Below are 144,179 nucleotides of genomic sequence, written 5' to 3'. Positions count from 1 at the left end.
TAGGCACAATTTCTTAGGGGCACTCTTCTGCTTCACCATGACCTCTCTTTTACTGAGGAACCCTTCAGAGAGGACCAACCACATCCTCTAGGCTACACCAGAGATCTATGCCTCCAAACCCTGCTCTGAGTAGGACATCATCTTGTCTGACCAGCAGTTGCCTAAACAACTTCATATCTTCTGCCTCTTCCTCTAAGTTTCATGCACTTTCTTATAGAGACATTGCAATTCCTGAGGTCCTTGTGTAGATCCCATGATGGATTGGGAGCTTGTCCCCATGTTCTTCCCATGTATCCTACACCAGGGTTGTTGTATACTCCACTGATTCAGTTGCTCTAGTAAGCCTTCTATCTGTCTTATAAAATCACCAGATGAGAAATAAGCACCAGTCTTCATGTTCACCTTTGGCCCTCTAATTCAGGGGAAGAAGCCCCAAGTTCTCCCTCTCCTCTGTCTTGGCAGATGTGTTAGGGTGGCTCTGCCAGCTCTACAACTTAATAAGCATTTAGTCAAGGATGAGATGCCTGCTGTCCCCTTCTTCCAATTCACAAGTTCCTCTTCAAACTTCTCTCCCTCTTCTCTTTTTGAGAGGAGAGCTAGCTGTCTATGAAAATGCATGCTCCCCTTTCACAGTGTGCATGTGTCTGTAAGAGACCATAACCCATTTAGGGACTATGTTTCCCAGCCCCACTGACATGCAGGCAGGACCATGCAACTTGATCTTATCAAATGGAATATGAATGGAGGTGATGTAACTCCTTCAGTCTCAGGCTTTTAAGAAGCTGGTGACTTCTCTCTACTCTCTCTTCCTCTTTCTGGCAGTTGGAAGCAGAGGACTTCGATCCCCTGGGATGGTCAAGATATAGCCTGCAAGGAGCTTTGGTTCATAACTGACTCCACAGAGGAAAGCCATCTTCTGACCAATAACACACACATGGATTTTACAGAAGAAATAAACCACTGTTGCATTAAGCCTATTCTGTTTTCTGCTCCAGTACCCAGAGGTGTCCTAACTAGTATACCTATCTCTATGAAAGAAGGCAAAGAGTTTTAAGGTGGTAGCTGGAGTTTACTAGGTCAGTTCTGGAGCTTAAGAGGCCAGACCTCTCTAAATGAGTTCTGGGGTACCTAGATAAAATTGTTGGGTATTTTCTTTAAAATATGGGTCATTCACTGGCCTTTATTTCATCAGATTTGAGCCTTAATATTATCATCATTACAATCATTATCATGACCTCACAGTTAAACTTTACATGCCAGAAACCATTTTTATCATGTTATATGTATTAACTCATTTAATCCTCATGACAATCACATTTTACAGATGAAGGCATTCCAAAACAAAGAAGTTTATGAAATCTGATAAAGATTATATCAGGAACAAGGGCAACCAGGATTCAAACCCAGACAGTCTTGTTCTAAAGCCCAAGTTTTTAATGACTAAAGCATACAGTCTGCAACTTCAAAGTACTCTCACAGGTTCCAGGACTTCGAGAACAGTCCTATTTAACATCTTCTATGCATATCTTTATGTGCTTACATAATTCACATTTCCCTAGACCACATGCAGTAAATATACACATAAAAGATGCAGTGGAGAAATAGACTTTCTCCATTTAATTCAGGAACCATGTACTTCCAAATGGCTGTTATTTTCCTTTCTGCTGTCCAGTTGCATCTGTTCTGACCACACCTTGAGTCTCTGCAATAGATATGAGGCTGGCCTTCCTTCTAGACCAATCATTACTGATATGAATAGGAAAATGGTCCTGCTCTTAACATTATTAAAACTTCCTTTTTAGAACACAAAACAGAAAGTTTTTACTTTCTTTATATTACGCACACACACACACACACACACACACACACACACACATGCACACACATACATTGTTCAGCATATTTATGTGAATTTTTGTTTTTCAGCTTCACTCCAAACTTGGCACAAGTGCTTGAAAATGGACAAAGGCTATGGAAGAGGTTGGATTTGAAGAAATCTAAGTGACATTTGCTAAATATTATACTCAAAATGATCCTACCTTTGCCCCCTTCCCCCATCCCTCACCCAAACATCTCTCAGAGTCTCTGCAAGAAGCTTGTGCATCACAGCCCTCCCTCCTGTCTCTTTGGGAACTTCCCAGTGGCAACATACACAGCCCTTATGCCTTCTACGTCCTCCCATGTCCCATATTTATTTTGAATCTCAGTAATTGGGATTCAGCCATGAACTCCAATATGTTAACTATTGCCTGTTCTGGGAAAGCTATTCAAGTTCTCCTAGAAATAGAATTCCCAGAAAAACACCCTCCCTAATCAGTCCATCTAAAAAATAAAGAATACTTTGATAACCTGAATTCAAAACAGCTACACAGCTAAAGTCCTTACTCTGGAACTATGTCTGTGATTTTAACCTGAAAGTACAGAAAATTCTGTGCTCTGTTCTTTCTTTTATTGTTATTTCATGCTTATCTTCCATGTATCGACATTCTCTTTCTAGTTTTCAATTTAATAGATTTATTACATTATACAGTCTAAAAATAATATGCTTTAACTATTCTTTTATTGGCAAATATTTAGAATTTTTTAACCAACTTCAGTTTATTTTCACAAAGGAAAAAAATTACCACCATAGTATCTTTGAAAAGATAAATTATTGAAAATAATCCTAGTTCTCTAGGGAAAAAATTACCTTTATGAAGTAATATTTTCCTACAGAATCTCAGAGTATCAGCTAGTGGCTTCCAGGCACTCTAGCCTCATCTATAAAACTATGTGTGGTAAATGAAAAGTTACCTATTTGTTAATAATAAATTTATGAGCAAGATTTTTAAAACTCTGTTTACTTAGGAATTCTGGACCCTCTGAAAAGGCCAATAATTGTGAAAATTGCTTAATAATCCAAATATTCCTAGAATATTCAGTGTATTATGATGTTTGATTATTAACCTTAACATTGGCAAAGAAGGCAATGATGGTTTTTGCAATTTATTGCTGTTACTACCTTCTCCCCCCACTCTGCTGTGGTTTTTATGTTGAGTAAATGTGGGGCCTGGATAAATGCAGTAGGAGAACTGGGATGAGAGGCCGCATGGAGTGCACAGGGGGTGGCCCCTGAGTCCAAAGCTGGAGTCTGAAGTCAAAGGTGACTGCGGAGAAGGGGGAGGAAGCTGAATCTTCTATGTATTGCATTCGGAGAACAAAGCTGTAAGGACCTAAAAGTTGTATCTGGAAAAGCAATGCTGAGAGCAAAGTCTCATGTGAAAGGCATGGGGAAAAATAGGAGAACATGTAATAGTGTCAGAATTCCAAAGAATGAAGAATTAGTCAGGACAGTAGATTCAAAACAGTATGTATAAGAAAGGACTTTAAGATGGGAGCTGCAACTGAAGAGGACCGTGGCCAGCCCTCTATTAACAAGTATAATTACAGACCTATGAGAACCTATTTACATAATAGTAACCTGCAGGTTATAGAAGATCTAAAAATGCTTCCAAATGATCAAAAATGAAATATTTCATCAAATATAAGATGCTATCTTGTGTAAGATGCATCCAAATGTTAGAGGATTAAAATGTGAAATAAGTTGCAGCTTAGAATCTATGATATATGCTAAAGTGAATTGTCTTCCATATAATTCATAAGGCTGAGTATTTTATTCCACCATGATTCTCTGAAAATGTGGAAATGTGTAGTAAATTCAACAGCTATTTACTCATTCCTCAGATTATTTAATAAATCTCTGGAGTGAAACACACTACACAATAATATCTAAAGATGGAGATTTAAAGGGTTACATAGACCATGTTTTCTCAGGATGAAATTATTCTATAGTCCCTAAAAATACCATCTACAGTGTTATCTTAGTTAGAATGGGCTAGACCACAGTGATTACAAATTGACTCTCAACTCTCACCAGTGTAACCCAATAAAGATTTCATTTTAGCTCAGCTCACAGTGCAGTCTGATGCCTGCCGGAAAGCTTTCCCTTACCTTGGAGCAACACCATTGGGGCCCTGAGCCTCCAGGGCTACTGCAGCAGGAAAGACACACAAAGAAAGACCAAAGCAGTTTGCACCCTTGGACCAAAACTATCCCTATAGGGATTGGTGAAGTATTTCATCTAGGCCAACTGCCAGGGTATGTGGGGCCTGTCGGGAATCAAAACGGATACTTCTAAACACTGTCTCTGTGACAGTAGTAGTTAATCCAAAGGCTTTGCTTGAGCAGAAATCCTCTAAACACCATGCACGTTTTCATCAAAAGCAAACGATCTATGAAGAAGTCACCTGACTCTGTGATTGACATCTGTGTTTCAATACTTGCCTTCCTCAATATATCTTTTCGAAAATCAGTATTCATAGCATCTTCTTCTAGCTTAATATTTCATAAATGACATGCATCTCCAAAAAATAGCAAATACAAATTAGTTAAAATTACATTAGGCATAAAAATTACTTTTAAAATTCTGTAGACATAGTATTTAGAACTTTATCATAACAACTATGCACAAACTCCCCTTTAGATCTCAAGTTTTAAAGATGTAAACATACAGCACACCAAGTCACAGTAGGCATGACAAAGCTGCTGCAGCCCACAGGCCCAGGGAGTGCCATTTGTGTGTGCTGGGAAGAGTGATATGGTGCAGGGCCATTTGAAAAGAGCAAGGCAAACTTACCTCTGGAGTTGTGGATATAGCAGCCCCGAGTGGGAACCTGGAAAAGTATTCATTTCCATCTTTATTGAAAAACATTATCTGCCATGAAACTGTAATTAACTCTCAAGAAGGGAGAGACTGTCAAGTATAATAAAATTAGAGGGGATTTTTGTCTGAAATATTCTGTTTCGAATGAGGTGAAAATGAACTCATAAAAGAATTTAGCTGCTGCCCTGAAAATGTGAGTAAGCATAGAAATAAATGAAAAAAGAAACACAGGCCCCAGTATTTTGGAACAAGGCCAGGAAAATCGAGATTTTAACAGCAGAGAACCATTAGAACTTTTGATGCTTCACCACAAGACGACCAGGAGGGGCGGAAGCTTCCGCACTCCTAAATTGCTTCAACTACTTTTTATTACTCTCTCTCTCAAGTCTGGTTATAAAATAGTGTTACTCGTTTTTAACAAATGTGCCAGAATTTATGCATCAAATGAATGTTGTTTCAGTTGGAATAGTCATCTTGAGAGGCTGTGGGTTAATTTGATTGATATTATCATTGTCCAAATATTTTTGAAAACTTCTCTTTTGGAACTACCCTCAAAGTCAGCATCACATTCTTTGGAATGGTGACAAATCAATGTCCTAAAAGGAAGAATCTGATTTGAAACCACCAAATGCTATTTTAAGTTAAGTTGATTGCCTAAGGGAAATTATTGAGCTGGTTAATATCACTTTATATTTTAGGATATATATATATATAAGAAGACAGTGAATATGATTTTACATAACCTGCACACAGTTATAAATGATGCTTTGCTAAAATGTTCTGAGCAAAGATACCTAGCATTAATGTTATAGGTAGTTATCAGTCAATGGAAATCTCTATGATGTCTACTATATTTACTTAAAATCCTTTTTCTTTTTTTTTTTTAATCACACTTTTCATTTTTCAGGTACAAATTCTCTGAGCATTCTAACCAGATAATACCAAATGATGTACCTATTGAACTTCCAACCATTTTTTCAAATTATGTCATTTTGTACTTCTACTATCTTATAAATAATCACATAACCAAATTAAACATCATCATAATCTAATATCCATTAACATTAAAAGCTATTTGGAAAACTACAATAATTGGTGTGATACTTTTTATTTTTATTTTTTATTTTTAATTCAGGATACTATGGGGGTTCAAACCTTTTGGTTACGTGTAATGCATTTGCCTCACCCAAGCCAGGGCTACAAGCGTGCCCTGCCCCCTACAGTACGCTCCACTTCCATCTGTTGTGAGTTTACGCCCCCACCCCTCACCTGACTAGCACCCATTGAATATTACTACCATGTAAGCACCTTAGTATTGCTCAGTTAGTACCAATTTGATGGTGAGTACTTATGGTGCATGTTTTTCCATCCTTGGGATACCTCACTTCAAAGGATGGGCTCAAGCTCTATCCAGGATAATATAAGAGGTGCTAGATCATCATTGTTTTTTATAGTTGAATAGTATTACATGGTATACATATAGCACATTTTATTAATCCACTCATGTATTGATGGGCACTTGGGTTGTTTCCACATCTTTGCAATTGTGAATTGTGCTGCTATAAACATTCAAGTACAGATGTCTTTATTACAGAATGTCTTTTTTTCCTTTGGATAGATGCCTAGTAGTGGGATTGCTGGATCAAATGGCATTTCTATTTTTAGTCTTTGAGGTATCTCCAAATTACTTTCCACAGGGGTTGTACTAATTTGCAGTCCCACCAGCAGTGTAAGTGTTCCAATCTCTCCACATCCACGCCAGCATTTGTTTTTCTGGGACTTTTTGATAAGGGCCATTCTAACTGGAGTTAGGTGATAGCTCATTGTAGTTTTGATTTGCATTTCACTAATGATTAGAGATGTTGAGCACTTAATTATATGTTTGCTGGCCATTAATCTGTCTTCTTTTGAAAAGTTTCTGTTCACGTCCTTTGCCCATTTATTGATGGGGTTGTTTGATTTTTTTCCTTGTTGATTTTCTTACGTTCTATATAGATTCTTGTTATCAGGCCTTTATCGGATGTGTGGAAAGCAAATATTTTCTTCCATTCTGTAGGTTGTCTATTCGCTCTAATGATAGTTTCCTTGGCTGTGCAGAAGCTTTTTAAAAGCACGAGATGAGAGGAATAGATTATGGGTACTTAATCAATGCCAGGCACTCAGCTAGACTGAAAGCAGAAGATAATAAGGGCAGAGGTCGGAGGGAGCCAAGCCAAGTGTGTAGCTAGATCTTCCATCTTCCTCTTACACCACAGCACAGTGGGCTCTCTTGAACCAGGCTGGGACAGACTTCCTCAGTTCCCTTCTTGTTGTCCCACAAACCACATAGTGACAGCAGCCTCCCACTGAGAAAATGATGAAAGAAGACCTGCTTTCCCACCACTGAGGTAGCTGAAACACAGGCTTGATGTCCCAGTCATAGCTGCTGGACACCAAGAGAAAAATCTCTGTGTATGGGGTGAGGAGGGGAAGGCATGGCGGGGTGGCTTCTGCAGCACCAAGAGGAATTCCCACTCCTTTCTTCCCCAGATTGTGATTTGAGGAAAACCAAGAGAATCCCAGAGTTCTGGCACACATAACTAACCCTCCCAGATAAAGCATATAAATCTCATTATTTTTAATAGATATATAATATTTCATATTGTGGTCACACTATGATTTACTCAACCATTGCCCTTTTAGTAGACATTCACTTTGTTTGTAGGTTTTTACCATCTTAAAAAGTCTTTAATAAACCCTGTCATACACTTGTGTTTATACACTGGTAATTTAATTTCTCTTGGGAAGATTTCTAAATTGGGATTGCTAAATAAAAGTGTATGATGTTTTAAATGGTAATAGCTATTGCCAGATTAATTTCTTAAAAGGTTTGAGCAATTCACACTCCAAGTAGCTATGCAGAAGGGCCTACTTTCCTAGTATTCAATGGTGCTACCTGTTTTTTTTTTAAGTTGCCCTTAGCTGATGGGTGCAAAATCCCATCTAATTTTTGTATATTTTCCCTGATTCACTAGTGAAGAAGAAAATGTTTGTTGCCAATTTTTTCTTTATTACAACTTGCTTTTATTAGTAGCCATTTTGTATATGAGAAATAGAACTTATTCTGATGGCATTTTGATTGCATATATTTTCCCCAATCCATTGTTTTGTATAGGGTGTGCATTTAAATACACACACACACACACACACACACACACACACACACACAGAGTCATGCACCAAATAATGATATTTTGGTCAACAATGGACCTCTTATACAATGGTGGTCCCATAAGATTATAATATTGTACTTTTTATTTTTTTAATATTTTCCATATTCTCCATTTTGCTCAAGTATTTCAAAATAAATTACAGCTATCATGACAATTCATTTCAGTATACATTTAAAGAAAAGAATACTTTTCTACATAACCACAGTACCATTTCCTACCTAACAGTTAACAGTAGTTCCCTATAGTCAGATTTTTCTAATTTTCCCCAAACTGTCTTTTATAGATGTTTTTATTTTTTTTAATTTCAGAATTTTATGAGGGTACACACATTTTGGTTACATGAATTACTTTTGTACAGTTTGAGTCAAAGTTATAAGTGCGTGCAGATAGTGTACACTGTAAGTACTTTTTCTGTATTGAAATATGTCTGTATACACAATGCCACTGTGTTACAATTGCATACAGTATTCAGTACAGTAGTATGCTGTACAGGTTTGTAACCTAGGAGCAATAGTCTGTACCATATAGCCTGCGCATACATAAAGTCATATACCACTTAGGCTTGTGTAAGTACACTCTATAACATTTGCACCATGAAATCGCCTAACAAGGAATTTCTCAGAATGCACCCCCATGTTAAGTGATTCATGATTGTATATATATATATTCATTCATTCTAATTCAGTTAAATATAACCATGTTTTCATTCTGTTCCCTATCTACCTTAAAGTCTCTCCTTTGACCAAAATTATACAAATATTCTTTTATATATTCTTTTCTTTTTCTTTTTATATTTAATTTTTACATTTTCTGTGTATTAAAATTTCATTTGAAGACAGATTCAAGGAGGAACCTTTAGAAGCTAATCAGCCTTTTAATTTCCCATAGTTTCTACCATCTCTTTAGGTCATTCCTTCCTCCCAGATCATTCCTTTCTCATCAAAATATTTCTCTTAAGTGTTTCCATTAATATATTTGGAAATAATAAACCACTTTTCTTTTAAAATAGTGAACACAAAATTTGTCTTGACTTTCCTCCAATTAATTAAAATAAATGTACTTCAAGCACTGTCTATCCTTATCTTCTGTTCATCAAGTGTTGGGAGAAACACTGGCTAAGACACAGACAGGGGTATATGTGACATGGAAGTGCCCACTTCCAAACTTGGTGGTTGGATGTTACTTCTCAGACTGAAGCTCTATGGGGTTTACAGAGTTAAGCTTTATATTAAGGGACCAATTTTTCATACACTAATTATCATTTAAAATTTGGTAGTGGGAAGGGAAGTGACAAAGAATGTTGTTGGGGGTGGAGCTTGTCTCATTTGTTTTTTGTGGGGAAAAGAAACCAAAATAAAAGCTAACTTTTGTTTCCTTCTCTTCCCCCTCCCACCCTCCCCCATTTGTATGTGGTTTAGAGGAAGGAAGTGTTCAAGAGAGAAATCAGCTTCCTAAAGTTTTTACAACCAAAAGACTTAGGGGATTGAATTTTTCTTTTGCTAAAATAACAACTGCAAACGGATATTTATATAAAGACTTAGGTCAAACCTAAGAACTTAAGAGTTTATTTTTAGATTTCTGCTTGGCCAAGGGGGAAATATGGTAAATGAACCTTATGTTCTTAAATGGGCATGCAGTTGAACTAAAAATATTTCAGAAATCTGATGGAAGACACTTAAGAACATTAGCTTCCATAGGTATTATTAGAAAGTCCTGAACAATGACAATATTAGTATTGGATTTTTCTTCCTTTTTGTTTTCTCAAACTTACTTTCAGTTTTAGCACTCATCGTCTCTCCATTTTTGAAGATACCAAAACAAAAAGAATAAAGATTAAGGAAACATAAAGAAATAGAAACTCCAGTAGCTTTAGCTGAGCAGATATTAGAGTTATGCTCCCCAGGGTGGAAGCCACCAGCGCCATGTGGCTATTGAGCACTTGAAATATGACTAGTCCAAATTGAAGTGTTCAGAAGCCTTAAGTACACACCAAATTTAAAAATGAAGTGTGTAAAAAAAGAATATAAAATGTCTCATTAAAAATTTTATATTGATTATATATTGAAATGGTGGTAGTTTAGATATTTTGGTTAAATAAAATGTATTGTTAAAATTAACTGCACCCATTTCTGTTTCCTTTTTTAAATGTGACTACAAGGAAATTTAAAATTGCATACGTGGCTGAGAAAATCTTTCTACTGTACAGCACTGTAGTAGAACACTGGAATTGTGAGCTGGGCTCTGAAGTAAACCCACCCGGGCTACCGATCTACCAACCAGGTGACCTTGGGCAAGTTATGTAGGCATTCTATGCTTCAAGTTACCTGTACACATAAAACTGTGAATGATAAAAATATTCCCTATCTCATAGGGCTGTATGAGCATTAAATGTGCAGAGCCCAGTGCAGTGCAAGAATTCACTAAAAGTTGATTCTGCTATTCTTACTTCAAAATCTAGAAGTGTCATTTTTCTGCAGGAGAGAATCTCTCAATAGGAACAAAAACATAAGTTAAAACTCAGAAATCTGCTGAAGTGGGATGCCTCCCCTACCCTTCTTCCCCATCCTATTGCAGACAATTATTGCATTGGAAAAGAAATCAAACTATTCTAAAATAAAATATTTTCAAAGATTTGTAGATTCCCTATTGGATATTTTTTATCCTCTATAGCTGGGCCCAGTTCTCTGAGGAAGCCAATGCAATTGGACAAAACTACAGTTGTTTCCTTTTTGTGGTATATCTCATAGAAAATAAACAACTGTGGTAACCGAATCTGACTTCTAAGAGCATATATCTGATACTCCTGATATCAATGGACCTAGCTTGAAAATAATAATAATTACAAGGCATATCTTGTAGATATTGTGGGTTCGTTCAGTCCCAGACCACAGCAATAAAGCAAGTCACACAAATCTTTTGGTTTCCCAAGTCACACAAATCTTTTGGTTTCCCAGTACCTATAAAAGTTACGTTTACACTACACTGTTATGTATATACACACAAATATATATATGTATACATAGACACACACATGTGTCTACAATAACATTACATCTAAAAAAAACAATGTACATACTTTAATTAAAAAATACTTTATTGCTAAAAATGCTAACAATCATCTGAGCCTTCAGCAAGTTGTAATCATTTTGCTGGTGGAGGGTCTTGCCTTGGCTACTGACTGATCAGGGTGGTGATTGCTCAAGGTTGAGGTGGCTGTGGCAATTTCTTAAAATGAGACAACAATGAAGTTTGCCATATTAACTGACTTTTCCTTTTCCAAAAGATTTCTCTGTAGCATGTCATGCTGTTTGATAACATTTTACCCACAGTAGAACTTTCAAAATTAGAGTCAATATTCTCAAACCCTATCACTGTTTTATTAAGTAGTTTATGTAATACTCTAAATCCTTTGTTGTCATTTCAACAATGTTCACAGGATCTTCACCATGAGTAGATTCCATCTCAAGAAACCAGTTTCTTTTTCTCCCCTATAAGAAGCAACTCTTCATCCATTCAAGTTTGATCATGAGATTGCAGCAATTCAGTCACATCTTCAGGCTCCACTTCTAATTCTAGTTCTCTATTTCCACCACATTTGCAGTTACTTCCTCCACTGAAGTCTTAAACCCTCAAAGGTCTCCATGAGGGCTGCAATCAACTTCTTCCAAACTCCTGTTAATGTTGACATTTTGACTTCCTCCCATGAATGACAAATGTTCTTAATGGTATCTAGAATAGGAAATCCTTTCCAAAAGATTTTCAATTTGCTTTGCCCAAATCCATCATAGGAATCACTATCTATGGTAGCTATAGCCTAGAAAATGTATTTCTTAAATAAAAATACTTTAAAGTCAAAATTACTCCTTGATCTATGGGCTGCAGAGTGGATGTTGAGTCAGCAGGCATGAAAACAACACTAATGCACATCTTCATCAGAGCTCTTAGGTGACTAGGTACATTGCCAATGAGCACTAACATTTTGAAAGTAATCTTTCTTTTCTGAGCAGTAGGTCTCAACAGTGGGCTTAAAATATTCAGTAAATCATGCTATAAACAGATTGCTGTCATCTGGACTTTGTTGTTCCATTTACAAAACACAGGCAAGTAGATTTAGCATAATGCTTAAGAACCCTGGGATTTTTGGAATAGTAAATAAGCATTGGCTTCAACTTCAAATCACCAGCTGCATTAGCCCTTAACAAGAGAGTCAGCCTATCTTTTGAAGCTTTGAAATCAGGCTCTAGCTATGAAAGTCCTAGATGGCATCTTCTTCCAATAGAAGGCTGTTTTGTATCCATTGAAAATATATGGTTTATTGTAACCACCCTCATCATTTATCTTAGTTAGATTTTTCTAGATAACTTGTTACAGCTTCTATATCAGCACTTACTGCTTCATCTTACACTTTTATGTTATGGGGATAGCTTCTTTCCTTAAACCTCATGAACCACCTCTGCTAGCTTCAAACTTTTCTTCTACAACTTCCTCACTTCCTTTTAGCCTTCATAAAATTAAAGAGAGGGCCAGGAGCGATGGCTCACACCTGTAATCCTAGCACTCTGGAAGGCCGAGGCGGGCAGATCATTTGAGCTCAGGAGTTCGAGACCAGCCTGAGCAAGAGCGAGACCCCCATCTCTACTAAACAAAATAGAAAGAAATTAGCTGGACACTAAAAATATATAGAAAAAATTAACCAGGCATGGTGGTGAATGCCTATAGTTCCAGCTACTCAGGAGGCTGAGGCAGTAGGATTGCTTGAGCCCAGGAGTTTGAGGTTACTGTGAGCTAGGCTGATGCCACGGCATTCTAGCCCAAGCAACAGAGTGAGACTCTGTCTCAAAAAAAAAAAAAAAATTAAAGAGAGTTAGGGCCTAGCTCTGGATTAGGCTTTGGCTTAAGGGATGCTGTGATGTGCTGTGATGTTGTGGCTGGTTTGATCTTCTATAGAGACCATTAAAACTTTCTCCATATCAGCAATAAGACTGACTTTCTTACCATTTTTGGGTTCACTGGAGTAGCACTTTTAATTTTGTTCAAGAACTTTTCCTTTGCCTTCACAACTTGGCTAACTGTTTGGCACAAGAGGTCTGATTTTCAGCGTATCTTGGTTTTGATATGCCTTTCTCACTAAGTTTAATCATTTCTAGCTTTTGATTTAAAGTGAGAGATGTGCAACTCTCCTTTCACTTGAACACTTCAAGGCCATTGTAGGGTTACTAATTGCCCTAATTTCAGTATTCTCATGTTTCAGGGATTAGGGAGGCCTGAGGATAGGGAGAGAGAGGAGGAAACTGCCTGTCAGTGGAGCAGTCAGAACACACACAACGTTAACCAAATGTGTTCACTGTCTTATAGGGGTGTGGTTCATGGCACCCCAAAATAATTACAATAATAACATCAAAGATCACTGATCACAGATATAATAATACAACAGATATAATAATAATGAAAAACTTTGGAATATTGTAAGAATTACCAAAATGTGTCAGAGACACAAAGTGAGCACACGCTGTTAGAAAAATGGCACCGATAGACTTGAACAACACAGAGTTGCCACAATCCTTCAATTTGTGAAAAGCACAGTATCTGCGAAGTGCAATAAAACAAAGTGCAATAAAACAAGATAGGCCTGTACTTCTGTTGAGCTTTTGCTACTTATTAAGCATTACTCCTGAGTGCATTTCATGTTTTGTCTCATTTAAATGCATGCAACAGTTCACTGAAATGGGTATTATTATTTCCTCCATTTTGTGATTAGACAGGATCTCTAAGAGGTTAAGTAGTTGTTGGAATTCACATAGTTGCTGGCAGCGCAGGGATTAGGTCTAACCCAGAACTGCCTAAGGACGTATATTGCTGGGGGGTCTTATTATTTCTCAGACAGCTGTCAATAGGTCTTCACAGCACAGATCACAGCCCTGTGAAGAGAAGGAAATGCTCTCAACCTGTAGCAAGGATATTACATAAGTGAAAAAGAAATAGTTATTAGGATAATTATATTGTTTCTGCTAGAGCATGACTTCAGATTATTTTCATGATTTCTTAAAATTCACTAGGTATGATGTTTTGAGGTAATTTTACAGCACATAATATGACACTGAGCCCTTAGTTTGTGCTGTTTAATGATTAGCGAATGAATAAGCATAGGCACGTATGTGCCACTAGCCTTTCCCAACCAGTGCTTGTCATCTGAACCACAGAACACAACAATGTTTTGAGTGTTATTTACTCAACTTTCCCAACTATCTACATAGCAAATACCATTCTAGATCCACTGGAGAGAAGTTGATTCATTGCAAGCAATGGATGCCTTAGGACAATAGGGCTTAATTCCTTCTTGGAATCTCATAGGGAAACACACTTAGATCCATCCATGGTTTTTGAGGGCTCCCTTGGCTCTTCAGTCAGGGTTGTCAAACTGCAGCCTGGGCCAAATCTGGCCACATCTTGTTTTTATGAGACCTCTGAGCTAAGAAAACTTTTTATATTTTTAAAGGTTTATTTAAAAATACAAAGAATATACAACAAACACTTTTAGGGCCTGCAATACCAAAAATATTTACTATATGATTATTTTCATAAAAAGTCCTCTGCTTTGGGTCATAGTAGCTATATGCCCAAGTGGAGCAAGGGTTAACTTACCTGTTTATACTTGAGAAACCCTTTAAGACTTGTGGTCCCTAAAGACTTCCCTACCAATTTATATTTAGATGTGATATTATTACCTGTTCTCATTTGTACGTTGGGCATCAAAGCAACAGCCTTGCCAGCCTCATCCCCCATGAAAGGCCCCTCTCCAGCAGCATGGCAAAGGAAGTGATGCCTCGGACTCAGTGACATGAGTTCCAATTTCACCTCTTACTAGCCTTTGCTTAGTAGGAGAGAAAGTTAGGTGTGTCAGAGTTAATTTCCTCAATCACCAGTCATTTCTACAGCAGACTCCTAGCAATAATGCTTCTTAGGACACACCATGTGTATTGGTTATCTATTGCTATATAACAAATGACCCCAAAATGTAGTGGTTTAAAAAACAACATTTATTATCTCACAATTTTGTGACTCAGGAATCCAGATGTGGCTTAGCTGGGCCCTCTAGCTCATGTCTCTCACAGGATAAAATCAAGGTGTCAGCTGAGTGTACAGTCATCTCAAGATTCAACTGGGATAAGATCTGATTGCACGCTCATTCACCACTTGCTGCCAGGACTCAGATCCTTGGCAGCTGTTGTCAGAGGCTGTCATCAGTTCCCTGCCATATGGGCTTTTCCATAGGGCAACTCACAATATGGCAGCTGGGTTCATCAAACTGAGCAAGCAGGAGAGAGCAAGAGAATGCCAGCAAGACAGAAGTCACAGTCTTTTGTACACTAATTTCAGAAGATATTATCTTATCATCTTTGCTATATTTTATTCAATTGACAAAAGTGACTAAGCCCAGCCCACACTCGAGGAGAGGAGAGTGCACAATGTCAAGACCAGGAGGTAGGGCACACCCAAAGCCACCTCGGAAGTCTGGCTACTACACCATGAGTGTCACATGGTAAGAAGTGCCTAGGATGGAAACAGATTGGCATGGGAAGACCAGAGAAAATGCAAAACCCATTTGGAGCATATAGGTGTCTCAAAGAGAGCATGTGCTGAACATCACAGCTCTGCAATAAAACTAAAATAAACACACCCCCTTATTCTGTGACTTACAAACTATATATTCCTGGATAAGTTACTTTATGTCTCTGAGTCTTTGTTCAACTGTAAAATGGAGATATAGAAACTACCTTGCAGACTAGCTGTAAAGATTAAATTAGATAACATATAGAAAGCACCCCACACAGCACTTGGCTTATGGTATAAGGTTAATAATAATAGTTATCATTGTTTTCTTCCTTACCTATATGCTAATGTATCAAGCTAACAGTCAATACTTTTAAAATCATATAGCTCTGTACATAAACAATGGCATCGAGAAATGACATTTCAGTGAAAACAACATTGCAATAAAAATAATAGCTTATATTAGTTTAGCACTTTGTACGTAAAAAGTGTTTTCACAAGCTTTATCTTACTTGATCTTTACAAGCTGTGTGAAGACAGTTTTGGGATTTTTCTAAGTTCATATCTGTAAAATGCAAAAACTAAGAAATGGAAAGGTTAAATGAATTACCCAAGATTGCACAATAAATCAGTTTATTAGGACTGGGATCTCTGAAAAGATATGGGAGGGGATCAAAGGTATCTGGCTGTGGTGAGACAAAAAACATGCTGAAACCAGGAGTACCAGTGAGGCAGGAGACCACATGGTCAGGAATCTAGAGAGTTCCACACCCAAAAGAACAGAGCATACCCATGAGTCCGCAGCCAGGAAGGCAAGTGGCAGTCGGAGCTCGGGGCAAACACATGACATGAAAAAAAATGCACTCAGAGAATAATCTTGTTGCAAATGCAGAACAAGGCAAGGGAGGGCCAGGCCAGGCTGATTTTCAAAATTTTGGTCAGGTAAATTTATTTCATTAAATTTATTGAGAACTATAAAAAGAAATCAGAAAAGCAGTCAGGAACCTATAAATCATGGGAGAATGTAGGAAGCAGGTAGAGGAAAGCAGGAGAAGGATTTAGAATGGCACTGACAATGTCATGGTCCACTAAGGACTTCAAATGAACTTTAAGTAAATACAGTGATAACATAACCACCTATACTATCTGTATAGTTTAATGGTGCACCCTCCCCACCTTCATTTGCTCCCCACTGTGCATACCAGAAATGAATCAGATAACAACCTGGGCACCTCGTGGGCATTCTATATAATACTCAAGACACATTTTTGACAGGAAATATCATAGCTCTACAAGTTGTGCTGTTTAGAAATAGCATTTTCATGGAATGGTTATCCACTAGTATTCATTTGGAAAACAAAATACTTCAAACCTATATGTCAAAAAAGAAACTTACTCCTTTCTCCAGGGCCTTGACCTCAACGACATGCCACCTTAGCAGAAAATTCTTACAATCCTTTACAAAATATGAAAAAAATAAAATAATTTATTCTCTGTAAGAGAAATATACTATAATCTGATTTAACGCCATGACCTAAGTTAAATGAGAAAAAAAATACCTAATTCTCTTAGGATAAAAAAACAATAAGAGAAATGAGTAGGACTCTATCTACCTTAAAGCCTTTGTGAAAATGAGATGGGATGTAAACAAACACACATTTTCAAGACACAATTGCTTTCCCCAAATCTAGGAAAAGGGAGAAACTTATAAATTACTCACCTCAATAATGAATAGCAAATGCATTACAGGTGGTGAGGGGTCCTAGAGGAGTCAAAAACAATGGGGACTTCTCAGCAGAGGGCACATTCACGTGGGGCTTTGAGAGACCAGCAAATGTGAAGGGAGGACCTGGAACATGGCAGGCAGCTCAATGGCTGGGGCACTACTATATGCAGAGGGACATTGTCTTCATCTGTCTGGGCTGCCATAACAAAATGCCGTAAACTGGGTAACCTATAAACATCAGAAACATATTTTTCTTGGTGCTGGAGTCTGGTAAGGTCAAGAAAAAGGCACTGGCAGATTTGGTGTTTGGTGAAGGCAAAGATGTTTGATTCATAGACGGCACTTTTTCTCTGTCCTCACATGGTGGAAAGGGCAAATGAGCTCTCTCAGGTCTCTTTTAAAAGGGCACTAATACCGTTCATGAGGCTCTGCTTTCATGACCTAATCACCTCATCTCTTAATAGCATCACCTTGGGGGTTAGGGTTTCAACATACAAATTGTGGGGAGCAGGGGTGCAAACATTCAGATCAGAACAGACATTGATAGAATGGTCTAGAGAAGCAAAGATGTTAGGCTCGAGGAGCTAATAAGTCGAGACTCTTTATTGATGGCAACCTAGTTCCATACAGACTAATTTTAAGTGGGGGAATGTCGAGATTAGTCTTGTATTTCAGAAAAGTCACTTGGAGTCAGAGAAAAAGATGGAATAATGAGGGAAAAGGATTTTAAGCAAAATAATTTATTCCCAGAGAAGTTTCTAAGAAAAGGCTGTACCTAATCAAAACGATCTAATTTTATGCATACTTTTCCACTGTATGCTTTGTACCTGGTTTCATTTTTAACCCATTGTTAGTGATTCCTGTTACAGACACATCTATTTTAGACTAGGAACTACTTTAATTAGAACCCAGGATTATGAGTCCTTTTCAGAATGCAAAGTATTATGATTAACTTCACTTATTCACTAACTTCCTAATGACATGCTGCACTGGGGTTTGACGGTCCCGGTATTCTTTTGTCATTTATAGTTGGGTTTGTGTTCTGTTTCAGAAATGCTAACTGAAAAATAGTATGTCTTTATGAAAATAATGAGCCATAGAAGAATTTTTTACCATTTGTTAGTGGCATCTGCCAGTCTGTTTGGCAGTGCATAACAATAAATACCCTCTTTCTTGCTTTGTGAAAATGACAAATTTAAATGTGACTCCACTTTAAAATGCATTTGGAAGGGAATAAGATACATATCATACATAACACAAGAATAATAAAGCATAAGAGAGTTCCACCTGACTCTTATTTATACAGTTTTTTGGACTTCTTTAGTAGCAAGAAAGAAAAGATAAGGAAATTACCAAATGACACACAATAGACAGCTGACACTCATAGAGTTGAATATGCAATTCTGTGGCATTAGGGAATGGGGTGGTTGTTTTTGTATGTGTGAAGGAAGAAATAGTGGCACAGTGTCTGGAAAACAAAAATACTGTCATGGACCCACAGTTTATGCCCCAGATGATCCTAAATGTTTTCTTCCATTTTTTTCCTCAATTTCTAGAACTAAATACCAATTATTGAGGACAGATGCTGTGCAGTAGTCATTGGTGCTGTTCATCAGTGTTTGGGATTTTCTCCCCAAGCACATGGTTAGGCTGTATGTTCCTGTTCCCTTTAAGTTAAAAGTACCCAAATGATTCACTTTGGTCAGTGACCTGTAAAAAAAAAGTGATGCGTGTCTTACCCGAGGAGAGGTTTTAGGACGTGGTGGCTCTCTTATCCCAGTGGCATCTGGGCATGTTCAGGATGGTGGCTCTCCCTCAGTTTGGGTGCCTGAGTGACCATCAGAGACCCCTTGATGACTTGGTGGACATGTAACATAAGCAAGAAATGAATCTGTATTTTTATGGCAGCAAAACCCTTATCTTGAATAATACAGAGATAGTTACCTAGACATGCATGCTACCACAGCAAATAAGCCTCAAATATATGGTGGTGGCTGAGGGCTGGGCAGTGGATGGCAAGCAAATACCACTAGAGACTGGAAAGATGGTGGTCTGTGTTATGTCGTAAGCACTTGGCAAAACCGCAGCCTGTGGTAACATGGAAGCCAGAAAATGAAACCCTAGAGAAAAAAATTGGAAAACAGTGTGAGTGATGTGTATTGATTATAATTGACTATACAGTCATGCATGATGTAACAATGCTTTAGTCAATAATGAACCACATACACAATGGTGGTTCCATAAGATTATAATACTGTACTTTTTCTATGTTTAGATGCACAAGTACTTACCATTGTGTTGCAATTGCCTACAGTATTCAGTACAGTAACATGCCGTGCAGATTTGCCGCTCGGAGCAATAGGCTGTGTAGTAAGCTAGACCATCTGGGTTTGTGGAATTACACTCTCTGATGTTCGCAGGAGTATAAAAAATGATGCATTTTCCAGAACGTATCCCATTCCATCTTTAAGTGATACATGACTGTATTTGATAGGGCACCACAGAAAGAGATGACTTCAGAAACAATCAAGTAGTGTGCAAACATCAGTAAAAGAAAATAGGAAGTGTCCAGAAATTTGGGAAGCTGCAGGATTAGTGAAGGCCACTTCATCTCTTCAACAAATTAAAAGATAAAACCAAAGACTTTGAGGCAAAGGCCAACTGAAATTCTGCCTGTTGACAAGGGTCATATCAAGGATGTTACGGGATGAATTGTGTACCCCTCAAAATTCATATCTTGAAGTTCTAACTGCCAGTAACTCAGAATGTAACCCTATTTGGGGATACAGCCTTTAAAGGGATAATTAAGTTAAAAATGAAGCTGTTAGGATCAGGGCCCTGATCCAAAACAAGTGTACTTATAAGGAGAGAGAAACACCAAATGTGAGAGTTAATTTTATGTGCCAACTTGAGTGGGTCACAAAGTGACCAGATTAAACATTGTTTCCGAGTGTGTCTGTGCCTGTGTGCATGTGCTTCCGGAGGAGTTTAGCAGTTGAATCAGTGAACTCAGTGAGGTTGATTGCCCTTACCTGCGTGGTTGGGTATCATTCAACTTGTTGAGCACCTGAGTAAAACAAAAGGCAGAGGAAGAAAGAATTCATCCTTTGTTTTTCCTGTCTCATAGCTTGAGCTGGGACATCTCATCTCATCTTCTGCCTGGAACTGGGATTTACATCATCACCTTCTCTGGTTCTTAGGCCTTCATACCTGGATTGAGTTATACTCCCAGCTTTCCTGGGTCTGCAGCCTGCACGTGGCAGATCATAGGACTTACCAGCCTCCATCATCACATGACCCAATGGCCCAAACAGATAGATAAATCAGTCTTTTATTGGTTCTGTTTCTCTGGAGAACTCTAATACACCAAGAATGTACACACAGAGAAAAGGCCATGTGAGGACATAGCAAGAAGGCAGCCATCTGCAAGCCAAGGAGAGATGCCACAGGAGAAACCAAACCTGCTGACACCTTGATCTTAGCCTTTCAGCCTCCAAAACTGTGAGAATATAAATTTCTGTTGTGTACACCACATAGTCTGAGAAATGTCGTTATGGCAGTCCTAACAAACTAATACAAAGAGTGTGACCATCACACCGCTGAATGCAATAAGGTATGTCAGAAAAATAAACAGTGAATGTTTTCAATTGGACCAGATATCACAGAGCCCAAAGTCCTTACAATTAAGTAAGGGAAAGAGAGATGCATAGGATCAAAGAAGCATAGAAATATGGCAAATTTAAGAAATATGTCAAAAAATGTCTTCGTGTGTCCACTGACACATCTAGCTGTTGAAAACAACTAGAGAAGAAGCTGCATTACTCAGTTTTGCAGAAAGCAAATGACATATACAAATCATTCAACTGAGGAAATTTAATAAAGAAGCAGTTTACAGAAGCATGTCAGAGTTAGGGTACACATTAGGGTTGATGAGATACTCAAGAACTAGCAACCACAAGAAACCTTTACCACCCCTAGACCTAAAGGACAAAAGGACAGCACTGTATGGTGGGATCCTGGTGAGGTCTGGAGCTACAGAAGAAAAACCATCAGACAGGAGCTGGGACCACACAGCAAAGCAGCCACTGCAAGGACTGTGGCAAGGCTGGGGAAGGAAGCTTTAGGACAGGGATTAATACTGGGACCTCTCTCTTAAATCCTGCCCTTCAATGTCCTACCTCTATCTCCCACACACCCAACCAACAAAAAATCCAGAGGAAAAGGAAGCCTGGGTAATGCAGTCCATAGAGGTCAACTCCTGGGGCACAGAATAAGGCAAAAAAGGTAATATATTTGATGGGCCAAACAGAGAATAACCAACACAGAAACTTTACACACTACATCTTTAAGAAAGATACACCGGCAAAGAAGAAATAAGCCTTGACTGACAAAGAGACTTACTTAAAATGACCCAGGGGACCCAATCTTCTGTGGCCCAAATTTAGAAAAGCTTCTCATCACTCACAATCAAGCAATGTTGCCCATCACCTAGGGACCATCACTCCTGCCCAGAAGGTTCTTATAGTTTCTATGGATCAGTGATTACCTCGTGTCTCCCTTTCTTTCCCTTTCTGAATGGGAGTGTTCCTTAAGTTATACCGTTCTTGCTTTACCCTTGTATATCGGGAGTATAGGAGCAGGTAACTTGTTTTTATAGTTCACGGATCTCTGGATCATGAGCAACCACGCTGGCCCTGCACGGTGCTGTGATTGAATAGCTCTTCAGTCTTTTCTACCTCGGGGAGGCAGTGGATGTACATATTGTGGGGGAAAAAAAGAGGACTGAATGTTTGTTGACCGGATAGATGGCTGATGGTAGTCATTGGTGCTGTTCTGGTTCTCCATGTATTTTCCCACCTAACTGAATATAAATGGTGACATGGTCTAACCAATAAAATGTGGACAGAAGTGACATGTGTCGCCTCTGGGTGGTGTGGCTTCTGGGTGGAAGCCTTAAGAGCTAGTATGTAATTCTTTGCACTCTCTCTTTTCCTTTGCTTTTGGCACAGCCACCTGAAAGTTCAAGATGGTAGCTCCTCCATCAGATGTGTCACTGAGGGCCTACATTAAGCAGAAGTGATGACTGTATATCATAAACGATACACTTCAATTGTTTTAAGGCACTGAGCTATTTGGCTGTTATTTGTTTTTACCCCATGCCACTGTAGCCAAACCTGACTGATGTGTTCTGACAGTGAACTAACAACTGTAGTTTACACTATGTTGTAGCAAGTTCTAAGGTGGAAACAATAACTTTAGAATCCTTAATAGTAATATCTATTGTCATTCTATAGGGCCAGCTATGTTGAGTGTGAGCCATATGTAATTTGATTATCACCGTCTCCTATCCTCCCCATGCCCAGTGAAAACCTTCCCTGTCCTATACATTCTTGGAGCTTCAGTTGGTGGTTGGCTATAATGTGAACTGAATGGAATCATAATGGCTAATAACAAGTGTTTATTTTCCTTTCACCAGTATTCAGAGACATCCTCCAAGGTTTCAGCACATTTTTCGGCCTCAAGGATGCTACAGTGAGAGCAGCCAAGAAGATATGATACCTGCTGTCATGACACCTCCCTTCTAGCAGGAGGAACAAACAGCAATGATGTGAGCAACTCGGCACTTTCATGGGGAAGGTGGAGGAGACTTCTCTGGAGAGGTAATATTAAAAGTAATAATTGCAAAGATGTGGAAACAACCCAAGTGCCCATCAATACATGAGTGGATTAATAAAATGTGGTATACGTGTACCATGGAATACTGCTCAACTACAAAAAGCAATGGTGATCTAACACCTCTTATATTATCCTGGATAGAGCTTGAGCCCATCCTTTGAAGTGAGGTGTTACAAGGATGGAAAAACAAGGACCACAGGTACTTGCCATTAAATTGATACTAACTGATCAACACTAAGGTGCTCACATGGTAGTAATATTCATTGAATGTTGGTCAGGTGAGGCGGGTGGTAAACCCACAACTAATGGAAGCTGAGTGTGCTGTAGGGGGAAAGTCATGCTTATAGCTCTGGTTTGGGAGAGGCAAATGCATTACATGTAACCAAAATGTTTCTACCCCCACAGTACCCTGAATTAAAAAAAAATAAAAATAAAAATAAATAAATAAATAAATAAAAAGGGGGCAAGTGTGGGAGGAGCTGGATCAAGCAGCAGCTCGGGGGAGAGGTCCTGATGATGGAGACAAGAGGGCAGGGTCGGGATGCTTTAAGGTGGATTTAACACATCTTAACGATAAAGTGCATGAAAGGAGGAGGGAATCAAGAATAACTATAAGATTTTGGCTTCAACAACTGGATAGAAGTTGGTGCCATTTAACTGAACTGGGCTAGATGTCAACTAAGGTGCTTTGATAACATTTGCGTTTAATTGTGGCCTTCAGTGCCTTAACTCAGGACCACAGGGGATTACAGGACTAGCAGAGGAAACACTTTTGAAATGTTGCAGGGAGAGTGCCTCCTTCCTTTATGAAAACAAAAAAGAAAAAGAAAGAAAAACAGATTTTCTCAGTTTGGCCACGAAAGGAGAACCTCCTCAGGGCATGAGGTGACCTGACCTTGAAGCTTTAATCTTTTCCCACTAGATTTATCTTCCCCTAGGTAAAATCTTATTCTTGACTCAAAGCATGAGAAGGGAGGGGAAATCCTGATTTCTTTATAATGCTCAGTCCAAACATGACCAGCTGACCCTTCCCTTGGTATCTTTGGAGCATCTCTTTGACACAGCGTGAACTCTGAAATGTAACTTTACTGAAGTAAATAGATGTAGGGCATAGCATGAAACTCAATTTTTCACTTTAACAAGATATAATTTTTCCTTAACTTGTTGTCCATCACAGTTCCCTTTTAAATTCCTTGTCTGTCCCAGGAGACAAGAATAGTAGAGTGGTGGGAGTCACTGTTGTCTTAGCACATCCACTATCCAAACACCCAAGACAAGACTTCTCCTCTCATCTAGTCTGGTGCCCAAATACTCACTTTTTCTTACACAAGACCTCCTCTTTCCTGGATGACTGATGCTGGGAGTGAACACTTCCCTATCCAGGGGACTGTGGTATCTGCCTCTTTAAGTTCAAAAGAACCACACACAAGCTATACACATGCATTTGCTAGGCCAGGAAGGGGTGGGGTCCTTTCCTTCCTGTCCTTCCTGTAGCCTTTTGGCATCTCAAATTAGTCTATGTCAAAGGCTTTCTCTTTATAGATACCTGGTGGTTAAGAGCTCAAACTCTGGAGAAACACTAGGTTCCCAAACCTTAGCCATCCTGCTTACTAGATGAGTGTACTTAAGCATCTACTTAAACTCTCTGAGCCTCAATTCTTCATATGAAGACCAGGGATAATAATAATACCAATCTCACAGGTTTGTGAGGATTAAATGAGGTAGCATATATAAAAAGCTTACCTCAGTGACTGGTATTCTCAATACACATTAGCAAAATATTTCTATTATTATTATAGAAATATCATCATCATCATCATCCCAGTTCTTATTGAAACCAAAGCACACTACAGTGTTTACAAATTTTTGATAGTATCAACCCAGAAATAGAATGCTTAATTTTAGTGCAAATTATGGGGAGCATACATGGAAGATCATCAATAAATTATTAAGTGTCTTTCTGTATTCTCTCTGTTAGTCTAACAATATATCTTTTTCTTATATACTATAAATAAAAATTAAATCCATGATTTCTAAAGCAATACCTTTTAAGTGTTTAAGGTGCCCACTTGATATTGAATCTATTATTTGTTGGTATAAATTTTTCCAAATGCTCAGCTAATGCTGTGCCTTCCAGCTTTATTATAATATAACTAAGAGTTGCCTTTTTCGTAGTTGCCACCATGTAATATCAAATGAGCACACTTCTGTTATAAGGTCACTATCGAGTAGTTGTTTGCAGATTTTTCTTAATAACAGTGCAGTTTTGTTCTAAACCTATATGATTCATGAACAAGTTTGAAAACAAAAAGACAGAAGATGAACCATAAACCCTAGTGCTAAGAGAGAGAACCAGGCTATTCAAACAGGTAGACCCCAGGCATCTCAGAATTATGGTCTTCTGGGTCCTAATCATTATTCTCAGCAGAAGGGAGAATTAAAAATAGTTAAATCTCTACAACGGATAAAGAGGCAGTTTACACAAGATCTTTCTTTTTGGGTCAAAAATAGACATATAAGTAAAAGCAAAGAAGCCATCAAAAAGTGAAGATCCACTTGAGCCAAAATAGCCACTTTTGAGTTCAGCTGTATTTGCAGTAAGGCCCACTGATGGACCCAGTCATTCTAAAATAGTCCTTTATTTTATTCATTTTTTTTCTCCTCAAAAGACAAAGAACAAAACAAAACCACAAAACAGAGGAGACGAGTTATATAATCTACACACTGGAAGCCTAACCATTTTTATTTCTTATTGCAATTTGAATTGGAAAGGAACACTAAGTCCTAGAACATGGTAATTCATCTCCTGTTTCTTTGTCTGCAGCTACAAGTAGGAGATAGTTCAGAGCCACTGCCAGTCGGAAAATACAACAAAGCCATATTAGCTTCGGATTTGTTTACTGGCAGATCACAGGCAACTTCCCTCGAAGCTCAGACATCCTGTTAGGTCTTAGAGGCTCCATCCAGGCATACCTAGAGTACTTCAGAAAAGAAAGGGCGTCCGAAAGGCCTCCTCTTTTTGTTCTGTGAATATGTCATAGTTGAATTCAGTTTTGAAAATATTCTCCACCCTTGTTTGTTTCTTAATGCAGTACCAAGATGTAATTTGTATGGAAGCCAAAACGAGAGACATGCTGAATATGTGAATACTGAGGAAGTGGTTTCCTTAGCAATAACAGGCATGTGAAAGTCAAAACTTCCTTTCCTTCTCATGTGACCTTTTTTCAAAGCAATTCAGATAGAGGACAATGGAATTGAATTCCAAGCACCCACAGTGTTCATGAATTGCTAAGCAATGATTCACCAAGTACCCAAATTACTCTAGACTGCTTGAGCATTTTATTAGTGAAATTGCTTTGTATTTAAAATTTCCTTCCTCACTTTGTACATCAGCTGTCCTCATTCCTACAGGCCACTTTTCTACCACTTTGAGAAAACAGAGATATATAGAGCAGTCCTAAATAGTGATTAGTATAAGGACTTTAGAATATAAGAATGTTAGTAGTGAAACATTGCACGCAATGGTCATAACTATTTCCTTCCTTTGGATACATTATATGCCAGATACTAGATAGAAAAGTTTGTTTGATGAAGTTTCTTATTTATTCAGAATAAATAATATAATTGAATTTGGGGGAACTTGTTCAGTTATATTTTAGAAACTGTGAAGTTTTCATTCATTCCAATTATCAATTTATCATGACCCACTCATCCTAAAAAAAGAAAAAAAAGTGCTACACTAGGCTTACAAATTACATGTTCCACTTAGTCCTCAAAGGTGGTAACTTATTTAACAATATACTGGCAAGCCAGGGCCTTAAAGTGCCATGCTCTTTTGCCTTTAATTAAATTACAATGTTCTTGAGGAACATAGACAAGACTGTCCTATGAACTCTCTCTTTTTAGTCTGTGAAAAGTGAATCTCAAAATCACTAACATTGCTTAACTTCCTACTGTCAAAATTCTATGAAGTGACTCTACAGTGAATGTTGCTAGACAGCTGTAGGACCCAGGTAGCTATGGGTCTGTGATCCTGATGTTTGTGCACCATAGGGTTGTATAGTGGCTCTCATATTGGGTTACTGTAAGTATTTCTAAAGTATATAAAGCAACTGGACAGAGTAGAAAGGAACTGTAGCAACCCGGCTGAGAGGTCATGGTGATGGAGAGAAGAGGGGAGGGTTAGGATGTTTTAAGATGGATTTAACACATCTTAATTATAAATTGCATGAAGGAATGACAGAATCAAAGATAACGCTAAGATTTTGGCTTCAGCAACTAGGTGGAGGTTGGTACCATTTAACTGATCTGGATTAGATGTCAGCTAAGGTGCTTGGATAATATTTGCATTTAATTGTGACCTTTAATGCCTTAACTCAGGACCATGAGTACTTGCAAAATTACAGAACTAGCAGGGGAAGTGAGTGTTGCACAGCAGCTACTCAAGAAACAATAGTTCTGTCCTCTACCTGTCTCTTCATTCTGACATTTTACAGTCAATTTACCCTAACCTGTTCTTAGTTTAATGGCTCCTCTGGACTCAGATGTGGTCCAACATAGAGCCTTCATAATCAAGTGGGGTCCAACCATTATCTTCCTTGATAGTAAATTAGAAGTAAATCCTAATAAAAGTATAAGGATCCCCGGTAAATTCTCTCTCTGAGTACTTTCTACGGTGCTTGTGAGATTACTTAACAAAGACAATCTGAGCTGCCCAAGCAAGCAGGGTAATTTTCCACACCCTCAGACAAAGAGTGGATATACAAAGTTTGCAATGTTCTCATTTGCCGGGCACATACTGCAGTCTGGTAGCAAGAGAAGTCAGGCTTTCGGGAGGTTATTTCTCAACCTGGACACATGCCCTACAGTGCGTGTGCACTACCTACCCTCAGTGAAAACTGGTTCTCATTTTCAGTGCCATCAATCCTATGAGCATCCCCCCTTTTTTCTAACCAAGGCTGGTTCTGGAAGGTGGGCAGAAGCCCACACTGCTGCTTCGACTAGTCCTGTTGCCCGCCACTACAGCCAGAGTCTCTGAGAAAGTACTTGACTGTCTTTTGGAGTAGAATAGTCAGGGTAAGACAATGGAAAATGTTACAGAGTGATTAGTTGCTTGCCAAAATATTTTTAGTGCTTATTTCTGGTTGACTCAGCTGGTCAGGGAAACGTGACTCCAGAAATTAGGCATGACCTTGTCTAAGTCCCTTATCTCTCTAGACATTGGAAACTTGGATTAAATCACAGGTTTTAGAACTATGCTCCATTGAGCTTTGGAGTTCTGCTATGTTAGGGGGCAGGGGCAGTTGATAAAAGAGACATCTAGCAGATGGGATTCTGGGCATCTGGACTCAGAGAAACTTTGCTTTTATCTATTTTTATATACTGATTTAATTTATTAAAAGTGTCCTGTGGCAAAAAAGAAAAATTAAAGACATAGGCTAGATGTTTTCAAATTTCCTTTGAACCTGATATTCTATCTAGAATTTTATAAATACAGATTTGTAGATTATAATTCATACAAGAATCAGCTGTTAAATACAAAAAAAACAACAAAAACATGAACCACACACAAACTCGGTTTCATGACGAAAGACTATTCTTTTAATCTTAGCCAGAGTTTTATAAATGTCTATCTTTGTCCAGAGGATATTGGGAAAGATATAATAGATAATTCAGGGTAAGTCTGTGGCAATTAGTAGAAGAAAACAACAAAAAAGGACAGCACAAGCATGAGGTTAACATGCTTATAAATCTATATGACTCTCCCTCTAACTTAGGAAGAAAAAGTTCCTAATACCAGCAATGCATGTTGGGCTAACACATTCTTACCTATTTTACTAATTTTATTTGACCTTTGAAAATGTTATAGGCACCACTGGGTGTTCAAAGTGAGGATCTTAAAAGGAAATAATTCTTTGTCCACATCATTGAGTAACATTAGGAAGAATCAGAGCCACAAAGGAATGGAGGCAATCCTCTTTGTAGCTGTGGAGTGGTTCTATCAGTAGCAGCTGGAGTCACTTTCTCTGGGCAGCATATTTTTAAGAGGTGAATTGTTTGATACCTGTTTCCCATTATTCAGTGTCTTCAGAAAAGGCTGGAAGTAAGGCATCCAGTCTTTCTGGCATGGTTTTACCCCTATTAAAAAGGCTATTATTGAACTGTTCAAATTGGGATGCTTTGATTGTTAGCACGTTCAGTAGGCTGTGATTACAGTAATTACAGACCTGTGAAGGTCAAATTGACAAAACTGAATATAAACTGAAACTGAATATAAACTGGGACAACTCACTGCACTAGTTCTTTATGCACTCTTGTTGTTGTTGTTGTTGTTGTTCTCCTGTTGTTGTTGTTGTTATTGCTGTAAGAAAGAGTTGCCAAGTGGTAAAACTGTAATAGAAAATAAAAATGAAAGTCATCAATTTCACAATTTGGCTTTGACTACTTAGAATCACCATTCAAGGAATGAAAGTGGATGTTCTATTGTACTTTCAGGTCCAGGTATATTTTTGACTCCATTACCTTCCTCCCTAGTCATGGTCTTGACTTTGTGGTACCATGTATCCAGGCATCTTTTAAAGCACATCATAAGTCTTCAGTGTTTTAGAGTTTTTTCCTTATTTTCCTTTTTGCAGGAATGTGACACTGAATACAAAATGGTCAGAAACATTTTTTTGTTTGTGCAATACTGTGAAATATTTAGCAGAAATAGCTCCCATGTAAAGGGAACCCACAAAATTATATAAAAATAAATGAACTGGTCTTCCTTTAATTGCCCAGCCAAAGACCAGAATAAAATTATTTCTCAGGTACACTAACTAGAAACTAGTCTTTATTTTCCTTTGTCCTTATTGATGGCTTCAAGCAATAGTTTAAGTAATAATTAAGTAAAAATAGAGTCTATTATCATGTATACCATGTGGAGGAGATGAGAAAGGTAGAAAATAAATAAATAAATGTAAATTAAATATAAATCCTTTCTATACAACAGATCATGCTGTTTGTGTAGTGCCAGGAAAAAGTTTAGGGTCAGGACAAAGGCTGTGTCTGAATGAAGCCAAAATAGAAAAGCCGGATGGAAATTAACCAATTCACAAAATCCAGATGTTTTATCTACTGAAAGCCTAACGTGAATTTTGGCTGTCTGAAATTTTCATGTTTCATCCAGACATCCAGACATTTAGATTCAGGTAGACATAGTCATAGTCTCACATGTGTAATTTTATTGTAATTTACCATATTGTTCAAAATCTCAAATGTTCTCTGGATTATAACAAGAATAAGAATAGGATGGTATAAGCTATTTTTCATGTTTCAGTAGAAATGACATTGTTAAAGGATAATGTTTTTAAAGGATAAAATGATGACTCTCATACAAATATAAAATGAACATGTGTCAGAGATTTTATAACCAGTACAAAGGAGAATCCCAATAACAGCAAGAAATTTTGAAGGGAAATTGCAAATGGAAGCAAAGTGGGTCTATTCACAGGGCAATAATCAATTATATTTTAGCAGATACAATTAATTTTTGTTTCTACAGATAAGAGTCATTTGCATTATTATCAGTTTTCTGCAACTTTCAGAGTTGTAAAAAAGCACAAAGACAATGGAAGGCAGAGATAACCCCTAAGAGTGCATTAAATAGGACACTTGCTAATCTTTTTTATTCCCATTTCAAAGTCTTTCATAATTTTTCATAAAAGACTTTGTTTACTAAACTAAAATCATTCATTTATACAAATATTTCTAAACTCTCATGATACTTTTACTTAATATCACATAATTTACCACTTGCTTGGACACTCTTAATTATATTATTGATTCTTGCATGTATCTTGCCTCTATGTTGCAACTCTTTGTTTTAATTATCTCCTATTCACTCGGTTGGTGAGGGAGGAATTCCACTATAGCATTAATCAGTGTAGCCAAACACAGAACACTCCACACTGGAAAGATAAGAGCAACAACAGTTTATTAGTCACACATACTTTTTTTTTTTTTTTTTTTGAGACAGAGTCTCACTTTGTTGCCCCAGCTAGAGTGAGTGCCGTGGCGTCAGCCTAGCTCACAGCAACTTCAAACTCCTGGGCTGAAGCGATCCTACTGCCTCAGCCTCCCGAGTAGCTGGGACTACAGGCATGCGCCACCATGCCTGGCTAGTTTTTTCTATACATATTTTTAGTTGTCCAGATAATTTTTATTTCTATTTTTAGTAGAGACAGGGTCTCGCTCAGGCTGGTCTCGAACTCCTGACTTCGAGCAATCCACCTGCCTCGGCCTCCCAGAGGGCTAGGATTACAGGCGTGAGCCACCTCGCCCGGCCTAGTCACACATACTTAAAGACTAGGGGGGAGGACTCCACACCACACAGGGCGACATGGGGTCTGCACTCTGGAGCAGAGTAAATGACCAGGACTGTGGAAGGCAGTATCAAGGGGATGGGGTGGCCTGATTCCCTTGAGAGTATATGAGTGGCTTGCTTGAACAATTCCATAGACTTTTAAGGAATTGAAACCTGATAGTCAGGTATAATCAGGAACTGCACCAGGTCTGTTTGATAAGGAGGGTTGTTTGGCTAGGGAGACCTTATGCGCAGGAGTAGAGTGGGGAGGGAAACTTATGCTTAGGCCATTTGAGATCCTCCAAATTTTACCAGCTGTCAAGGCAGCACATGATACGGAGCCTTAATTTTAGGCCTTGCGCCATATTTTTAGGGGCAGCAACTAAATTTATCTGTTGAATAAACACTTTGTTGAGTTTCTATTATGTGCCAGGTACTGTTCTAGGCTCTAGGTATGCAGCAATGGAAAAAAAAATTAAAAGATCTGTTCCCTACATTCTAGGGAAGAGTCAATAAACAAGAGAGACAAATACTTAGTATGAGAGATAGTGATAAGGGCAATGAAGAAATTTGAATCAGGGGATGGAAAAAGAAGTGTAGAATAATGAGGGTAGAATGCTGTGTTGAAATTTTAAATATGGTGCTGGGGAGTCCTTACTAAGAAGATGACATTTGAGATAGGACTTGAAGAATTGAACCATGAGGATACCTGGAGAAAGAGCTTGGATATGGGGAGAACAGGATTATAGCCCTGCAGCAGAAGAATGTCCTCATGTTCAAGGAAAGCAAGGGGTCCAGTATGGCTAGAATGTCATAAGCTAGAGAAAAAGCAGAAAGTGATAGGGGTTCCACTGAGATACATGGGTAGGAGCATGAATTGTGCAGGGCCTTCTAGCCTTTAATTTTTACTGAAAGGTATGGGAACTCATTGAAGGGATTGGGAAGGAAAAATGGCCCATCATTTGACTAATTTTCTCTTTTGTACCTCAGAGGCCCTATCAAAGTCCTGAGCATATAAAGGCTACTCAATATCATGTTTAGTTAATTATAAGGAGAGCAACTCCTTTGTTCACTGCTTTCTACAATTTTTTACCATTACCACAATTAGATGTACGTGTCTTCCTGCCCAAAATATTTGCTCACTGCAAAGCAATGGACACTCAGAAAATTCAGCTTATACATAGTTGAGTTTTTAAGCCAAAACCTATTTCTTCACTAATCAGACCTGGGTCTCTCTGACACAAAACATGGCAGAGGTAGTACAAACACTTATATACAATGGGGAATACATTCTTTCCCTGCCCATGTGAATTCTAGAATATCTTGCAGCCCTCAGCCCTCTACCACAGGACAAGGAACATTTGGACTTTAATATGTTAAACACATTTTGACTAGCTTTTATTCTTCATAAATTTTGTTTCCATAGCAGAAATATATTTCAAGCTGTATAGAATTTAGAAATTTATACCGAGATGGACTCTCAAAAATTTTCCTTCTATGAACAAGTTCACACATAAAAACAATAGATGCTATAAATTCTGAGATCAGTAACTTGACTATATATTGTGCAGTTTCGACAGACAAGATTCATAATTTAGTTCAGTCATGACTTTCCTGAGTAAATATAGATCTGCTACTCACATAATTACCCAGTCTTCCTTTCCCCCACTTGGTCATGGATTTGATGTTTTTGCTATTAGCATTTAGAAAGAGTGGTTCGTATACTACAATAAAGAGTGGGATATAGAAAGGGAAAACTGGAGAAATCATTTCATCTGCTGCAGGAATGCGTCATTGTGAACTCTGAAGCTCATTCTGTTTGATTTCAACAAGGTATCATCTCCAAATCTTATATTATTCGGAAATATGAAGTCACAAGGGGAAGTCCCAGTGATGTGGTAAGGGACACAAGTAGTCAAAGGCTCACACACATCCTTTGTTATACACTTCACTCCAGACACATCTGAAAATTCATCCCTCACACCTCTAACTTTGCCTAGAAAACACCACTTGTTATCAGGATTCAACTCAAACATGACCTACTCAAAGAGTTTCTTCCTCTCTCCTCTCCTCATCCCTCCCATAATCAACAATGCATTCATTGTAGTCCATATACATTTTTATTACTGATGCTATGTACTTCTAAGTCTGTTTCTCCTACTAGATGGGAAGCAATTTAAGGGCAGTGACCACAGTTTAATCATCTCTTTGTCCTAAACACATAGCACAATGCCTGAAACATGTAGGATGTAAGAAATATTGTTGATGGTCCAATATTGTCACACCCACTAGATCCAACATGATGCTAATGGAGAAGGAAGCCTAGTCCAGCTCTATGATTTGAGAAAGGTCATTCTTCTTTCTTAGTGGCAGCTCCATTACATAACAGAGCCACCACTAATGGCAGCAGAGTTTGGTGTATAAAAAAGAAGTGGCATCACTAGCCTTTAAATAATTCTCTGTTTCAGCATTATATTACAAGGTATTCATTTAATGGAGATATTCTCATCTTCTCTTCTGTACCACTATCGTTAAAAACCCATCACATGTAAGGGATGGGGTCCTTGAACTGGATCCAAAGATTTCCCAACTTTCTGAGGCTCTAAACATTAAGTTGAAATTTGTCGTTGGTGCAGACTCTTGCTTTGTGTAAGAGAGAGCCCATTTTGCTGGGCCTTTTTTAGTCATGTACATGTAATGAACTTACTTAGCCACTGTTCTCAGGGAAGTGCTGAGTGGAGAAACATTCAAATGCCCATACTTTTGAATGGGATTTTCACATACTGTATTCTGGTTTTTTGTTTGTTTGTTTGTTTGTTTTTTAAGTAATTGTTGACCTCTTGGAGGATAGTATGACACTGTTGGGACCATTATAATATCCAATAATGTTTTTTGCTTCCTCTTATGGTCCCAGATATAGGGGGTGGGGACTCTATGTTCTAGGAAGAGAGGACCTAAGAAAGGACCTATATAGCGTAGGGCTGCGCGCCACACTGTGGCAGCTGTCAGGGGCAAGAAGAAGGAGAGACCAAAGGGGTCCTTTGGAAGATAGGATACACTCTGACAGTGGTAGTTTAAAGTGGTTTTTCATTCTTTTTTTTTTTTTTTTTTTTTTGAGACAGAGTCTCGCTGTGTTGCCCAGGCTAGAGTGAGTGCCGTGGCGTCAGCCTAGCTCACAGCAACCTCAAACTCCTGGGCTCAAGCAATACTCCTGCCTCAGTCTCCCGAGTAACTGGGACTACAGGCATGCGCCACCATGCCCGGCTAATTTTTTCTATATATATTTTTTTAGTTGGCCAGATAATTTCTTTCTATTTTTAGTAGAGACGAGGTCTCGCTCTTGTTGAGGCTGGTCTCGAGCTCCTGACCTCGAGCGATCCACCCGCCTCGGCCTCCCAGAGTGCTAGGATTACAGGCGTGAGCCACCGCACCCGGCCGGTTTTTCCTTCTTTATTATAAATCCCCTCTCACACCTTAGATGCGTTCATGTAGTTTCTCAAACACAATAGCTTTGGTTTGGGCAATAGAAGGATAGTGGTGGAAGCCTGGAAGAGTATTGAGATGTTTGGTGGGGCATGGCCTTTGAGCTGTGGTCCCTGGTAAGAAGTGACAAACAGGAGCCCCAGGAGCTGATGCAGCATTTAGACAGTCCCTAGGATTGCTCAGAGATGTTGGGGAACAGCCCTGGGCTTCCTACAGTCACGCAGACTGGGAACTCAGTTCTTACTTGACTATCAAAAGAAAGGGGAGTCTTAGAAACTGAAGAAACCAGAAGCATTTGGGGGACAACAGATGGCTTTTCAAAAGAAGTTTAAGGCAAGACTAAAACAGGTACACACTACAATGTATCTTCTAAGGAGCAACGGGTTTTCAGTGAGTGTCTTATGATGACCTTTGAATCTTTATTCCCTTAGACCTAAAAGGCCTCCAAGGCTCACAGATGCCTCAGGGAAGCTGAGAGTCTAGTCAGAAGGGAAGGCAAACAAGGAAGAAGGGGACACAGGAGGAAGAACACAGGAACAAACGGGAGCGTTACCCTCCATGGTGAGAGAATCCTTCAGGGATGTCACGCCGGGTGGGTTAAGAAGCGAGGTGAGAGTCACTACAACCAACAGGTAGCGGGGCACTGGCCCTGGCCAATCAGCGTGCGGTACCAACCCATCAGCATGGACCTGAGCAGCCAATAAGAAGGCCGGAACCCACCAGCTGCGTGTCAGTGGGGCGTCCTGCAGACACCAGGGGTCTCCAGTCCTCCCTACACGTTGGCCTAGATGCAATCGCTCTAAACAGGAGACTTCCTAATAGTGAAAAGCGCCCAGACTGTGGTGAAGAATGTTGCTGAAGGTGAATTTGTGCATCGGTGGTAAGAAATTCTACCTCTTTGGCCAGTCCCCTTCCCCCATGTGCCCTTTTTATTAATACCTCCCCCCTTCTTTGCTGGGCTCATTTATGAACTATTTTTCCTCTCCTCTTTTTCCAGCGCGTTCTGCAGCATGCACTCAGCTCTTTGGAATTCTGTGGGTGGCAGGGGTTTTCGCCTCCATTTCATATGCTCAGTGATGTGAAAAGACAAGCATGAACTCTGACACTTACTTTTTGCTAACATTTTGATGAAAGGACAAGTGATAGTCACAAATCTTAAAACAGGTGGCAGGGGAGATGTGTAAGGCATCTTATTTGTTAACTCCAGCAGCAGCTCCTTTCTCAGATCATCCCAAAATGCTGGCATGTGCCCAACAGCCCAGTTTGGAGAGAATCCTATTTTATTCAAACGCCAGACAGAATAGGCGAGGAACGATGAACGGTTCATTGGATAAATACTCACTCTCCCCCTCATCTAAGCCCTGGGTCTGTCCCGCTTGCACCCTAGTCATCTTTGCTATTTCTCTCTTTCATTAAATTCCTTTGAAGTTGTGGATTATTTTTTCTGTCTTTGAAAATTCCTTCTGGCTAGTGGATTTCAGAAGTGCAAGTGCATTAAACTTTTCCCTCCTCTTTTGAATTAATACTGTACTCCACGTTTTTTTTTTTCTTTCCATTTTTGGGGACCGACCACTGTGTTGTTTTATATTGCATTTTCATTTCAGAACTGTTTGAAAATGGAACTCATGCCATGCATGTGAATATTTTGCCTCCTCTTAGCTGATTTAATCAGCATGGATACCATTATTCATGCAATTACATGAATAATTTATTTCACTGTTGTAAAAGTTTAATAAAAGTTTTCTTGTTTTTATCAAATTCCATGTTGCTCTCTGTTCATTTCATAGCAGCAACATAATCAGAATATAAAGCAGCTCATATCAGAAAGTAATGAATGGCATGGACTTCATAAATAAAAATAACTTGTTTTTTTTATTGCCATTTTATCTATAATTAAACAAGATTTTATACATGTAGAAAATATGGTAGTTCTGTACATCTAAGCATGACCAGCACTAACCCATCCATGCTGCTTGTGGATTACAAAAACACTGAGATGCCCAGCCTTGGTTGTACTACCCAATAGAACATACTGTTCTTGCCCATGCACATCTGTGTGTATGTGCATGACCCTTCCACCCATTATGTAATGCTATATTAGTGACTAATTCCTAATCCAGGATGATTGTCATTTCTTGCATAAATAGAAGCATTAAGAACAAATATTATTTGTTTACAGTAAATTTGTTCACAGCTCCAAATTAGCCACTTTCAATTAGAGAAATGACTCTACAAATTAAAACTGTCTTAATAACATTTATATGTTTTCCCTTAATGTGAAAGCAGTAAACCTTATAAACAAGAGCCATCAACATTTATAACTACAATAGTAAAGTCACATTATAATCATACTGTGTATGCTGAAATTGCAAGCATGCTCTTTTCATGTAGTCATGTGATAAATTCCTGAAAGTTAAAAATTCGATCAAGATGGATATGAAAAAGCAAGAAGACATTTATCTGTTAAAGGATGAAGGCATATACGACATAACTACAGAGGAAAAAGTGTTGGTGACAGTCCATAAAAATATCCATCGGCTGACACAGACCCACAATCTCTTATCTTAAACTCTTGGAAACAGATACGTTTTAGAAATCAGAATTATGCCATTATTATATAATGTTACCCAGGGGCCTAAAATTAGAATAGCACCTTAAAATAAACTGTTTAGTCTTTCCTCAAAAAAATTATCAATGTTCTCTCTATGTGGCATATGGGTTAATTGAGGACTATAAATAATTTTGTGTCAGTTCATATTAGGTTTTGTTGTTAAATGAGTTCATATAAGCTTAAGTTTTGTAGGAAAATTAGCCACTTTTTGCTTTTTCAGATTATGATTTTGTACCTTTATATCAATAAACATTTGTGAGCTCCTGCCATAGTCTGGGCACTGTGCTAGATGCTGTACCTAAAAACAAATATGCTCTTGAGAAGAATGCAGTCTAGCTGATGGGAACCTTAAGCAAACCAATATTTCCATGTTTGTACTGGGTGCTAAAGAGAAAAAAAGAGCATCTAGATAAAGCTGGGGACTTGGGGAAAGTTCCTAGAGAAGTTGTTATCTCTATTCATATACAGAATAGTTTTCATAAACAAACATGTATAAATATTTTAAACATTTCCAGAAGAATTGTACTTCCATACTTACTCTAGAAACCGAACCATAAATACAGCACACAAGTTACAAACCCTCAAAATCCCCTACGGGTAAAAGTAAAATTTTATTGGATTATACTATAATAGAAAACAATTTAAAGATTTCAATGGTTTACACAAAAGAGGTTTATTTCTTACTCATGGTACACACAGATTGTTCTCTATGTCTTCTTTTCTGTGGGATGTTCACTGAAGGATCAGCCCTTACCTAGGCGTTTGCTACTCTTACAGTAGGGAGAAGAGAATAATGGCAGAATTATGCAATAGTTCTCAATCTATCTGCCCAGAACTGACACATGTCATCGCTATTCACTTTGCACTGGCCAAAGCAATGCACGTGGTAAGACCTGATATCAGGGAAGCACAATCTTCACATCTGGATGGTACATGGTAGTGCTGAAGGAACAGGCAGCAGATATTGACATTAATACAGCCTTCCACACTCAGCGTCTTTATTCTATGTTCCACATCCTTCATTGACCAGAGGCCCTGTCTCTGAGTCAGCAGTGTATTCCCTCTATATTGAGCAAGTAGTAAATCAACTCCATCAACTAGTGAGAAGGCTATTCCTACCAAATGAGAGAAGGCTGTTTCTATCAAATGAGAAATGTGCTTCATGTAGAGAAAATAGGAGTGTGGCATAATAGAGGTTGATGAATATACTAGAGCATGAGAATTAGAGCTTAAGAAGACATATTGATAAACAAAAAATAATTGGGTCCTTGACAATGGGCAGAAAAGTCTATCACCATAGGTTAACAACAACAACAACAAGTGAAGAAAGAGGTCATTCAACCAATTCTGGAATGTATTTTAAACTATTTCAATAATTTAACTGAAAAAATACTTCTGCAAATAGCTATTTCAAATATTTTCTTTAAGAAATTAAATGCACTGTTGCATTGGATGAATGCACTGTGATCATTTAGAAAGATTAAAGCTGGAAAATTTATATACATATTTGATAACCTGGAAACATTTGTTTTTAATCATGTGTCCACTGTATAAGAAGCATAAAATAAAATGCAAGGATATGATAAAGGATTAAGTATCTATTCACAAGATCAACACATAATAATTTAAAGTAATGGCTTTTTGTCTATGGGGTATTCAGTGATCCTTGGAATAAAAAATAGTAGCAATTTTGTAAAAGAAAATAAAACCAGTAAATATATTCTGCTCTCTCTCTTAACACAATGACTGTTTTGGTCTTCCTAAAATCATAGAATTAAGGAAATTTTAGAAGTTCTAGAAAAGATGCAAAAAAAAATGACTTTATAAATATATGTATAAATTATATATAATACATATTAATATATATAAGAAATCAAAGGAATATTAAGTAAAAGGATAACTAAGGGATTAAGATACTAATTAAAAGAATATATAGGGCTACATAAAATTTTATTTTCATATACTTATGAAGAAGGGCATCTACCCATTATAGTATTTTTTAAAATTTGCTTCAGAACAGAATCAAAAGAAATGGATTTTAGTTGAATGAAAAGATTTAAGATCTCAAAGAAGTAGTGGTCATATTCATATTTATTTGGTCATAGTAATTTCCCAAAATAATTATTTGAATGTTATCTGACACTAAATACCTTTATAATTCAATTTATATGATTATGATTAAGTTACACAGCTCTGTTTATTAATACATGATGACTAATATCAATCCTTGTTGTTGTTTGCAAACATCAAAAATAACTCTAAATAATTAAAGCAGAAAAAGAATTTATTATAAAGATATGATATTCTGTTTCCCACTCTAACAAAGAGAACAGGCCAGAGCAGTTGTAAAATTATGGTTTTGTGGGGTTTTTTTATTAATACCATTAGAGTGCTGAAGGTAAAACCAAAATCTAAATTAATTAAATTTCAGAAAGAAGAATCCTTCCTATGAGAGAAGAAACTCCAAATCCATGGGCATGTAAGGAGGAGGAGCAAATCCACCATAGACAGAGGTAAGGAAAAACTAGCCAAAATTTTAATATATCTTCAATAGCCACATGTGGCTGGCATGGTAGGTAAGAATTCCAAGGAAGTCCTATGAGAGTGTGCTTCCACACCCATTCACCAATCATCCCACAGGTCCTTCACTGAACACATACAGTAGCCTGTTAAAGAATGGGAGCAGAGAAAGAGAGCAGAGAGAGATTCCCATACCATAGGCTTTAATGCATGCATAATAGTGGTGCTCTAAAGCCTAAAAAACAGGAACTAATTTGAGAGAGATTTCCTCTAGTGTGAATCAAGTACGCAGAAACCAAAAGCTGGAGGCACAACAGTAGAGCCAAGAAGTATCATCTCCAAGTCAACCAGGGCCTTTACGTGAATGCAAGACAGTTGCATTCATTCCACTAGCTAAGGGCATAGCAGCAAAGTATAAATACATCTTGTGAGCCTTAGAAAGTCAGAAGCAGGGATGAAGAGTCAGAGAACATCACAGGAACCCAAAAATCTGGGTGGCATAGAAAGATAATCACTGGCATGTAAAACATAAAGATATCTCCAGAATTGTATAGTGCTCAGATACACTAGTTCCAATTCCTCTTATAAAATATTTGAAACCTATGGTGAACTAACAAATCTAACAAAAACTATAACAAACCTCAGACCCAGCTCAACCATAGATTAAATTGCTTTAGCTTTATCACTTGCAAATAGTCATAGGAATGATCATTCCTTTTTCCTGATTAAATAATATTCTCAATATTTTTATACACAATTTCTGGCAAAAAAATTAAAAATTGTGTGGCATAAAAATGAGCAGAGTAATGTGACCCATAATCAATATAATAAATAGTCAACAGAAGTAGACTCAAATGTGACCAAATGTTAGAATTAGTAAATAAAAAACTTAATATAAATATGTTAAATATTTTTTTCAAAAAACTAATAGAAAATATGATTAACATGTGGGAACAGATGACAGGTTTTATTTCAGTAGAATACTGAAAATTTATGCAAACAAAAGTAAATTCTAGGATTTAAAAGTACATAGCATTAATAAAGAATTCATTTGATGTGTTTTATAGCAGCCTATAAAAAGCAAAATAAAGGATCAGTGACTGCAGAGACAAATTAATTGAAATTATCTAAACTAAAATGAAAAGACAAAAAAAATTTAAGACCTGAGAAAAGCATCCAAACCCTGCAGGACTGTAGCAAATGGTTGAATGCACATGCATTGGATTCCTAGAAATAGAAGAGAAAGAAAATGGAGCCAAAGAATATTAGAAGAGACATTGGCCAAGAAGTGTCCAAAATTGATGAAAGATATCAAAACCACATATCCAGAATAAAAAACACAATTAACTTCAAAAAGGATAGATAAATACAAAGTCAAGCTTCTGAAAATCTTAAAAGCAGCCAGTCACACACATTCATGGATGCATGTGCACACACACAAACACACACACAAACAAACACTATATTCAGGGAAAATAAAACTGAGAATTTTGGCAGACCTCTCAGCAGAAATAATGGAAGTCAACTGACAATGGCATGACATCTTTAAAATGCTGAAGGAAAGAAGAAAACTGTCAATTTAAAATTCTGTACCCCATGAAAGCATTCTTCCACAATTAAAGTCAAATAAAGATATTTCAAGACAGATAAAACTTGAGGGAATTTAGCTCTAGCCAAAATTCACTTAAAGAAATATTGAAAGAAGTTCATTGGATGGATCAGACAATATCTAAAAATACATTTCATAGCTCATGTCACATGATCACCTGGTATTCCATATTGAAATGTTCAGTTTCTGCAAACCAAAGAGCCATTTTTCAAAAGAAGAGTAATATAATGATGAAGGGTCATGACTTTTCTCCAGCCCCTCTGTTGTAATTTTTGTACTACCTTACCCCAATCCCCATATCTCATTCTTATCTGCCATAAACAATTCAAGTATCATTAAATCCATTGTGGAGCTGCTTGTAATGTAGCCTGAACTAGATGAAGATGCTTTTCTTTGTTCTGGAATGTATTTCTTGCAAAGATATCCCAAAATATATAATTTAAAAAAACTATAGTTGAAGCAAATAAAATATATCTGGTGAATTTTAGCACACTCTAAAGTAGTAATTCATTTACTAAATATTCTGTTGTGGTAATTCATTACTGAGTGCCAAACCACCCCAAAATTTAGTGGTTTAAAAAACTTAACAGTCATTTATTTTACTCACAAATCTGCAACTTATACAGGGCATGACAGGGAAGTTCATCTTTTTTCCACACAACAAGAGATGAAGTAACAGCTGAATAATGCACTCCCAAGATGGTTCAATCACATAACTGGCAAGTGGGTGATAGCTATTGACTGGAGATGTAGGTGAGGTATTAATAGTTAATTGGGGGCCTCCTGTCTCTTACATGGGCCTTTCTATTGGGCTATGTGAGCCTCCTCACAGAATGATAGCTCAGTTCTAAGAGCAAGAATTTCTATAATACAGCACATGGAATCTGCCAATCTTTAAGGTATGGTTGGAAAAACTATTACAGCATCACTTCCACTGTATCTACTGCATAAAACAGTCACCAAGCCCATCTCTCCCAGAGTCAAGGGACAGGGGAAAGACTCCACCTTTTAATGGGAGAAGTGTCAAAGAAATCTGTGTCTATTTTTAATCCAAAATTTGTCAACCAATGCCAGAATCATGTCTCTCCTAAAATTGATAAGAATGCCTTAACCTCATGTTATAATAATGGGAGGGTCTGAAGACACCCTTGCCACAAACCATCTTGCCTAGTTTGGTAAGCTTTGGGTATGGCTGTTCAAGCTGTTACAAATACACCAAATCTTCCCTTTTTCCAAGCTAAACCTCCTTTAATTGTCCCAGCTGGAGGTACTGTATCCTTCTCTAGATTAATTCTCGACATCACTTATTGCTCTACCACTCTTGGCATTTATCATACACTATTTCATGTGATGTGTTTGAGTACATCTTGCCTCCAAAATTTAGGATCCTGGAGGACAGAGGCTATGAGACAGTGACCATATTTCCTTTATTTTCTTTTTTTTTCTTTTCTTTTCTTTTTCTTCTGTTTATTACAGGGCCTGGAATGGTAGTTTATACATGGCAGTTGCTCAAAAAAATATCTGTTAGCAATTTCAAGAGAGTGTAGTGAGAATTGTTTATATAGTGTTGAAACTCCTATATTTCATTAATTCTAAAATAATCTTTCTCAAGCTTCACTAGGCAAACCGTGTTCTTTCTTGGTTTTCTATAATTTAGTAAACTAAACAGCATTTCATCCCAACGATAACTTTCAAAATCTGATAGACTTCATTCAAATCCCATTTCAGTTTTTGAGACCAAGTTTGAGTAATTAAATAAGCAGTCATTGAATATGTACAGATCACCAAGAAACCACCCAAATGAATACAACGTGTCTTTATTTTAATAGAAAATAAAATTATAGTTCCATTATGTATATATAGCTTGTTTTCTGTTTTAAAAACTTATGAGTTGATTATGTGGAAATAACTTTTATAAATATAAAGCACATTTTTTTGGCTTTCTTCTGACGCACAAAAATTAAAACTATAGAAAATGATATGACTTTAAGCTGAAAACACCTTTTTTTTTTATTCTGCTAGGAGAACTAGGAGAACAGGTAAGTATGGCCATGTACCATCTAGCATTGTGTTAGACAGGCTAACATTAGTTACATTAAAGTACACCACCAGATCTTAGTCATATGACACTAGTGTATTTCTCACTCATCTAACAGTCCAATATGGATATTTATAGCAAGGTAGTGATTGAGGGACTCAACCTTCCACCCGTGTTTCTTCAACAGATAACTCTCACGGTTTATCCATAAATCAAGACTAGAACAAAGAAGATTGTGTAAGGAAATCAAATTCATCCTCAAAAAAAATAAGTTGTCACTTCTTTTATCCTTTTAGCTATTAAGCAATAAGCTAATAGCTGAACATTAACCACTGGAGCTCTAAAATGAAAGACTGGATGAAAAGAAAAACTATTAGTGAACATTTCTGGTAGCATAGAATTAGCTTATTCTTTGTCCATATCGTTGTCTTTGGCTCTTTGCCTCCACAAAACTTAAAGTTCTACTAAGTAACTGATTTTATTTTTCTTTTGTCATTTTCAAATGCAGAACTAAGATTCTCTGTTGAAATCAATTTCATATCACTTTCTATAAAAATAGTTCTTTTCTGCTTAAAGATTTGATTTACTTTAATAACTCTAAAACCTATAGTTTTCAAACTGTGATGTATCCCATGTGAAAAGTAACTTTGAGTTCACTTTCTCATCAGTCACTGGAGTAACTTCATTTAGACTCAATGTTTATGATTTTAATGACAAAGTAAATAGATACCATTATATCATCACATAAAATATCCAATGGAGATTTTCAATCAAGGTAGTGCCATAAGTTCATCCTATGATGTCCTTCTCTGCTCAGAACATGTGCCAATAATGTTTAAAATTTTTTTGAAGAAAGCCAAAAAATACAACATAGGTTTAAAAATATGATAATTCTATGGTTCAGAAACAGCAGAAGTAAAATGAGATGAGCAAGAATAAATCATATGCTTCTTAAAAACACACTTTCAAAGTGACACATACACAGTGCATTAGTTTAGGTTCTCCAAGAAGCGGACACCAAGACAGGATTAGATGTGCAAGAAATTTATTGGAGGAAATGTCTGTGAAGAAAAAAGGGGAGGGTAGTGTGGGGGAGGGATCCTTCAGACCATCATACAGATCTGACCCCTGAGAGGGGCAGTGGGGAAGGATCGATTAGGAAAAGTCTTAAATGGCAGTGCAGTTCCAAGGCATTTTTTACACCATAATTGGGAGTCCTCCCAAGTCACCTGACTGTGAAGTTCCACATGTCATAGAAAGGGGCCTGCAGTAGTTCTCCTAATGTGTTCAGTCGTTGCCTGCGAGTAGCCTGAGGGAAGTGGGGCCTCAGCATGAGCACCACATGGTGGATCCACAACAGCAGCTGAGGTGCCTGATTGATTTTGCTCCCTGAGCAGGTGAGCTGAGCCATGCATTTTCATGGTTACCACAAACAGAAAGTTATAAATAAAGGAATGGGAAATTTCTATCAAGCAAAACCTAAACAAAAGAAAATGTAAGAATGTTAATATCAAACAAAATAGTTAAAGGCTAAAAGCATTTAAAAGAAGGAAACTAAATAATAAAGGAACCTCTATTGGCTTTGCACTGTCAATTTAGCTAAGCTGAAATTAAACTTTCCAGAATTCCCTTCCGTGTGTGTTTCCAGCTTAGGGTTGGCCTCAGTAGAAATTTGCATGAAATTTGGAAGGCAGAAGTTAAGTAATAGCCACTTTTGTGCTCTGCAGCTCAGCTGTTGCAGCACCTGGGGCAGCAGCTGGGCCCAGAGCTCCTCTGACTCTTGCTGGATGCCCTCCCGCAGTTTCTGTGACTTCTGCATCAGTATGTGCATCTCTGTGGCAAAGGGCACCGGCTTCCCCTGCAGGTAACCGTATCATGAAAGGTGGAGGACTAGAGGGAGGGAGACAGATAGAGTTTCCAGTGTGTCTTCTAGGTTTTCATCTTGTCCTCAAAGCTTCCAGTTTATCCTTGTTCTCCCCGTTTCACGTCCATTTTCCTTCCTGACTGTTGGCCCTGCTGTCTTCGGGCCCAGCACCAAAGAAGATGCAGCACAGACAGTTTAAACAGAATCCACAGTTGCTTACGGTCCAAGCCCCATAGTAAATCCCTTCTTCAACATTTCTGCCAATGGTTCTGATTCTCTGATCACACCCTAACTGACAGAGGAGAATTATCAAAGACAAGGGAATGATTATGAAGAATAACAAGGAGAAACCCACCAGATCACAATCATGGTATAAGAGTTTAACATACTTTCATTAGAAACTGAGGAATCAAGTAGGCAGGAAATGAATAAATGTAGAAAAGATACTACAATATCAACAGTATACTGAACCCAGAAAGTAGAAAGAATAAATTTTCAGTGCACATGGAACAATATTGTTGTCAAAGTAGGTTTCAGTAAGCTGTAAAGAAATTATATTATACAGAACATGTTCTCTGATAACAATTATAAATTACCAATAAAAATATAGTAATATATATATATGTGTGTGTGTGTGTGTGTGTGTGTGTGTGTGTGTGTGTGAATAGAAACTAAATCTCCTAAATAATCCCTGACTCAAAGAGGAAACAGTAAGGGAAATCACAAAATTTTTAGAATGAATTTTTTTACATATCATATAAAAATGTATGTGACAAAGCTAAAATATAGTTACAGGTAAATCTATAGACTTAAGTGCATGTATTGAAACAAAACAATATCAAAAAAAATTTTAAATATTCAGTGTATTCAGCTCAAAAAAACTAAAAAAAGAACAGTAAACCCAAAGAAAGTATTAAAAGGGGAAATAATTAAAATAAGAGCAAAAAATAATAAAATGTGACACTAAGAAACAACTGAATGGATCAAGAAAACCAACTAGAACCTCCAGAAATACTATTTATGAAACAGAGAGAGAGATGATATGATAAGCTATAGTAGAAATTCAAAGAAGACTAACTACAGATTTTAAAAAGATTTTAAAACTCATATGATATACTAGGAAAAGTTTTTGGCAAATAAATTTTACAACTTTGATGAAATGGATAATATTTAGAAAAATATAAATGACTAAGGAAAACTCAAAATGGAGAACCAAAATAAGGCAATGAACCTTAAAGAAATCATATTATTAATAGTTACATTATTGTTAGATTCCCACAAAAGACCTGAGGCCTAGATTGCTTTAGCAATAGCCCTGAGTCCAAGGAAAATTTATTATTGCTTTATATAAACTGTTGCAGAAAACCACAAGAACAATAACAACAAATCTACAATCAGTATCAGACAAGGAATATGCAAGGAAGTATTGAGCAATCTCCCTTACAAACACAGATGCAAAAACACTAAATAAAATACAAGCAAATGTAATTAAGCTATCTTTAAAAATAAATATATTATGAACAAGAAATGTTTACCCTAGGTGTCAACATATTTCATCATCATTAAACCTGTTATACACCACTGTAACAAGGAGAGAAATAATATAATCATCTAAGTAGATGCTGAATACATATACAAATTTTTTAATTGTATTTATAATAAAAAATTTTAGTAAACTCAGAAGAGAAGGCTATTTCCTTAGCCTGATAAGAAATAGCTATAAAAACTTAAAGCAAGCATTGTCCTTAATTGTAAAACTTTAGGGGGATGCTTTTATTTGTATTTGGTTGTTTATTTATTTATTTATTTGTTTGTTTTTAAGACAGAGTCTCACTTTGTTGCCCAGGCTAGAGTGCCATGTTGTCAGCCTAGCTCACAGCAACCTCAAACTCCTGGGCTGAAGCAACCCTCCTGCCTCAGTCTCCCAAGTAGCTGGGACTACAGGTGCGTGCCACCACACCTGGCTAATTTTTTCTATTTTTAGTTGTCTAGATAATTTTTTTTCTTTTTTCTTTTTTTTTTGTTTGTTTTTTACTAGAGGCAGGTTCTCACTCTTGCTCAGGCTGGTCTTGAACTCCTGACCTCAAGTGATCCTCCCACCTTGGCCTCCCGCAGTGTTAGGATTACAGATGTGAGCCACTATGCCCGGCCTAGGGGCAAGCTTTTAAATGATAAACAAGATAAAGGTCACTATTAGCACCATTGTATTCAACATTTTATTGGAAGTCATAGCCATTGCAATAAGATAAGAAAAAGAAAAAAAGATACAAGTATTAGAAAGAAAGATATGACTATATTTTTATGTGCAGGTGACATGATTGCATGGAAAATCCATAGAAATAGACAGACTATTTTAAATACTAAGAAGTCAAGAAAGTTTGCTGGTTGTGTAACCAATACACAAAATAAATAGCAATTCAATACATGAACAATAGCCATTAAGAAAGTGTAAAAGAAGACAAGATAACATTTAAAATAACATCAAAACCTTTCAATGCCAGGGTTCTAACAAAATATTAATGGGGAGACTATGAAGTAAGCAACAATTTTCCCCAAATTCATTTATAAATTCAATGTGATTATAACCTAGCTCCAAGACATTTTTAAAGAAATTGACATAATTACCCTAAAATTCATTTGGAAAATAAATGGCCAGAAATAGCCAGGACAATCGTGAAGATGAGTATTAAATGGGAACCTGTCTGATTATATATCATTTTCTATATTTATAATGATTAAAACAGGTATTTATTAGCCCAAGGATAAACAAACTGACAAAGAGTATAGAATACAGAGATCAAAAATAGACATAGATATATTTAAAAAACGTTGTGTAACAGAAGTGTCATTACAAATTATTTGGGAAATATGAATTATCCAATAAATGATATAGCAACAATTGGTTTTCCTCATGGAGAAAAAAAATCATATATCAACTCTTACTATACAGAAAAATAAATTTCAAAGTTAATCAATATCTAAAAGTAGAAACTAAAATTTTTAAAGAAAAACACTTCTATGGGTTTGAGGTAGAGGAGAATTTCTTAAATGAGACTCAGTGAGCCAAAAATCCCTAAAAGATTGAAAAACATGACAACATTAAAACTAAAAATAAACCTTATTCATGTTCAAAGACACCATGAACAAAATGAAAAGCAAAGTACAAACTGGAATACGAAATTTGCAAAGGCTCTGAGTTGTGCTGTTTAGTTTACAGGCAACCATATTTGATCCTTTTTTTTTTTTAACTTAAATCAACAACTGTATTTGGCAAGTGGACATTGCATTTCTATGTGACTAATTTCTTAATTTTCTCCAGGTTTTAAAGCCCCCAACAAATTTTTTTAAGTGACAGAGTCTCTCTGTAACCCAGGCTAGATTCCAGTGACAGTGCGATCATAGCTCACTGTAACCTCGAACTGCTGGCCTCAAGTGATCCTCCTGCCTCAGCCTCCTAAAGTGCTGGGATTACAGGCGTGAACCACCATGACTGGCTTTAAACCTTAATTTCATATATACTTTTAAAAAATCTTAATATCCTACTGAATTTATGTGGAACATAAGTTTTCATTCTTCTTCTATTGAAACATTTTTATAGTGTTACCTCAAATAACTTCTGTCGTTTCTGAAGTATTCAGTAAATGTAATTCAAATGAAGTATAATGCTCCAGACTTAGCCCTTATGTTAACAACAATGAGTACTGTATCAGTGACAACCTGTGAGCTCTGTTCCAAGCCACATTAAGTGCAAACAAAGAGAATCCAGGCAGGAGTTCAGTGTGAACTCTGGTCCTGAGTGGCATCCTTAATCCCAGGCTCACTTCATCAGGAGTGCACCTTTCGGTTACATTTTCTCTCCTATCCTTGTTCCTTAATTATTTGGCAAAGACAGTTTTCCAGACCAGTAGTAAAGATTTCTTTAAATTAACTGGGGGATGATAGTGTTGGGAACACGGGGAGTCTAAATTAATAGCACTATTACATTCCCATTTCTAGTACCATATGGCTAAAATAAGCTGAAGGGAAAAGAAGCATATGGTTTATTTCTTTCCCTAGAAATTTCGATTTAGTAGTGACATCCTTGGAAACAGTTTGAAAGGAGAATTAGTGTTTGAAGAGCCTGAAAGAAGTTGTTCTATTAAATTCCATTGACAATGAAAGTGGAAAAGGGATCTCATCAAGTGCCTTCCCCCACTGTCATCACAGGAATAAACACGGTGTCAGAGAAACTGGGTCACGGAGACAAGGGAATCCTTCAGAGTGGAGTGATTCCCAGCACCCTGTGACATTTACAAAGGATAAGGTAAGTGAAAGGAACCATCAACAAAATTTCTAAACTTCCACTGTGCTTCAATCTGAGTCACAATGGAATGACTACTTTCAGGTAAGTGATTATAAGAATAAACCATGTTCTATGCAATTCAGAATATGCTGTCTCTAGGTTATTTTTTTTCTTTTTGCTTGCCTACATAATTATCACACCTGTATGTTTTTGGTGCCAATACAAAGTTTTGGATTAGGATAGAGGTAAGGAAATTTGCTATTTGTGTACGTATTTGTGTTCATTCATCTGACATTCTTCTGACTGTCTCTAGAGACAGTGTTGTACATAGAAACTAAGCAAGTTTTGGAACCAGGTGGACCTAGGTTGAATCCTATTTCCTCCACTTACATATCCTGTTCTGAACATGTTACTTAGTGATTCTCATTTTTCTCATCTGTGTAATATAAATTACAATACCTACCAGAGAGTAATTCTAAGAATTAAGGATTGCTTAAATGCATAAAGTATGTGGCACATAGCAAATTATTATCTCTACTGGGTAGAGAAAGCTAACAATGAGCTGTCAATTTGTCAGTATTCTTACAGGTCTTTTAAGTCTTTGTGGAAATGCTAGTATCTGAAAGAACTGAAATGTGACTACAAGTAGATATCTAAACTCTTGAAAGAAAACATTCCTTAAGATATGCTTAATTGTTTTGTCCACATTACACTTAAAGTATGTGCTCATCATAATTAAAATTTATTGAAGCTATGAAATTGGTTTAAGTGCTGTTTATATGGATTTTTACCCAAACATATTTACATATGTCAACAAAAACATAAAACCGAACTACACAAAAATCTTCTGAGTCTTGTGAAATATTGAGTATATTCTTGATTGGAAATCTAGAATTCAGGGAATAAATGGGTTTTGAACTTAACTTTGAAGATTTAATCCCAGATCCGCACACAATAGATTAGAAGATAAGATCTTCATCAACAGATCAAAGCCTTTGGTTGAGAGAAATCCATTTCTTTTATTTATTCAATTATTTATTCACTCAATCAAGAAATACTTATCAAGAGCCAACCAGATTTTAATTAATCCTATATTTGGTCACTAGACAAGGAGCTCATAAGCCAGGGGCCTTCCATGTCCATATCCGTCCATCACCCAGCTGCCTGCCTCCATTTAAGCCTCTCCTAAGTTACCAATTCCTTCGTGAAGTTGAACTTTTATATAAATCCAGCACACTGTCCTTGCCACCCCTTTATCTAATCACATAATACTTTGAAAACCTTGAAGTCATTCCTTCATAGACACATATTCTTTAAGATAGTAATCACTCATATAAATACCAAAATAACTCACCAACCTAGTCAATATTTTCTGGGCATTGTGCGTTATTTGTATTGACAGCAATGATATTTTTTTAAAAAGAAAGAAACTGTTAACTTGCTTATTATAAGATAAATAATTCTGCCACATGAAACTTGTTTAGTTTCTTTTGTGATAAGAAATAAGAACTCCTTAGCTGTATTTATCTGTGAAAGGCCATAGTCTTTGTGAGAAGACAGAATGACTGGACATAGGGATTGCTATGCTCAAAGGCCCCTACGGCAGCAAGAACAGTCAGAGAAGACAGATGTAGGAGAGGGGAGATTCAACTATGAGCACTGGGAGATGGAAATGCGACTAATGGAGTGAAGTAGAAGAAACTTGTGTCAGTTTAACATGTTCTTCAGTGCCATCAAACCCCCTGAACTTAAGTAAAATTAAAAGATTAAAAGGCAACAAAAATAATACAAATTTTAGATTGCCACGAAGGAATGAAATAAAACTCACCTATAGGTTTAGATATAATTCAGCAGCCAAAAGCCTCACTTCTATTAATATCAATCCCCCATTAACCAGTGGTTGCCACTAAACAGACAGGATTGAGGTATTGAAGTCTTAGTAGGGTAGACTCTCTTAGCATCCAGATTTCTTTCATTCTTTAATATTATAAAGATTAAAATGATGAGGCTAAAACTGAGTGAGCCAAGTCTGTTGCCTACCTGGATTAATACACACAAAAATAATATGATACCTACTCTCCAAGTGGCTAAACTGTCATCATGCCAATGTCTTTTGGTAGTAAAGGCAGTTCCACAGTGTTTGGTGGAATTTTGTCATTTGGAACTAACAACTCATAGTTCCTCAGCTCCAATGATATAATGGTGGAGAATAATATCTTCACATTTTCAATTTAATAAATGCTTATACTTTGAATAATGGAAGGATGTGGAGGTGGTTTAGGCTCCCAGCCCAGCCTGGTCAGCTTTGTTAACCTATCATACTCCTGAATATAGATTAGAACCATGCTGATGCAATATAAAGCCCACCTCAAATACTGTCTTTTGTAACAACTGCTCTGGGGAGGATGTTTCAAGACTATCAACACCATACACTTAACTGCACACATAGATGGACATATTCTTACTCACAGACAGTTCATAGTTAGCCTAAGTTGGTGAATAGGATCACCAGCCCTTACGGGCAGGAGCATTTTTTATCATGATGCCATAAATCACTTCTAGGAAGTTCCCATTTTGTCTTGAAATACAAAACTCAATGGTATAACACAAATTTCCCCCTTGAGCAGGTATTGTCTGTGTTGCTTTGATGATTTCTTTTTTGGATGATCTGTTCAAACTGATATTCTGTCACATCTACTGGGTCTCAAGGAAATGTCCTCTCTATCACTTGGTCCCCAGAGATGTCTTCTTAGCTGATGTCTGGCTTTTGTGAGGCAGCTCAATGGTGGAGTAGCTCTCAAATCTCCTCTCTGGAAGAGCATTCTCTGCTAAGCTATTCAGTGCAAATCCTTCTTTGGTTAGTTCTAACCTCCAAAGGTTTCCAACTACACACCCCAAAATTTACTGATTATCTTTCTGATCACCTTCCTCATTGATATATTAATCTATTATATTTGCTTACTTATTATTACAATAGCTTTTAGTTTGATGTCAGTATCGAATCACTTCTTAAAACTTATTGAAGTCTGACATCTATACAAAAAGTATACATATGATAGACATACCACAATGTCATATGTTATATGAGTTTTCACAAAATGAATTCTCCTGTGTAACCAACACCCAGATTAAGAAGCAGAACATAACCAGCACCCCAGGAGCTTCCCTGTACACAGGTAACAATTATCCTGATTTCCAACAGCACAGATTAGTTTTGCCTATTTTTGTACTTTATATAAATGCAATGATGCAGCGTGTATTATTTTGTGTACCTGGCTTTTTCCATTTAACATGTTTGTGAGATCCATCCATATTGCCACAAGTAGAGACAGATGTTTTGTTTTCATTGTTGTATGGCAAGCTGTTGTGTGAATATCACATTAACTGCCATGTGAGTTGTCTTTCACTCATGCTAGTTTTGAGCCCGGGGCCTCATGAAGCATATGTAACTCACTTGTCTCTACCTTGGGAGCCGTATGAACTATTTTTCAAGTTGCATATAACTTACGCACAGAAAACAATAAAAAGTAACAAATTTTTCATTAAATTAGAAAGGATCATTTTGTTTTTGAAGTTTTTATTCTATTTTCATAATAAAACACTGTGGCCGCAAGGAAAAAAAATTTTTTTTCTATTGTGGCAGTCAATGTGATATACAACAATTTGTTTTCCCATTTTACTGTTAAGGGCAGTTAGATAGTTCCCAGTTTGGAGCTATTATGAGAGTACCACTATGAACATTCTAGTGTGTGCATTTGGTGACTATACATACACATTTCTGTTGGCTATATCCCTGGAAGTGGAATTGCTGAGTCATAGGGTATATAGATGGCCGGCTTTTAGTACCATGACTTTTGAAGTTGCTATAAAATTACAACGAACTACACAAAACTACATAAAACAGAGCTTGTTAGGAAATAATGGGTTCACATTTCCAATTTAATACATGTTTATATGTTATTTGCTACATACTAGCCTGCACTTTCTGTACTTTATAAGTTTTTATTTATTTTATAACCCTGTTAACCATCCTATTTGGCACATAGCACAACCAGTGAGTGGCAGAACCAGAATTTGAATCCAAGAAGCCTGGCGCTACAGTCTGAGATTGATTTTTTAAAATATTTCTAGTCAGCACTAGCAAAAATTTGACATCAGTTCCTTCCATTTCTGGACACTTCGACAGATAGGGTGTTTGTTGTCATGGGGGTTAGTGCTTCAGTGCCCAGGGTGTCCTCCTTGAGTGTGAAACTCTTGGATATTTCTCAGTCCTGAGAGTTCCATATTTTTCTTTCCTTGGATCCTATATACTGGCTTAATTTTTCCCCTTCCACAGAAACTATCTGAACTTCTGGGGAGGTTCTCTCCTCTCCCCACCCACTAGAAAACAGAATAATTTCACAACTTCTTCCTATACTCCCACAGCTTTGGGGAATTTCTGTACCTTAGGATCGGAAGACATACACATGTTTCCTTCTCAAGCTGACATTCTCATCCTTGCCCTCTGCTGAGGTCCACTTGCAGTTGTTGTCCCTTCTCAGGGAAAGATGAGAAACGGAGAAGTATATTCTCCCAGCATTTATGATTCTTTTATTCAAACCACAAACTCATTTAGCACTTACTGTGGCCCAGAAAGTGCTAGGTATTGTGGCAAACATAAAATGGAATCAGAAAGAAATAATGATCTTAAAAAGCATAAAGTGTAGTAGAAGAATAGGATTTCACACAAAAAGTGTGGTATATGAAGTATAAGGGAGGAAGGGAATGAGATTAAAAAGTTTTAACAACTACCAAGGCATAAGCACTGACCAATCAGAATGCACGCATGTGCAGCCAATGGCAGGGCTATGGCAGTGAGTAGCCTCTGAATACCAGCCCAACATGTCTGAGGGATGAGTCTAGATAGAAGGCTGTAGCTGGACAATGGGACACTTCAAATGCCAAGTGATGTGCCTTGACTTTATGCTCTAGGCCCCACAGAGCCAGAGAGCAGTTCTGAGCATGGTTATGATACAATGGAGCTATGTTTGGGGTTTGTTCCTCAGCCTTTAGCCTACTAGCAACCCAAAGCCATAGAACAAAGAGATTGTTCTTTTCTATTCTTGTAACTTTATTTCTCAACAACCTATGACCCATGCACTGGCTTATAATTTTTTCACTCACTACGGCTTGCTCAAAGTCCATGAAGACCAGATCTGGTTAGCTGTGTTTGGACGTTTGAAATATTTCAGGGTTATCATCCCCCAAGAAGCAGATAGCCAGCTGAGCGTTTGACTTGTGTGTGCCAGAGAACAACTGAAATAAAAAGCTCACAAGCAGATGCACAATATGACTGGAATGTCCCTCTGCCGGCTGGCTACTCTGACACTTGTGCTTCTTTTCATAATGTTTCCCACTTTTGAGGCTGCTAAGCCAGCCAAAAAAGCAAAGGTTAAGCTGGGGGCTGGGCAAATCCCAGTGGAGTGAAACAAATGGAAGAATGTGGAAAGATGTCTCAAAGAGACACATCTTTTGAATTAATATCCATCAGCATGTCCCCTTTAGCACCATTATTTTTGTTGTATTTGTTCTTTTGAGAAAGAGTCTGTTAATTTCTCCCATATGATCTGAGCGCTGTTTCATCCACCAAGGATTAATCAGCTAAATTTATCAACTCGGTTTACAAAACAGGATTGAAAAATCTCTTGGCTCACTGTTTGCAGGGAAGATGGGATGGTAGGAAGTATGTAGGCACTAGTGTTAGACTGCCTGTGTGTGACTTCTGGCTCCACAATACACGTGCTGTGAGGTCTTCGGAGGGTTTTTTAATCATCATTTTTCTTATCTATAAAATGAAGATAACGTTAACTACCTCATTTAGGGTACCGAGGATTAAATGAGTTGTAGTGTATGTAGAAAGAACCTGATAGATATTAAGCATACAAAAAATGTGAGTTGTTTCTATTATTATTGTTGTTGTTGTTATTGCTTATATTATCCTATATTTTTCTAGGTCTCTTTCTATTTTTTTTGTTTGTTTGAAAATGTGAGTTGTTTCTATTATTATTGTTGTTGTTATTATTGCTTATATTATCCTATATTTTTCTAGGTCTCTTTCTATTTTTTTTGTTTGTTTGTTTGAGACAGAGTCTCTATCTGTTGCTCGGGCTACAGTGCCGTGGCGTCAGCCTAGCTCACAGCAACCTCAAATTCCTGGGCTCAAGCAATCCTCCTGCCTCAGCCTCCTGAGTAACTGGGACTATAGGCGTGCACCACCATGCCCAGCTAATTTTTTGTTTCTACATTTAGTTGCCTAGCTAGTTTTTTCTATTTTTAGTGGAGACAGTGTCTCGCTCTTGCTCAGGCTGATCTTGAACTCCAGATCTCAAGTGATCCTCCCGTCTCAGCCTCCCAGAGTGCTAGGATTACAGGCATGAGCCACTGCTCCCAGCCTATGTTTCTATTTCTCAATTTCTCAGCAGTAAGGAATAGATATACTTTTGTTAATGAAGCCTTACTATGAGCCACAAACTGCTAAAGATATGTATCTCTCCCAATTGTAAACTACCAAAAAAAAAATACTGAAACTATTAGAAATGTAATAGAAGGTTAGAGATTTTTGCATATTTTTTCCTCTACGATGACAGATCTCCATTAAACCCTTTTTCTAATTTTCTAGATAAGCTAGTCTGAATGAAAACAACTAATACTTCTCCAACCATAAAAAGATGTCTTTTGTTTTTCTCTCTTTTTTTTTTTTTTGTTTGTTTGTTTGAGACAGAGTCTCTCTCTGTTGCTTGGGCTAGAGTGCCATGGAGTCAGCCTAGCTCACAGCAACCTCGAACTCCTGGGCTCAAGCAATCCTTCTGCCTCAGCCTTCCAAGTAGCTGGGACTACAGGCATGCACCACCGTGCCTGGCTAATTTTTTCTACATATTTTTAGTTTTCTAGCTAATTTCTTTCTATTTTTAGTAGAGATGTGGTCTCGCTCTTGCTCAGGGTAGTCTCGAACTCCTGACCTCAAGCAATCCTCCTGCCTCGGCCTCCCAGAGTGCTAGGATTACAGGCATGAGCCACCACACCTGGCCATAAAAAGATATCTTAAGATCATTAAAATACTTGCTAGTTTTCTGAATGAAAATATTTAATCAATAATATGGATTATTCCTAAAGCAATAAAGGTGAGGGTGTTATACTTACTTGGCTGGACACGTAACTCTTTTCCCTGACTACTACTTAAGGTATGCTTGCAAATGTGTGCTTTGCAGAGAAAGAAATCTTCTCAGAAGGAGCAGCACCACTGATCAAATGTGTACTTCACAAGTAGTTACAAATACTTGTTATAAAAGGGAAAGGTGCTCAGATGCTAAGAAGAGGGGGAATCCTTGACCCGGAAATCATGTGAGTTGGATTACACTGTTGACTTTTGAAATGACTTTCTGTTTGATTACAGCACAATGCCCCTGTTTTTTGCCTCATGTTGGTTATGTGTAAGAGGGGAATGATTTCAGTTTTCCTTACAGAGACCCTAAGGTATTGGAAATTATTAAAAATAAAATAAAACTAAGAAGTGCTTTGAATTACACAAAGCAATCTACGGTTGAGCCTGGGGAACATATTATGCACAACAACAGATGGCACTCTTTGTTAGTTTCAGTAAGATCTGCATGACCACCTAATTGTTGGGTTATTTTATAAGGAAGTAGGTCAGCAGGAAGCACCAAGCTGGGGGGAAACACACACACACACACACACACCAGTATGTGTGTGATGATCAATTCTTTGAATTATTCATTCTCATCATTGATTGCTTAATTGAGTAATATGGATACAACATTTCACAGTGCCCTCCAGAATTTGAGATGTTAGGGCAACAAGTCTTTCTGTCTTGGAAGGATTCATTTGAGATATACAAAGTATTCTGTATACATTTAAAGACAACCCTGGGTAGAGTGTGGTGGTTCACATCTGTAGTCCCAGTACTCTGGAAAGCCAAGGCGGGAGGATTGCTTGAGGTCAGGAGTTTGAGAGCAGCCTGAACAAGAGTTAGGCCCCATCTCTACAAAAAATAGAAAACATTAGCCGTGTGTGGTGAAGCGTGCCTGTAGTCTGAGCTACTCAGGAGACTGAGGCAGGAGGATCCCTTGAGCCAAGGAGTTTGAGGTCGCAGTGAGCTATGATGACACCAGTGCACTCTAGCCCAGAGGACAGAGTGAGACTCTCTTTTAAAAAACAAACAAAGAAAGACAAACCTGCCAAGCAGCCTCTCACCCAAATTTATTTAAAGTTAAAGAAAGTGAAAATACAATGAAAGGAAACTAAGACTCTTATTCAACCTGTGGCAGCAGGATTTGAGAGGGATCTCTGGGAATGTCAAACAATTGGTCAGAGAGAGGAGGAGCCCTGAAATCAGGGGAGCATACTGGGAATTTCAGTTTTTTATATACTACAACTTTCCAGATGGACAGAAAGTCAGCAATTGAGGTTTAGGAAGACTCATCATAAGCAGTAAAATTGTCAATTAGAATATAAGGTATTAATTGGGCAAGAGCTGGCATAGTAGCTTGTCTAAGAGTACTCCTAGTAGAAAAATCATGGTGCTAAGATATACTGACATACAACTTTGCATAGAAAAATATGGTTATTTAAGTGTGAATACATACCAAAAATAAGCAATATTTGCAATAATCTGAATATGGTGCAATCGAAGGAAAAGGGAAAAGGAACATAATTTTCAACTTCCATATTAAAAACATACCTCTTAAAGTTGTTCTAACTACTTTAGATTATGTTTGTCATCTTTCATGGAGTGCAAGAAAATATTTTTTCTATGAAATAGGCGTAGAAAGTTAGAAGAAGAATAAAAGAAATGAAAGTGAAATAAGATTAAAAGAGATGAGTGATTAAAAAAAGACATACAAACTAAAAATGTAATTGTAACTCAAAATTCTACTCATAGACAAGTACCCTTAGAGGGACTCTTCTATAGGTGCACCAGGATTTATATATGTGAATGTTTACAGTATAGGAATTTGTAATAAGAAAACTCTGATAATGACCCTAATGTTCATCAATAAAATAATAGGTAAATAAACTCATTTTTGAACACTTAAAATATTCAATAGTTGAGTTAAATCCACATCAAAAGCAATAAGTCCAAGAATTTGCACTGTGGAAAATCAAATCAGAGATTTTAAGAACACACCTGAGTAGTTTTTCCAGAAAGCAGAGGAAAATGGAAAGAATGAAAATCTTCGGAAAGAAGACAGTAGTCTTGGAAGATAGAATCAAAACTCAACCCAAGAGTTACAGGTAATCTCAAGAAAAAGAAACACAGACAATTCAAATTGATGTGATGATGAAAAATGTCCCAGTTGGAAAAAAATCAACACTTTACATGAATAACACCATTAAAGGACTTGAGTATTAAGATTAAAAATCATGATCATATTCAAGGCAAAAATTCATGGAAAAAAATGAAATACAATTACATTGAGTTATGTTCTAGGAAAAAAAAAAAACTAAATTCAATGACTAAGAAAGCTTATTTTAAGCATCCAGGAAGGAAAACAATTAATGATTCCTAATAAAACTGAAGCACATACTATTTTAAGACTTTATTCTAAACAAACAAAATTGTAGAAAACAATGCAGCAATATATTTTAGGGGAAAATTGTAAGGGTAAAAGTTTCAAGAATTGTGTTCCCAGAGCATTTGACCTTCAGGTATGAAGGAAACAGAAATAATATTCTCAGGTTTGCAAGAGCTCAGAAAGTAAACTATCCTGGTGTGGTTCTTTAAAGGTTAAAGTTATGCTCCTATTGACCAAGAGATAAATTCTAATGAAGAGGAAGTCATCAAAATCAGTGAAACAGAAAGGTAAATCTCAATAACTATTAATATGGTTATAGAACAGAAGGCAAATACATAAAGTAAAAATATTAATTTAATGGCAATTACCTGGGACTAAAATTGTAGATTATATTAAGGGAAATACAGAAGTAAAGGAAAGACAAAGCAGAGAAGGAAACTGAGCTAACTTCCTCATTTTGTATGAAGGGAGCCAAAATCTGTCTTTTATAATTCTGATTGTTAGAAAATATAAATTAAAGTACAATTTTGAAAAACGCAAAGGTAATCTTTAAAACAACTGAAAACAAAATGATTATCTTCTAAAACAGCGGTCTCCAATCTCTTTGGCACCAGGGACCACTTTCATGGAAGACAATTTTTCCATGGACAGGGTTGGTGCGAAGGGGATGGTTTGGGGATGATTTAAGAGCATTACATTTATCGTGCAATCAAAGCTCTCTGCTAATTTGTATTTGCAGCCGCTCCCCAGTGCTAGCATCACCGCCTCAGCTCCACCTCAGATCATCAGGCATTAGATTTTCAGAAGAATCATGAACCTAGATCCCTGGCATGTGCAGTTTACAGTAGCATTCATGCTCCTATGAGAGTCTAATGCCACAGCTGATCTGACAGGAGGCGGAGCTTATGCTGTGATGTAAGCAATGGGGAGAGGCTATAAATACAGATGAAGCTTCTCTGGCTCAACTTCTGCTCACCTCCTGCTGTGCGGCCCAGCTCCTAACAGGCCTTGGACTGGTACCAGTCCACAGCCCAGGGGTTGGGGACCACAGTTCTAAAATACTAGAGATTGTAAAAGCTTATAAGATATATGCAATATTACTAAGAAAACAGAAAAAAAAATCACAAACCAAGATAAAAGACATGTGAGCAAATATATTAGTTGTAATAATATTTATGAATAATTGTAGATTCCCTAATAGAAGACAAAAATAATTCAGATCCAGTTTAAAAACATTGAATTACATGATATGTTACAACAAAATGATATAGGCAAGTTAAAAATAGAAGAATGGGCAAATATACATCAGACATTCAAAAAATAAAACAGGAAATACTAATATCAGAAAAGGCAAAAGGCAAAAATATATCAATGGTGACCAAGGGGTCACCTCCAAGAGGGTTACATATGAATAAAAATACACTTCACAAAGAAAACCTAATCGTAATGCACTTTATAAACTGAATAGGATAATATGTTGATAAAACAAGGATGTTAGAAATATTAGAAATGTGAAAAAGAAAGCATCTTCATACAGGAAACTTTAATACACCTCTCTCAGCCCCTGATAAACAGATGTCTGATTAATATGTATAATTAGTAAGAGTGAATCTACAAATGTACTGACTTGTCTATTCTAAAAACTGAAAAAATACATGCATATATATTATTTTCAAGATTAATGTAACTTTTTACAAAAATTTAACAAACAGTGCCATAAAGAAAATGTTCAAATGTTACCAAATCAGAAATTATAGGGGCTGCATTCTCTGACCACAATGCAAAGAAACTATTTATTTTTTAAAATTTAAGCAATCAAACAACACCCAAACACTTTGAAAGTTAAAAATGCTTTCCTAAATAGCTATTTGGGAAAGAAAAATCAAAGGTAAAATTACAGACTTGTTTTAAAATAATGAAAATAGGACCATGACTTATCAAACTTTATGAAATGTGACCAAAAGCAAATGCAATATGTGGCCTGAAATATTTTTTGTTTTTGTTAAAAAAGAATTTTAAAAAAAATCAAATTTAACTTCAATTCAAGACAGAACAATGTGAGAACCTAAAAAAAATAAGATAATGAAAATATTTAAAATCAATATATGAATGAATGTATGAGAAAATGGTAAAACAGTAAAATTAACAAATAAACTATAGTACTGAATTCCTAAAGGCAAAAACAAAGCACACTACAACAGGACTGGCAAAACTAATCAAGAAAAACAGAGTAAGCAAATAAATAAAATTAGAAGAAAGAACACATAATCTTAAAAGGATTTAATAACAGATTTAAAGATTATTTTAAAATATGATTTTAAAGGTGTTAGTACAAGTTTATTAGCTTAATATTTGAAATTCTTCATGAGGATTCAAAGATAATGAAGAAAACAGTTGTCAACCAAATCTGAAAAGACCAATATTCACTGAAGAAATGAAATTGAAAAAATTTTCAATAACTACCTTCAAGACAGCTGCAGGGCCAAGAGTTTTGGGTTTTTTTGTTTTTTTTATCAAAAAGCACTTTTCAATTTTCAAGAAATAAATCATTCCTACTAGTTATACTCTTCTTGCGCATAGAAAAGTAATAGGAAACATGTTCCAACTCACTTCACAAAGCTAGGATCACCCTCACAGCAAAACCTAAAAATAACTATTATAGAAGCAAAAGTTCAAATAAAAGATTAGTATATTTAATTCATGTATATTAAAATAATAATTTACCCTGAATATTTAAGGATTGCCCTAAAGAATGTATATATATAAACCTTAATGAATACATCACACCAATAAGTTGCAAAATAAATGCATAAACATCTCAACTGCTCTGAAAAATAATTTGACAAAACCTAACAAGCAAGTTTTGAGTTTCAAAACTTGCTTAAGAAGCTTAGAATAAAATGATGCTTCATTGACATAATAAAGATTATTTATTAATTGTTAACATATAGCAAACATCATATTAACAATACACTAAAGGCATAATAAACAAGTCAAACATATATGTTATTACCAATATCACTTCCAGCTGTTCTACAAGTGGTAGACAAAACAAACAAACACAACAGAAACATAAGGTGTATTTGTTAATTTTTTAAAAATCTATTGGAATAGTACATTATTTTCAGACATATGATTGTTTACCTAAGTAATCTAAGGAAATCAACTGGAAAAAGTAGTTCAGTAAAGTGATCAAATGCAATTTGAATACACAAAAATTAATCATGTTGCTAAAAATAGTATCCAATCCAATATATAATGAAAAATATCCCATTCACAATAATAACCAAAATATTATGATATACGATTACAAGAATAATCTTTAAAAGAATTATGTGGGATTGGTACAATGAAAATGATAAGAGTTTGTGAGAAGAATAAAAAGACTTTCATGAAAAGAACATACCTGTGTCTGAATGGGGAGAAAATAGCTTTAATGTAACCCATCAAAGTCCCAACACAAATCCTTAGAATGTGGATGTCATAGGAAGAGTATATTTTCAAAGCAATTGTACAGTTTATCAGAGGAATAAATGGGAGAATCTAAAATTTTTTAAAAATTGGAAGTTCAATAGGGGAAGCCTGTCCTAGTGTAAATAGTGAAAATAGATATAACAGTGGTATAGAACAGATAGACCACAGCCAAGTCTAGTAGATTAAACTACAAAACAATGATGAGAGTAAAAAAGCTCTATGTGAAACAAAGGTGACAGCACAAATGAGTAAAGACATAAAAGACAATTATTAACGGTGTGAGATAATTATTTAACATATTGAAATAAAATAGTTTTTCACTTTATACCATAAAAAAATAAACTATAGAATTATTAAATATTTTAATGTTAAAAACTGAAACCACACACAAAAACACCCAGGAAAAATGTGAGTATTTAACAGATCTTAGAATGGGAAAATGCTTTCTAACTATAAAAGCATTGAAAGAAATGCCCCCTTCAAAAACAGTATAAATTTGACTATGGAGAATAAAATTTGAAATTTCCCTACAACAAGAAAAGGCATCAAACATTGAAGTGAAATTTCTATCATTAGGAAAAAATAAATATAATTTTTTTCTATGAACAGATATTTCAAAGAGGAAAAAGGAAAGGAAAGATGGAGAGGAGCAAGGGAGGAAGGAAGAGAGAGAGGAAGAAGGAAAAGATAAGGAAAAAAAAGAAAAACTATACATGAGGGGAAGGATTAAATTACTCAATTTCAAATACTTTTGTTTTAAAGACAAGATTTGTCACTTACCAAATCAACAAAACTTATTTCCAAAGTCCAGTATTGTTGAATGTGAGATCAGAAATTGGAACAATTTTCTGGAAATCAAGTTTGGCAACCTACCTCAAAGATGAATATCCTTCAATTCAATAGCTTTTCTTTTAGCCAGTTATTTTAAGGAAATAATTAAGGAACATTTGAGGGCAGGGACATTCATTGCCACATTACATCTGCATTTAGTTAAATTTAGTGTTACTCACCTGAGATGTCACAAAATACCCTCAGTTGTTAGGTGTGTCACAAGTAATTTGTTACTACTAATAGCAAAAGTACAAAACCTTGAACATTATTTAATAAATTAGGGTAGAGTCAAGGTTGTCTCTGCACTGTTACTCTCACTGTTATTGCAATGCACTTTATGAGTGGGAAAGAAAGTGACAGAACAATGGCAAATGTCCAAGGAGGAAATGTATAAACCAGAGCCTTTCTTATTTATGTGTGCAGCAGAACTCATCGGCTTATCCATGTTATACATCTACGTATGTTACAGAGGAGAAAAAAACAGAATCACTTGTAGAATTAACTTTGATGCAGTCATTTAAAACACATGATTCAGCCACTGTATACCTTGATTTGGAAGAAGTTTGATGGACTGGGTAAATGTTCACAGTATGGTAGAGCCAGAAGGTGGGATTGGACATACAGTGACCCCTGGTTTATGGAAGAACTAGAAGGAAGTTGCCCTATGTTGTAAGTGGTGGTCTCTTATGATATTTTTCCTTTTTACATTTTCCTGAATTCTCCAAATTTTAAGTAGTGAGCAGATATTACTTTTATGACTAGGAAGAAATTATTACCAAAAAATATAAAATTATAAAGAAGTACAGAACATTTACAAAGCAATCTGTAACCCTTTTTCCCTCCTGATCCCTACACAACTTAAACCATACAACAAATATCTACAGACAGGGACTTACGCCTTTCTGATTAAGCTCATAGAATCAATTCTATCACATCCTAAAAAGAAAGCCTCTGACAGTAAAAAGTAACTTGGTAATCAGCATGTCTTCATCTAGCCTGCCAAAGACAATTTTGTGGCAAGATCTTTAAGCATTACACATCTAATTAAAAGCTAAAATAAAATATAATCATAAAGTATCACTTCATCCTTCATGAAAACTTACCTTGTTCTTTGAGGAAAAGAGTAATAAAGGACAAATAAGTACACTTTGGTTAACAGTCTTCATTCTTATTTACAAGCAACCACATGAATGCCTTCTCTAGGGAGGCAGAAAAAAGATGCAATGACCTTCATTGAAATTCATAAACTAACCAGAAGAAAGCATATTTTTTAATGCCCTGAAGAAATTCTTCAGGGTTGTGAGGTTAACACAATAAAAAAATGCTGCCCTCCTTCTTGTTGTTGTTTTCTTAATCCAAGAATCTTACTGAAAGACTGCAAGTTTCACACTGGGATGGTGGGGAGAAAAAGACTTCTGCCCTGTGTACATCCATCTTGTCCTAGAAGTGCCCTTCTGATCACTTGAGATTCTGAAGGGCACATAAAACATTGAAATAAGTGCATTTTGTGTTTTCATTTATTTCTTGGGAGAATAGCAGTCATTATTAATGTATGTTTGTGACAGATCATTGGATTCTCATTCCCAACAGTTACAAATTACTAGCTAAAATATTCTTTTGAGGAATATTTTTTAAAAAGCCATTTTCAGATAACTTGCAGAAGTACATTTGTTTTCTAAGAGTCTTACTGTTCCAATTCTGTTTTCTCAAACACCATGAATAGCTACCTTACGTTTCTTAATTTTTAAGTATTATCTTACATCACAAAAATGTACTAGAAATATTTCTACTTTGAGGGGAGGGAAATAAAATTTCTATTTGCCATTGCTTGAAAGAAAGCACATAAACAAGGGCTGTTTTCTTTTTTAAGTTTTGGAGTTAAAGGTGTTATTTCATTTCTCCATAAATAATTAGACATTTAAAGCAAGATTTCTCAACCTGTGTACTATTGACATTTTGGGCTGAAAAATTCTTTGCACTGGAGAGCTCTCCTGTGCACTGTAGGGTGTGTAGCAGCATATTTGGCCTCTACCCACTAGATACCAATAGCACCCTCCTGCCCCCAGGTGTGACAACCATACATGTCTCCAGATATTGCCAAATACCCCCTGTGGGGCAAAATCTTCCTGACTGAGAACACTGGTCTAAATTATATCATTCACAAAGTGCCACTACATATTACCTATCTTCTTTATCTACTACAAAGTTTTCAAAAAGTAAAAATTCCTGTCTTTCAAAAGTTGGGAGTACTTGCTATTATATTATTTTTCCAGTCCTTAAATATTCTGCCTAGAATAAGTTAATAAGCAACTAAGATTTTCCATATCCTTCAAAGGGAAATAAACAACTGACCAAAAACTGTAATTTAGATGTCAGTGGTAACTGTCACACTGAAATTTCATTTCACTTCTCTTTACATTATTTCCTTGTTTTCACTTAGTCATGAAAATCATCTAAATTATTTTATCACAATGAATATTCAAACATTTGGTTCAAAAGTCCAAGTAAAGAGACTTTCAATATGAAGCAGATAATTTAATATAATTCATTTAATGCATACATTTTTTATTTATAAACTTTATAATAACTAATGTAGCAATAGAGGAATGAAGGTTTCTTGATCAGTTACATACCATTTACATAGATTTTTTTATTATTTTAATTGTAACAAATTTATTGGAAACATTTCAGAAAATACAGAAAAATATGTAGATTACCATAATCATTGAGATAGTCATAATTAACATTTAGGTGTTCATCATTCTAGATTTTATTCCATTTATATGTAATAAATATACCCTATGCTATATCCTTAACAGGTCACAATATATACCCTACCCAGTAAGAATTAATGTTTGCTGGATGATACCGTAAGGGCAAAATTTGCAATGATAGATATAGTTAGCTTTCTCCACTATTTTTTACAGCAGTAAGCACATGATGTGTGGTTATCTATACATCATTCTACTTTTCAGCAATAATCACATTCAGCAATTTTTCTTTCTGTTTCTCTAACTCAGACTTTAGCAATAGTAAGAGAGAAGGGAAATTCAAATACAATTAGGGCTTATCTTAGTTTTTTGCTTTCATTCTATTCTATATGTCATCTACATATAGATGTCTAAAGGCCTGCCAATTTTTCTTCTAAGAATTCTAGAGGAAGGAAGAGGGGGCTTACATTTTTATGGTTACCTCTTATTTTCCTTCACTTTCCACATGAATCCATTGAAACAAAATCAAACGAATAACAACAATAAAACATAGACAAGGCCATTTATGTGTTTAGAAGATTTTAACTAAATTTGCACTTGAATCTTGTTAATAGAAATCCTCTCTTGACATCTATCCTCACATTCAGGAAATCATGAACTATTTCATTCTTTCTTCAACTCACCTGAGAGAGTTGGAGAACCAAGTGCTTGACAATTATAGGATTTCCAGCCAGAAGAATCCTGGTAATCAATTATTCTAACTCTTCAATCCAAAAACGAAGTTGAGAAAACCACCAGACTATTCCACTTTTGTATTTATTGACCACAGTTTAAAGCATGCATCAAAGTAGTAGAATGAGCACTGAGAGTAATGGGGAAACTTGGGGACCTGGGGCCATGGACCCATCTTACCTAACTGGTTAATTATCTCTTGATCACTCATAGCCTTTTCCATTATCTATAAAATGGAAATAGAATTTATACTAATAAAACATTGGTGACCCACGTAAGGTCACAAGCAAATCATGTTTACACAAATTACCTGCTTCTATTCTCATAACAATACAACAAGAGATGGTTATAACATCTTTAATTATTATCATCCTCATTTAAAGGCCCAGAGAAATTAGTGGTGCGGTGTTGAAGTAGTGGAGCTCAAACATGTCTGTGAACCGAAATGATACACCAAGCTGCTTCATCATCTCAAGAAAAAGTTACGAGGATTTAATGACTTTACATATGTGAAGGTGCTTTCCAAATAAAAAAAATATGCATAAAAATGCTTATCATTGCTGTATTTATTTACAGAAAACCTTGGAAAGATGCCACCTACATGAGAATGCCTTGGTTAGAGTTCAGGTAGTTTCCACAAACATCGTCTTCAAATTAGGATTAAACATGATATCTGACAGTAATTTTTCAGTTCTATCATGTTTTTTAATTATTCTGGGCTTGCTTTTCAGATCTATCTTGTTTGTTATCAACTGGCAGTGATCCAAACATTTATTTAGCCTAGTCTCTTACACACACACACACACACACACACACACACACACACACACACCTTTTCTTCCTCCATGGCTTCTGGTAATGATATTTTTCTTTGTCTATGAATGCTTACAATGTATTCTTCAAGTCCAGCAGGTTGATGTTGATTTCTCTTTTACCCAAGATGAACCAATTCTAATAGACCCCCCCTGGAGCATTTCACAGTGGGCCCACTATTCTCCACTTGCACATAAAATGAACTATGAATTATATCTGAAAATTTAAAGCCCCACAAGCTCAAAAATGTTAATTCCTCAAAATCAGCTATGTTCCAGATTTCTAATTCCTTTTGTAACTTTCCACGGAGTCTTCTCCATAATTTTCATTCATTTCTTAAGCTATGAAGCTCACAATTGAACACATTTTCTATAGAGTTTTCCTGTGTGCTGAGTCAAACAGTTTCAAATGATACAATTACCTCATCAAAAAACAAACAGGCATTTAACAAGCATCTCATGATACTCAATCTGCCCTAAAATCTGTAGGATCCAAAGGCACAGTTGTTCTCAGGCACAAAAAAGATAATCTATTAATACTATATTATAAATTGATTGTGAAGATATAAAACAATTTCACTATATATCCTTTATATTTGCTTTCATAAAACCACCACATATATTCACACTTGGGACTTAAACCCCATTTTATCCTGTGGTAAAGACTGTACAATTATGGTTTCCCAACATATATTGATACCCTATATTTATTTTTAATAAATTAATGCTAAGATACTTTCTGTAATATTGATAATTTTCATCAAAAAATATTTATACTCAGTTACAAAAAATCAAATAACACCACAACCCACCTGAAACCCAATTGTAACGACCCTCCTAAAAGGTAAAGTATTTTAATCATTTGTGCTTCTAGTTTCTTCTAGTAGAAAACTAAACAATGAACTTATTGTTTGAAAAAAGTATGGAATTTAAATAATGAAATAACTAATATATTTCTATATTGGTTATGTATTTATTATTTATTTATCTGCTTGACCCTCAGCTATATAAAATTAGCTATGTGAAATAAGGTCTTAGTTTAGTCCTTTCAGTACTACTCTAATTTTGGTACTTATTGTATTATTTTCAGTTTTGTTGGTTGTAATTTAGAAATATCTACCTACATTTCTCTTTCTTGTCCAGTAAGTTTTATCCAATAAAGTTGGATAAAACTAAATTTTGTCCAATAAAGTTTTCTGACACCCCTCTATGTGGCATCATGCCTTTACCCATCCCTCTGCTTTTGCTCCCTTCTTTCCTTCTTTCATCCCACCTTCTCTCAGCTTTACCAAGGTTGTGCAATTTAAATTATGTGAGCTAATATATTTGCTTTTATGTTTAAGTGAGGGTAAGCTGAGTTTTCTATCACTTATAACTTAAACCCTCCTAACTCCACTGAGCATCTCCTACATGCTGACTTCTGGCCTGGAAAAGGGATGCTACCATCTACTTTGTGCAAACTACTCTATTTTAAAAGGATATTTTTAACCTATAAGTTCTAGTTAATTACAATATATCGTATAAAAGCAAAAATGATAAAGTTCTGCAACAGTATTAAGACAGTATCTCACTCAGGAGAAGTCTTTTAAAAAAAATTTTAAGTTTAAAAAATAATGTAATACATTTTCCTGGTCTAATACCTCTATTTTTTTCTACCTCTCTGAAAAAGGTTTTGAGATCTTTCCTATACCGGATGAATCAGATTCCTATTCCTCTGTGAAGAAAAACCACAGCAATATCCTTCATATTGTCCTCACTACACATTCTGGTTAAGTTATGTTCAGCTCTTCATACTCAAAACATGTCATTCATTCATTTATACTTTATCTCATTTCAGAAAGCATTTTAGATAGCTTACATAAAATGCACACATACAATTATATGCTAATAATGTATAAATGAAAAGTAAACCAAGGCAAGGTAAAGATTATATTTATTACAAAATTACAGTGGAGGAAGCCATAATACCTTGCTAAATCGAGCTGTAAATTTAGTTCTGAGCTTTCTGATAGTTGAAATAAAAATATGTTACAAATATTTAATTTCAAAAGAAATACAATTTTTTCTAATGCTTAACTCTAAGAGAATTTTTCCTTAGGGACTGTGGCCCAAGATAAAATGGGGAAGGGAGTCTATTGTGTCCATCACCACTGTTTTCTGAAATTTTCTCTGTTACTCCATATGCATATAAAAGATTCTTGCCACAAATATATCACATGATGAGGAAACTGCATGGTTGAGTTCAAGAAATCAGAAAAATACAAGTTTTGTAAAAAGCGAGTTAAAAGGATCTGATGTTGTGGTTCACAAAAGCATTTTTTCCCTCATGCATGTTAGAAATATAAAGAAAAATAGAGCTAATTATTTTTATATTCCCTCTATATAGAGATTATTTCATTATTCCCAATAACATCATTTTCATATGAATGAATTGGATTCAGTGAATTGGAGAGAAGTCATGTGGAAGTCTGATTTGTCCAAGATACAGAAATTCAGAGGCATTTTAACTATTAGAATTCAGAAGATATAAATGCAGTTACTTGTCATACTCATTGATGAAGCAATCTTAAGATGACAGTTTCTTAAATGTAAAAATACAGAGAAAATAATATTGTGATTAGTCATATTACCACAGATCATGTGAAGCAACTTAGAAAAGACCATATGTCTATATAATTTTTTAAAAATTGCCTTTACAAATGCTAAAACTAACCCCAAAGTCACAGTTTCTCTACTAAACATTAAAAAATGTGTTAAAACTGATAGCTTTCCAACAACTACAACTCTTTTGTTTCATTCTGGACAACTGATGAAGAAATCACTGATGAAAAACTTTGAAAACATCACTCAGTAAATGAAACATCACGATAGTGGAGTCACAAATGTTAACCAGACACTTGATAAAATATTAATTCCTTATATTAAATAGGTAAGGACTTATTATCAAGAAATTATAACAAATGCTGGTTTTGACTTAAATATACTGAATAAGTCACATATATTGGATTCATGTTGATCCCTTTTTCCACAATTTTTACTCAAAAATGAAATATGTAGAGTTAATTAGTTGAAAATAACAACTGCTGGTTCAATTAAATTCAGCAAATTTCACATTCTAGTGTTACCATATGTACATTTGTTTGAAGAAATAATTAAACTTCTGTACTAGGCATATTTTGGAACAAAGTAAACAAATTACATTATGAAACATGGAAATATGTCTAAAAATACACATTTACCTTCCTCTTTGAAAATTAAGCATAAAATCCATAAGGGAATCTTTAATAAATGCCTGTAAAATTTTAAATTCAGTACTTGATTATATGGGTATAAATTTGATCCAGCCATTAACTTCCAGATAAAACTATGCACATTAGCAGACATCAGATACATTAATTTTTTTATATATGTACATTGAAACTTACATAAGTTTTTAAACATTATGAACATGAGAATATTAAATTGGACATTATAATACATAGTTTTTTGAGGAATATGTTAAGAGTAATCAATAGTGAACAAAAGTTCTCAAACTTTTCCTATCCAGAATTCTTTCCTAAGTATTCTTATCTTCTCTCCTAACACCTTCTCCATTAAAAGAGAGAAAAAAAGAAAGAAACCCTGAAAGTACTGCTTTGCTCTAGAATCAGGAGACAGGAGTTTATTCAGATCCATTTTGAGGGAAAACTGATAGGATCAAAAAAATTTTCAGATGGAAAAACCGTGCAAAGGAAATATTAACAAGCTGCTAATCGGCAAGTATCAAGATACTTGCCTGTAGAAAAGCAGACAATAATAATGGCACATTGAAGACTGCTTTACACCTGGCACAACATCTTGGTTGGATCTTACAGCACGGCATGAGGCAGGCAGAACTGGGCATATTGCCCTAGTATAACAGAGTTAGTTACTAAGAGATTTGCTCAAGGTCAATACAGAACCTGGATCTTTTGACAAAAGTTAGTCTTAGGGCTCATGTTATACCCTGAAACTAATGTGGTAAGGCCTGGTGAGTTTCAATCACAAAAGCAAGGTGGTAATATAGTGCTTTTTTTCTCGTTTGATATCCCCTCCCTTCCTTCCTTCTTCCCTCCCTCCCTCTCTCTCTCCATTTGGTTCATAGGATTATCCAATGATCCAATGAACCAGATCATCCTTTAAAAAATAAATTTATCAAAATAATTGATGCAGAAGAGACATATGTGTACAAAAATTTTTAAATGCAAAGTTTATTACCAGAAGAAATAAACTGAGCATGACAACTATTTAAAATACAAATAAGTATAATTTTATTTTAAGATAAGCAAATATGTGTCACCAAATACTATTTTCATCATGATGTCGTCCACTTTCAGTAAAGAACTCAATAAAGTTTATAAACTTCATTTGAACAATAACAAATGAGTAATCCTATTTAAATCAAAGAAACAAATAACTATAGAGTGCCTATTATTTGCAAAGTACTGGCCAGGCGTGGTGGCCAGTAATCCCAGCCTGTAATCCCAGCACTTTGGGAGGCCCAGGCTCGAGGCCAGGAGTTCAAGGTACTGTGATCAAAAGATTGATATAGAAGATACTCTGTGTGACTTTATTATAGAAATAAAATTCACAGTAAAGATGATTTACATAAAGAATTCTTACATTTTCATTCTTGGGGGGGAGAGGGAAACAAGGCAGCACCAGTGACAGTCTGCGTTTTAGAGCAGTATAGAAACTAACCTGTTTCAGATACCTGATGTTCTGGCAAATTTATTCAGAATACAGACGCTCAGGACTGTGAATGCACCAATCTGAGCGCCGCCTGATAGAGACCTCAAAGCAATGTTCAAAAAGCAAAGGCCTTAAATTAAATAGTTAATAGCGCTACAGGGTGTTTGTTCAGCTTTCTTTCATACACAAACTTTGGCCAGGAAACGCGTTTAAATCGAGGGTAGAGATTTAGATGACCTACAAAAGTAGTGTGTCCATCGTTCCCATTTTCGTCAACTCCTTACAGTACTTTAAACACCGAACCTCCCTCGACAGACCTGGCGACACGGCTGAGGCCAGACTTAACTCGATCTGGGCGCCAGGATCAGGGTCGCACCGCTGGGCTCCCTGCGGTTTGTTCCTAGGGAATCAGGGCGGGTGTGTTGCCGGAGGCGCGTTCTATTGGCTACACTGTCGGGGACTGGCCGGGCTTTCCGACACCTGATTGGGCGGAACTGCCCTCTTTAGGCCGAGCTCATTGGCGAGGGCTGGAGCCAGGGGGCGGAGCGGGTTCCCCAGGATTCTTGACCTAGCGCGCTGGTCCGCGGAGCCGGGCACCGGGCGCGGGACCGGACCTGCGCGGGCGGCCGCGGAGGCAGGGTCTCCTCGCCGGCCGGGTCTAGGGGGCGAGTGCGGGGCCAGGGCTGGTTGCCGGCAGCGGCTGCGGGAGGCAGTCCCGGTTTTTCCCCAGCGGTGGCCGCTCCGAGACAGCATCTGTCAACGCTCCTCTTGTCCCCTCCTCCTCTGGCCGGGCCGGGCTGCGCTGGCGGCTGCCGAGAGGACGCGGGACCGGCGTGGTGAGCCCACCAGCTGTCAGGCGAGCGGCGAAGCGGCCCGAGGGCTTCGAGAGGCACACAAAGGACACGGTGGGCGGCGGCGGCGAAAAGCGGTGGCAAATTCGGTACTGCAACTCCGCTCCGGCTGGGTCCGAGGCCGGGGAGACAATGCGGCCGGCTCGGCCCAGCGCGTCTCAGAGTGCGGGGCGCCTGCGCTCCCCGGACCCCAACTTGATCGTCCCCCGGCTCGCCCAGCCCCCTCCCGGGGAAGGGGCGCCCCCTCGCTCCGGCGGCCGGAGAAGGAAGTCGGTCCGCGGCCGCCGAGCCCGGCAACTTGCGAGCCGGGAAAAGTTTGCGGCGCCTCGGCGGGGCGGCACGGCTTGGCCCGCCCCTCGCGTCCGCGGCCACCGCGGGTGACTTTCTCGGCTCGTCGTCAGCCGGGGCCGCAGCGCGGCCGGCGAGGACTGCGAGGAGGGCCGGAGTCCGCCCGAGGGTTCCGGCACCCCTGTCTGCGGGTGAGTCTGCTCTGGGCGTGGTGGGCTCGAGAGGTTTGGGGCACCTGGGCTTGGGGAGGATGGGTGGAGAGAGCCTTTAATACTTTTTGGAGCTGGCAGGGAGAACAAATAAAAGTGCGGTAGCTTGAAAGGCATTAACAAGCGACTGACTGGTGAACCGTATCCGTGGGAACCTTATGGGGCCTGTGCTACCGGGAGCCTGTGCAAGGGGGTTAGAGGGGTGGAAAGGTTAGAAGGTCGCGGACCGGCTCTGCCCGTAACTGGCTCAGCTTGACCTTGGACGAGTGACTTAACCACTTAGATCTCCTCGTGAGTGATATGTGGGGCTACATCTACGTCATTTATGATGTCTTCTAATTTTTAAAATACATCTCCATTAGAGATTTTTGTTGGGCCGCAGCTTGTGCACGAGTTATGTAGCTGTAGACCAGGATATGTTTACGTGCGCCTGGATACACCTTTCGTGCTACTCAGAAGTAACTTTTAAGTCTGGCGGTTTAAAGCAGAAATATTTAGAGGCTTTCATTAGTAAGAAATAAATTACTTATTGCTTATTTTACTAATCTTAAGACTGGTCTACTTTGCTCTACCATTTGGAGCCCTAGGGGCCAGGGTGGGGACAGAGAGCCAAGCCTGACGGTCAAGTGGCAGGTGTCCCCAACAGCCCCTTCCAAACCCAGTTTAGGGGGAGAACAAGGCATTTATTATGCATAGGAGAGGGTGAACTGGGCAGGTGTTTGTGTTTTTGTTTTTGTTTTCTGTATTGCTTTTTTCGACTGAAAACTTTTTTTGGGTGAGGAAGTGGAGGAGGGTACTTTTATGACAAAGAAGGAAAAGAAAATGTCACAACCAAAGTAAATCTTAAACTAATGTAAATCTTCCTCACAGGAACAGTAACACATAATTCAAGTACATCTTGATCTAATTTTAATGAAGGATTGAAAATAGCTACTGTGTTCAGTATCACTGACGCCAAGACAGCTCACTTACATAATCTGCTTTGTTGGGATGTGTTAGTAGCATGTATAATTTTTATAAATAATTAATGTTAAAGGTTTAGTCAGGCAATGGTATTGAAATATTGTCATCACACGTTGTATTGCAAAACAATGGAGTGTTAACTTTTGGTTATCATGATAACCTGCATTTTTTCCATAAAAAGTAAGATCAAACATTTTTTTGTAACCAAAATTCTCTTAAATGTTGCATGCATATTTTGTCAGTAGTGTATACAGGAGAAATTATTAATTACGCCATTCTGTAAATGACAGAGCCCTTTAGTTTTCTCACCATTTCCTGAGAGTGCCTTCTAGATGTCAGGTGCCCCACTGAGCATTTTCTCTTTTCATGGAGCTTATAGCAACAAAAGTTGACTTAAAAAAAATATATATGAGTGCATAAATATAGATACTAAAAAAAATTGCTGAATAAAGTACCAGAGAAATACTTAAAAATCCATCATGTCCATCCCAAAGAGAATTATGATCATGCTTTAGTGAAAAGAAAGAAGGTATCGAAGAAAAGAACTGGCAGAAAAACAGCTTAGTTCCAGTATCTAGCCTGAAAGTTTATACTTTAAAATAGGGACACACATTTGGAAAGAGACAAAGGCAAGTGATAGGGTTTCTAGGAGAAAGATAGCAATATTGATTTAACATAATACATTTTATGACCTAGTTTTGTTTGAAGAACAGAAATGTTTGAAAAGGTATATTTCTTAAATAAATAGTAGCTGTTTGCATTGTGATTGGATATCTAATTAAATGGCCTAATCATAACTATAATATTTCACTTGAGTGCTGCCTAATTTGTAAACTCATTTTTAAAATAGCATGAAATAAAAACCTTTCAGTTCAGTTGCATGAAGGAAAGTGTACTTTTTGAAATCAACTAAATCTGCAATGAGAAAAATTATCATCGATCTTAAACCAAATGTAAATTAAGCACTGGAAATAGCATCTTGCTAAGAAGGTCTTCACTCTAGATAAGCACTGGGTGTATAAGAGGTCTAATGTAGACTGCAGTGAGATATAATGTTATTCCTGAGGGCCCTGTGTAATAGTTATTTGGTGACATCAGGAAAATACTAAAGCCTCAACATTTGTAAGCCTGGCAACTTCTGGAAAGCCTAGTAGCCTTATTAAAAAGTGACTACTCAACCTAAAACCTGCCACTGGTATTTGAACAAGCTGTTTTTGTAGAATAAATATGTGTTCTCCTCTGTGCAAATTTGTTAGTTGGGCAAGTTTTTAAGAGGTTAGAGCAGTGTGTCTCAAGGTGTGATCCTTAGACCCCCTGTATCAGAGTCGCTTAGAAAACTTAAAACTCCTGGGCCCCTCTCACACTTACAGAATCAGAATTTCTATTAGCAGAATCTAGAATCTGTGTTCCAACAGGCTCCTTCCAAAGTGAGAGTTAATCACACTAAATTTTAAGAATTAGTGTTATAAGAGTTTTCTTGCCAATGTTGTAATGGCCAGTGTTGCTTTCTTCTAGGAACATTAAAAAAATCTCCCAGATGCTCACTGCTCTGATCACTTCCCCTACAGCACCAAACATGTTAGTGTCATCTCTTAGTTGGGCCCTGTGGCTAGGGACCCCCTCATGAAACGTCTCTGCAGGTAAATCAGTACATGGTATACCTCCTACAAGCAGAGTTAAGTCTGTTTAGGTGCACAAGGCTCAAGAGACCACAGTTCACAGACCCCACCTATTAATGGGATACACCCACCATCCTCACCAGCCTGTTGGTGATTTGTGGGAGTGCCATTCCCAGCCTCTTCTCTCTCTTCAACTAGGAGGATAAGCAAAGGATTGGAAATGGACCCTAAGAGACTGAAAAGGCCTGAGAGAGAACAGAACAAGAATGCTGGGTAGAGAATTGTCCCCTCAATATCCTTTAGTTCTCACATTTAAAGACTTCAGTCCTAAAGACGATAACTTGACAGGCAAGTGTATGTTAAACCCAGGCACTCCTAGTGTCTATTATCAAAACTTTCATCTACAAACTCATATAATTCCTCATAACCTCTGTATCCATAAAAACCCCAGCATATAAGTGAGAATTTTCATGCTTATTGGGGGGAAAAAAAAGGGCAACTGAACTGAAAGGTTTTTATTTCATGCTATTTTAAAAATGAGTTTAAAAATCAGACAGCACTCAAGTGAAATATTATAGTTATGGTTAGGCCATTTAATTTGAAGTTTTCTAAGTGATTCTGATACAAGGGGTCTAAGGACCACACCTTGAGACACACTGCTCTAACCTCTTAAAAACCTGCTCAACTAACAAATTTGCACAGAGGAGAACACGTATTCTACAAAAACAGTTTAGGAAAGAGATTCAAAGCACAGGCTGAGGAGTCAGCAGACCTGATTCCAGTCCTAGCTTTGCAATTTACTGCCTGGGTGGCCTTGAGCTGTATTCTTGACCTAAGCTTCAGTTTTCTTATTTGGAAAATGTGAATAATGGTACTTGCCTCTTGTTTTGGTACTTGGTACTTGTTTTGGAAATTATGTGAGATTATCAATTAAAACACCATCAGTTAATAACTCACACAGTATATATTCAATATGGCTTTTAGATTATTGTAGTAACTTTTTCAAATTTCTTTTTTAGCCCTGGTGAGTTGCTGTAGAAGAAGGAAAAGAGAGGAAGACAACATGGGAAGAGATAAGTAGCTCTGGACACTATGGAAGGTCTCATTAGTAAGTAGTAATTGTTGAGCAGAGGGAAAAGGGATAGGAGACGGATGCTGACTGCAGCACCAGCTAATAACTTGGGTTTCATCACATTCTTCCCTGGCTCAGGTGCTGTCTCTGCTGTCCTCCTCCTTTCTTGTACTACCTTATTTAGCACTTAATTATATGCTTTCTTGACTCACTTAGAGAAACACTGACTATGTGGTCTGCCTCAAAGTTTTACTCCTGTTTTTGGATTTTAGTATCAGTGATCCTCAACCTTGCAGGGGCTTAAGGATGGCAACAGTCATCTCTCCCCTTGGAATCTAGCTTTTGGAACCATTGAGGGGAAGAGATTTCTATCTGTGATCCTGTAGGAACAGATCCAGAGTTCAACTCCAAATTCGCTTTTCTAGAGAAATACATGTCACCAAGACCTGGTCAGAGAGGCCTCTACCCCTAGGCTTTTAACACATCCTTTACTTTCTAGAGCTACTTATACTTGTCAAATACTTTCTCTCATATTAGCTCACTTGTTCCTTACAATAGCCCTATAAAGTATTATTAATTTATTAGATAGACTCCTATGAAACACATCAAATCTTTTTCTCTCCTCACCTCCATTCTCTCTTACACACCTATTGCTAGGTTAGTCTTTTTGTTCATCACATCACTTTTCTAAAATAAAAATACTTTAATTGCTCTGTATTTGTTCCCCCATCAAATTGAACCTCTTCTGCCTGGCTTATCAGGTAACCTTATAACCAGGGTCCCATCCTACTCTAAACTCTCTCTGCCTAGTTCCAGGAATGTGGCAGACACCATACATTAGCCTATATTGCTTCCATCATTAGTGATACCTCCTTTCCAACCACCCAGATTCTACTCATTCTTCAATTCCAACTCCTTCTTGGAGGCTTCTTAGATCATTAACTTAAAGATCTCACCTTCCTCTGAATTCTAGTGGTAGCCACAGTTATTTGGTCACAGTTATAACCTGGTCTTAAAGTCTTAATGGAGAAAACAATGTGTGATGGATTTGATAACAGAAAAGAAAGCACTGAGTTTTAAGACTTCTACTGAGGAGCTATGTGAGCCAAGCCAGGTTGCCCTGTCTGGATCTGTTTCCTGATCTGTTGATGGAGAAGATTGGGCCATATAATCTTGACAGTCATTTCTTATTCTGAGATTCTAGGACAATTTGACCTTGCTTATGTGAGATAGATTTGAGGCTTTTATTGAGTTTTTGGATGGAAGTGTCAGTAATGGGCATTCAGTGTCTTCAGGACTTATTCTATCCCAAAGATTTCTAATGCTAAACTTGGAAATTTTTAAATGCCATGTACCTTCTCTGGCAAGCTCTTGAACCACAGGAATTCAGGGAAGATTAGTGGGGCATGAGTTAGGTATCTGGATGATACGTATTATGGACAATAAAGCATTATCCTTGGGAATGCCTTCCTATGGTATGGTAAATAGGATCAACTACTGGATAAACCCTAGTCTTAAGGATTTATAATTTACTTTGCATTTCTTCTTCATTAGTGCTAGAAGAATATAGTTATGTTTTCTTTTTAATCATTTCATAACTTAGAAAACATCAACATAGTCAAAACTTTAGGGTAGATGCTAGATGACTTTCTGTAATAATTGATTGGAGACATGATGTGAATCTGCATATATATGTACATGTAACTTGTGCATATTACACTTAAACTAAGGATACTCCTGAATTATGAGGTGCTGTTATACATTGACCAGACTTAAGAATATCCCTTTAAAGTGTGTTGACATTTAATTGACCTTTGAAATTTCATTCTGTTAATCATACTCAAAGTGCTAAAGCTATGGTTGACTGCTCTGGTGTTTTTACATTCATTCGTGCTTAGCATATAAATTCTTCAGCATAATTGCTAGTTATTTAGCAAGAGTTTCCTTTCTTCTCTGAAAATGTGAGTTGTGCTTGTATTTTTGTGCCTTTTTTTTAACTTTGCTTCAGGCTGCATAGTGTTAGAGGTTTGAATTAAAATGCTTTCCTGTCATTAGTTGTATGGGGTGTGGCTTCTTAATATAGAAGTAATAGAAATTTCTTGCTTAAATGAAGCATACTTTTCTTCCTGCAGCAGTTAGAACTCTTTAAGGTACAGTGCTAAAATTTAGAAAAGCTTAACACTTCAAAACTATATATTTTTTTAACATAAATTTTTGGAAATCTTTCAGTTGCATTTATGTAGATTAAAACTGTCAGTGCTAATACTTTTTATTAAACAAGGATTAAATTATCTATTTTTAAATAAAAACTCTTAATTATGTTCCTTGAATTGCTATGAGTAGAATTTTATTATAAACAAAATATTTTTTTAATTCAAATATATTTATTTTAAAAATCTTAACAGTTTATTACTATCACCTAGAGAATGTCTGCTAAAATGTTTAAAAATTTCTGGATCTTAAATTTTTGAAATCAGTCTATGGGAAGAATTTTTAATATGGTTAGCTGTCTTACAAGTTTTTAAATTGATATTTCTAATGACCAGGGAAAAGTAGCTAACCTCTTTGTTAAATTTTGATATAAAAATAAAAACATGTAATTGCTAATTTCTGGTAACTTATCTTTGAAACTTCAGACATGTTTTTGGGACATTTTTACCTTAAAAATAGTTTTTAAATAGGAAAATTAAAGTTTAAACCAGAGTTTTCATTTTCATTGGGTAATTTTATATTTCCCAAATAGGTCCATATTCAACATACATTCTGCTCTCTGTTTATAATAAGATTTGATGTCATTATATCATTTACTTATCCATACATTACAAGCATGGTAAATAGTCCCTTTGTCCTCATTTTCTTATCATCATCTCTCCTTCAATATTGTCCTAGCTTTTTTCTTCTTTTTCTGTTCTCATTACAGCTGCCCTTTTCATTTCATTATAGCCCTAACTCAAATGAAAATAAGTTTGTTTCTCACAAATATTTAACTTCAAAGGCTATCCTGTTTTTAGAATATACAGTGGAACATCTTAAATCTATCCTTTTTTTTTAGAATATACAGTGGAACATTTTAAATAATGTTTTCTCAATAATACTAAAAGAATGCAAATGACTGCAGTTGCACAGTAGTGGGATACAGGATGTCCTATAGTGAAGGGGAACTCTTACACTTCCATTTTGTAAGATGTGGTTTCGGCAGATAAATAGATGTATTTCTTACTTAATACTTAGTGTTTCAGGACCAGAATTGGCTATATACAGAAGTTTTAGATAAAGCCTGCTTCCTTAGGAAATCTTTGTCAACGCTTGGTAATTCTACTGGACTGATGGATGATACAGTGACAAAGTTAATACATTTGCTGTTGTTTTCTGTTTGAAGTCTCTTTTGCTATTGTAAAGTGCTTATTGTCATTTGAATCTGGATATATGTATTGAAAGATGGTTTGTTTTCATTTTATTTAACAAATTGTTATACTTTTATGTTCCAAACACTGGGACATGTTTCATGTCCTCTTTATGAATATTAGCTTATTTAATCCTCTTAATTCTGTAGTTACAATTATCTTCATTTTCCAATTGAGAAAACTAACAGAAGAGTTTTATTTTGTGGTTGATCCCTAAATAGGGGAAGACTGATAAGTATAGGCAGAGTGGATAACTTAACAGTAGTACTAAGAAGCAACAGAAAGATGTGCAAGAGTTTTCGAAAGACAAGTCTACTCAGAAAGGACCAGCTGGGCCCAGTCTGAAAGAGCAACATGCCCTCCTTCCTCAATTTTAAGTCTTTGGGCTCTAGAAGCAAAGGGCAAACTTAGAGAGAGGAGACACTCCTCGGGTTTCAGCTGCCTGTTCAGCTGGTGAGGTGGCCATACTGGCTCATGTGATTCTCACAGGGCTGCTGTGAACCTTTATGTCTTACCTCCTCCTAGCATTTCTTGGCTGACTCAGGCTTTTTTTTTTTTTTTTTGCCCCTGGAGGGTTTAACATCTTTCTCAGCTGGAAGCTTGGGCATTGCAAAAACTGTGGAGGATTTTCTTCTCCAGCCTTAACTTTATCTTCCTCCTTGCCCTTTTGGTATTCCTTTGAAAATATTATCCAGTAGTGTTTATGTATGTGTGTTGTATGAAATTTAGAGATTGATGTTAAGCAACAGAATTCAAGGACAAAGCTATCTTTTCTGTTGGAATTGGATGGAAGAAGCTAAAAGTAGGAACTATGGAGAAAGGAGAAAGACATCATGGAAAAGAAGCGATATATTGAGGGGGAAAAAGATGGTAAAAAAGTAAAGGGAGACAATTACTGATTTGCTTCACACCCACACCTCCTCCCCATCTTCACAGTAACAGAGGCAATGTCACTCTCTTTTGCCTGATATGTGCTTCACCAGGGAGTTGTGCGTGGCATCGTGGGAGTGGAAAATTTCTTCCTTTTGCATTTTGAGAATTGGGTGTGCTGCTTTAAGATGCCACTGGTATCTAAGTAATGTTTGTTTATACTGGTTATTTTTCTCTGTAGCCTTTGTGGACGGGGCTTATAATACAAACAATACTGTTAGCAGAACTGCAGGTACTGGATTGCTATGTTTATTTTATTAGTTAAAAAACTGCCAGAGCCCTAGGACTTCTGAGCACATTTTGAAAATACCAGAGGCAATTTTAAGAATAGCTTTGGAGAGAAAGAAAAAATAAAAAGAAAAGCTAAGACTTGCGTGCTTTAGAATCCTAACCAGTGTGGTAATTTTTTTGAATTAATGTTGCAAAGACTCTAAATTAGGATAGTTTATTTCATCAGTGAGATTTTTTTTCAAAAGTGAGTTTAAAGTATTCTTCTTATATATAAGTCTTCTTTTCTTGAGATAATTTAGGTAAAATCAAAGTGTGGCATTTTTATTCCAGGGAACATAAAGCTAAGTTTAGAATAAGAATTCTTTTGTGAATTTAGGATTTTTTGGATGCTGCTTAAATCATCTGTAATGACTTTTCTTGGTCATATCACAGGTCTGAAAGTATTTTCTACTGAGTTATGATTATATTGGGACAGAATAATTGAAATTATAAGCCTTCTAGAAAATCAAAGATAAATGGTCAATCTTAAACATTCTGAAAATTTTATTGCCCCCTGAATGCTCTCTTTTTATCCAGCTCTCTGTAGAAAAGGTAGATTATTCATTAGCATTTATGAAAAACACTCAGTTTGAATAACAAAATGTTGAGCTAATCTAAATGGTAAAATTGTTGATTTGAAGAAATTTATTTTAAAATAGTTGTTCATTTCTTAGGTGGAGACGCATGATCTTATCAGGTTTGGTTAGATCCCCATCTGTGAAACAAAATAAACTAAAGATTTTTTTCTTGATCGATGCATGGCAATAATATGCTGCTCAAACACTTGAGGAATCACTAATAAGTTAGGAACTGGAAAGGGAGAAAGGGAGCTTTTCTATCTTATTTGTTCTTTTTTCATTTATACATTTTTCCCCCACTTGTTCATCCTCTTCTGTAATCAGAAAGTTTTCTTTTCCTTCATTGTTTTCCTCATTTGTGCGTCCTAGATTGCCACCACACCAAGGTTTTCTAGAATTAGGCAGAAATGCAACCTGAGCCTAGAAGCTAGTGGAAACCATCCCATGCTTTCTCAGACTGTCTTTCCTCCCCGGAGGCAAGAGAAGCGAAACAGGAGTTGGTGGTTCCTTGCTATTACTTCTGTTCCTGCCCTGTCTGGCTGACCTGAACTTTTTTACCTCCACTTTTAATGCTTACCTTTGCAAATGAAGTTAGGCCCGGTCACACTGTATTTCCATCATCAGTCATCCCCAGTCGTTCAAATTTAGCACAAACCTGCTGTGAGTACATATTAATTAATACAGTAGAAGGCAATCATGAGTTTTTTAATAACTATTCTTTGAAGTGTTGTTTTTATCTGAGGAGTTTACAGTTATTTTGTTGAAAATCTAGAATATTTTTATGTGAGCAACTGAGCTGCTGATAGCCCAAAATAGTTTAAGTCAAATACTAAGTTGCAGTAAAACTCTGCTAAAGATATCTTTGATTTTGAGGTGAAGAGAGCTTATTTCAAGTTAAGTTGCCCATTCTCTTACAGAATGTTATAGAGGTATTGGAACCTGATTTAAAGATTATACTCTGAATAAGAATTTTTGTCCCAATATTCTGTATGTTATGTCACTGTTTGCCATAGGTATAAAGTGTATGAACCTCTTTTCTTTTGCGGCTTTCCGTGCCAAACGGTATTCCAGACAATTAAGTTCTTCTGTAGAAAGTTTTATAAGCTGGCTACTGTCTACTGTGTCTGTAAATATACTCTCAAACTATTCTGTGGTCCTATTTTTAAAAATGTGTGGGTGTGGGAAGTGATGTTGAATGAATTCAGGGTAATTGGTGGTTCTTTGTATTAAGAAAAATCACACTGGTTAAATGAAATCTGTTTCCATGATTTGTTATGTTTAATTTTTTAAAAAGTTCTTCCAACCCTCCCTCACTCCAATTCCCACTCTACCTCATAAATTCAAGCTATAAAGGAATTAGAGTCATGGGATTTTATAGCTGGAAGGATTTTTGAGAGAATCTGATTAACCCTCTTATTATAGTTGAAGAAATAGATGTCCAGTGAGGTCAAATGAAATCATGTAACTAGTTTAAAAGGCCAAATAACATTTTAGTAGTTCATTTCCATTAGTAGACATTGTTCTGTTTAATCTGCCCTAGCATGTTCATAATCAGAAGGTAATCATAAGGAAAAATAACTAATGTGTATATGGTACTTTCTTGTACATACCTCAGTCACTTGTCAAACGCTCTGTGAGGTATAGGTATCTAGTTTCCATTCATGGAGAAAACAGGCTCATTGAGGGTAAGAAGCCTGTACCTGCCAGTCACTATCGGAACAGCCTAGCACTCTATGTCTTCCCACCTTGGCAGAAACATCGGCTGGTCTCAAAAGAGTTCTCATAGACCACAGGATGAGGAACCACATCTTCATATTATGGCTCTGATTCTAAACTTGGACCAATTATTAACTTTTGTTTCTGTTTCATCACTTTTTAAAGGGAAGAAAAATGCACTTTTAGAAAGCTATGAGATTTTAAATTTTCAAAAGAAAGATGCTGAATAATTATAAATAGGTGTGTTTTAAGAATCTTCTCATCTGCATCTTAAAGATTCAGCCAGTGTATACTGAACATGTACTGTGTGCACGGCACATTATGGGATACTGCAGTAGATACAACAAACAGTGCTTGGGACAGAATCGTGGCCTTCAGGGAAGATGCTTATGCAGTCTTCTGTCCTTCCAAAGATTTACCTAAATAGAGAACTGTTCATAAGAAATGTCCAGGTACAGCCTACATTACTCTTGAGATATGAAAGATATTATTTCTTATGTCTGAAATGGGTCATTTGTTTCTACATATTTGTATTAAAGTATTCACATTAAAGAAAATTTATAAAATACAGAAAAGTAGAAAAAAATCAGAAATTTTTAATATGGTAATTATATCGTAGATAAAGTTTTTTTTCTTGACTTTAACTTGATGGAGTATCTAATGTTGTTTGTCATTGTTTAGCTTTGTAAACTTGTTCTGATGATTACATAATTTCAGAATGGGTCAGTTTCTAAGTGTGTCAGAAATCTGGCTGTTTTTTATGGTGATTATTATTGTTTTATACAGAATGATTAATAAAAGGCTAAACAAACCTTGGCTTTAGAAATGCTTTCTAAAATTTAAAATAATGAAGTAGCAGATTACTTTCTGATCTTTCTTAAACGCACCAAAATCACTTAACCTGCTTAAAATATTGATAGACATATCAACTATGTACAGTTGACCTAAATTAGAAATGGGTTTTTTCAATTGTGACATTTATAAACAAAAAAACAATTATTTTAAAATGTAGTTTCTATTATCAAATCGTTTTCCTCTGAAATAATTTCTCATTACTCTAAATCACATTCAATTTTTATTTTTCGGGGAATTTAATAGCTTTGATTTTTTTAAAAAAGCTCTTTGAATTCTGAATTCTGCTATGCAATCATTATAATGAAATTCATCATAAATTCACCTAATGTCCCTTTAGAAATAAGTTCTATTTCAACGAACCTGGGAGGGTATTTCTTTGTGAAAGGAGTCCAAAGGAGCAGGAGCCCCAGAAGAGGGAAGAGCTGAGCCAGCAGGTGTCTGAGGGAGGGTGCCCAGGAATTGCTGAGTAGGTGCCTAAGGGAAGGAAAGGAGCTGGGATGGGAGGAGTGGGGTGGAAAGTCCCTTATTAGCCTGGAGGATGGGATGCCCTGACCCTCTGGAATCCACCTCCCTAGTGAGAATGCCAGCCAAAGCAGGAGAGGAGGGGCTTCCTGCACAAAGGGGTTGGGAGAGAGAAAGTAGAGTGATAGCAACAAAAAAGGTCTCTGATAAGCTTTGAGAGCGCCTGTCTGGGGAACCCTGGCTTTGATAGTCAATCACTATTACCTTAAAAGGAAGTTTGGGAAATGTATGTAAATAAGATGAATGAATGAGTGACTGAATGAATACTTTTATCACCAAAGAATCTGGATATTTGATTCTACTCTCCTAAGTTTTTTCATTTGCTAACTTTTTATGTCCAATTTACAATGAAAACATAATTTTTATTGACCTATCTCCTACTTATTCATACCTTCCCCTGCCTGATTCAGAAAAGCTTACAATAAACAACGAATCAGAGTAGAAAAGTGAGTGGTGAATGTGATTTCACCCCTCCAAACCTGGTGTCCTGGTTTATGTGATGGTGATGATTATAGATGCTTTATCCTGTTGTAGCAAGGATGAAATGAGATTGTACGTACCATTGTTTGGCATACAACAAATACTTAGTTGAGGTTGTGTCAAAATTAATGCTATAAACTTGAATATATATACTTTAGCTTAATTCTCAATTTATTTTTCACTATCATTTTATTAGAGAATGCTAATTGAACAAAAATATTTATATTCATTTCTAGAGTAGAAGAGATTTTATTCTTAATAGCTATGAGCTCTATACTGTCCAAGATAATGCTTTTCTTTCTAGAATTTGAATTTCTTAATCTTGCATGTTTGCACAATCCATGGGAAATTGTTCCCAGTAAATTCCTACAGTCTTCTTCCATTTTCATTATGAAAGGACCAAGTAGGTCTGTATTTATATTAATTACAAAAAAAAGCAAAGGAAGATTTGTCATTATTGTCATTAGCAAGAAATATAATGAAAATTAGAAGTCCTTGAATTAGGCTGAAAAGAGTGTTAACTACCAAGTATAAAATAATGAATCAGAGAAGGTGAAGATTAATTTTAAGAGGGGAGAATTTTGTTTATACATTTAGGTTACTTCCATTTCAGATTAGTTCTATGCATGTGTCTACAAAAGGAGGTGGAGACTACTTCTGTTTCTTGTTTTTAGGTGTGTTTTCTAAAGTAACAGGACAGGGGCTGAATGCCAATACTATTAATGCCAATACCCAGGACCCTAGGGCCTCAGAGAGATAGAGGGTAGAAAGATGCAGAGCCTGGGCTCTGGGCCCTGTTGACACAGAACATGTACATTCCTAGAGTGCCAGTGCAAACACTTAAAAGCCAGAGGGCATGGAGGTTAGATGGACATGGGAGGAGAAAGAAGGGAAAAGCATCTCTAGTTTTTTAAGTGGGCAGGGTCACCCCTACATGAACTTTTGCATTTCTATGGCCAAAGAGGAGTGAGGATGAATGGGTGGATGGATAGATGGAGTGAGCTAGCAGTGGAAACTTTCACCACCTGCTAAGTGCCAAAATCTCACCATTCAATTTAAAGATGCTGATATTTTAAAATTCAGAGAATTGGGTAGGTAAATGGAGGGAAGATGGGGGAACTTGGGAGGCTATAATATTTTAAGGTATTTTTAGTTATGCATAGCCTAGAGAAAATACATGATTATAAATTCAATTGAGAAGGTTCAAGATTGAAGTTTAGGGTAGCCAGGAAAAAGTTTTAAACTTTATCTGGAGCTGCTCCTAAACTCTCCATCACCAGAAGGAATTAATAATTCAAATAGTTAAAAAAAAAAAAAACCTGATGTGGGGAAGATTATAAAATCTGTCCAGGGTACAGACATCCAGAGCCGTACTTTTGGGTGAGAAGACTTTTAGGGACTTTGTCTAATGGGCTAAAGCAGCCAGGATTCTTATGGTTTTGAACTAGATAAGTCATTTTCTATGGGCATTTCCAGGATTATATAAGAAAATCAGGGTCTAATGCATTGACCACAGTTGTATCTTATTATGCCATAATTGTTTTTAATTTATGATTTTTTTAATGGATTTACTGGTTACATTTATCAGGTCGTGGGATGAGTTTTTAGTCTTAAGCAAACTTAATTTAGTTCAATCCTTCTGAATAAGTAGTTCTGTGCCAGGAAGGTATAGCAAAATCATTTGATAGCTTTTGCAAAATTCATATACCCAGCAACCTTCCCATCTACTGAATAAAAATTGCAGAGTGGATGGGGCCAAGGCAGTCCAAGTATGAGGGGTTGGAAGCAGCTGTCCTGGTCATTCTGTTGCCACCGTCTCACTCAGAGAATCACTGTTCCAAGTGGGACCTGTACTGCTCAATCACCGAAAAACAAGCAAACAGTTGAGAAAACTAAATAGCACTTAACCTGGCAAAATTGTTTGGCATCTTATTGGAATAAATTCACATAGCTTTCATCTAGTTATCTTGCTAAAAATCAAGCCCATACATACAGGCAATAAAGTACTATGCCAATGCTTGTTAAATGCTTTTCCATTTATGAACTCTTCTAACTAAGATCTTACGGTCTTTCGTGCTTTGTTTGGAGAATTTTTTATGTTTATTCATAATGTTCTGAGCAAAAGGCTGGATTTTTAAAGTTGAGCTAAGATTTGATATCTCTTCCACATACTGAGTGAATTATTTGTTTTTTAAGGTTGCTTAGTATATAAGCAAACGTATTAAGTACTACTTACATATTAAGTAAATAGTCATCACTTTCTGTTTTTCTTTTCTTAATTTATTTTTTTTACAGTTATTTAAAAGTACTAAGATTCCACGGCAAGTAGGGGATCTGTCACTTTGAGAAAAATTTATGGGAGTAAGAATAAGAATATTTTCTTTCTGTAAACAGTTACTGGTATACAATGTCTGCACGGGGTGTAAGGCTTGGTATTTATCTGTTTTAATTAAAGAGTACCCTGCCTGTCTATTCGTGGTGAACTTAAAAGAAGTGGATGTCTTGGTGAGAAGTTCACAAGGTTGGTAGCCTTAGCTGAGTTTGGTGGATTGACTCAAGCACTAGTCAGCAGTGGTATATGCATGCCAAGTACTAAGAATTTCTGGAATGTAGAATTGCACAGCACTGATAAAGTTTGCTTTGTTCCCCTATGTGACTTGACCCATTCAGAAAATGTGGTTCCCTAGGAAGTTTTAATAGTTCAAAGTCCTTAGTTAATAAAGAAAAAGGCCACAACATAATTCAACTTGTTTTCACCTGCTGCCTCAAAGATTAACTTTCTTAACCTTAATGGGATAGAGTTACACTTTGCTTTGAAAAAGTAATTTATGGAGCTCTTCACATTTGTAACTTTCAGTAAACATGATGCTGTTTGGTGTGGATTTTGTTTTTGTTTTGGGTTTGGTATCACAAACTACTAAGACTTCTGCAATTTAAGAACCTATGGTAACTTCATCTAAAAACAAATCTCAGGGAAAGGCACACCCTCTTTTCTGTATCAACTTAATCTTTCACTAGACTCAGAATGGTTTTGGATTACTTCAGGAAAGTAGTGACTGATAGAGCTTAACCTTCAGTTTTCCTCATTTATTTTCATAAGAGAATGGGAGTGGAATTCAAAACATTCAAATTTGGAGTTAATGTGCGTCACTCTGTTCCCAGTGATAGGTTCTGTGTTTTTCCAGTGGGAAACTTTGATCCACAAACTGATATATGCCTGTGATATACCTCGTTATTCTTTTCTGTTTTTCTCCTGATTGTTGCTTACTCTTTAAAAATTCAGCTGACTGTACAAGTCCTCCCTGGGAGCAGATTTTAGAACAAAAGTGATGGATAAAAGCAGCTTGTAAGTCTTTTTTTTTTTTTTTTGTCAGAGTGTATAACTTTCCAAATAGATCTCTTGTATGTTCATTTCAGTCTAAGTTCACTAATTGTAGTATTTAATGTTAAATATGTGCTTTATACTGTTAAGATAATAAAGCTTCTATGTTTGGCCATTTTGCTTAAAGAAAGATTTTTAATCACATAATGTGTGTTTGAGTCATATTAAGTAACCTGGCCACTTGGCTGTTTATTTCTGTGGCCAACAGTAATGGATGAAATCCATTTGCATATGTTGTCTTAGTATATCACAAAATTTTATAGAATCTTGGTTGATGAATAATAGACATCCATGAAGCTTCTTGTTTGTTTTGACTTTGAGACATTTTCTAGAATATTTCTGTTTGAATGAGGCTTTAATAATTTACAAAATTGTTGCTTGTACATCTTAGAAACACCTGCTGGGGACCCTTCTTCAGGTTAACCAAACAGAAAGCTAAAGAAGGTATATCACTGTTGACAGTGAGCGACTGTAAACATCCTCGACTGGAAGCTGTGAAGCCACAGATGGGCTTTCAGTCGGATGTTTGCAGCTGCCTACTGCCTCGGACTTCAAGGAGCCACTTTAGGAGCAATTATCTTGTTTACTAAAACGGAATACCTTGCTTTCTCTTTGATACATTTTTATAAAGCTTGCGTAAAAATAGTATAAATCAAATTACTTTTAAACCATCTCTGGACATTTTTAGGAGACTTCAGCAGGGCAGGAGCAGAGGTGTTCTGTGTGTTTATAGAATTTGCAGCATCAAAAATAAGATAAAGTATGCCTGAGAGAAGTGAGAAAATATATTGTAGTATTTTTATTGTTTTTTTTTAAAGTGCGGTAGGAAAATATTTCAGAAATCATTCTACAAAGTGATTTGTCTCGCTGTTTGTACTTGTCTGCAGTTTCAAAATAGGTGTTTTTTAGAGCCATTCACAAAATTTCCATTAATGAGATCAAAATTATTTGGAAAGAAAAAAAGTAAAGGCCGAAGTGAAGCATTAATTCACTTTAACATTGCTTGGATTAAGCCTTTTTTAATTTCCTTATAGCGTCAGTCTTTAAGTAATAAGGTAACAGTTTTCAACTTAATGAAGTATCTAAAATAAACTAATATTGACTAACTCTTATTTGTAAAATCTATTTGTTCTTATTTTAGCTTATTAGGGTATTTTAGACATTTGTTGATATTGTCTTCGTTCTATTGAACTTTGCTTTATGTAATAACTCACGTCTCTTAAAAGTAATAAATGCAACAAATTCTATCCTAAGTATATGAGGCCATTTAAGATTCAGAATCTTATGGTGGATTTCTATGAAGGACCTAATTTCTAATTTGTCCTTTTTTTATAAATCTATATTTTTCTTATAGCAAATTTTTTAATATGAGTATTTATTCATTTAAGGTAGTAGAAATAAGACACTTTAAAAAGAAAACTGACATTCTTTGTTCTCCAAAATGCAGTATTTTCTAAATGTGTAGTATTTTCATTAATGTAGAAATTATAGCTTCTGTTTTCTGTTCAATACCTACTGATAATGTTGATAAAAGGTAATACTGAAACAGTGTGATCATACCACTATTTAAAATGGTGGGCATTTTGTTACCTGGGATAGAGAGAGAGATGTGTAGAAGTGCCTTTAAGTTTCCCTCATACATAAAGCCATCAAGTGAAAAAACTCAATTAGTCATGCCGGGCCTTGAGAGATTAGTCAACTGCCCCTGAAATGCGAGATGGTGTGGGGGGGTCTGATAGGCCCTGGGGTCTGGAATTGAGAATGGGGCCTGTTTTAATAAGTAAACTGAAAACACTTACAGCAAATAGCTCAGCTGTGTCCCAGGGAACCCAACCATATTTTCTAGGTAAATAACTACAAGTTTGACAAAATGGATAAACTTTTCCTAATTCTTTGACCTTCACTTCCTTTAGATTCTCCCCCTGTGTTGTTTCACATCCCTTCCCTCACCCCACTGCCATCTAAATTTTCCATTTTCCACCTCTGGTTATTTTCTTTATGTAAATAGTTATTGGAATTTTTTTAATTTGTAAAGATTACAACATTCTTAAATATTCTTAAACCAACAAACACAAACCTCCGTAAGCCATTGTGGGTAGTTTTAAAATTAATACCTATTATTTATTATGTCTTGTGCCTCATGTTTCCACAGTAATAATCTAAAATGCTATTTTAAAATAATATCAACAGTGTGCTATTTATAGTTGAATAAGATCTGGATGCAATTTTTTTATTTTACAAAAATCTCTAACTTCAAAAATGTACACGATTATATTTCTACAACTACATGGACAAAGTTATCATGCACTTAAGTAAGATAAATTAATATTTAACATAAATTAGAAGATCTATCACTAATTGCTTTCGTGTGTTTTTTTCTTAATATAATTTTTAAAATTTCACATTCATATCTGCATAATAAAATATCAAATATGAACTAGAACATACAATTCTTAAAATAGACTATAGTAGGTCCATTATTGAGAATAAAACACTGTAAACTGTGTGCTAGATAAATGTAACTGAGTATTGCTGTGAAGTTAGTAATGTTTAAAAAATAGCACCACACTGAGTAATCTTCTTAACTACTGTACATTTAGTTTTTATTCATGATTTGCCAAAATAAAAATTGGCACATCTTTTAAGTGGAGATTTCTAAAGGAAGTTATGAGCTTCTAAAAGTGGCAGTGGTGATTCATTTAAATGATACTTGCTCTTCCTGACCTTAAAACTCTGATTTGAACCTGTACTCCATTTTGTAGTGATGCTGTCTATAAATATCACACATGTGTGAAGCCTTTCCTCTACTCCAGAATAACTAAAACCAGGCTCAAGGACTGTGGAGACCAGGGAGCTGTGTGTGAAGGCAGTTGGGTGGACATTGGTATTTAGACCTGCAAAACCTATCTCTGCGCAGATTGTCATCAGAATTGCCTTGTTTCTTTCACTAAGATTTTAGCTAAATATTACCATTTGGGGAAAGTTTTCCTGAGTGGTGTCAGGTTTTGGTGGCTTAATAACACTACTTCAAAGTTGCCAGTTGTTTTCCTGTATCAGAAGAGTAACAGGAAGTTGATTATTTCTCTAATTTTTGAAGTGACTTACTGAAATCTTAAAGATGGTTCCTAGTGAACTATCTCACTAAAATAATGTAGACTTTCTTTGCATAGTACTATACCAGAATAAGGATTCTAAACAGACATGGAAGATATATTTGCTAGTGCATAATATAGTTGTTTTGTGTGTACTGCCAAGCAAATATAAAACTAAGCTGTTGAATCATTTGAGATTGAGTTTTTTATGATTATTATTTTTCCTCTTCATTTTACTCCTCTTAGTGGAATAAAATTTTATTAATGGCAAAAGGCCATTAATAAAATTAATAAAGGTCCATAAATGAAATTTTAAAAATCGTATCTTCTGAATGTGCTTATTATTAGAAATAATAGTCAATGAATTAAATTAAATATTCTTTAATTGGCTTCTTCAGTTGTAATGTATGGACAAATATCTCTCACTAATACTAATACACTTTTTAAATCTGCAGTGTGAATGTGGTGGGCAAGTTCCTAATTTGTATATCTAATTGTTATATAAGCTTAATGATTGCAGTACTTTGAGTGTGGAGGTTTTTTGATGCAAATTAAAACAAAGTGGATTGGGGATTCATTTGGCACAAACACTAAAGCTGAATGTACTATCCCCACAGACTTCAGTGCCCCACATGGTTAGAGAAATTAATGAAGGAACTAAATCAGGTAACTTCACAACTCTGAGTAATATCAGAATCTCTCCACAGCTCTCATTTCAAAAATGGTGCCATGAGATCTCAGGATGTGACATACCTTACTGGAAAGTGTGTTGGAAAATATAAATGTTTAACAGTGTGCTAATGTAACATCAGCTCTTTGTTCTCAGTGCGCCTCCTTGTATGGCCTGACCACCATTTCTGAATTTTGGATTTGTTGTTTTTCAGCTAAAGAATTAAACTCTTGAAAAGAGCAAATGCTTATACCAAATCCTATAAATGAAGGAAAATTTATGTAAAAGCTAAAGAACCACAATGCAGTTAAACATATAAATAAATGTCTCAATGCCATAAAACAGTAGCACTTGCAGTCATGATTCCCAGTCAGTAGAAATATATTTATTTGCAGAATGTGTGCATATTCATGTTTTGTACATAATAGGTCTTTTAAGGTGCATATTAAGGAAGTGATTTTGATAAATTCCTTATTCTTTAATTATCCTGTTAGATTAAAATTTTCTTTGTAATTATAATCTTTATTGAATACTCTTCTAGAAAATTTAATTTTCAAACATTTTTCTTTTTCAAATGCTTTCATTGACTTTCTTGGCAATATCAGATATATAGTTGTCTTTCCCCAATTCTCATTCTACTCTCTTAGCCCAGTAAATCTACATTTTACTTAAAATAAGTTCTGACAATTAGAGATTGAATAAGAAATTAGGAAATTCACACATTGTTAATTCATAAAATAATGTTCAGCTGTATCTTAAAGTAATCATCTACTTTTCTATGTTTTACCTTTAGATTCTGTCTTGATTTTATTGATTTCTTATACCTTGACCCTAAATCTCTGAGTATTTCAAAATAAATCATCATGAGTTGTTAAACATTCTAAAAATTTAAGGCTTTTTTAAAACTAAAATTAAACTTATCAAAATGCAATTTGCTGAAGTGTAATTTCTCTGTTCTTTTTGTGTAGAGTAGAATCTAATCAGGTTGTTGGTACAAATTTAATTCTTATTGAATATGTGTAATATGGTAATTAAATCACCTTAAAAAAATCATTGAGTTTACCACCTGAGACAACAGTAGCACTAGTGCTGGAGAGGTTAGGGTTAGAAAACAAGCTCCCGGGGCCTAGTATAAGCAATCCCATCCCCTGAATCTCAGGACCGGGTAGCTCACTTTTCCTGAAGGAAATTTAAAAGTCCCAGGGTGACTAACACTTTTCTAGCACTATTGATTATTTCTAGGTTAAAGAAGAATAAGAGAATACCAATGAAGGCAGAAGGATTTTTTTTTTTCCCTTAGGAAGAATTATTATGTCTTAGGTTAAGATATTACTTAAGGGCTAATGTGTATAAATTCTGTACTGCCCCTCTTTCGGAGCCTCTTCTAAAGAGGTCCTTGTGATCTGGCTCATGCCCCATCTACTGTCCCCCAGCATAAGCTCCAGCCACACTGATTTGTAATTCTTCAAACAACCTTGTTCTTTTCCTTCATGCCTGGAAACCTTTGCCTTATCTCTTCCCTTTGCATAGATTGGATGCTGTCATTTTATTCACCTCTACCCCCAAACACCTACACTCATGCATGCACTATATATGCATACACACTCATGCTTTACCACTCAATCTACTTGTCATTTCCTCAGGGGAAGAATTTCCTTTTTGCCTGTCTTCCTGCTATGGGTACCTTTTTTTGTCCTGAGACAGGAATCATGAGAAGGACCCCACCATATGAAATTCCAGGCAGCATTCCAGGCAGAGGGGGCAGCAAGTGCAAATGACCAGAAGTTGAATCAAACAAAAATTATAAAATATTATAGCACAGAATAATCAGAGAGGTAAGCAAAACCTAGGTAATGTAGGGCCTTGTAGGTCATAGTGACAGTCAGTTGAAATTGCCTAATAGGCATTAGATTGGTATTTGTTATTATGAAATGTTCTTTGAGTTTTGAATTTAATTTAATTAAATGATAGAATCTCTATCATAGGGACTGACCCTACCAGAATGTTAGTAACATTTTTTTTTATAAAGGTGAATAATGGCTTGCTTCAATAAATATTGAATGCCTACTTATATAAAGAATACCAAGTGTTAGGGGCTGAGGGCTGAAGGGTACAAAGTTGAAAAAGCCTTGATACCTGTGGTTGCAAATGAGAGAGGAATGACATGTTGTTTTGTGGACCAGAGCCCCAGGATTACCTGAGACCAGGCACCCCTCCGTGAAAAGGTTCCATGGGAAATACATGCTGAGAAGAGGAAAAGCAAACAAAATAACATCTTACCACTAAGTAGAGCATCTGCTCCAACCCCTATATAGAATGCTAGTGAATTGGGCTGGAATCATTTATTTCACGCTCCCTCAGCCTAGAGCCCCATATTGGACACTTCTATTTATGAGACATTTTGAAGAAGGGAGATTATCTGAGAAGATAGGTAAGAGGTAAAAATTAGAACCTATCTTAAAAAAATTGGACACATTACTTCTTACTCTTGGGTGGAAGAACATCCACAAGGAGTTCTATGCAAATGGGATAATGACCGTGTCTATGTGTTCTTGAACCTTCAGCTCAACCCAACGGCCAAGAAAATGTTGGTAAACCTGACCCCACCATAGCAGTACTCCTTAGTATGTGTGTGTTTGGAGGAGGATGGAGAGTGGAGAAGGGGGGGGAAGAGGAATGAGGGCAAGGAAGGAGGCTGATATGTACCTACCTGTACACCTCCTAGATGCCCGTAGTTGCCCTCAAACAATTTTCCTTGAAATGGAGTAGACGATGTGCATGTTTAAATAAGCAATAATGGTACATCATGTCCTGAGTTTTAGTCATAATGAAATTTTAAATGACGTTTATTGAGGGTGCTATGTGCCAGACACTGTTCTAGGTGCTTTACTTGTGTTAGTCATAATTTAATTCTCACAATAGCGGTGTGAGGTAGATGCTATCATATTTTTACATATAAGGAAACTGAGGCACAGAAAGGCTAAGTGACTTGCTCAGGGTCACTTAGTAAGTGGCAGAGAATCTAACGTGAAAAATAAGAAGTGCTAAAGATCACATAAGAAAGGACATCAATTTAAGCGGGAAGGGTTGTGGAAGGCATTTGAGCTATACTTTCCTCAGGTTGAGGACATGAAGATGTACAGGGTGTGTTTGGAAAGAAGTGTTTGAGTGCAAGGATGGTGGTGTGTTCCTGGAGAGACTGGGCCAGCTACATTGCTGCCTGATTGACTCGTCAGCAGGTAATAGCAAGCCACAGTCAAAAATTCTGCTAGAATATTGTGGAGGTTTTGAAAATGTTGTGCAAAAATATCTCTCTAAGCTTATGGCAAGCTACACTTTTAAATAGTGTTGAATTGTAGGTTAAAGTTATTATGCAGACATGTTTTGCTTCTCTTGAAAGCTGGAAAACAAGGGACAGCTCATGCTGCATCTGTAAGTAGGCTGCTATCTGTTTTTCTTTCTTTTTGTAGTTGTAAAGAATCATTCATGCCAGCGTAGTTAATGAGCTTCAGCAGCTGTTAAGTGAAATTATATATTCTGTTCAACTAGGGCCTTCTAATGCTGCTATTGTCTCCTGGCCATCCTGTGTCTTCTCTAGCACTGAGATACTTCCAAATCACAATGGCTTGAGTTGTTCTTAGTCCAGGAGATTCTGAGGTCTGGGTTAGACTGGGTCTACAGAGGGAGAAGCTATTTTGCCAAAGGTAGCCATAATAGGATGTTATTTTTCTATACCACAGCTGCCTTCTTCAGCAAGAACTGTGAGGAATCCTAGAGAGAAAGTATTCACAATTTTCTAAAAAGGTTTTTTTAAAAACTAAATTATAATTCATCAAATTAGACACAGGCACTAACTTTCAATTTTCCAAGTAGGAAACTTAACCAGCTTCATAGACAGCTGAGTCTGAGGCAATTGAATGAGACTTGGCTCTTCTTTTCCTTCAAGATGTTTCTTTGTTCCATACCTATCACTCTTAGATCTTCCTGATCAGCTCTTAGGGTATAAGTTTGAAGATTTTTTTAATCTCTCAATCTACTATTGCTCTAAATTCAGACTTTAATATTGAGTCTTCCTCAACTATTTCTCTGAGATGATTGCTTTTTCTAGTGCACTCTAAAAATTTCCAGTTACTCATGTGCCACCAGGAAATCACTCCTCATTCTGATGCCACCAGGCTCCACTCTGGGTCTGTGGTGTGCAGGATGCTGACCGCTCCTGGCCTGTGCTCGGTGGGATCTGCCCCTTGTTGTAGTGGTGGGTCAGGTTATAACTAGATGCCTTTTGGTAGAAAGGAAGTAACTCCGTATTAGAACTAACTGCACACGTCTCTCTCATTGCCCAGGAGTTATGAAGCTCTGTGCTTCTTTATGCACAGAATGTCCGTCTCTCCAAACATCAAATTTTCTCTCCTCCTCTGCTGAAAGAATATTTAGATTTTTTTTCCACAAACATTTCCATCATATATTTACTGAGGAAAAAATATTTGCTCAGCATGATTGGTGTGCTACTTGGAAAAAACAGGTCTATGGCTTTTAGGTTACCATAAATAACTACTGAAGAACAAAGCCTGGTGAAATGTTACTTTAACTAATTAAATGATAATTTAAGATTCAAACATAAGGCAACCAGAGAATAAGCACAGGAAACAAAGATATTTGTATGAATAGATGTATACAGATATAAATTCAACTTCATATTTTTATACTTTCCATTTCTTTGTGTCCCTGATTCCTATATGGACCTTCCATAGATGGCCAGTTGTTTGTTATTTATAAATTTGAGCTGTTTGCACAATAAGTGTTACATTAATCTGATTATGTTATTCTGATTATCTATTATGCCATTAAAACTCTTATAATCTCTCCACTTTTGAAGAGGAAGTTAATTTTGATGAACAGTGATGAGGAGAATATCCTTGAAAAGTAAAACACTGCTTAATAAAAAGAGAAGACGATGAGAGCTTTCCATGTCTTGGTCTCTGTTTATATTGCTAAGGAGATGTTAAAAGTATAGTCTGGAGACTATCCTATATTCTGTAAGTAGAGCATAACTACTTATTAGTAGAAAGAAATAACTGCTAATATATGGGCCACTTCTGAAGTACTGCTTAATACATTTTCAAACACTGTGGTGCCATCTCAGCCAAATTAATCTCTGAACTAACAAGAGTCTATTCTGTGCTTCACAGATCTTCTCAGAGATATGTAACAAATGGTATATATTCAAGGACTGCTGCAGTAATAGTATTTATGTAGCTTGGCTAGAAACATTTGCTCTCTTAACGGTGCGTATTTAAGATGAAGACTGTCCCTGGCATTGTGCAGCACAGTAGGAACGTTGGCCTGCTGACTAAACAAATACGATTGCCAAAGTGAATTATAAAATTCCAGCCTCACTTGCTAGAGAATTTCACTCCTTTTTCTCCCACACAGCTTCCTACGTTTTATTAGATGAACAGTTTTCAACTCTTGCAAATAATTGCTATAGTTTGCTAGTCATTACTACAGCAGTTTCCCACTGTTTATGTTTTAAAACTAGCACTTGGGTGAGTCGCGTTGAAGCAGAACAAATAACTATGTGTGTACATCTGTGCAAATATTTGTCTAACATTGCTTTATTAAAAGTTCCAGTGAACTCTCAGTCTAACTGCTGTACCTTGTATCACTTCTGAGACAATCACATCATCAAGCTACTGTTACTTTACTGAACATGGGTGACTTCATTTCAGTATTTCCTTTAGAAGACTTATTTGGGAGACTCCCTTCCAATAGAGGAAGTGGGTTGATGAGGGCCAGTGTTCTTATTCCAGATCCTTCACATCTCTCAAAAGCTGCATCCTTTGTAGAAAATAGATCTGTATGTGTGCCAAAGTGTAACCCTCAGGGTAGGGGAAGGAGGTCACATATTCCTTGTCTGTTTCAGCAGTAATCCTCCCATTTGGCTGGAGTTTGAGAGGAAGTATTTAACAATGGGATTTTATAAAATTCAATGTAGTAAAGAATGTTTTTATATTTGAATGGATCTAAGGAAGTTTTTTTTTTTCTCCCCCTGATAAGTGGAGGGTGTTTAAGGATAATTGTATCTGTGCATTCGTTGGGAGGATTTGCCTTTTTATTGGACCTTACGGAATAATTATTTTTCCATTTTATCATTTCCATGAAAGGTAATCCTCAGAAGAAAAAGTTGTAGTCTCTTAACTTCATACTGATCTTAAATATTTTGCTTAAGAGGAATTAGTCAGGAAATAACAGTCTTTCAGGAAAGTTTAATACTGTGGTTTTATTCAACAACTAGAGCTCTTTTAATGTCTCCAACCATGCCAGAAACTATGAACTTATTTTCTTTCATACAAGCACTATAAGATGTAGTATTTTTAAAAGATTTAACACAAGTAGCTTCATTGCAAAAGATAGAAGGAAAGATGTTCTTGTCATTATCCCCTGTTTGCTTCCAGGCCCATGTGGTCTCCAAGGGAGCTGCTGAAGACACAAGCTTCTTAGGTCTAGCACACCCAGCACAGAGTGGCAAATGGTTGGTAAGTAGTTACTGTAGAAAGTAAGAGGACACCTTCTGAGAAACTAAGGTAGATCCCTTTCCTCCAAGACCTACTAGGTTTACAGGTGTATTATACAAGAATGGTTTAGGTCTTCATTAGGCAATGACTTATGCCACCATAACACAGAGCAAAAATTATCCTTCTGTGTTTGAAGTGTTTCAATGTCTGTTAGAAAAAATAAGAAGGAAAAAAATAATACCACTAATGTACTTTTTAATTTATCATATAGTTTATTTAGATTTTGTTAATTTCTAGTCTTTAGAAAAGTAACTTTAAGGAGATTTACTTGGTACAGGATCATCATAACATCATAAACTCTTCCTCATGGTAGGAGCATTAAGTTACTTGGTCCACATCCTTATCAAATGGCAGCCCCACCAGTTGGTCATCCAGGCAGTGTTTGGCTATCTTCTGAGTCAGGGAGGTCATTACCAACATCATACTTTGCACATGTAAAATTCATTTATTCTCTTGGTAAATGTTTGTTGAGCCCATTTCCTTGTAAAAATACAGCAAAGAACAATGCAGCCTCTTAAAATAGAAACATAGAAACTGATTGCATGACAGAACCTGTGGTAGGAGTGCTGTTGAGAGTTTTAGAAGATGTGTACAGAGAAGGTCTATAGAGCTTATTGTGAGAATCAGGAAACAGTTCAAAAAGAAACATTTAAACACATTGAAAAACAAGCAGATCCTGGGCAAGTGGATCAGTGGAGCAGATACCCCTGAACACTAAACAGCGTATGCAAAGGGCAGAGATGTGGGAGCCTTCTCAGCAAAATCTGGTGGGCCATGCTGCCTAAGTCAGTGTGAGAAGATGACCATGAGCAAAATCTGTGTCCATGGGGGAATGTGACATGTAAAGGTGGGCAGAGGAAGATGCCACAAATACATCAAGGAGGATGGCTCAAAGGTGCCTCCAGAGGAGGAAGAAGAGGAAAATGAGGCTGGAATATGAAGAGACTCGGAAAGGAGTCAAGGAGGAAGAAGTCAGCAGTATAAACAGCTGCAAAAAAATGAAAAAATTAACCTTGAACATAAGGAGAGGTGTCTTTCCTGTGAAGAAGAAAGGATGGGTGGATGTCAATCTGGGATGCAGAAATGTGCAGGACAGAATGCACTTTATGAAATAGGAGGTGAGGTAGGTCATGCCTAAAGAGGATGAAAATAGGGACGAGGTGGAGGTTCAGGAAAGCTGTGATGAGTATAGAAAAGAAAGCTGGCTTTGGAAGACATTCTGTGCTTCACTGCGGGCCAACTGAGATTAGAGGCCACATATTTGGAGTGGCATGTGTCCACTTGGTGGCATGATTTTTTTCTAGCGTTAAGTTAAAAGTCCAAACATAGGCACAAAGAAGGGAGAATATTGTGCACTGGAAACCCCACCTGAGAAGGAAATGTGCCATTGTTTTGGTATGTAGTACACCATAGCTGTAAAGAAAACATGATGCTGGTATTTTGGTAGATTATACACTTGCCTTATCTAGAAGCAGCAGCTTTCCCCCACCCCAACCCTGCCCCCCCATCCTCCTATCAGCACTCCAAAGTCTTTTTTTGTGCATGATCTCAAAGAATTTGGAGCCCACAAATCTGGCTTGGCTCTTTAGAGAGTTTGGTATGGAATACCTTGTTTCTCTGACTGCTTATGCTTATTTCCCTCTTTTCTCAACCATTACGTATTGACCTGTGCACGTTAGTGCTTAACTCTGTGTGCAGTGGTACCTGATTTATTTGACCCCATTCAAGAATGAGCTAATCCCCACAATTAAATTTTCCAGATAACTGAATTATAGTCCATTTAAAACTAAAATAACTAAACAAACAAAAAAGACAATTTCTAAAATGTATTTCCATTACTTGATTTCTCTAAAGAGAGTAATGGATTTTATTTACAGCAGGTTCCTGATGACTTTGGGCCATGGTTATAAACATTAATTAATGAGCAATGCCTGTTAAGTTCATTGAAGCCTCTGAGTTTTTTTTGTTTTGCTTTGTTTTTTTGGTTTTGTTTGGTTTGGGGCTTTGGGAGTTTTGAGGGCTTATTTCCTTGATAGTTGAGACTAATTGCTAATCTTCCTATGACTAAATAGTACCTTAAAAATAAGGATGTGCCTGACACTTCTCTATCCTCCACTGCACCAAGAACAATGCCAATAGAAGTTCCATGAATACTTGGTTGATTTGTAAAGATAGCACAATTCTCTTAATATGGCTAAAATCAAATTAGCTCTCTTTTGACAGTCATCGGTGTTACTCAGGTTGGACTTAGTTTCAGTTAAAACTCCTTCCTTTTTCACGTGTATTACTTCTTTGCCCCATTGGTACTTGTTTGGCCCACTCCTTGAATTTGAATATCACTAAGACTTCACAAGAGCTGCCACCTTGTCACCTTTCTCTCCCTAGGAAATTTCTCAGAAATGCTGCCTAATTGTTAAGTTAGATTTGTCCTATTGTGCTAATCTTTCATAGTCTTTTGGGGTCCTGATTCACCAATCCAACATAATTACTAACTTCTTCAATTTTATGTCAAATTGGGAAAATCTTTTTTCTCTAGTTTAATTGAAGAAATTAATAAAATTAAAATGTTGCATAGGAAATGTCCAAGCAAGGACAGAGCTGGAATGGCTGACTCTCAACAGTCTCCTCCAAGTTGATATCTGTTAATCATCAGTTCCAGCAGAACACATTTGTTCAGTGGTTTGAGTCTCCCTAATTGTATTAGGATTCAGACTAAATTTCCCCACAAGGAAATCTTGAGAGACTTGGTCATATGTACTTTGCCTAACACATTTTTTCTGTCCATCCAGTAATTGTATAAAAAAGGAAGAAAATAAAAATCAGCACCCACATTAAATAAATACCTGCCTGCCTTCTCTCCAAGCTCCTTCTCAGAAAAGATAAAAGATAATTGCTGATCCAAGACAGAGGATTGCAGACATTTGTTTATTCATCTAATAAATATTTATTAAGTTGTTTCTCTGAACCGGACCCTGTACTAAGAAAGAGTTGAGGAGACAGCTGTGAGCAAGTCAGACATCGTCACTGCCCTCCCAGAAATGTCCATTATTGCCTGGCTCTCTGAGAGGCTGAAGGGTGGGCTGAGAGTGTAAAGCAGCTGTTGTGACTAAGTGGTAGACAGACCACAGCTGCAAAACAGCATGTGCAGAAGTGGAAGCTTTTCAAGTTACTGAGATTGTAAAATCAAATATGGCGTTGAGGTCTAGATAGATTGGGAAACTGGTTGAACTATGTAACAAATAAATCCTAAGATACTGAAATTTGGAGCAGCTTATTTTCTAAAACATTTAGTATTAATAGACTTTTCACCCCAATAATTCCAGTGTGTGCTAGCAATAGCTTTCACATACCCTGGTTAACATGTTATAAAAATGGCACTGTCATTTGAAGTAAATGTCTTTGAATATAGAACTGCCATATAAGAATTTTGATTCTTTTGCTACAGGGGGGACAAAAAAACCTAGCAGAACAATGAGTCAATTTTTTAACTACATTGCCTAAGCCTGATGTTCTTTAGAGAGTTTTCAGAGAATTGCTTATGCAACATCCATCTCTCCCACTGTTTCTCCAGAGGGCTCTTATTAATCATTTTCTGAGAGTCCTTCTTTGTTTAGGTATGTGCTACACCTGGGCTGACTCTTATACTGATTTCTAAGTTAATCATACCCCGTGAACAGATCTCACAAGGACTGTGGGTGGAGAAACATAAGATAATTGGCCCAAGACCACAATTTAACCCTAACTCAGTTCCTTTTCCGTTTCCATTGTAGTGTGTTCCTGTGTCTAAAGTTGAATACCTCTTGTGCCTCCCCAGGAAAGACTGGGGAAAAGGAATGCTCATTCTTTCCTTGGAGCTTCTCCCTGCAGGAGCCTACTTGTAGGTACTCAGTTTCCCTTCCACCCTCCGGGGATCCTGTAGGCCAGAGTGTTTGTGCCAAAACTGAGAATCTACATGCGAGACCTCTCCAGTTGCCCATAGGGAAAGAAATGTTTCCTTTTCTTGCCATTGATGTATTATTTAGATTATTAAGTATGGAATGTCCAATTTCCTTAAATACTAAGTTTGATAGTTGTTATCTCTGACATTTCACTGACTCCACTTCTTTTTTTTTTTTTCTTTTTTTTTCCATGAAGGTACATTCTCATTCTTTGTAACATGCATTTTGGTTTGTGATTATCTTTCAAAAAATTTTTTAGAGCAATTTTTGTGAAACCATAGATGTCAAAAATTTGTGTTATTTTTGAATATGAGTTCCATCATAGAACCAATGTAGCCCAGACAGCTCAAAATATCAGTGAAATGTTTGGGAAGGATGTGGCTAATGAACATACAGTATGACAATGGTTTGAGAAGTTCCATTCTGGTGATTTTAATATTAAAAATGAGCCATATGAGTGACCCGAGACCAAGGTGGACAATGATGAGCTGAAAGCTGTAGTAGAAGCGAATCCATTTGAACCTACGCATGAATTAGCAGCAAGGTTTGATATTACTATTCCAACACTATTGGACCATTTGACACAAATTGGCAAGGTAAAGAAGCTGGATAGATGGGTACTGCATGAATTAAAGGAGCATCAGAAGAGAAATCTTCTCGAAGCTTGCCTTTCTTTGCTGTCGCAACATAAAGGTGAACAATTTCTACACCCTATTGTTATGTGTGATGAAAAATGTATTCTTTTTGACAATCACAAGCATTTGGCACAATAGTTGGATAAAGATGAAGTGCTGAAACACAGTCCAAAACCGAATATTCATCAAAAAAAGCTAATGGTGTCTGTTGGTCCAGCGCTAGTATAATCCACTACACCTTTATGAAACTTGGTCAATCCATTACAGCAGGTGTCTCACTGCAATAATTGGATGAAATGATGAGGATGCTTGTGATTAAGCAGCCGAGATTGGTCAATACCAATCCTCTTGCAAGGTCATATGTCTCAAAAAATAATGCTGCTTAAACTATACAAGCTGGACTTGGAAACTCTCTGGCATCTGCCATATTCACCAGACCTTGCACCAACTGACAATCACTTCTTCCAGGCTTTGGACCATTTCTTGCAAGGAAAAATACTCAATTCTCAACAAGCTGTAGAAAACGCCTTTCATGATTTCATTGCCACTCGTTATCCAGGCTTTTTTGCTGCTGGCATAAGCAAGCTACCATTAAGATGGCAAAACTATGTCAATAGTTTCAGGCACATACTTTGATTAATTCTACTGCTTCTTGATTGAGATATAATAAACTATCTTTTGATTCCAAATCGGACATTTCATATTTAATGACCTAAAATATTTCTCTTTTCCTTTCTATATTTTCCTGCTGGTCTCTTTAATTCTCAGGCTTCTTCCAAATGCTTGTTTCTCTATATAGTAGCTTCTTGTACGAATGCATATTATAGTGAGATGTAGAAACTTGCCTAAATAAAATTAGGCAGATATGGGATGCCAGATATACACACATGACTCACCCCCCCCCCTTGCTTCATTTAGTTTCCTGGTCAAATATAACTTTAGCAAGGAAGGCCTTACTTGACCCCCACCTCCATCTAAAATAGCTCTCCTCGCAAGTGATCACTTAACCTGCTATACTTTCTCTTGGAGCATCTGTCACCACCTGTCAAATTGTATGTTAATTTCTTAATTGATTGTATTTAACTCTTCATAAATGTCAGGGACTCATTGCTACATCCCTATAATTGAGAGCATTGCTGGTACATAGTAAGCCCTTAAATGTTTTTGAAGAAAGAAGCACCTATTAAATTTTGACAATTAAAAACCTTGAGGTTTATCTTAATGAGAGAGTTGGTACTACCATCATCATCATTTCTGTTTTAAAGCTGAGTATACTGAAGTTCATAGTTTGCGGAAGGTCACACAAGTGATAAGTGGAGCCAAGATTCAAACTCAGATCTCTGGACTCTATTTATATGACCCTATAAAAATTGTCTTAAAACAAAAAGATAAATTAGTATTATAAATATTTATTGGTATGTCTTTATAGAGAAAGCATAACGAACATAAAGGGCAATGCATTAAACTTTATCACAAGCAACTCTTCGTTGGGATGTATTCACTCCTTATCAGAATGAATGAGGCCAGGATATCAAATGTAAATGAAGCTTATAGTTAATCTGAAAGTTGTGTATTAATTAAGCACTCCAGTTTCTCTCCTCAAACTTCTAATATTGAATGATTAATAAAAAGAAATGGCTTACTTGATGTTAGTTTTCATTTCTTTGGCCTAATTCTAAGGTAACTACTCATTCCTCAAGATTTAACTAGTGTTGCTTTATTTCCTCTCCTGTGGGGAGAGAGGAGAGATGGTGAGGAAACACATCTTTCAAGTTTGTAAGTTCTGCTCCTCTCAACCCCACAGATGGCTCTCGCTGCCCTAGAGATACCTGGGCCCTGGTGATTAAGCAACTAGATTTGGAGTCAGTCGGGTTTTGTTTAGACATTTGAACTTTTTCTTGTTTTCCTTGCAAACTCCTCAGCTTTCAGATAGCTTCGAAAGGAAATGTACAATTCTTACATAAATTATATGATAATAGGATTTCAGCTTTTTTCAAAGATTCTTTTTGGTGGACCGTAGATAGAGTAGACTAGGCTAAAATTTTTGATTTTTCAAAGGCAACAAGATAACATGTTCTTTTATCATAAGACTTTTAATCGTAAGTTTATTTTTTCAACTGAAACAAAGTTTCAATTTTAATATGATGGAAAAAATCAAGATCTATGATAAATTTAATCTGTGTGTATAAACACAGAAACAGTTAAAGATTAAGTACTGAGACAAAATAGCAAAATATTTTAATTCTCATTTGTTGTAAAAAAAAATTCAGCACGTTTTTCTTCTTTGCTTAATTCTATTGGGTCCTGGTTTTCATCAGAAGAAAACATTCTGTCATGTTAATACACAATAGCTGCAAAAAACTGCACAAGGATACCACCCTCAGTGCTGCTGAAAAGAAATCATTGTCAGAAGTTTTCTTAAAATGTAAGAAATCTGCTATTCAGGTTTCAATGAATATAATCAGCCACCTAAGAAATTTTTACATTCTTGCTCCTATTTTAAATGCACAATCAACTGTGTGAGGAGCAAATGTCTTTTCTTTGATCTACCTAAAAAGAGAATTACATCATGTATCTAAGTCTCATCAATGTGAGACTAGGTGCTCTCCTGTCCTTGGTCTTAAAAATTGTTGAAACATTAAGAAAATATTAACAAAAAAAGTTATAGGAACAAAAGCTTTTTCAAAGAAAAATGATTTATAATCTTAATATTCAAGCACAGATATTTTAGTTTTTGCCTATTACCCTCCAGTACCTACCCATTTTTGTGCAGATGCAATCATGTGGTATATTGAAAGTAGTATACTTTTTAAAAAATAGTATATTATAAAAAGACATCATATTAAATGACTGCATATTATTGATATACCTCATTGTACCAAATTACTGTTTGAATCGTTTTCATTTTGATTACTAATATTCCTGTATAGTATTTTGATTTCTGTCACTTTATTTCCTTATAATAAATTACCTTAAGCAATATCACCAAGTCAGAAGCAGATTTTTTTTTTTTGCTTCATATAACAGATTTACTTAAGGTATGCCTGCAGTGTGTATATTATGTGTTTAAATCTTGCTAATTTAGTAGTTGCAAAATGCTAAAATTACAAAAATGTAGTGATCTCTATATTTTATTATTTGAATTTCTTCTTTTGGGAGTTATATGCTCATAGCTCTGGAAGGGAAGCAGGTCTTCTTTATTTCATTATTGCATATTGAATCATTGATAGCCAAGAATTGATAAAGATATCACATGATCCCTGGAGAATCAACTTGAAATTTTATATACTGCTATATGAAGTTATGAGGCTGTAAAGTGTCCAGATACATCTGTGTCTCTTCTACTTTTCTAATATTAATTGATATTAATATTAAACTTTTAAAACCAAAGTGTACTTTCATTTATACTCTCTCTGTTTAGATCTAACTCTTGTGTGATTTTGAGCAAGTTTAAGCCTCAGTTTCCTCGTCATATTATATGGGGTTATTTATAGCATTATGATAATTTTCACTTAGCATAATGCTTGGAACATGGAAAGCACTCAAAAATGTTAGCTATTATTGTGAAAGCCTGATTAATCATTAATCCAGAACTTTTATACCATGTGACTTATTCAGGTAATTCAATGGAAGAATCATCTTTGCATTTTAATGAGTGAGTTTTCTTTTTCTTACTATTTGGGGAATTTATAATATTCAGTGTTACCACTAATTGATAGCATTACAGCTGTAAGCATGTTGTACCAGATGTGTTCCCTGAAGCAAATCTAAATGATAAAAGCATGTTATCATCACAAAATACATGTAATGCTTACCCGCATAGAGAATTGTGCAGTTGGTAGTATAATATCATAAACATGATTGTTGCCCTTCATGACCTTATAACCTAAGAGGCAACACAGTGACAAGATAGAGACAATTGCTCTGTCTTTCACAAATTAACAATTGATAAGTTGTAGGAGACTCCTAAGTATTGAGAAGCAAACTATCATAATGGAAAATAACCTGAATAGATTACAGCTTAAGCAAAAGGAAATAAACGTAGGAGCCATTGTGGACCTAAGGTTGAACAGTGTTTCTGTTATAGATAGCATATAGTTGGGTCTAGCTTTTTTATACACCTTGTCCCAACATGCCTTTGATTAGAGTGTTTAGTCCACTTACATTTACTGTAATTAGCAATGTAGTTGAATTTAAGGCTGCCACTTTGCTATTTATTTTCTGTTTGTCTTATGTGTTGCTTGTTCTTCAATCCTTCCTTTCCTGATTTCTTTTGTGTTGAACATTTAGTATGTCATTTTAATCCTGTTGTCTTTTTTAAGCTACATTTCTTTGCATTATTCTTATAATGATTACTGTAGATATTATAATATGTTTCTTTAATTTGTCACAATTAACTTAAAATTATTAATGAATTAACTTATAAAATATATATGTTTATATATACACACACAAGCACACATATGTGTGTGCCTTGCAACACTATATTTCCATTCCTGTCCACCCTTTGTGCTATTATTGCCATATATGTCACATCTATATACTTTAAAACACAAAATACGATGTTACAAGTTTTGCTTAAGCCATCATATGCCTTTAAGAAATTGAGAGAAGAAAAGTATAAAATTGATGTTAAAATGCCCACAGTTATTGAAATAAGTTGTCTCTAAAATCAATTTTATAATTCATTATTATAACTTTATTATTACGAGATTTTCCACTTATTACTTTTTATTACTCTAAGAGGTGAACCCAATATGGAGTAGAGAACAAGAAGTGTTGAGTGATCAGCTGGAGTCACTCACTTGCAGCCTGGATCAAATGTGTTTCAGTCAAATGACAGATCACCATAATCCTGAACCTTTAGGTTTGCCTACCGAAAGGCAAAACAGAAAATTTGAAATTCTGGACATACAAAGATCTGCTTCCTGCATTTAAATCACTTGGCATTCATCTTAATCACTATGTTATAATTCAAGAAAAAGAAAAAAATCAGGCTTGTGCCTTTTCTCATCTATTTAGAATAGGCAGTTTAGTAACTGTATGATAATATAAGTTACTGACTTGGAAAGCCTTGTAAGAGAGTACTCATTTCCTCATAATGTGGAGTTTTTACATTTCTTTCCAATTGAATAAAAAAACAGCCAACAGTGCTTTGGGTTATAGTGACACCTGGTGGTACCAGTTTTTTGGTTTTTGGTTTGGTTTTTTTTTATTGTTTTTGTTTTATAGAATTTTTAACATTTGATCCTGTTTTTTTCCAGATTATTTTGTGTAAGGAATCATTTTATCATCTAGAATGTACCTTAAGAAGCCTTTCCCATCCTGGCCCCGTATCCCTTTCTATAGCAGAGGTACTTGGGCCAGAAGCCCTGATGGAGAGAACAGCTGGTGTCCCTTGCATTTCCACCTTTGGCTTGAGAAAAAAATCTGTACTCTATATACAGGAGAAAACTAATTAGGGCAGGAAGGATAAAGACATTGTTACATGGTAAAATTATAAATATTCATGCCAATAGTATGGTATAAAGTACTTCTGATGACAGGCACTTACTGATAATATGCCTGCCATACCCCATGAGGTATGTACCATATTATTTTATTATTTTATAAAAACTAAGGCTCAGAGAGGATTTTAAGAGTACCCAAGTTGAATCTGTAGGGAAGCCAGAATTTCAAGTGAACCTTATCTTTAATTTGGAGAATGATAAAATTTAAATTTAAATGCCCAACATAATTTTAAAATTTGTATCCATATTGTGTGAGTGCATTATGTTTTTAAAAAATTAATATTGCCAAAAAGGTTGAAATGTTCTCTGATACCCAGTCCCCATCCCCTCTTCCTTTCCCCAGTGGTAGCTGCCACTATCAGTTTGATGTGTAGCTTTCCAGATACACCCCTAACACAAACACACACACCCTTTGTGTTACATATAGAAATGAGTGGTTGCTTCCTTGTGTATTTGATACATCATAGATAGTATTTGGCCAAAGTAGCTTTTTATTAGTAAAACTTATTCATTGGAGGGAGTCCTCTTATTAAACTCTGAACTCATGACATGCTAAGTATTATAACAATTTGATATTCTATAGTGGTGACAGTAATTTCTAAAGTTATTCCAGTATGTCTGTAGTAAATAGTAAAGATTTAACTAAAATATTGGTAGGACTGTCATTTTCCAGGTTAAATTAAAAGCAATGCTAATCATGTACAGATTAATTTAAGTCTTTTAACGAATGTTTAAATTCAGTGACACTGGTCAGATTAGTCATAGTGTCACACACCCATCACCGTGGCTGTAAGCCAAAGTTAACTAACTTTTAAATATAAAGCTCACAATTATTTCTTGGGGCTAAAAGTGTAAGAATGATCTGTAGCTTGTAACCTTGCTTACAGAATATATGGGGGGAGGACTCCAAAAATTGCCTGTAAGAAAATTTTGTTTAAATCCGTTTTTTCCATCACTTTTAGAAAATCCACTTATATTTTCATCCAAGCCCTCAACTTCTATAATGTTAAAAAAAAAGCTTGATATTTATATACTTAAAAGGAAACCAATATTAATAGACAGTAAAATAAATATGAAGTCATTATAACAAGGTTATCTCTTTTTTCTTCTGGGCACAATAACTTAAATGAAATAATAAGTGCAAAAAAAAGAATCAAGAACCCAAAGAGTTTTTAAGGAAGCTGTGATTGAATAGGTTACATCAGACTGACTGGTCTCGTAACTTTTTTTGAATCTATTCATAACATTCTGTACAAAGATGTTATGAACTTCTAGCTATTCCCTCACACTATAGCATTTACTTAATTTTAGAATTAAACAGGTTAATTTGAGCTACAATGATAACTTGAGACAAAATCACTTCAAACAGATTCAAAGTACAGCACCTTGGGATCAGGGAGAAGAGAGCTTCCCCCCGGAATGAACATGAGAAGCTTAATTAAAGAGGGTGTGGATTTTCTCAAAGCAAAGGATATTTTTATAAAACCATAGAATTTTTGAGTTAGATAAATCACCGTGAATTTTATGACTATATTCTATAGTTTTATCTACTGTAATGTCACATTATTGTTGATTTCCCATATATTGTAATATTATAGTGAGGTATTCTATGCTTGCAATTTTCCTTCAGGATGCAGGGTAAATAACAAACTAGAGTAAGATCCTTTACTATAAATTAAGGAGGCTTAAAATAGAGCACATACTGTTATATTTTCATTTTGATTTCCTCATAGTTGTTCCTGGAAGTTTCCATAAAGTTCATTCTTCCTTGAGGGTGTGTTTGGTGCATTAATGGGAGGATTTTGTTTGGATTTTGTTTTCTACTAGGGGATGATGATTCCCTATTAAATGTTCATCTCATACACTGAGCAAGATGAAAGCACAATGGAAGGTAAATGACGAATATTAGACTAAGTGAAGAAGGGAGCAGGTAGCAAAGTAGCTTATGGAGAAAGATAGAAAGACGCACCGTCCCGAGGGAATTTTCCTTCCATCTCTAAAACCGACCGTGGTAGGGGACCTAGAGCCTGACTTTAAGAATTTGTAACAGCAATAACTGAGCAGAGCATGAGCAGCAGAGAATTCTGGTATACAAGATACAGTAAGCTTCAAATACAGGAACGGTGTTTTTTCTCAGTTATGGCTATTTTAAAGGTGATACATTTTAATTTAAAAATGAGAGTTGGAGAAAGCTACTGTATATCCTGAAAGGTGATGTGTACTACTGTAGAATTTTTAAAATATAAGTTAATGGATACATAAAAAGATTTTTTTGAATAAAGAATGTGCCAAATGTGACCAAATACAATATACATTCGAAATAAGTGTCTTTTCATTCACAACTGAAAATGACCAGGTGCTAGTTTATCAGAGATTGGTTTTACATGTCTAAAATGCCTATTAAATCAAAAGCCCTATTGAAAGAAAAAGAGTAAATTCCATGTTACAACAGTAACTTTTCGACTTCTCTTTGAGTGGTTAAAATCATTTCATATAACTAAAATTATTTTAATGACTGTATTTAGTAAGGGTGTGGTTCTTTCCAGTTAGAACATTTTAAACTCTTACATGATTATTCAATATTCAGACCCAACTTTTAGGGCCATTTCCTTTCATTCTTGTCCATTTTTAAACTGTTTACATGGATTTTCTTTCTCTGCACTCACTATGTACCCTGATTTTCTTCACTTGGAATCCATCAAAAAAATAAATTTAAAAATCGAACTACCTTCATGAAAGTTAACTTCCCAGGACTTAATGCTGTCATTTAAGGAAAGATTGTTTGTAATGCAGTAATTTCTCTTCTTAGCTGTGAGTTCCTTAGAAAAGTAAAGCAGCTTAATCTTGAATTAATGGAGAACTTAAAAACAATTTTTTTTTCAAATGAGAACCAACATTTCCTAATTAAAAACAAATTTTCAAAAACTGAAATTTTTTATTTAAAGATTAAAAGCCAGAATAATCTTCAAATTGTTACAATTGGTCAGGTGTTAGATGGCATCATTCATTCATTCATCATATATTTACTGAGAACCTTCTTTAGTGCCAAACCCTGGCTACATGTTGTGATTTTTTAAAAATGAAATGAAATGAAACATGGTGTTTCTTCCCTAGTAGAGAGATGGTCAGGTAAACAAATAATTGTACTAAGTACTAAGTTGTGTGATCAAGGCATACACAGAGTATAGCGGTGGTGGAAGGACAGAATGAACAATTCCTCCCCAGGTTGGAGGACGGGTCAGGTGTTACGGATGGTGATGACCAGAGGAGGCTTCAGATGAGAGAATACTTGATTTAGGATTTGAAGACTGTACAGGCATTTGCCAGGTAGAGGGTAAGCAGAAATGCAGAAACAGCAAAATAAAGAAGAGGTTTATGTGGTTTAGTCCTTCAAAATGTCATCACCCCTTCAGTTATGACAGAATTCAATATTCACTAAACATGGATTCGTCAACTTTCCAGCCCAGAGCCATTAAAGCTATCACGGGTACTCCTCAGAGCTCTTTCCTTCACCGCCTCTCTTCCTACTCATTCCCTCCTGCATGAAAGGCCTCGTCACCCAAGCCAGACTTGTGAATTACCCATGACTTCTCCCTCTCCTCAGAGCCTCTCCCCTCAACTACGCACTCACTGAGTTCTGCTGTTGTTTTTGTCTTTCTCGCTTCCCAGATTTATTTTCTCTGTGTTCTTATTCCCTCTCCCTAGTTAAGGCTCTCATGGTCTCCCCTAAACTACTGCAGTAGTTATTTTTCTGTTTTCTGCAGCCTTTTTTTCTGTTCATCTGCAGCCTTATGACTAGAATAAATTCTCTAAAGTACAGACATGGTCATCCCACTTGCCTGCTTACCGTCTTTCAGTGGCCTCCATCATTGGGAGATAATGCCCAAACCCCTTGATTATTCAATATTCAGCTAGGACTGAATATTGAATAATCATGTAAGGACCCCCGCCTTTTCCACCCTGTGGTTTCCCCCTACCCCTCACCCACATGCATCTTCGGCTCCAACTCTGCTGAATTCTTAAAAGTCTCATCACACGTTATCTTTGTCTTTCTTTCTCTATTCATATGACTGTTCTTTCTGGTACACTTTAAGCTACACTGTCCCCTTCATTGCCCACCCTTCCAAATCCCCATTAGCACCATCTTCACCTACCTAATTTTATTCAATATTCAAGACTCAGCCTGGCTATCAGCAAACTCAGAAGTGTCTTTTGACCCACTGTAACACTTGCCACACTTACAACAATGGTTTATGTGTCTATCTTGCTGGTTAGTCTGTGTCTTTCTTGAAAGCAAAGATATTACCATTCATTTCTCATCACCCAGAATTTAAAACATTGCTGGTGTATGACAGGTACGCACAAATGTTTGTTGAATGAATGAATAAAGAATATCCTGTAACAGTCTGAAATTATATGTAACTTTGGTTCACAATGTGGTGTTCTCTTAGGTATGGTTGTTCTGTTGTTCTGTTATGTATGGTATTGATGACTTTTTTCTTCACCCAAGCATTTTGTGCACCTTAGATCAATTTAGCAAATGAAGTCTCAGAACCATTTGAAAAGTCATTCTTAGAAAAAAACTTAAGAATCAACTAAGTCCACTCGTGTATGCCTCTGATTATATTTATTTCCAAATATGAAATTTTTAAAATTTCAGCATTATGTTAGCAACTTGAAATACACCATTTTATACATATAATTTATGTTCTAACATATTTACTTTTCGCTCATTCAGTTGAATTTATTAGTGTATAATCCATGATGAAAATAACTAACTTTCAGCAATTAAACTATTGGATGGTTTTCTGTCTGTAGGCATAGTTCAACCATTGTTCTAAGTTCTGTGCAAGAGGGAGGTGGAACAAAGTATTATAGCTCAGAGAGTGAGAAGCTGGATTTCATGTCTTCCCACAGTCAGAAAGGAAATATGTGCTGCCGTTAAAGGAAGGAGGGTAGTGAATCTTTTAAGACAATTTTGAGAAAGCATAGAATATTGAAAATTAAAAGTTAACGGAATCCACGAGTGTGCAAAGCCACAGCTGGAGACCTCAGGAATCCTAGGTTATGCAGAACAGGAAGGGAACAGTAACTGAGCAGGCAGAAAGAAAGTAAGGGTCATGTGGCCTCCCCACCCACTCTTTCAGCCCTACTCCTAAAAAAGCCATAATTTAGTCCCAAGTATACTTTTCTGGTCTTTTCCTGTAACATAATATGGTATCTTGAAATGGTGCTGGATTTCCTGAGGCTTATGCTGCTGACTGCCAACCCCGCCCCAGAGAGCACTGAGCGACAGATACTGTAAACATCCTACACTCTCAGCTGTGGAAAGTAAGAAAGCTGGGAGAAGGCTGTTTACTCTCTCTGCCTTGGATATCAACTAAAAAGAAACGGATTTGGAATATTCCTATACATCTTATCATTAATCCTATCCAGTGTTTGTTTGTGAAGTCAATTCTAAAAGAAAAAAAGTGAATTGACTAAGTCATGCTAAGAAATGTAAAATAATTTGTAAGATTAGTTATCTTCTCACTGTATCATGTAGTTTTAAAAGAAAAAAAGAGATTACCAAATACCCAAGGATAAAAGTTCTGGTAATTGGTATGAGGCTACATTTTGTAGGTTGCTGTAGCCTGGTCTATAAAAGCAACAAAACATTAAGTGCATGTATATTAAGCTAAACAACTCTCCATTAACCTGAATTGCATTTCTACAATGAATTTAGCACTTTTTAAAGCAAAAGTTCTGGCATCCTGGCACTTGCTATTTTATCAGAGATCAGAGGCAGTTTGGAGCCCTATGCTTAAAGAATGGTAAAGATAAACAGTATGAATAAGGCCTGCTTTATAAAGCTAGAATATACTAATAGACTTATCAAGAAAAGATATGATAGGGGGGTAGAGACAAGGGATAGGGTGCAAGAAAAGAATTTTAAGAAAAATCCATAGAACTAACTCCTAAGTTCAGCGTTAACCAGAAGAAACATTCTCTTCGTTTCTTCTTCCATGTAAATCATTCAAATCAAAGATTTATTGAACATCTTATCTAGAATTTGACTTAACCCAAATTTGAGTCCATATCTTGTTTTTTTAATCAACATTAAATAAGCCTTCTTTTCAAAGAGAGTATTTAAATTATATGGTATATTCTTACATAGCAAGCCCTTAAGAGGTTAAAATAATTAACTTAATGCCTGCTTTAAATCTTAAACAAATCTGGACACAATTACTTGAATAAAGAGTCTTGACATATGAGCATATACCAGTCATTTAAACTAAAAGACATTCTATAATATTACTTTAAAAGTATTAGAGGAACTTTAATTTCCCTGTCCTTGCCGAAAGTAGAGTCTAATACAATAGGAATGATTGTTTCATACGAGTCTAACAAAAAATGTGTATAAATACAATGACTTTAGCGTGTGGTTTCAAGGAAGTACTGGAACAAGCTGGCCTTGCAGCAGTGGTAGACACTGTTGAAGTGCTTGCTGGGCAACTCCAGCTTGGTTGAGTCATTAACCTTTTGAGATTTTGCCTACAGGCTATGGAAACCCTCTTTGAAACAATGTTCTACAGTCTTCTCAGAGAAATAATTACTGTGGATATTTGAAATTTTGCTCTCTGCCAGGAGATTCAGATTATATGGGTAAGGGCAAAAGCAGCTTCAAGCAGGAGGGGAATGATGTGTTTGCTCTGCCGTAACTTTTTAGTTATGCAGCCTATATTAAAAGAGAAAGCATTCAGATATCCAGATCTAAATTGATATTAACTTTCAGACATGAATGTAAGTTTTTCAAAGATTATTCAAATATATGTTGAAATTCATTCCATCAGTCAAGAAATATTTATTGAGTACCTACTATGTGTAGTTTTAGGCACAGTTTAGAACAGAAGCAAAATCCTTTCTGTCATGGAACATACAAATATTAATAAACATATAATGTGTCAGGATATACCATCTTGTTTATTCTATGTATCTGTGTAAAATACCTAATTTTTATTCAATGATATTATTGCCTCTTTCAGTCTTTCAAAACAATGTGTATTTAAATATTCTAAAACATTTATTTCATTATCTATGAAAAACTTCAAGATTTGTCTATATAATATTATTAGCCTTTTTGTTTACCATTATTATTCCACCTATGTTCTCATTGTTAACTAGCCTGTTTTGTGATGTGGGTAAGTAGTACAAAAATAAACATGCTTGAGAGGTCATTGTTATATATATACACAAGGAGACTTCAAAAGTTCATGGAAAAATGGAATTAAAAGATAAAAATCTTTATTTCTCAACATAAGCTCCATCAAATTCAAGACTGTTTTGTAAGTGATAATACTAGCCATTTACTCCATCCCTGAAGAACTGAGGGTCCAGGCAATTTAATCATGTTAATGCCATCTTTTTTACATCATTAACCAAAGAAAAATGGGTGTCCTTTAAATATTTTTTTTAGATTAAGCAACCAAAAAAAAGTCAAAAGGAGCTAACCCAGGGCTGTAAGGTGGATGCCTAATGATTTCTCATGGAAACTCTTGCAGAATGCCCTGTTTGATAAGAGGAATGAGCAGGAGCATTGTCCTGGTGGAGAGGAACTCTCTGATAAAGTTTTCCCAGGCATTTTTCTTCTAAAGCTTTGTCTAACTTTCTCAAAATACTCCATAATAAACAGATGTTATCATTCTTTAGCCCTCCAGAAAGTCAACAAGCCAAATACCTTGAGCATCCCAAAACACTGTTGCCATGGCCTTTGCTCTATACCAGTCCACTTTTGTTTTGACAGGACCCCTTCTATCTCTTGGTAGCCATTGTTTTGATTGTGCTTTGCCTTTAGGATCATACTGGTAAAGTCATGTTTCATCTCTTGTTACAATTCTTCAAAGAAATGGTTCAGGATCTTGGTCTTGCTTGTTCAAAATTTCCATTGAAAGCTCTGCTCTTGACTACAGCTGATCTGGGCCCAACGGTTTTGCCACCCATTGAGTGGAAACTTTGCTCAACTTTAATTTTTCAGTCAAAGTTGTGTAAGCTGAACCACTTGAGATGTCTGTGGTGTTGGCTGTTGTTTCTGCTGTTAGTCATTGGTCCTCTTCAATTAGGGCATGGACAAGATGAAATTTTTTCCTCACAAATTGATGTGGATGCCACTTTGGGCTTCATCTTCAACATCATCTCATCCCTTCATAAAATGAGTTATCCATTTGAAAACTACTGATTTCTTTGGGGCATTGTCCCCATAAATTTTTCGTAAAGCATGAATGATTTCACCATTCTTCCACCCAAGCTTCACCATAAATTTGATGTTTGTTAGTAGAATTCATGTTGCTCTGATAGGGGCTCCTTCCAAACTTATGTTTTATCCTTCTTAGTGCTTGAAACCAGATCTTGTTCAGAGATGTTATAATAAGTTAGTACAAGTTTACTTTGGTGCCAGAACATTTTGAAATCCATGCATAGTTTTTTCATAACACACATTTTCCATGAACTTTTTAAAGTCTCCTCATATATTTACTGAGAAGATATTGCTAAGAAGTTATATAATATAAAAAGTTACATGATTGTATCTATATATGTGTGTATGTTATATATACATATGTTATATATATTCAAATTATCATTGTATGTAGTACAAGTAAACTTAATTTGAACCATACTCTGTTCAAGTCTATAGCTCTCTAGATACTGATAAGGATGATTTATCTTTACATTATATTTGTATATTTTTTGCTAAACAAGTACTGTAAAGACTTAAAAGAACAAACCATTTTTAAATTTGAACATCTATTTATATGTCATGTATACCTTATTCATTTATGAATTCATGATCTCCTTGTTTCTATTTGTTTAAGTTAGTTCAGTCTTTGTAATATATATTTTTATGTCTAGTGGTGATCTATTTCTATAAAACTACTGTGGCATAGATTTCTATAAATTTAAATATAGTTCTGCTTTCCTTTTCATTTAAAACTTCAGTGAACAGGTTATTAATCCCAACATTGATTTGTTGGCTTTATTTTGATTAACTTTGTCATTGGAAAAACTATATGGTTAATATATAAAAATCAGCTGTATGCCTATATATCAGCACCAAATAAAAATCTTTTTTTAAAAAGGTAATATTTATATCAAAAAGTATCAAATACCCCAAGGATTAATCTAACAGAAGATGTGTAAGATCTCTACACTGGAAACTAAGTAGTATTGAGATAAATTAAAGAAGATCTGAATAAATGGAGAGATAAACTATGTTCAGAGAGAAGAGGACTTAGTATTGTCAAATGGCTAATTCTCCCCAACTCGGTCTATAGATTCAATGCAGTCTCAATCAAAATATAAGCAGGCATATATGTATGTGTGTTTGGAAATAGATAAGCTGATTCTAAAATTTACAATTCAAACACCAAAGAATAGCCAAGGTAATCTTGAAGAAAATATGGAGAAATTACCCTACCATATATCAAAATTTATTATAAAGTTGTAGTAATTATGAGAGTGTGGCATAACACACAGTGTTGTATTAGCATAACAACAAGAGACACCATTATGATAAAGATACCAAAGTACACTGGGGACAGGATGATCTGTGGATCTAAATATGGAAAGAAAAACAATAAAGTTTCTAGGAAATAAAATATAGACCATCTTTATGACCTTGGAGTGGGCAAGATTTCCTTTAAAAGTTTACAACACCAACCAGAAAGGAAAAAAAAAAGATAATTTGAATTATAATAATACTAAGAATTTCTGTTCATCAAAAGACAACATTAAGAAAATGAAAAGGCAAAGTATAGAAGAGAAGGTATTAGCAACATGTAGAATATCTTATATCCAGAATATATAAAGAATTCCTATAAATTAATAAGAAAAAACAGGCAACCCAGTAGAAAAATGGACAGTCTTGAGCAGAGAATTCACAAGAGATGCAGATGATCAATTAACATAAAAAGTTGCTCACCCTCATTAGTTATCAAGTAAATGCAAATTAAATCACAGCTAAATGCTAAAACATACCTACTAAAATGGATAAAATTAAAAAGACAAAAAAAATCTGGTATTGGCAAGGATGTGTACTAACACTGCCCATGAGAGTATAGGTTGGTACAACCACTTTAGAAAACTGTTTGATGGTCTCTGCTTATGCTGAACAAATCCTATGTCCCTTTTGTTGTTACCTACCCCACAGAAATTTGTACCATGTTCTCCAAAAGAAATAAGAATGTTTTTTGTATGAACATATTTGTAATAGTCCCAAATCAGAAACTATCCAAAAGCCAATCAACAATAGGATTCATAAATAAATTGTGATATATTCATACAACAGAATACTATCCAGCACTGATAATGAATGATTTACAACTTCACATGAAATTATGAGTGCATCTTATAAACATAAAATTGACCAAATAAGCCAGACACTGAGGGGAACATACTATATGTTTGTATTAATACTAATTTGAAAACAGGCAAAGCTGTATCTATGGTGACAAAAGTCAGGATATAGTCACCTTGTGGGGTGGGAACTAATGACTGGAAGTGGGCATGAGGCACAGGACTTCTGGGGTGTTGGGGATGTGCCCATTCTTCATCTGAGTACTGGTTACACAGATGTCACTTCATGAAAAGCCCTCAACCAGAAATTTATTTCTGCACTTTTCTAATTGTAGATTATACTTTAACAAAAATTCTCAAAAATTAAATATTAAAAAAGCTATATCACCTGATCTTAAATAAGGCAGGTAGAACTCTTAATCAAACAGTTACTAAGAGAAATGCTTTCTCCCAGATCGTCTTTCTCTCAAAACATACTGACAGCACATGTCTTGAGGAACATTCTCTGAAACTGGCACAAAAGATGACACCATCCATAAGTTCATATAGCAAAGTGACTTTTAACTAAACATCTTTACTTCAAGATACTAGCTACAGTGTATACCATTTTGTAGGACACCACTCCCCTCAAAAGCTCAATATAGCAGTGATCCCCATTTTCTAGCAAGCAACCAAATTACAAAAAGGCCAGAGAAAAAAGGCTGACGTCAAGGCATTCAGCTGTTGCCAGGCTGCTGTGCTGCTTCACTCACATATGTTGCAGGGAAGGAGGTCAAGACACGGTTAGCTGGCTTTCCCACCGGGCCATCGGGAGCCACAGGAGGACCGAAGGAGACACTGCCAGCTTTGGATTCTGTGATGTCTCAGCCTTTCCACAGTCAGGTAACTCAGAATTGGACTAGAAAAATATAAGTCCTCTACCATCATGTTTTTTGAACTAGAGCTTTCCTCAGAATTAAGAATACGAATAGATTGTACATTTAGCATTCTTTTTAATTCTTAGAATGGTTACTGTGATTGAGTTTTTGTCCTTTCCTTGAACAAAAGAATGTTTTGTGATTGTTAAAATTGTCTTTTAAGATTTCCTTTTATGAAGGGAAAAAAAACTCCAAATTCAAACTTCAGCTTGAACTATAAAACCTTTTTATATTCAAGCAAAACTTGAAAATCTTGACTCTGTCACGCATCAAGTCACAGGTGCTAAGAAGACCCCTTTAATGCGTCTCATCGGAGGACCGTGCAGCCCCACAGGGGTGTTTGGAAATGTGTGCCGGCATTTTTGGTTGTCACAATAACTGAGAAATGTCACTCCTATGAAGTTTGGGAAAGTCTCACTCAAAAAGAAATATTTTGACCAAAATAACATTAGTTCCTGCATATTCTTAAAGATTATTTTTAGGAAAATTTGAACTATGTATACTTTTAAGTCTTAAGTTTAACACATATCCCTAGTGTACTATCTGGGAGCCTGCAGGTCTGAAAGAGACAAAAGTGATGATCTTAAAAATAATCATAATTAAACAATAAAATTTACCTCCACACTGACTGGAAAACTGTCTTGTGACTTTAGAGTGACTGCAGACATTTCTGTAACATTGAGTTCACCAAAAAGCCAAGTAAGTTATGGCCTTAACGTGCTTACTTTTTGGTTCAGAAAATACATCCTATTTTAACTTCCAAGTTTTATAGGGTAGACCAGTTATTTCTGTGGTTTGGTAATGCCGATTACTTGAAAATCTGACAATATCCAGAACTTTACCATGTAATTCAGTCACTAGAAAGCTGTGAATTTCTAGCTGTACTAAAAAGCTTTCAACACTAGGCTAAATGCTCCTAGAAAGACAAATAAAACCGCATGTTTTTAAAACCAACTTTGAATTTTAAAATAATTTTTGTGTTGCTAGCCCAGTTATGTGCACGTGCTGAAGGGGCATCTGACTGCCTTCCTGTAGCTCTGGTCAGACACTGTTAGTTATAGTGCAGTCGCTGCAGTTATGCTGGGCCGTTCTAGCCCATCCCACTCCACAAACATCTGCTCGGCTCAGCCATAGCACTGGACAGGAGTAGAAAACAAGTAGATGTTCCCAACCTCAGGAAACTTCTAGCTTTGTGGGGACTACACCTACCATGCTTATTGCTTCAGAGAACTTTTAAAATTCTGCATCATCTAATCCAGCTCATTTGGTGGAATCTGATTAGATTTTTACTGACTTTTCTTTCATAAGTATTCAATAAGTCAGTGCTGGGCAGCAACAAGCCTGGCTTCTATTCTGATAAAAATAATCATGGCAACCACCATCATCACTGAGGATTCTCTACGCTCCAGAAGCCATGCTAGGGGCCAAGAGCAAATACTTCGTGCCCATACTATGTGCTTTTATTAACAGATTTAATCTTCACAATTCAATAATAGGTGTGAATATTATTTTTCAGATGAGAAATCTGAGGTGAAAGCAAGTAAGAAAGTTACCCAAGATTATACTAACAAGCCTTAAAACTGGGATTCCAACTTACACAGTGTGGCACCAGAGATCTGCTTGTAACCATGAACTGAAACACTCAAGTATCTTGTAAGTTATGTATTATTGTTCCAATTTTCCAGGGGAGGAAACTGAAGTTGAAAGAGTTAAGAAAATATAACATTCACTGGGGTTGTTTATAAATATTCAAGTTCTCTCTTTCTGACACCCTCTGAAGTTAGGTGTGGCTGTGTAACTTGCTTTCATCAACAAAATGTGAATAGAAGTGGCAGGGAAGCATTAAGAGCCCACATACAATTTATTGTGTGCCCTTTCTGCTGCGTTGCTGAAAGATCTTTCAAGATAGAGCCCTTGTCACCCTTGATCCTGGAGTGACTATGTTGGACAGCATCCCTTTGCTGACTAGTGTTGGACACAGAAGAATTGGTAAACTTCTGATATTTAGAGCCAAGTTAGAGGAAGGAGAATGTAACCACAACGTAATCTAGCCCAAATTTAGCAATTTCCCTAATAACTTGCCCAAACTGCTGTTGTTTGTTGGTACCAGATATGTGTCTGGAATCCAAGTCTCTCAGACTCAACAGTTCATGGTTTTTTTTTGTTGTTGTTGTAGTTATTTGTTTGTTTGTTTACATTTTTACCTCTTTTTTGGTATTGTATGACCTGTATGAACCCAAATTTAGTTCTTTTGCTTGTTTTTTAGTTTTATGACAGTAATGAAAATGCTTAAAAGATTCAATCTGTTGTCTATGGTTAGTCCAAGACTAAGATTAAGAGCATGTAGAAGAAAAATCTCTGTCATTCTCTGACCCATATGTTTGGTCTAGAGCTTAATATAATGATCTCCAGCTGCATGAGAAATTTTTCTGGGCTTCTTAATTCTGAGATTCAGGTTCTAGCTACAGACTGTCAACAATAATGTGAGCTAAAGAACGCTAATTTGTCCTGAGTATTACTCAGATTTGTCACTGTGCTCGTAGTTTTCATGGTGTGTGCTGGTGCAAGACTTCACGCTTCTTTAGATTAATTGTCACTCAAATACTCTGACTCTGTAAGGTAATCTCATCAACTATATCTATATCTATCTATCTATATATCACTTTATCTATATACACAAACACCAAATTATCCAGGTTCTCATGTTTAAATTCAAAATTGTGGGGATTTCCCACTCCACTAGCTTAGTACACACAACAATTTAGCTGTATACAACTGACTGCTGTGATAATGAACAACAGAGAACCACATGAAATTCTGAATTTCTTTCCTGAGGATTATCTTCCTGAAACCTAAACGAATAGAAGACTCAGAGAACCTTCCTTTTACATTATTTGAGTTATCAAATGACTTATGGGGTAATAGGTGTTGCCCCATAATATGGAAAAAACAAAGAGGAGACTTTATCCCCTTAACTAGCAGGGCTAAGTTTTTAGAGAATTGGGGGTTTTTACTTTGTATTACTTGCTGAAAACTGATTATTTGATTACTTTAACTCTGTAAGGTTACTTTATTTATTTAATCACAAAATTCCTAACTCTTATTTCAGTAACTTTTAAACATTTTAGAGTTTATTTGTTTATAGTCCTGCTTCATTGCAGAAATGACTAGAGGCAAAAAACTTACCTTTAATCTTGACAAATATCTGTAAAATGATACTGAGCTAACTTTTGTGGGGTGAACTATACGATGAATAGATTGTATAAATTTGGGATTTTTTAGTTTTTATTTTGAAATAATTATAGATTTATAGGAAGTTTTAAAAATAGTATGGAGAGATCCCATGTACCCTTTCACCCAGTTTTCCCCAATGGGTACATCTTACAAAGTTACAGTACAGTATCAAGACCAGGAAACTGACATTGGTACTATATATGTGTATGTGTGTGGTTTTATACCATTTTATCACATGCATAGATTCATGTAACCACCACTGCAATTAATATACAGACTGTTCCACCACCACAAAGATCTCTCCCTTTATGGTCACATCCAGCCCTCTTCACTCCACCAGCCCTAATTCCTGGCAACCACTAATCCATTCATCTTTATAATTGTGTCATTTCAAGAACATTCTATAAAAGTTTTTAACAGATGAATTTTTAAAGTTATTTCCCATGTGTCAATTAGAAATTAGAGCATTAGAAATCTTACAGATCTCAAACATATAGATTTGTTTAATATGAGGTTATTAATCATATTAAATGATGATTGGTATAAAATTTGCTTTGAGATACCATTTTCAATCATTCTTTCCTATAATCTAAACACATATTAAACTTTCTTTTAGAGGATGAAGACTTACTCAATGACATGAATAGCTTCAGCACTTTTTGATGGTAATAGGCACTAGCAAATAAAGCTTAGATGAAACATACATTATTGTGCAAAGTGTGGTTCTTCCAACAGACCCTGTGTTTGATCTAAGAGCTATTTAATTACAGCAAGCCTTCAGGTTCTTGTTGTTCCTGTTGTTATGAAAGTTGGGATTTAATATAAATCAAAATATGACAAGCTTTAATTTAAAAAAAAAACCTTGACCTTCCATTTAGAGCAACATGATCTTTCACTTTATTGAGCTTATATGGATGTGTACTATATAGGAGAATTGTATAAGAGATAAATTCCTATAAAGTATATTCATTGCTGTAAACTTGTGATTAGGTCACAGTCTATTATTAGGAACGTACAGGCAGCCAACTGGCAAATGGATTGCCATCCCATCTAAGGAAGAGAGAAAAAACACAAAGGGTAAAATTAAAATGCCAATGCATGCTGAGTAAGCTAATAGAAAGCATGTTAGATTATGTACACTGGTGATTCTCAAAATAAATGAAACAATGGAACCTATTTAAAAATACATGTGTGTATTTATTCTTTGATAAATAAACTAAGGTGGGGGTAGAAAGATAGGGAAAGAATGAAGACTTAGTCCATTGAAAGGGAAGATTATTTGATCCATTTACCTGAAATCAAAACCCAAAATCCTAAATTTTACAAGATCCTCAAATGTTTGGCTGTATTTTCAGGTAGGTGTGCACTCATAAATATTAAATGAATAATTAAATAGGTTATATTCTAATCATAGCTTGTCACATATCTTAAATAGTACTGCTTTAAGGATCATCAATTTAGAGAGAAAATTTGAATAGCAAGCAACAGGACTCTCTTTTCAATCTTGTTCTACACAACATTTTTATGTTCATTAAGATAAAGACATTGTTGGAGTTATGATTAATTTTTTAAAGGAAACAAGAAAATAGAGTGTTACAGTAGATGAATCAGGGTCCAAGTAAAATCTCAGTAGGCTGAAAGGATGGGTAGGGTTGGATGCAATGAAATTCAATTGCTATAAATGTGGAAGTCCAGCCTTTGGAGTCAGACAGCTAACTGGAGTCAGAAGGACTCCATGGGGGACATGCTACTTGTCATCATCACATGAAAAAGAAGACTTAGAACTTTTCCTGACCACGACATATATTACCTACAGAGTGACATGATGGTCCACACACACACATACACAGGATATAATTTCCAGAGTAGAACAAACTGTCCTACTCTATTTTATGTTGGTCAGATTTTCCAAGTAGTTCTGTGTTCATTACTGTTCATTACTCTATTTATACAGTAGAGGTATAAATAAAGACAGACATGTCTAAGACAATGTGTCCATTTGATGAAAGAACTCAAAAATGTATTATCAAAGACTAGGGTGCATTACTGTCTTCTACTAATGAAGAACTAGAACAAGGATAGGGGCTTAGATTTAGGCTTTGCCCAAACCTGAGAGTATGTAACTTGGACTAGACTCAAAGATACAGAGAACCAGAATTCAACACGACATAAGATAGATCTTTTTAGCCATATTTAGGGAAGCTAAAGATGGATCAGGCTCATTTGGAAGCAGTCAGTCCCTTATCACTGGAAATATTCAAGCAGGAATTTCATTAGCCACTCTGGGCATGTGTGTAATCTAAGCAATGAAAATGTTACAGTCCCTTCAATCCTGAGTGTATCAGCAAGTCCCAAGTGCACCACTTATCAACATCTTGAGTATCATTTAACTTCTCTGGGCCTCAGTTTACTTCTATTTAATGGACTGAGAGATGATAATAACTTATAAAGCTGTTAGAAAGATTAGATGAAGTTGAAGAAAAATAGCAGTAGCCTGATTCCAATCTCCCCTCACAATCCCAAAATAACTATAAGAACCACAAGGAGAATAAATAAAACTACATAGGACCTATGACTTAAGCATTGTTTAGAAACAGAAAACACTGCAAACCTCAAGTCACTTATAAGGAAAAAAGAAATTCCATCAAAGCTTCTAATACCTGCAAACCATCACAGCAACTCTGTGGGTGTGGAGAGGAGTTGCATGGAGGGAGGTGAAATGCCTCCTGAAGAAGAGCAGAGGACTTGTATTAAGCACCGACATTACCTCTAATAGGAAGAGGTGAAAGAATACATACAAAAATGTCAAACACAGGTTGGAATTTGGTAGTTCACATCCCTAGCTATGAAGAAAGGTTTGAAAGTGTGCAGGACCTAAAGCCTCTGAGAAGCAGTGCTTCAAGGGGAGGATGAGAGAGAGAGAGAATGTCATACCCCTTGGATATGAGGTGATGGAGGGGAAGAGAAATAAAAGGAGAAAATCAAGGTAGTCTGAATAAGATTGGTTGATTTTACCAAAGTCATTATCATGGTTGTGATATTATACTACAGGTTTGGAAGATGCCAGCATGAAGGAATTAAAAAAAAAAAAAAAGCCTGTGGGATCTCTGTTTTATTTCTTAAACAACTTCATGTGAATTCTCAATTATCTAAAACTTAAAAGTATTATTTAAAAAACAAAGCAAGACTATTGATTCCATCTTCATAAAGGTAAAACCAGTGAAATGAAACTATATTGTTTAGAAATTTATATTAAGGGGTGAAACTGAAGAAAAGAAAGTGATTGCCATAAAACTCAGCCTAGTAGTTTCCTCTACAATGGGAGAAAGAGGTTACCACTGGAAACAATAAGGTGGGGATGTTTCTTGACCTTCAAGATTATTGTGTTTCTCCATATTAACCAGAAATAGAAGAGGAAGGACTCAAATAAGCTCAATCAAAATGAAAAAGAAGACATTACAATTGATACCACAGAAATACAAAGTACTAATATCATCCATGAATACTACAAAAACCTCTGCATGCACAAATTAGAAAATGGAGAGGAATTGGATAAATTCCTAGAAACCCACAACCTCTCAAGCCTGAATCAGGGAGAAATAGAAATTCTGTACACACTGATGATGAGCAGTGAGATTGAAGCAGCCATAAAAAACCTCCCAACAAAAAAGCCCTGGCCCAGACAGATTAACAACTGAAATCTACCAGACCTACAAAGAAGAACTGGTACCTATCCTACAGAAATTATTCCATGACATCCAGAAGGAGGGAATTCTCCCTAACTCGGAAGGAAGGAAGGGAGGGAAGGAGGGAGGAAGGGAGGGAGGGGAGAAGAAAGAGAAGAAAGAAAGAAAGGAAATGAAGGAAGGAAGGAAAGAAGAAAGGAAGGAAAAAAAAAGAAAGACAGGAAAGAAAGAAAAGAGAAAGAAGGAAGAAGAAAGAGGGAAGGAGAGAGGGAGGGAAAGGCAGATAGGAAGGAAGGAAGGAGAGAGAGAAAGAAAGGAAAGGAAAGAGAAAACTACAGACCAATATCCCTTAAACATAGATACAAAAATCCTCAGCAAAATACCAGCAAACAGAATACAAAAGCACATCAAAATGATAATTCACCACGATCAATTGGGTTTCATCCCGGGGATACAAAGATGTTTCAACATATGCAAATCAATAAGCATGATTCACCACATAAACAAAAGCAAAATCAAAGACCATATGATCATCTCAATAGATGCAGGAAAAGCATTCAATAAAATTCATCGCACTTTCATGATAAACACCCTCAACAAACTAGACACAGAAGGAACATACCTCAACATTATAAAAGCCATGTATGACAAACCCACAGCCAACATCATACTGAATGGGGAAAAGTTGAAAGCATTCCCCCTAAGAACTGGAACAAGACAAGGGCACCCACTGTCACCACTTCTATTCAACGTAGTACTGGAAGTCCTAGCCAGAATAATCAGGCAAGAGAAAGAAAGAAAGGGCATCCCAATTGGGAAAGAGGAGGTGAAACTATCCATATTTACTGATGATATGATCTTGTATCTAAAACCTAAAGATTCCACCAGAAGACTCCTAGAATTGATAAATAAGTTCAGCCAAGTCTCAGGTTACAAAATAATGTACCCAAATCAGCAGCATTTCTGTATGCTATTATAACAATGGTCAAGCTGATAGTCAAATCAAGGACTCAGTATCATTTACAACAGCTACAAAGAAAATAAAATGTCTAGAAATATACTTAACCAAGGAGGCAAAAGATCTCTACAAGGAGAACTATAAGACACTGACGAAAGAAATCACAGATGACACAAATGGAAAAACATCCTATGCTCATGGGTTAGTACAATCAACATCATTAAAATGTCCACATTACCCAAAGTGATATACAGATTCAACACAATCCCCTTCAAAATACCAACATCACATTTTACAGAGCTAGAAAAAAATAATTCTAACCTTTATTTGGAACCAAAAAAGAGCCCAAATAGCCAAGGCAATCTTAAGCAGAAAGAACAAATCTAGAGGCATCAGATTTCCTGACTTCAAATTATACTATAAAGCTATAGTAACCAAAACAACATGATACTGGTATAAAAGTAGAGACATAGGCCAGTGAAACAATAGAGAACCCATAAATGAAACTATTTACCTACAACCAACTGATCTTCAACAAAGCAGACAACAACATAACACTGGGGAAAAGAAGCCCTATTCAATTAAAGATGCTGGGAAAACTGGATGACCATATGCAGAAGAATGAAACAGCTTCCCTATCTCTCACCATATACAAAAATTAATTTAGGATAAAAGACTTAAATGTAAGGCATGAAACCATAAAAATTCTAGAAGGAAATGTAGGAAAAACTCTTTTAGACATCAGCCTAAGCAAAGAATTTATGACTAAGACCCCAAAGGCAAATACATCAATAACAACAATAACTAAATAGGACTCAAATAAATCAAAGAGCTTCTGCATAGCAAAGGAAATAATCAACAGAGTAAATAGGCAACCTACAAAATGGGACAAAATATTCTCAAACTATACATCTAATAATATCCAGAATTTACAAAGCACTCAAATCAGCAAGAAAAAACAAACAAACCCATTCAAAAGTGGGCAAAAGACATGAACAGAATTTTTTCATAAGATAGACAAATGGCCAAAAAACATATGAAAAAGTGTTCAACATCATTAATCATCAGGTAAATTCAAATTAGAACCATGGTGGGATACCACGTTACCCTATCTGAATGACCATTATTAAAAAGTCAAAAAACAATAGATGCTGGCATGGAGGCAGAGAGAATAGAACGCTTATATGCTGTTGGTGGGACTGCAAATTAGTACAACCTTTATGGAAAACAGTATGGAAATTCCTCAAAGAAATAAATGTAGACTTACCATTTGATCCAGCAATCCCACTACTGGTTATCTACCCAAAGGAAAAGAAGTCATTTTATGAAAAAAGACACCCACACCTGAATATTTATCACAACACAATTCACAATTTTAAAGATGGGGAATCAACCTAAGTGTCCATCAATTCAGGAGTGATAAAGAAAATGTGATACACACACAGAGACTTACACACACACACACACACGCACACACACACACACTGAATACTACTCAGTCATAAAAAAAGAATTAAATAACATCTTTTGCAGCAACTTGGATGGAACTGGAGACCATTATCCTAAGTGAAGTGTCTCATGAAGGGAAAAATAAACACCACATGTACTCAGTAATAATTGAGAGCCAAACAATGGGTATACATGGACACAAAGAGATGTAAAGGACATTGGAAACCAAGAAGGGGGGAGAGATAAAAACTTACCTATCAAGCACAATGAACACTATTCTGGTGTTGGGCACACTAGAAGCCCCGACTTAAGCATTACACAAGGTAACCTTGTGACAAAAACATTTGTACCCCTTTTATGTTTTGAAATTTAAAAAAAGTTTATTATACTTCTTTTTACTTTAAAATGCTTCATTAAAACAAAAAACTTATGTTTTTAAAAAACTTTATAAGAAAAGGTGCTGACTTGTCAGCCATAGTTTTTTGACCCCTGTTCTAGGACACAAAGAAAACTTTGTAGTGGGTTCCACAAAGTAGAAATATTGCCAAAAAACTGATTTGACCACATGCATAAACTGGAAATTTAAAATTAAACCAAAAAATAAAAGACTCTTCATCTGGAAATTAAAAGATCTTGTATTAAATAATTCTTGGGTGAAAGTGAATAACACAAAATTACTGAATTTCTGAAAAATAATGTTAAAGAAAACACTATATATCATAAGTCACGCTGGAGCAAGCCAAGATGGCCGACAAGAGACAGCTTGTTGGACCACCCCAGGAAGAGTTGAGGCTTGCACTGAGGAGAGCAAGGTATTTACTGCTCAGAAGTGGACCACAGGGATAGACAACAGTGGAGTCAAAGGACACCACCAGGAGGAACTGTGCAGCTCAGAGAGAAGAGGATAGAAAAGAGAAATCAGCAGCATGAACATAAACCACTGAGTTCCAGAGACCAGGGAAAGGATAAGAGGTCTTCCCCTCCCCACCCTGGTGCCTCAGTCCACACAGGGCTTTCATCCCACAGGGGAGTGCCGTGAGGGACCAGAGAGCCAGCATCCCTGCATCTCCTCTGCCTCCTCCTCTGCATCTATCTCCTCCATTCTTGGCATCCCAGAAAGTAATTTTGGCTTAAGCCAGCTTGTAGCCATGTAGCCACACCCTCCCCATAGCAACTGCCAAAGTGTTTTGTATTGAGAGGCTTGGCTTTCTGCAATGGGGCACATTCCCAGCCGAAGCTACCTCAGAGAGCATAGCCTCAGCAGCTCGGAGAGAAGGGCAGGACCCAGTGCCACCTGGACATGAAGCAGTGCAGGGAGATGGCAGCCTCTCCCCCCACTATAGTAGCCACTAGAGTTCTTTGTGCTGAGTGACTTGAATTCAGCACTGGGGGTGCATTCCCACCCAAGCCTGTGGGACAGCCGCAGTTTGCAATCTTGCCCATAGGCATTTGATGCATTCACCTACTGACAGCACAGACAGCAGGGCAGGGAGGCATAGGGAAGAGGTCCTAGTTCTAGGATCGGGTGGCAAGAGAGAGCCCTTATCCATAGGGAGGGTGTGGAGAAGCATAGGAGAGCAGGAGGCCATAAGTGTGTCCCATCTGCACCCCTGCTAGAGAACTGCCATACTGGAGTGGGCTGTGGCACTGAGGCTGAATTTGCATAAGTACTGGTTTCCATGGCAACTGAATGCCTCCCATGCTACAGGCTGAATCAGAGCAGCTGCCCCCCCACACACACACACCACTCACTTTAATAGAGGGTGCAGCTTGATCCAAGAGTTTCTTAAGCTGCCACTATTCTCCTGGTGAGAGCATCCCCCTGGCGGAATCCTCTGCAGATAGAAAGGCCCACCTGCCTCACATTAGGGTCTCCTGGCAGAAGAGGGGTGTATAATTAGAGAGCCTCCTGTCTGCCAGCATCACGCAGAGATATACGCCAGTGGATCAGACACATGAACATTGGGGAAGCTCGAGAGCTTGTCCTGGGCAGAGAGGTAACACAAGTGGAATGATCAGAGAAGAAAGTACCTGGCCTTGTGGACGGGAACAGAAAAAGCCTGGCTAGGGGCCTGCCTCAGCAATCACACAATTAGGCTCCTCCCATCAGGAGCAGCCCTCCAAACTTGAAGAGATAGCCCTGAACTCTGTATCAGAAGCTCTCCCTAACATCTGGATAAGCAACCTCTGAGCACCACAGAGGCTCAGCAAAGCCCCACACCCAGGCTTTCACACCCCAGCTATGATCTATCTTGCTCCTCCCTCCACCTCTGAGGGGAGCAGGGTCCAAGCAACCCCTGGGAGCTACAAGGTCCCTCCCAAAGCTTGAGGCTTTCCTATATCACAACTAGGGGACCAGAGCCTACCATAAGCATGATAGATTACCTTGGTAACTGGCTCCTCCACACAAACTATAATCAATGACAGTGGGAACAACCCCATAGCTAAACATACTTCCTTCTGTCTCAAGCTATTAGGAAGCAGCTGATTCAAACCCACAAGTACAATCTACCATCTCAGAACTTAAGCTGAGGGACCAAACTCACTACACTCCATTGGGAAGAAGTGAAGGCAACAGGTCAGAGGCAACCCAAGATGTTCACCAAACCTGCTAAAACACCCCAAAGGCAATTCAGGACCAGAACTCCTCCCCCTGGAACAGTCAGGGAACAAGCTTTGGGGACTTGGAGACAGGGCCATAAACCAGTCCTAGCATTCCCTAGCTCTTGACCAAGAGGCCAGAAGAGAAGGAACTAGTGAAAGAACTCTAGAAACATGAAAATCAGAGTGAAAAGATGCCCCCAAAAGAAATCAATAGCTCCTCGGCAATGGATACCAAATTAAACAGTTACAATGACAGATGAAGAATTTCGAATATGGATTATAAGAAAGTTCAGTGAAATACAAGAGAAAATAGAAATCCAACACAAAGAAGCCACAAAATCAATGCAGGAATTTAATGAAAAATTCTCTAAAGAAATCAAAGTATTAAAGAAAAACCAAACAGAAATTCTGGATATGAAAAATGCATACAAGGAATTACAAAACACAGTGGAAAGCCTTAAGAATAGGCTGGAACATACAGAATAAAGAATCTCAGAGCTTAAAGATAACACCTACAAGCTAAACAAATCAATCAAGGAGAAAGAACACAGAAACAAGGGACATAAACAAAGCATACAAGAAATGTGGGATTATGTAAGGAGGCCAAACATAAGAATCGTAGGCAGCTCTGAGGGCAAAGAAGAAAATACACAAGGGTTGGAAAACATACTTGAGAGAATATTTGAAGAAGATTTCCCTGGCCTTGCTAGAAATCTAGATATCCAGGTACAAGAAGCACACAGGACTCCTGGGAGATTCATCATAAAGAGGCAATCACCAGTCACATAGTTATTAGGCTGGCCAAAGTAACCATGAAAGAGGCACTCCTATGAGCAGTAAGGTGATAACAGCAGGTAACCTGCAAAGGGAAACCTATCAGACTAACTGCAGACTTCTCAACTGAAACCTTATAAGCCAGAAGGGACTAGGGACTCATCCTCAGTTTTCTAAAACAGAATAATGGCCAGCCTAGAATTCTGTATCCTGCAAAACTAAACTTCTTTTATGAGGGAGAAATAAACACTTTCCAAGACAAGCAATTGCTAAGGGAATTTGCAAATACCAGACCTGCCCTGCAGGAAGTACTCAGACCTGCATTATACACTGATCAGTACAATAGATACCCACCAGTGTAAAATCACCCAAAAGCTAAAGTCCAGAACCCATATTCCACAATTACTCAAGAGGTAAAATAAAACAGTAAGGGTCTACCCAACATGATGAAAAGAAATCCACCCACAAATATCAATTCTCTCAATAAATGTGAATGGCTTGAACTGCCCATTGAAGAGACATAGGCTGGCTGAATGGATAAAAAATACAAGCCAAGTATCTGCTGTCCAGGACATCTAACCCACAAGGACTTATTCAGACTCAAAGTGAAGAGATGGAAAACAATAATCCAGGCAAATGGAAACCAAAAGAAAGCTGATATAGCCATTCTCATATCAGATAACATAAACTTTAAATCAACAAAAGCAAAGAAAGACAAGGATGGTCACTATATAGTGGTGGAGGGAAAAATTCAATGAGATGACTTAACAATCCTAAATATGTACTCAACACAGGAGCAAAGAGTTTATGAAAAATCACAGCAACAATAAAAATAAATAAATGGGACCTGATCAAATTAAAAAGCTTCTGCACAGCCAGAGAAACTACCATCAGACTGAATAGACAACCTACAGAATGGGAGAAAATATTTGCATGCTGCATGTCTGTTAAAGGGCTGATAACTATAATCTATATAGAACTCAGGAAAATCAGCAAGAAAAAATCAAACAATCCCATGAAAAAGTGGGCAAAGGATATGAACAGAAACTTTTCAAAAGAAGATAGACTAATGATCACAAAATATATGAAAAATGCTCAACATCTCTAATCATCAGGGAAATGCAAATCAAAACCATAATGAGATATCACTTAACTCCAGTGAGAGTGGCTCTTATTAAAAAGTCCCAAAACAACAAATGTTGGCGTGGATGCAGAGAGATAGGAACACTCATACACTGCTGGTGGGACTGCAAACTGGTACAACCTCTATGGGAAGTAGTATGAACTAAAAGCAGACCTACCATTTGATCCAGCAATCCCACCACTGGGTATTTACTCAAAGGAAAAAAAGACATTCTATAAAAAAGACATCTGCACTCAAATGTTTGTAGTGGCACAACTCACAGTTGCTCATCAATCCTTGAGTGGATTAATAAAATATGGTGTGTGTGTGTGTGTATATATATATACACACACACATACATACACACACCATGGAGTACTACTCATCCACAAAAAAATGGTAAACTAATACCTCTTGTATTATCCTGGATGGAGCTGGAGCCCATTCTTATAAGTAAGGTATCACAAGAATGGAAAAACAAACACTGCATGTACTCACCATTAAAGTGGTACTAATCGATCAAAACTTATGGTCACATATGGAAGTAATATTTATCGGGTGTTGAGCAGGTGGGATGGGGGAGGAGGGAATGGGTAAATTCACACCTAACTGGTGCGGTGCACTCTGGGGGGTGGGCATGCTTATAGCTCTGACTCGGGTGATGCAAAGGCAATATATGTAACCAAAGTATACCCCGTAATATTCTGAAATACAAAAAAAAGAAATCATGGGATACATTTAAAGCAATGATTAGAGAATAATTTGTAGCCATATATATATATGTGTATATATATATGTATATATATATCAATAAAAATTAATTAATGAAATACCCAACACAAAACAAAATAAGTGAATGAAATGAAAGTACAAGGAAGGGATTATTACATGTAAAAGCAGAAATTAATGAAATTGAGAACAGAAAAGCAGTAGGTCAATTTAATCAAAACCTTGGTTCTTGAGAAAATAAAAATAGACAAAACACCAGATAATTTAATCTACAAAAGGGGATAAATCACAAATATACAAAATAAGAAGTTACACAGAAATAATTATGATACAATGGGAAGTTTTGTAAAATCATAAATAACTACTTTTGCATGCACTTATACAAATAAATTTGAAAATCTTTAGGAAATAGAGACTTTCTTAGGCAAATATTTGTGACTAAAACTGATCCCAGTAGAGATAGAAAACTTTGATCAATTTTTATAGAAATAGAAAAAAGTTTCTTGCTACCCCACATAGTAGTACCAGGCCCAGATGATGACACAGAAGAGAATTCTACCAAACCTTTAAAGGGCAGGCTATCTTGAACCTACATAAAATGCCTCAGACTATAAGGAATCAAAAAAACCTTTCAACTTCTTTTTATGAAGCAAGTTTAACATTGATATCTTAACCTGATAAAGAAAGTTTAAAAAACTGAAGAATGATATCTCTATGGAGACTGATACAATAAAAATTTTAATAAAATACTGGAGAACAGACTCTGACAACACATTAAGAAATCAAAACACTATAACCAAATAAAGTTAACACTGGAAATGGACTGATTTTAGAAAATAAATTATTATAATTTACCATTTTCATAAGCTTATTGAGAAAAATGATTATCTTTAGAGAGGCTGAAAACTATGGCAAAATGCAACACCCACTCTTAGTAAAAACCTATAGAAAAATAGTAATAAATAGCCCATTTCCTTCCTTAATTAGGAAACACTAGTGGCATTCCCACTGAGGTCAGTCACTAGGTTAGGATGCCCACTATCATCACTGGTATCTGGCATTGTCTGAAGATAATACTGAGTCAATGCCATTAGACAAAAGTAAACAATCAGAAGTATAGAAGTAGTAAAATAAGAAATAAATTATCTGTATTTGCAGATGACATCATAGTATACATGGAAAATCCCAGAAAATCAATGATAAAATGAAATCAAACAATTTAAAAAATCAGTAATGTAGCAGGATGTAAAATTAGCATGTAAAAATAAGTAGCATTCATATACACAAATAAAAAACAGAAGATATAATGAATGCAAAAAATCCATGGTAGCAAATGGTAACAAAAAAGATAATGTAATTAGGAAAAAATGCCACAAGAAATTCTCAGAACCTATGTAAAGAATACTATAAAATACTTCTGTAAGATGTGGAAGTAAGAGCAAAACAATGGGAAAACATCTCATCTTTATTAGCGCATCTCAACATCATCAAGATGTCAGTTCTCCCTGAAGTTAATTTATAAATGTAATCTGATTCCAATAAAAATTCTGTTGTGTTTTGTTTTTACAGAGCTAGATAAGTTGATCATAAATTTCATATGCAAAGTAAACACAGATGAGAGAGATGTAGGCAAAAGTGGAGAACAGAGGAGAAATGAGGTAGAAAAGGAGATCAGAGATATTCAGGGCATTAAAATGTTTCCACCTGCCATTACTGTCTTTGAAGATGGGGGAGGGGGTTGCTAGTCAAGGGAAGGGAGCAGGTTCTAGAAACTGAGACCAACCCTCAGCCTGTAGCCAGCAAGGAAATGAGGACCTCAGTCTTACTACCACAGACAGTGGAATTCTACCAGCAAACAGTGTGGTCATGGAAGCTGATTCACCCCCAGAGCCTCCAAAAAGCAGTGCAGCCCTGATAACACCTTGACTTCATCTTTGTGAAACCAGGGCAGAAACCAGCCATGACAACTGACATCTGACCTACAGAAATATACAAGTACTATGTGAAGACTGACATGAAGAAAACTACCAAGTTTGCTGAAACTACAAACTCATGCTACAAACATGAAATGAAATTAATAAATGTGGTGAGTTCTGGACAAATAATTGATTAAACTACACTGAAGTTATTCTATTTTTTAAAAAAATAGGTGAGATAAAATAGGTAAAAATAGTCAAGAATGTTTTGAAAGTATATTGAAGAAGACTTGCTATTCTCAGATATTTAAAAGTTTTTCAAAGCTACAATAATTAAAATGAAAAAACATTACCTCAGGAATAGATAAATTAGTGAAATAGAAAAAAGAGCCTACATATAAAATTATGTATATGAGAAAGATAATTATAAACCAATAGATAAAGAATAAATTATTCAAGAAATAGCACTAGGAATACTTGGCTAACTATTGGGAAAAAATGTTAGATCTTTACCTTATACCATTATTGCAAAGTAAACTCTAGCTGGATTAAAGAGTTAAATATTTTTAAAAGGCCAAATAGGTGAATATTTATATGATCTGAAAATGGGGGAAAACCTTCTAAGCATTAGAGCAATTTTTAAAAATTCACAAGAAAAAGGACCAATATAAACAAGATAATTAAAATATTACATATAAAAATACACTAAACAAAATATGAGAACAAATAATTTGGGGAAATAACTGCAAACTTACTCCACAGAGAGAATTAATAGTCATAATATGTGAGGCACTTTTACGTAATTAAGACAGACTTTAATAGAAAAATGGTAAAATATATCAAAGGATAATTCATAAAAGAAGAGATTCAAATAGCTAGTGAAATGCTTAAAAATTTCAACACCAAGAATAATCACAAAGTTTCTAAAATAAAAGTTTTCTAACATTGAGATCAATTTCTTCTGATTGAAAAGTTAAGCCTCCATGAAATGGTCCATTGGCTTGCCATAGCCACATAAAATTGAGAATCTAAGTTGGTATGATACATCTTTTGAGCTGCATTTTTTTAAAGCTTTGGACTGTGTCAATGGAGTATAAAATTCTATTATCAACTATTCTTTGTGGGTTATCCTTGAGATTACAAAACATTTTCCATAATTAATGGAGAAAATGGTTCTGTTTTTGATGAAATCTCATGGAAAGATAAATATCAATATGCTAATTTATGCCAGAAACCAAAGAATATGTACTCTGTATCATAATAAATGTTAAGTTCTACAGGATTCAGAGTTTTAAGACCTTATGGACCACTGAGGTCCTCAGATATGACTTTTTGAATCACAGATTCTAGTTTTGCTTACCCTAATTTAAACTAGCATGAATTACCATGATGGAATCTAGGTTGGGTCAGTCTCCTCTGGCCTTCTATAGGGGCACAATCCTGAGGCAGAGGCAGTAGACTACAGTTGTCTTAAGTTAGTTTTAGGGCCATGAATAGACACAATTGAGGGTTCTATTAATCCAAAGAGTGATGAGGTAAAATGCTGTTTTCAACTGCCAATTCCATGTCTGTGAAGCAGAAGCCACAGAACAAGGTGGTGGCATGGTTTCGTCCTTCCTTGGTGGTGGGAGTGTGGAGGTGGTGGTGCTGGTGAGAGAGGAAGAGGAAGAATAGGGAGATATTAGAAAAAACACAATAAAATAAATTAATGTTTTTTCAAGGCTATGTTACACTGGAATAATTTGCTTTTATACTTGACTTGTATAGAGAAACAAATTATTTTTCATGGGCAAGAATAAAATAGTGATCAACCCCCTCTGTTTATAAAAGCAGTTTTCGTAATCCAGGTTTAGTATGATTTATTAATGATATAGTAAAAGCCATCTTAATATTGATTAAAAATCTAGTTCTATTAAAAATAAAAAATAAATATGTAAATAGCTAGGAAACTACTAAATATGAAGACCCGTGAGAGGTGGTAGTGGCTGCAGGGCAGAACTACTCCCAGCTATAAAATTGTGCTACAGAGCTCTTTCATTAAACAGTATGGTATAGGCGCAAGAATAAACTATCAGATCAACGGAATAAAATAAAATCTCCAGAAGTGGATCCAACTACATATAAAAACCTAGTGTATGACAAAAGTGTATCTCAAATCACTGGAACAAAGATGCTCTGTTTAATATGCAGTGTCAGGACTACTGGGTAGTCATTTAGAAAAAGATAAAAGTAGATCCATTCATTCCGTCACACTCAAGAAAAAACTCTAAATGGATCAGAGATCTAAATATAAAAAGTAAAACTACAAATACCAAAAGAAAACATGGGTGAATTCCTCTAAAACTGGTGTGTAAGGAAAGACTTTCTAACTACGACTAAAATCCAAAACACAACAAAAGAAAAGGTTAGTAAGTTTGACTGCATGATACAAATATTTGCAAGGCCTACAAAACACTATCAACTAAGTGAAAAACAGTTGACAAACTGGAAGAAAATAGTCACACCATATATCACAGATAAAGAGTTAATGCCTTAATTTATTTAGAACTTTCTAGAAGTTAGAAAAAAGATCTATCAGAAACCTTATAGAAAAAATGGGCAAAGACTTGAACAAAAAACTCAAAAAGAGATATAAAAATGACCCTTAATCATATAAAAAGATATGCAATTTAATTCATATAAAATGCAAACTGAAACTACAGTGAAGTTCACTTTTCACTTGTCAAATTGATGAAAATTTAAAAGATTGACAATGCATAGTATTGGTGATACAGTGAAGAAACAGATAATGTCACATATTGGATGGATATGGAAAATGGTACAGCCCCATGCAGGGGAATTTCACATTCTCTAAGCAATTATATATAACCAAGTCTCAACACAAGAAGTCCCTCTATGAATTGATCCTGAGCATATATCTTCAACAATATGAAAATACATATGCACAAAGTTATTCATAGAGTATTATTTGTAATAGCCAAGAATAGAAGATTGGTTGAATAAACTATGGTACATACACAAACGGAGTACTATGCAGTTATAAAACAGAATAAGGCAGAGTGCAAAATGCAAAAGAACACATACAATATAGCTAACTTTTGTGTATAAAAGAAGGGGAAATTTTAATGTATATAATGGCTTATTATTACAAAAAAGAAACACAGGAAATACAAACCGGAAAACAGTCAAGTTAATTGCCTACAAGGGGTTGGGGATATTGGATAGAAGGAATACAGGAAGAAGTGACACATCTCCAATTATACCTTTTTGTATAGTTTGACTTTTGAAAGCATATTAATATTCTACATATTCTAAAAATAAAATCAATAAGAATAGAAGGAAGTTCTAAAAGTGAAAGGGAACTAAGAATGTTAATCACATGACATCTTAACAAGAGCAGATATTTTTTTCTCAGTAGTAAATTTAATTAATTACATTCACTGTACATTCCAGTGGCTTATAAACCTAATTTTATTTTAAATGAATACCATAGCCATGTTAAAGGGAAGGAAGGGAAGGAGGAAGGAACCACTAATCTAAAGTAATTTAAACACATAGTATTTACCGATATGCCTTCCTTCTTGGGGTAGAGGGAGAGGAAAAACTGCAAACAAATCCCAACCTCTTTTTGGTAAATGTTTTATTGCGATGGCATAGGCAAAGCAATTCTCAACCTATTTTACGTGTACTAAAAGGCTGAAAAAATGAGTAAATGTGTTGATGCTGTTGGAAGTTTTCACTGTGGAGGAAGGAACATATAAATATGTAATGCTGGAAGGCAAGAAATAACCCTTTGGGAATGGATCAGAACTGGAAGTATTGGTGTGAACTCATGATTTCTAAAATATGTATATGAATGTTTATGTGCACATAAATTGTGCATTTATATATATATATATATATATATATATATATATATATATATATATACATCTGTCTGTTGATATGCATGTGTATACATGTGTGTGTGTTTGTATGTGTGTAGAGAGAGATTTCTTACCTCTCTTTCCTGAAAAAGCCAAGAAGCAAATATCAGAGTAGCAATGACTACTTGGTCTTCACTAAAAGGAACCAAGGCTTCTAGGAGAAATGGCTAATTCTAGGGTTAGACAGGCTAGCTTATTGCTAAGGAAACGGGCTGCCTGTGGCATCCAACACTTGCTTTTTTCCCTTCTTTTCAAATCCTAGGAAGCGAGCCACAGTTTCTTCTACCTAATACTAATATGGTTGTCAGCCAATCTTCCTGGGCTTCCATAAAGTTTATAATGATTCTCAGGACATTAAAGAATCTCCATCAATCCCAGATTGTCATTTATTTTTATTCTGTGTTCCTGCAAACACTTCTATAAAGGCCATTCAAAACTTGAATTTTAATATCCATCTTAATAAGCTTCCTTTATTTGCAATTGGTTCCACATTTCCTCCCTCATATGTTTTTGTTAGACACTATAAGTCTGAAAAGTTTGCTAGAACACAAAATAAATGTCAGAAAGAGAGCCCACAGCAAATTAAACAGCACACATTGCAGAATACGCTCAGTATAGCAAGGTTAAAAACTGGCCAAGAGGGTTTATAATGTGGATGTGCCGAAGCTTATCAGCCCTACAAGCTCACTAGCTGATAACACAGTGGCACTTTGGGCATGGGGAAGATACATCAGAGACAAATGGCACCATAATAAATTGGCCCCCTAACATCTTCCAGATACCCACATAACATTTTCACTACTAATGGGATTTGAGTGAACACTACAGTTTAGATCAGCAACCACGACATGTCCTCCCTGAGCAGCCTACCTGAGGGAGAGTGACCCACTCAGCCAGAATGGCTGCCGTGCGAGGCCAGCGGCCTTCACAACCACCTCAAGACAGCCTGAGTTCTGATCCAGACGGGCTGGCTTTGGGGAAGCCAGATCCCAGCAGTCACCACGGGCCATGCTTCTGCCCTTGGACAAGAGTTAGTGACAGTCAGGAAAAGCAACTGAATAGTCGTTCTTCCCAGTGCTTCAGAAAAGGCAAAAGTGCCTAATTTATAGGCCCAAGAAGGACCCTTTCAAGAGTTCTGGAGTTCTGTTTAGCGTGAGCTGCCTACTCTCTGTCAGGCACTTCTTGCTCCTGCCTCACACTGCTAAGCCATTTTCCTTTTTCTGAGTGAACTTTTATGTCTGCTTCTACAGATTCATTCTGGCACAACAGAAGAGGCTCGCATGACTGCATTGTAAGATCAAGGCACACCTGACATCAATCTGAGTTACATGAAGACTATATTATGACCATTTTTAATGTTTGTTTGCTTAATTTGCTTTTCTCTGGATGAAAAGAAAACGGAGATTCAAAAGCATTATGGAGGGAACATAGATTTTCATCTTCTCCCTCTCTGTCCCTGAACTGCGCAGTACTGTACTTTCAAGTGGCTTCTGGAAAGGGCTTAGATGTGAAGGGCGAGGAAGACCAATAGGAGCTGCTTCTAGTGTCAGCCTCTGAAGCTCCATGAACAGACTGAAAGTTCAGTTGAGGTCTATGAAAATATTAGCAGATGCCAAAAGGCCAGCAGCCAAGATTTGTGTCTTTGTGCAAGAACTGAATAGCTACCAACAGCTAGAAAATTTTTAAAACCTTGGCACTGATGGAAAAGTCCTATGAAAAAGTGAGAAAGAGAAAAATGATTCTGAAATAATTATACTTATGAACTTGTAAAAGAATGTTCTCTACAGATCCTAGGCCTGTAAGTATGTAGATAGCTGAAATTTTAAGACTAGGAGATGACATTTATTTATTTTTTACATGATGGTATTAGTAATATTGGTTGAAATGAATTAGAGCTAACTTGACTTCCTTTAGTAACTGGAAATAATATGCATGGTTTTTAGTCAAAAATTGAAGTTTAAAACAAGCAAATATGTAAACTTGTAAGATGATTCTATTTTTAGGTTATTCAGAATGTTAATCACATGACATCTTAACAAGAGGAGATATTTTATCAGTAGTAAATTTAATTAATTGCATTTAGAGAACTATAATTGGCCGTTCTTAATTATTTTGTGTTTCTGAATAAATTGCAAACATCTGTTTTATGCATCTTTTTAAAAGATACTAGTCAACATAGTAAAAAAATATTTAGGCTGTATAGAATGAATTGAAACCAATGCCAAATGCTAAAAGTGTTTTTCATATAGTGGAATTTGAATTTTTAAGATAAAATATAAGTGAAAAAATATGATTAAGGTAAATATTTGAGATTTTATTTACTGATCCATTTATAAAATTTGTAAATGCTTCAAAAATATTAATACTTAATAATAATTTTCTTTCTTATAAGTAGAATCTATAGTTTAATTTATCTTTATCAGAAATGAATTTATTGCTTTATTTCTATAAGGACAACTTTTCTATTAAATTTGGTATCTTAACAGATAGTTGACTGTAATGACAGAAAAGAAAC

General features: G+C 36.3%; 1 protein-coding gene across 1 annotated transcript; it reads left to right on the top strand.

The window, feature by feature from the left end:
• The first annotated feature begins 72,692 nt into the window (after positions 1-72,692).
• LOC123632100 (collagen alpha-1(I) chain-like) lies at positions 72,693-124,973 on the top strand. Its single transcript, XM_045542220.1, has 5 exons — positions 72,693-72,877; positions 72,968-73,790; positions 77,410-77,498; positions 121,112-121,230; positions 122,782-124,973. The coding sequence occupies exons 1-3, from the start codon at positions 72,693-72,695 to the stop codon at positions 77,416-77,418; spliced, it is 1,017 nt and encodes a 338-aa protein (XP_045398176.1). The 3' UTR covers positions 77,419-77,498; positions 121,112-121,230; positions 122,782-124,973.
• The last annotated feature ends 19,206 nt before the right edge of the window (positions 124,974-144,179 follow it).

The sequence above is a fragment of the Lemur catta genome, chromosome 2 (genome assembly GCF_020740605.2).
Source record: "Lemur catta isolate mLemCat1 chromosome 2, mLemCat1.pri, whole genome shotgun sequence".
In the NCBI taxonomy this organism is placed as follows: domain Eukaryota; kingdom Metazoa; phylum Chordata; class Mammalia; order Primates; family Lemuridae; genus Lemur; species Lemur catta.
This window is presented reverse-complemented; position numbering and strand designations above follow the sequence as displayed.

What these genes read in the sequence shown, in the direction of transcription:
- LOC123632100 (XM_045542220.1), top strand. Translation starts at nt 72,693, where the DNA reads ATGACCTACAAAAGTAGTGTGTCCATCGTTCCCATTTTCGTCAACTCC. An exon ending in TTCCTAGGGAATCAGGGCGG is followed by an intron (nt 72,878 to 72,967) that starts GTGTGTTGCCGG and finishes TGCCCTCTTTAG; the next exon opens with GCCGAGCTCATTGGCGAGGG.